Below are 144,179 nucleotides of genomic sequence, written 5' to 3' on the forward strand. Positions count from 1 at the left end.
TCTGCACAAGCATGGTTAGAGCAGAAGGAGATGTGTGATGACGGATTGCCCCCAGGGATGAAGAGACTATCTCTATGGTACGAGTTACCATACTGGCCCCGACTCATGATCAATGACTTGCTCGATCCAATGCACATATTCAAGAATGTGGGTAATCCAATATGGGACCATCTGACCGGCAAGAAAGATACTTTGGGAGCCAGAGTTGACCTTAGAAATGTGGATCGTATGGAGCAATATTGGCCTCAAACAACGTCCGATGGATCGATAAAACTCCCTAAAGCACCATGGATTTTCACAGGAGCCCAAGAACGCAAAGAAAAAGAGACCATTCGATCTTGAGGATTTTGAGGATCGATTATAGAGGATTTTTTGTCGACTTGTTCGACGTGCAATGGTTCAAGATAATCATGGAGGGTCGCAACGCTACTGTGCGTAGAGGAGAGTCTGGTTTTCTTGAGGTTGATTCAACTAAGAAATGGACTGACCTAAGAGACACTCTTGTACTACCCGAGCATTGTGAACAAGTAAGTATGTAAATAGTTAACGTGTCTTTTAGAATTTATGTGCTTGGAAGCTCTCATGTAAGTTATGTGGCTCTGGCAGGTGATATTTCATCCCACAAAGTCTGCATCAAACTGGTGGTACGTCATAGAGGTAGCCCCTCGTAGTGCACGGACGTATGAAGGCTACCATGTGCCAATCACAGCGGCATCAATGGAGGAGATCGGAGAAGATGCTTAGTCAGAAGCCGTGAGATGGTGCCAGACAAACATCAACCTGTTACTCTCTATGGGGTGAATGCAGAGGATCTACAAAATGAAACAGAGGACATCTGTTTAAACGGAGAGCTCTATATAGATATAGGAAGTTATGCTGAGCTATGCGAGGATGAGAGAGAGATCTCTTAAAGCCATAAATATTGTTTTGTAAATTTAGAGTTATGCACTTGCCTCTTTCATCACTCAATTAGTTGAATAGAAGAAAAACGCTTTCTATTGCTGCTAGCCTTTGAACATTCCAAAGCTACAAGCACTGGAGTGTTCTTGTATGATTCTCCGGCTCTTTAAGTATTTGCATCATTGCGTCATTGTATTTATCTCTCTCTCTCTCTCTCTCTCTCTCTCTCTCTCTCTCTCTCTCTCTCTCTCTCTCTCTCTCTCTATCTACTTGTCCATGTTTTCTACTCCATTCATTCAATATTAAGTTTAAATGTTCGTGTGTTTAATGCAGGTATGGATGATGATGATTTTCTTTCTTCTTTGTCACCCCATTAGAGACAGTGGTACGTGGAGCATCATCGCTCAGGCGCACCCTCGCGCGTTCCTACTCCATCCGCATCTCCCTCTGTTTCGGAGTCCTTAGCGCACTCCGAAGCTTCGGTGTCGACGAGACGATCTTCACACTCGTCTAGGCACCGGCGCTCTAGTGGTGGCGGTGGCGGTGGCTGTTGTTGTGGGGGTGGCGCCACCGATGCTTCGACACCGCCTCGTGTTCGACGAGGCTCTTTACCCTCCCCTTCTTTTCCCATCCTGACACTAGCCACGACATCGCCATCGACACCAGGTTTTGCGTGGCTGAGTGCTGTTCCCCATAGCTACATACCACTAGCTACTCCTCCAGGAGTCACTCCAGTGGACACTCCTCGCTTCGGGGCTCAAACTCCAGTGGAGACACCTGGCGTTCGTACCCCCGTTGACACGCCACTAGAGACCCCTCTCGAGACACCCAGGTTCACGCGTTAGCGGTGAGAGGGCTTGCCTTACTCCGTCGACTTTAGCGGAGGCATCATCTTGGATGATGATGGCAAGAAGGTGATTTCGCGCATGCGCGGTCTTTGCTCTCAGGTGTTTAGACATACTAAACACCTGGAGTGAAATACCGAAAGAATTAAAAGACAGAGTCATCAGCATGCTTCATGACGAGTTTCCCGTTCCAACACGGGATGACCGCTTCAATGAAGATGTGATGAAGGTTCGAATGCGCGAATACTGCAAGCATAAGCGTTCCGAAGTGCAAAAAGCAATCAAGCATGGATGGAACAGACCAGATTGGCTGGCCAAAGAAGATTGGAAGCATGCGAAGAAAGAAGCGCGCGAGAATCCCGATAAGTGGAAGCAACAAAAGGAGGCAGTCAGAGCGCGAGTAGAGGCAGCGAGCTCGCACCACTTGGGGAGCGGCGGGTGGGCATCATTTGAGGCCGATTTTGTAAGTGTTTTCGCATCTATGTTCGATAGTTTAGGGTTTATGGGATTTGAAATTCTAACATAATGGATTCTTTGTATGTTTTGGCAGTGGTCGTTTAGAGGACGTGATCCCACTCCGTACGAGCGTGAGTACGCATGCAGGAAGGGCTTAAACGTCCTTATAGACATCCTGACTTCTCGCGGCGGCATGGTTAGTATTAGGGTTTATTCTTTTCTATTTATTGTATTGTTTTATAAACATCGCTCACTATATGTTTAATTATACTTACAAAAAGCTATCTTATTGTTTTTTTTTGCAGAATCCGACAGATACGCCGCTTGGACGCGATGAGACGTCTGATTAAACGAAGTCAGTTTAGCCATAGCTAGATAGCATTAGTTTCTTTTTGTCCTAGCTTATGTATCATGAGACCATGTAACTATGTATTTTTGAAAACCATGTATATTTTTTTAAAATAATGACAATCGTTTGTATCTATTACATTTGCAATGAGTAACAATCAAGTGATTTTGCTGCTGTGTACAATTGTCATTTATTTACTTCCATCAATTCACGCTTGTCATTTTTGTATCTTTATTTTGTAAACAATACGTACTATGGATGATGGAGTTACTGATTATTTTGTCTTGTGGCTGAATATTTTGGGTCTATATTTACCTTTGTACTTTTTTTCAAAGGTAAATTGACCAATGAAACATTCAATATGGTTGATGGGTGGCAGGGCATTCAATGCCCTGCCACCAAATGTTTTTAATCTTGGGCGTCGCTATAGGCGTCGCTACATTGTGCACTGCAGCGTCGCTATAAGCGTCGGTATTTACGGCCCTGCAGCGTCGCTATATAGCGACGCCTATAGCGATTTCTATAGCGACGTTCTCTTATCGACGTTGTTAGCGACGCTTTTTGCGATGCCGGGGGATTAAAAAACCCAATGTATTTCCGTCGCTATAAGCGTCACAAGAGTACACAACCTCTTGTAGTGATGCTGGTGGCTTGCATGTTGCAAGCATAAAGCTACTAGATCATGTTTGAAGTACTAGTGCACAACACAAACGAGGTTTGATAAGACGGCTTATATTACATGAAATTAGGTTATAAGTCATATTTTGATTTGTTCAACCTCTGAGTTTCTCACATAACAAGCTATGAGAGTTTATGCAAATAATACTTTGTATTGATTTGTATAGTGTGCAGGCACCAGTGTAAGCTTTAAGCTCGCACCATTACAAGATTTTCTTTGGAATCAATCTTGTGCAACATGTGGTCCACAATTTCAAGGAAATATGGGCACATGCCAGCAATTTAGCCAAAGGAAAGGCCTAAGGCCTTAATGGAGGATTAGAATGCTAATAGATAGCAAGGATTTAGTGTTTCTCTACTAATGGCAAGCAATCCGTGAGTAGGCATACAAAGGTAGCCATATACAATAGGCATCCACAAGGTGGACATGTAATGGCTTGTTTCCAACAATTCACATGGTTAACTTACCAGGCAACCAAGATGTGAATTTGTTGAGCAATGCTAATTGTCTGGTAATTGATGATGGTCTTGTAGCAACTTCATCACCATGGGTCTTCTTATGTTGAAGAAGTAATGCCTATGAAAGAAAAGAGGAGAGAAGGAAGTGACCTTCTCCTGAGCTACACACGCACACACACAGAGAAGAAGATATATACGGGTAGAGGGTAGAACTTTCTTCTTCTTCAACCTTACAAAATAAATGTGTGTATTTACAATGAAGGAAACTAGCTACATAAGTAGTGCAACCAAAAGAGATAGATGGTCCATAGTGTGAACCCGCTAAGTAGCTATGCTGGCTAGATAGATATGCCAGCTGTAGAATCCTTGATGAGGATACGCCGTGTCAATCACCAACCATGTCGGTGATGTACATGTAGCCAATGATCACCAAGGCTTACCAAAATAGGTGCAATGGGACATCCAAATAACTATAGTCATTGATTATTGTAGCTATGCTGGCTAGATAGATATGCCAGCTGTAGAATCCCTGACGAGAATACGTCGTGTCAATCACCAACCGTGTCGGTGATGTACATGTAGCCAAAAATCACCAAGGCTTACCAAGAGTGCCAACTCATGGAGAGCTTGACATCTCAACAGCCTATAGGGTAAGCATAAAACAAGGTACAATCATTCCTGTTATACCTATTTTGGTGCAATGGGACATCCAAATAGCTATAGTCATTGATTATTGTATGGCTAATATGCAGGCTACATAAGCATGGCTTATTTGTTTTTACATAGCTTGGTTATTTACAAGGCTATTTACTAATGCTATATTCACATACTTATGTGATCAAGGACAAAGTTTTTGGCTAAGAGCCGCCAACCATTTCTCTCTAGTTGCAAATTCAATTGCATAGGAGCAATATCTAAACCATTCTTGGGTTTGGCAAAAGATTTTATGCACTATATGAGTAGTCATTTTTCTAGGGCATGGCCCTATGCAATTGTATAAGACAAGACAATGCAGCCATTTTCTTTGTATGACAAAGTTGTCTCTATTCTAGTCACTGCCATGCCAAAAGAACATTCCTTTTGCTATAGAGATAGATTTTGGATTTTATTTACTTTCCAAGTCCTATACATTTGTATAGCTAGCCATTGGCAATTGAAGGATAGAAAGGCTATCAACAAGTACTCTTGACAGAATTGTCAAAGTCAAGGATTGTTTGTAGCAACCATTTTTAAACAAGTGAAATTTATTTTTAAACAAAATTGTCAAAGTCAAGGATTGTTTGTAGCAACGAGCTCTAAGTTGAGCTATGAGATCTAAGGGGAGCTATGAGCTCTCAAATGAGCTATGAGCTCTAAGTTGAGCTATCAGCTCAAGGTGAGCTATAAGCTCTAAGGGGAGCTATGAGCTCTAAGATGAGCCATGAGCTCTAAGACGCGCTATGAGCTCTATGATGAGCTATAGTGGCTTTGGGATAAGCGCACTCTATATATAAAAATGATATGGAATCGTTGGCGCAATTTTAGTCCATAGGAATAACATTAGTCCTCTTTTGGCTTTTGTTTTTGAAGACAAAAAATCTCCTTGAAGGGGGGGGGGTAATGTTAGTTCAAAGGTCCTATGGCTAGGAGTGTCATATAGCACATATGGAAAGGGGTCCTTATATAGAGACAGGGCCTACTCTATAAAAGGGTTGGTTGGAAGGAGCTTCAATGTGTTGTTCCCCTCATGTTGTCTAGAGCAGGGCTCTCGGCTATAGAGCTATGGATTAGGGATCCATGGTTCTTATAGGACAATGATACAAAACACTACAAATATAACACCATCTCCATCAATGCACAACAATGCACAGACCAGGATCAAACTAGAAGTATCCGCTATTGAGATAGCAACACGTCATAAAGACCTAGCTCAATCACAAGAGCTAGATGACAAAGTACAAGCCATGGTCACATTAGGCAAAAGCAAAAGGCCTTTTATAAATAGGGAACACCCTAGGGAGGGGGAGATTAGTCTCCTCCCAATGGAAAGCTACCTTGTCTAGGTAAAAAACAAATAGAGGTGAATGGGTATTGCTACCAATGTGGTGTCACCCATTTAATACTCAATTGCCCGGTCAAGTTACACCTTGACAAGAAGAAGCAAAATGACCAAGCTAAATCAAATAATAATTTAATGTCCAAAAGAGGTGGACAAGACAACAATCTATGACATTGAAGAAGAGATAGCAAAGGTGGTTGAAGATTTTAACCATGCCATATCACAATGGGCCAATAGTGGTATAGAGTCAATGACTCTACAAAACAATACTGATAACTCAAACATTTCAAAGGTCTCCATTGAAGAAAGTGAAAAGTGATCAAAACAGCAAGAGAACATTCCAAAAACCATAGGTTAATCAAGCAATCTCCTCTAAATAAAGTAGCTTCCACATTGATGAGCCTTCAAGACCAAAAATACCGCTATCAGGCTAAGAAGGTTTGTCAATCAAAAGATCCAACATTAAGAGAACAAAGACGTCAGTGGCAAAACAAAGTCTATGCTGCTACCAAATACATCCAAATTAAAGATCCGGCTTTGGTAAGTGATCAAAGTCACAACAAACAAGGTGAACACATGCAATGGGATGCCTCCCATTACAGCTTACAAGAGCAACATTACTACGACGGTCATGAGAAAATTTGGTTACCCAAACCAAAGTTATTAGCCTATGCAATGGCAAGTAGCTTCAAATCAAAACAATCAAAGGACTTCAAATGCAAACAAAAATCCTCATCTGCTTCCTCTAAACCTCCAAAAACAAGGCAAATAGTTGAGCACAAACAATCGTAGAAAGAGCTGCTCTTCTACTAAACATGTATGGGTCAAAAAGGAAGATATAGCTAAAGCCCATATGAAAAAAACCCAAGAACCAAGTAAGAAAGCATATTGGAAACCCAAAAGGCAATATTATTCAAGTGTCACCAATGTATGGGTACCAAAACAACTTGTTCAAGCTCAATATAAAAAAGAGCATATCTGGATCCCAAAGAGACAAACACCACAATTCCCTAAGGTATAGAAGCAAACAAAAGAGCCAACACAAGACTATTAGAAAACGACACATCCCATCAAGCATATATGGATACCCAAGAAGCTATATCCCCCAAAAACAAAAAAAACTTAGATCTAGGTTCTAGTATTAAACCAAAGGACATGTCAACAAGAACCATAGAAGTCAAATAAGAATGGCAAAAGGTGACAACAACCACAATTTCAGATAAGATAGAATTCTTCCAAATGTCTATGAGAGATCGGATCAAATTATGGAAAAGCAAGTAAGAAGCATCCTTTTACATGCTCAATCACCTTAAAAACTAAGAACATAGGTCCAACCAAAAGACAAAGTTGCCATTAAGTAACAAGAATTGATACTACCAATGGCCAATAGGGTGCGAAGCCCTTTTGTCAATGTATAGATTTCCAAGCTTGAATGGACCTCACAAGAAGAGCATGTCAAACCCTTGTTTCCTCATCAAGCTCAACGTGGAAGTTCACTTACTATGCAAAAGTCAAAATTGATATACACAATAAGGTATATTTTGCAGTCATATGACACTAGTATCCAAGCATACAATGACCTTCTTAGATCCTTTGATGATGAAGTATCCACCAATGTCAAAATGGTAGTGCAAGCTTTGAAATGATGCTTGTCTTGCAAGTTTGTGCAACTGGCAATAGGAAGATTGCACCATGATAGGAATGGGACCAATAAAGATGGTCTTCACAGGTTCATCTTGGTCAATTTTTTTCAAACACTTATAATTGATCAGATTAACATACAACATTGAGGCTCAACCCAGTTAAAGCTATAATTTCAAATCATCCAAGAGAACTCAAACACAAGAGGGGGCAACAAATGTTGCATAATGAAGACATGCAACAAAATGCCACCATCATAAAAACTAACAAACTAACCACACTAACTAACACTAACTTTAAACAATAGGGAAACAAGGGAGCTCATTAGGTCATATCAAAAAAGTAAAAGGTGGACAAGAGGTATAGTGACATCAATGCTTACCAACTCAGAAGAAGAGGAAAATATTTTGGGGATGAGAATGACAACTATGATAATCAAAATTACCAGATTAATAAGAAGATGGAGCTTTAAGAAATATCTTCACTTATGAAGAATAAAATGATACAAAGTATGCCAACTTATCAAACAAGCCAAATTTTCAAGAACATTCTTACAATAAGGTAAAGGCCTTAAAACAGGTAAGTCCAAGTTGCCATTAAAATACATGGCATAAAAAGTCAGAGTTGAGTAGCTAAGCCACTAAATGAGCAAGGCACTAGTCCTAAAGCTTCAAGTAATGTTTTTTGTGGTCTAAGAGTCTTAGCTAATTAAGCTATAGCTCTAGTTGACAGAGTGGAGCATAATTACTTCATATCGCTCATGATGGAATAGGTGAGCATAAGAGTCAAAGTCTACATAATTTATGTTTGAAGAAGAGAAGGATAAGTAAAAAAGACACTCCATCATTGAGCATAATGAGGAATGAGTGGAGAAGATTCTACATTGAAACCCCTTCTAGGAAAAGTGGAAGCTATTGAGATGTCTTTGGATATTGCATGTGCTACATTATTTCCTTGAAGTACCCATCAACTCCACTTCTCACACACACGCTTTTATTGAAAATCCTCATACGCATAAAGAGTGTCCCATGATTAACACTAGCATTACACTCTCTTTCTTGTTTCTCCCAAGCACTCAACTTGCATGAGCAGGTACTCAAAGTCCAATAGCTCAAGCCCAATAAAAGTGTATACCAAAGGTATTTTTTCCCGTTGGGTTTTACACTTTGGTAATCTATATTTTAAACCTTAATTTAGGAAACATCAATCACATCTTGTACATAGAAACAACACAATAAGAAAAGCACAACCAACAATCACAAGGATCTTACAAGGCTCTAACAACAAAATTGGCAAAACCGATCAACTTTGTTGCACATATCAAGGTCAAAACAACAAAAGTATAAGCTTCAACAAACGTGTCACAAGCATTCAAGTACTCAAAAGATGTAGGTATCAACAACAATTGTCTAAAAAGCAACATCCATAATAAGTTGTACAAGCCTCATCAATAAAAGCCAAACACCCTAGCAAAAGGAAAGATCCTCCAAAGAAAATGTACAAAATCACAAGAGAAGGATCATCGCAAAAAATGATGGTGACCCTCAAACAAAGCAAAGGAAAACAACACACAAAGACAAGAAATCTTGTTGGGGATGATAAGAATGTGGGAGGGGGGGGGGGGGGAGTGCTGAAGTAGTTGACCAACACATACCAAATGCAAGTGGTCAACGGAGGAATATAACATTTTTTGCCTAAGTCGGCTATTGTAATTCACTAAAATCTTGATAATATATATGAATCCCAAGAAATTCTTGTAATGTTAAAAGAGGCTAGAGAGCCTAAAGTACTCAATGTTGTAATTGTTGCCTCCTTTGGCCTAAAATACTGAACTCAAGGTTGAGGTATATAAGCCAGCCCCTCGTAACTTAGAGATATACTTTTCATTGATCAAACTCTTGAGCTCATTTGTGTGTTACGTGATAGCGTATACTTTGTGTGTGAGTAAGAGAGGTTATCTCTTGTTTGCACGCGCTATAAAGTAGGCATTGTAAAGGCAACACCACCATGGGGTTAGCAATGGTGAGAGCTACTCATTGATGCCAAGATTGCAAGCCATCAAGTCCCTTGCAAGATGATCTTCCTTGAGCTTCTAGGTGAGATTTCTCTCACCTCATGTCCCCATTTCTTCATTGATATATGTATATGCAACCATGGTGAGTAGAGCTACGCTTTAGGTCCATGTGTGTCAAGAATCAATGACTTGTATTTTTTTGTCAGAGACATCATACACAATTGCAATTGTGAGTGTTTAAAGACATGTTATAGGGATTTAGTCCATTGGGTGGAGTCTTCCAGGTGAGTAGAGGCTATCCCTTGAGTTTTGTAGCAATTTGACATCATTTAGTCATGATTTGAGTAGTAGAGACTTTGTAGTGTAGCTGTCATGTGCACATAGTGAGTTTAGAGTTGACTTTTTTGGTAGTGATTGTCATAGAAGTTTGAGTAGGTGATTGACAACCACTTATTTGTTTGCATGCGCTTGCAGGTCATTGCTCCATTCTTGGCTGACATTATGTTGTTGGTATAGTTCTTGATGTGCTAGCGTGTGAGGTGGCAAATCTCATCCCAACACACACACACATACACAAAGAGAGAGAGAGAGAGAGAGAGAGAGAGAGAGAGAGAGAGAGAGAGAGAGAGAGAGAGAGAGAGCCAAAACTTCAAAGAATTCATAGGAAAGACAAGGGGGGTGAAAGTTTGAAATCCTAGCTTGCCACCTCATCTCCAAATGCATGTCCATGGTTGTGGAAAATTGTGGGATCCTTTGAGTGCTTAGAGGGCGAGGTTTGGTCAAAAGGCAAGAGAGGTAGGAGGAGGTCTTTTAAAGGTAGTCCTTCTTCTCTTGGTTGGTCCAAATCTATCAAAACTATCTATTTATCCTTAATTCCTACATTTATCCTTCTTTAATATTGGTGGATTTCCCACAATACGCAAACAAGACATACGCTAATTAATAGCAAATCAATACTCCCAAAATTTTTGGTTTTGTCAGTACAGATTCAACTCTTTCTTTTTAGTTGCTCGAGGGCTGTAGCTATACCGCATGTATATAGATCTTATCCTCATCTTAATTATGAGAAACATGATATTAATTTAGAGAAGAAAATAGTTTGCATCCATCTAGTACAAGCATTGCAAGTGCAACATATTGCATTGTAACATAGTTTTCTATAAGTCATTGAACGTAAATGTGGTATTAGCAGTAGTGTTACTACTGCGTGCGTCCGCCCAACTTAGCATGTACTTTCAAATATCCACATTACAGCTCATCAAATAGCAGGCTTATGTCATGAAAATTGATTTCTAACCTTCTAAAAGTATTTTCCATCTTAAATTGGCCACCTAAGTTTGGGGAAAATAAAAAGAGAACAAGTGAAGTTAAGTGCTTACAAAATTAATTTGGCCAAGGCTTGGGGCCAAAGGGTAGAAGTCTATTAAAGAGCAAGGATAATTGCTCAGTGGTACACCCTAGTCAAAGATATGGGTCAAGGGAGGATAACACTATCCCAAGTAGCCTTGACCAAAGGTAAAGGACAAAAAGGGTTGGCTAGAGCAATTATAAGGGTCTAAAAATATAGTTTGTCTAGTAGATTTGAAATGTATAAATTTACTTTTTAGACTCCATGTATAAGCCTGGGATATCCTAGGGTAAGTTTAGAATCTATCAAAATTGTCTAAATTCATTAGGAAGGGAATGGGGTGTAGGAGGGCCTCTTTATTGCCATGAGATTAGAAATGAGATTAGAGAATGGGCAAATGGGTGGGTGCCATGTGTGCAAGAATGGTGGGTATGTAAGAGGGGTGTGAGAGTGGTCAAAGGGTGCACTTTCCCCCCCAAAAAGGAGGGGGAAACTTTTATGAATTTTGGCCTTCTAACTCCTACATACAATCTCCAATTTGAGTGGAGATTGTAGATCTGTAATCTACACATTGATCTCTTTTTGTAGATATGTTACATGATATGGTTTTACCCATTAAATTTTATAATTGATTTTGGGGAGAAAATTTGAATTTGAATAAACTAGCCATTTTGCACATTTGAATTCAAAAAGTGTCCTTTCATTACTTTCTTAGTATGAAAGGTTTGACTCCCTTAAACTACCAAATAAAGAGGCCCTCCTAGACCCCATTCTCTTCTTCATGTTAGCATGTTCTAAATCTAGCAAGTTTTGGGACCAACTCCAAGGCATCTCTAAAGGATGTGCTAAAGGTTTAGCACAAAAGGTGATGGATCTAAAAGCCCAAGGATAAATCCTAAAGTCTCTACAATCTATCCTAATTTAGTAGCAGGTCCTAAATTAGCAGGTTGTTGACTCTAGGCTAAGGCAGCCTCATAAGCCTCCAAAGGATAGTGCAAAGGTCTTGCACATGGACTAGCCAATTTAGTTGGGTGATCTATGGTTAATTAATTATGAAAAGAGAAAAGCCAAAGATTAAGGTTAGCTCAGCCCTTCCATACTAGTTAGTAAGTTGACCCTAGTCCTCTTGGTCAAGCTAGCTACTAGGACACATGGCATGACTAGCACCCATGTGCTTAATTGGTAAAGGGAAAGTGTGTAAATGGTACTTATGTCACTATTAAGTCTAAAAAAGAGGGGGCCACAATTTTTTCAAGTTGGTAAGCCCTCCAAGTGTCAATGCACGCTCAAGTTACTTTTTAATCCTTTCTTTCCTTTGGTCCATGCACTACACACCCATTTTGGGACTCTAGTAAGTAAAAGTATGTGGGAGATAGACCAAAAGGAAGGAGCTTGTGGTGTTTAGGAGCCTTGCACTCCTTCTCCAATGTGGGTGTGGCCAAGAAAGTTCTCTCTCTCCCTCTCTCACATGGGAGCTCAAGAGGTGACCTCCTTGCTCAAGAACTTGGCTATGGATGCAAATCCAAGCAAGTAAGTGCATGAAAGCTCTCTCTCTCTTTCTCTATTATTTTAGCTACTCTTAAAGCTTTCTTATAGAGAAAGTGTACTAATCTAATCACGCTCATGCTTAAGAAATAATTCTCATCACCTTCTTCTCTCTCTTTCTCGCAGTTCTTTCTCCCCGCTGGGGTGTTTAGGGCTTGGGAAGGAGGGTAGGACAATTTGTTGTCAATTTTGTGGCTACATTATGTGTTTGAATCATGGATGTTTTCCATATCCATGTATCCAAATAATCTTTGCAAGAGCTCAAGATTGTATTGTAATTAAAACTCTCTAATTGAGAGAATTATAATGCAATTCTTTTTGGAGGGTGGACCGGCTCCAAGAAAATTCAGTCCTCTTGAGGTTGTCAATTTTAAATCCCTAATTTCATTTGGTTATGATGCTTGATTTTAAGTTGTTTTGTGTTAAAGATGCTATGAACTCAGCCATGCACAACCTATATCACTCTTGAATTCACCAATTATTTCCGCTGTGATTGCCTGAGTTATTTAGATTCTCTGACATTGGTATCAGAGCTATTGATTTCTCTTTTCTTGCCTAAGAAAATAGGTCCTTAAGTATTCCATGAAAGGTTAGAGTTGTTAATTGCCTAGGGTAAGTGGGATAGGGATTTATTATCTCGGTTGGCATTCCTTTTTATAGGACTTGTGGTACACCATTGGAAGCTATAGACTTAATAATGGAGTGTGTTTAAGACTTTCCTATGGCTTAACCATTATTGAGCTATTATAAAGCTTGATAGGCACCAATGTTGGCTTAGCAATGTTAAACCCTCTCCATTACTATTTGCAATTAATAATTTTCTAAGCCACGGGTGTGAATATTTAAGAGCTGATTTTTAAGGGTTAAGAGGATTATAAATCAAGGTTTTGAGGTGCCAAGGAAAGATTTACCATACACAAAAAAAGAGCTTTAATCATGGAACAACATAACCAAGGAAATATGATTAATATTGACAGCTTGAACTTAGCTCATGATGTAACCACAGATGAGGGTCGAAGCATTATCAACTATCTAGTTGGCAAGCTTCAAGAAACTATGGGCAATCCCACTTTGCAAGTGGAGGTTCAAGGCCAAATTCAACAACTTCAAAATCCTCTAAATGCCCAACAAGAAAGAGATCCTGATAGGCCTCTTAATGAGACCTCTAAGAAAGAAGCCTCTTTGGGTAATGAAGAGAAGATGCATGAGGAACCTCCCCAACAAAGCACAAAAGATGGTACATCACATCAAGAGATTTCCAAGGATAGGGATGGAAGTGAAACTCCCATTAACTTTGAAAGCAATGCAGCCCCAAGGAGAAGGAGGGCAAAGCAGTCACCTAGCACGGACAAGAAAAAGAGGCCATCAAGCACCCCTTCCCATGCAAATCCCAAGAAGAGGGAAGAAAAATCAAGGAGGAGGAAGTGAAGAAAGCGATTGCCATCCTCTTCTTATTCTTCTTCTTCTTCTTCCTCTTCATCATCATTTCCATCTTCCATGATGAGAGTAGAGACTCTTCATCAAAGAAAGCCAAAGAAAAAGGCTACAAAGGTAAATCCAAGCTCTCACTTGAACAGATAGAGCATTGTTGCAAGGATAACAAGTGCTTCAAGTGTGGGGAGCAAGGACATGTATCTCACGTATGTCTAAAGAGAAGTAAATGCAATGAACCTCCTAGAGTGAACATTGTGGAAGCTCTACAAGAGGATGGTCATCGCAAAGTATCACCACTATTTTATGCTTGGGAAAAGGTAAGAGAGCATGATGCTCTCATACTTTATGATCCTGGCTTTTCTCACAATTTCATCTTATTGAGCTAGCTACCAGGCTAGGGATCCATGACTTTGAGATGGGGGATGCTATGAAAGATAATGGTGCTTTCAACGGGCAAGAGGTTTTATTCACTCCATTGATTGCAAAGCTAAGGCTCCATGTGCAAAGCTATGTAGATAAACAATATTTCTTTATCTCCCCACTCAAGCATGAAGATGTTATTCTAGGGGCACCATGGTTTGATTGCATGGCTGCCGCTATGAAGTTCCTTGAAAGAAAAATCCTCTTTTCTTATAGAGGCAAAGAGCTAACGCTTGATGTAAACAGTGCAGGTAGCACTATACTAGTTGTACAGACTCAAGCTTTTGACAAAGTAATAAAAATCTCTATTTCTTGGTACATGGTTTTTGTCAAAGAGTCTAAAGAAAGTGCACGTGTTCTTAAAGAGTCATATAGTGAAACTATAGAGGAGTAAAAAAATGTCTAATCTCTTAAATGAGCTTCAAGGTGTGTTTACGAATGACATTCCTAGTGCGTTGCCTCCCACAAGGGGACAAGATGATCATACCATAGAGCTTCTACCTGGTAGTCTACCTCCTAATAAGCCTCCTTATAGAGTCTCTTAGGCTCAACAAGAGGAGATTATGAGGCAAGTCAACAAGCTTGTAGAAAAAGGCATGGTAAGGTCTAGCTCATCTCCATTCTGTTCACCCGTTTTATTAGTACAAAAGAAAGATGGTACTTATAGAATGTTTGTAGACTATCGTGCACTCAATCAAATAACCATAAAGAATAGATTTCTTGTCCCCAAGATAGAAGATCTATTTGACAAGCTACAAGGATCAATTAATTTAGTAGAATAGATCTCAAAAGTGGTTATCATCAAGTACGGATTGTGCCAAAAGATGTTCACAAGACGGCCTTTTGTACAACATTTGGTCTATATGAATATCTAGTAATCCCATTTGGACTTACAAATGCACCAGCCACTTTTAATTAAATGATGGAGAGTCGCTTTCAACCACATTGAACATTCACAAGAGTCTTCTTCAATGACATCATCATCTACTCAAAGACTCTGGAAGAACATAAGCAGCATCTCAAGATAATATTTCAAGTTCTAAGAGAGAATAAGCTTTAAATCAATCAAAAGAAAAGTGAGTTTTTCTTAAAGGAGATTCATTATTTAGGCCATATTATCTCTCAAGCAAGGATTTGTATGGACCCTAAAAAGATGGAGGTAATAAATGGTTGGCCTATACCTACAAATCTACATGAACTAAGAAGCTTTATAGAAATGTGTGCATACTATAGACCCTTCATAGAGAAATTGTCACTCATAGCAAGACCATTGCATGATTTAACCAAAAAGAACGTTAAATTTATATGGACTGCTAAAGAAAATGAAGCCTTTAAAATTCTTAAAGAAAAGCTTATCTCTCAACCAATTTTATTATTACTAGACCTCTCAAAGCCTTTTGGAGCCTTTTATATGATATGGCATGCCCTTGGAGCTATATTGCTTCAAGAAGGGCATGCCATATCATATAAAAGTAGGAAATTGACTAACCAAAAACATAGTCTAGGCATATATAAAAAAGAGCTATTAGCTGTCATGCATGCCTTAGATTCATGGAGGCATTATCTCCTAGGCACTCCATTTATTTTGCGTACAAACCATCAAAGTCTTAAGTATCTTCTAGCAAAAACTAAATTGGGTGATAAGCAAACGAGGTGGGAAAAATTTCTTTGTCAATTTCATTTTCATATTGCTCACATAGCTGGTAGGCAAAATCAAGTGGCCAATGCGCTCTCACAAAGACCCAAGGTGAATCCGGTTGATTTACTGCTTCATCATCAGATTAAGAAAGGCTATGGTAGTAGCAACCTCATCATGGGCTACAATGGGGAATGCGTTGTTTGCATGAAGCAACAAAGATTTGAGTGCACATTTATTTGCAAGATCTAGGGAATCACCATCACAAGGAGTAGCAACAATAATTTGAACAACACAAAGAAAGCTCTCAATATTCACTTCAATAGAGGGTGCATTGTTGCCTTCAACTTCTTGTGTCAAATCTTTGTTGGAAATACTAGGGTTTGCCAAACCACCATTGCATTTTCCACCATCTACATCAAGGATTGAAGCTGGTGGATTTGCTAGGCAATTGGGCAATCTGGTGTCAAGGGCAAGGCCATTACAATTTAGTGAGGACTCATTCTTGGTTGCATTCAAGGGCACCCCACAGGCTGCATGATTGTAGCAGTAGGACAAAGGCCCTTGAGCCAAGGCATCCGAACATCATCCGGCTACATTAATGCTATGGCCATATGGTGTAGAACTAAGCCATATCCATTATTAGCATGAGCCACAATAGCTGCTTCTTGCATTGTCATAAAATCTAAGATCTAGCTTTACCAAATGATTCTCTCATGTTAAATTGATCCTTTAATATGGGAAGCTAAAAGGGCACCAAGAGTTAGAATATAGATATGTGCTTCTAGACCTATCTCAATAGTAGGGGACCTAAAAGAGAGTTGATTGTAGCTCTATAGGAGGTCCAAAAGGAGTTGGTCTACCAACAATCAAAGTGCACTAAAGTGCTGCTAAGCTTATCTTAGAAGGGGGCTAAAGGAGAGATAGTTCCATCTCAATAAGGGCCAAAAAATCAAATAATTTATCCAAGAGCAAGGTGCGGCTAATGGAGCTCTAAATACCCTAAGGTTAGCTTCATGAAAGCCTCAAAAGGTTAGTGTTAAAAGCCTTTAGGCCTAGGATATTTAAATCAAGTGATTGGTGGTGAGAACCTACACCAACTAAGGGGAGGTGCTTGCTGACTAAGGTGCTTGAGGTGCTTATTGACTAAGCACCTTGAAGAGCTTGTCAACAAGTGGGCTACAAAAGAGGCAGCAAGCCCCAAGAGTAGGGGGATGAGAGAGAGTGCACACACTCTCTCACAAGCCCATTTCCCCCACCAAAGGGGCCATAAGGACACATTTCAGGCTCCTAGCCCTCATGCCCCCATAGTGTGGGTAGTTCCTATTGGCTAGCCACCCTAAGGGTTTGGTGAGATTTTAGTTAATTAGTTTGAGAATATATTTTATTGGAAAATGTATATTAAATTCCAACTAAATTTAGGAATCCCTAAATTCCTGTTGGTGGATAGTCTACCAAGGGATCCAATGAGAATTAATCAACCCATATGCAAGCCTAATTCCTATTGGCCAGTTGAATTAGAGGTCCAATAAGAATTTAGCTCAATTAATTAATGGCTTGAAGCTTTAGTAAATAGAGGTAAGAGGGACACTTGTCACAATGCTACCCTTGTTACTTGAAATAACCAAGGCCAACCATTGGTTAGCCCCCAAAGTGTCCAATGAGCCTGCAACTAGTGTAAATATTCCAAATCAAATTCCCTCTCTCTCTCACAAAAATCCCATGCCCTATTTTCCCTCTTATTGTGTGTGGTGAAGCACTCAAGTCTTCTTCTTCTCTAAGCTTGTGAAGAAGAAAGCCTACTCCAACAACTCTTGGCTATGGAATGCAAATCATGCTATCATCTCTCCTTCACCTTCATTATCTATGCTAAGCTAAGATACTATGAGTGATGATATGCAAGGGGTTACTTCTTTCTCAGAAGAATACTTCTCCTTCTCTATTCTCTCTTAATCCTTGCCAGCTTTCCTCACCTTTCATGGGGTTTGAGGTCTTGGGATCAAGGCTTGGGTCAATTTCAAGTTAATTTCAAGAAGGTTAAGTATTGTTTAGTTCAAAATCTTTGTTTATGAAGCTTCCATCTTCATAGCACCAGAAAGAGGTCCCAAGGAACACAAGAATTGTATTGTACCAAGTCTCTCTCAATGGGAGAATATATAATAAAAAAGCCTTTTGGAGGGGGAATGGATCCAAGTAAATCTGATCCTCAATTGTTGTCAATCTCTCTAATTCTGTCTCTTTTTCAAGTTATTGCTTATGCCATGTTAATTAGGAAATGTGTTTAATGTTGCTATCTCAAACCAAGTACTCTCTCTGTCTAGATGAAGGAAATTTCTTAAAGAAATGCTCACTATGTCATCCACCTTTTGCAACAATCTAAGTTTTTAGCCTAATTTTGTTACATTGGTATTAGAGCTATGGTTTCTCTTTTATTGCTTAAGAAGAGAGGTCCTTAAGTAGCCTATATATGGTTGTTTTTGTTCATTATAATAGGGTAAGTAGGACTGGGCTTTATCATTGGAATTGTTGAGCCCACTTTGTGGGTATGGTGCACACCTTGGGAGCTATAGTCTTAATAAGGGAGTCTTTTTAGACTTGCCAATGGCTTTACCATTATTAGTGAGTAGAAGTCTAAAAGGATCCAACCCTAGGCAATCTTTTCAATGTTAAACCCACTCTACTACTCTCTATAATTAACAAGATCTCAGCCATGGGTGTAGATGCTTAAGTGCTAATTTTCAAGAGCTAAGAGGAGTAGCAACTAAGGTTTTGAAGATTACCAAAAAAATCAGTTAGTAAGCATGGAAATTGTAATAGCATGATTGACAATAATAAAGAGATTAGGATTGATGTTGATGAAATTGATTTTGCACATGAAGGTGCTACTAATGATAACCCCATGTTTGTGAGTTATCTTCTTTCTAGGCTTCAACATAGGCAATCCTACTCTACAAGGTGAAGTTCAACAGCAATTTCACAATTATAGAATTCTCCCAACTCCCCAAGAAGAAAGAGAGCATGAGAGGTCTCATGGTAAGGCTTCCAAAAGAGGTCTCTCTACAGTGAGATAATTAGAGAATCCACATCAAGAGCTTCAACCCTTACTACTTCAAGATGCATCTTTTCAAAAAGAAGAGGTCATACTTCACAAGAAAAGACTCCATCAAAGGAGGGAGGAAGAAGTGAATCCTCAAATGCTTCAATGGAAGATGTAGCTCCATGAAGATGGTAGGAATGGAAGTCTTTAAATCCACCTAAGAGGAAGATATCTCCACATAGTCCTCCTTGTCACAAACCAATTGTCACAAACCAAAGAGAGAAGAGAAGAATCCAAGGAGGAAAAAGGAGAGAAAGAGGTCACCATCTTCTCTATCTTCATCACCTTCTTCTCCTTTTGATGAAAGCAATGGCTATTCCTCTAAGAAATCCCAAAGAAGAGGGCATAGAAGATCCCATGCCGCTTGGAAGAGGTCCAATAAACTCAAAAAGCTCAAGGAGGGAGGAAAGAACATCTCTTTCCTTACCTATGATGGTACCTTTGGTGCCACCAACAAAGTATTTGCCTTTATTCAACAATTTTATGTTGTCTTTGGAGATGAGGGCTTTACAGAGTCCTCTAAGCTACAATATGTATCTATGCACTTCTAGAAGTCCGCCAAGCAAAGGTGGGCTAGCCTACAAGCTAATGGAGAAGCTCCAAAAACACAAAAAACTTTAAGAGCTTCTATCATGAAGTAGTTTCTTGCAAGCAACACCAAAGATAAATTCCTCATCAAATGGAAAAGTTTGAAGTTGTCTCCTTACAAGTTTATCCACAAGTATGTGGAAAAGTTTTGGGATTTACATCTCAAAGCCACTGTCTACAAAATATAGACTCTAAGGAGCAAAAGTAATACTGTTGTGCTGAGCTACCCAAAGACATGAGTGAGTATGTCAATTCTCAAAGGCCCAAGACCATCTTGGTGGTCATACATCACACTATGGTTGCTACTGATAGCCGTTTTTCGGCTCTCCGTAATTTCCATAGTGAGCTACCTCACCCTACCAAATCACCCAAACACTGTGGCTATCCCTACTGTTTCACTGTACATAGGCGTGTGTGAGTCAGGGCCTTCTTCCCATATCTCCTTAAAATCCTCAGCTAGCTAGTAATTTGGGTTAGTTGAGTCAAAAAAATAAAATATATTATGGCCTATTTGTGTGTAAATATTGCATTGTATATATGGCCTAAATATATGATTGTTTAGAATTATTTTGATATTTTATTTAAATATTTATACTTAGGTGTGTGTTTTACTAAACCTGTGTATGCGTTCTTTCATCTTCTTACACCATAAGTATATATTTTCCAATGTGTACATACTCTAACCTCATATTTTTCTTTTATACAAATCACCCCCACATTTTCACCCTCACCCTCGTGAAAACAAAAAAATTGATTTCTACTTTCTTAGTCATGTTTATTATATTATTTTCATTTACTTGCATACCTTTTCTTCTTTCACCCAAAATAATACAAAGAGGGACCATATCATATGATTCCAATATCTTTCCATATCCATAATTCCTCCATATTTTTATTATTATTTTTACTCATTATTCTAACACCATGTGCTCATTGAGCTAAAATCCATGAATAGTCCATACACTAGTCCCACCATGTATATATTGATTTATTCATCAATAATCCTCCTCCATGCATGTGTAAAGGGCAACTTGGATGCTTTGTATTATGATATGACAAAGGAGGGGCTCACTCTTGGATACATTGTACAAATTCAACAAAGGAGGGGGCCACTAAAAGACTTTTGCAGGCATAAAAAACAGGCTTTTTGGTGAGAATTTTGGCACCTATTTACACTCCTAATTTGGAGTGGTGGTAAAAGGATAAAATATAGCCCACAATCTGAATAATCACCTCAAATTTTTTCATGATTTTTGGAGCTACCAGCGGTGAGATATGATTTTTTGAGTGGACCCCAGTCTGCCCACTTTTCTCACAAAGTAACCCATAGTCTTCTCTCACCTCCTTTCCCACTTCCACACACATACACTCATTCCTCTCCATCCCTCACTCAAAACTACAACTTTCATGGCTTACTTCATCTTCTTCACCATTTCCATCTCTCCTTACTCCATAGCTCAAAAGATTATCATCTCTACACACATATAGCTCAATTTCTCTCTCTAGAATCAAATTCATATTACCATAACCTCTTCATCCTTTCATAAAAAGAGAGAGAAAAAAAGAAAATAACCAAGCTCAAGCCCTGCAAAAGGAGGAGTTTGATCATGGAGAATTCAACTTCCCCATGGTCACAAGAACTGCACCGACAAAATTCTACAACCGCTTCATTCACTGGAGGAGAAGGTGGAAAATTTCATTTACATCTTGTGGTTTCCACCAAATCGTGTATATTCTCATCCTTCTCTTACTTTTTATCATTGTATAAATCATATAATGCACCTTGAGTGCATACTCCATGTAATTTTACCCCATCCTACTAACTTCAAACTACTAACACTAACTGCTAACCTTTTTTTGTAAATTGCACCCACTCTACTCTACCGTAGAGTAGGCAATCTCACACAAAAAATCACTCACCTCTTTAGAATCTTCTCTATTTCACCTCAATAATTCTCTCCTCTTGAGCCCACATCCATGTGACTCAAGAGACAAGAGAGCCCCACTCTCATAAGAACATATAAAAAATTTCATAAACATGATTTTCTATGAAAATGTTGATTAGGTATAATCCTAATTAGGGCTCTCCTCACCTATAAATAGAGCCCTTCTCCCTTTGTAAATGGAAGGATCCCTACACTATTGCTCACTACTTTGAGCATTCCATTCACCATCTTAGTTTTAGGGAGTGAGAGTGAGCTCTCTATGCACCATTACATGTGGTGTATAGGAAAGCTTCTTTGAGCTAGTTGTAACATTGCAAGGGAGTGAGTGATTCATAACTTCCAATCAAATTTGTACCTACTCTTGTGCATCAATTTAATCAATAATTTGGGTGCAAATCGCGAGTCAAAACTCTCTTGAGTCTCTCCAATTCACACTTGGCAACCTCATCTCGTTTGGTTTAAGGTGACGAGTTTTCATTTTGAGATTCTTTTGTAGTGTCTGCTTGTATGTGACTCAAGAGCTCTTGTGTTTGTTTTCGTTGCTTGGGAAAACATTATAAGAGGGTTGTATGGTGAGAGGTCTCCCATAACCCTAAGATAATGTGTAGATTGCAACATCATCAAACTTAATCGTGTCTCTTGACACTTCTCCAAGCTGTTCATACACCCACATCAATCATTAAAATTGAAGCTAAATTCTTGCACAAAGATATCTCTCTTTCCTTTGTGTGTGCGTATGTGTATGTGTGTGTGTTTGGTGTGTGTATTTGTAGCATTTAAATTAGTGATAGTGTACCCTTCCTTCTCGCTTGTATTGCTAAGGGATTCTCCTCTTTTGCGTCCTAGTTCGCTCTCTAACTAGGTGGTGCCACTATCTTGTTTGGGTTTGGCTGTGGGTTGGTTGTTGTGTTGTGCTTGTGATTTCCCCAGCCCCAATTGAGCAGTACGGGAGCCTTGAGGGGTGTTTAGAGGTCGCCTCTCTTGTTGCCCGCCGCGGACCGCCTCACTACAAGAATCAATTTCTAACAAGGGGCTAAGAAAAATATTAAGCACATGGAAATGAAGGACAAACATGAGCCCAAAGGGAAGGATAATCCACAAAATTCTTCCAAGGACAACTCTAGCAACAACAAAGCTAAGGAGAAAGGAGTCTACAAAGGCAAAAAAAGACTCACTCCCAAAGATCTAGGATGCTACCACAAGGACATTAAGTGTCTCAAATGTACAGAGCAAGGACACTCGTATTGTACTTGCCCTGGAAGGAATGCTTGTAATGAACAACCTAGAGCTTCAATGGTTGAATCCCCAAAAAAGGATGTTCATTGCAAAGGTTCCCCTTTTTCCTATGCTTGGGGGAAGGTGAGAGAACATGATGCATTTATCCTTTGTGGCCCCGGCTCAACTCACAATTTCATATCTTTTGAGTTAGCCACCACCAAGCTAGGCATACAAGAGTTTGAGATGGGAGATGCTATGAAGGCGGATGGGGCCTTCATTGGCCAAGATGCTTTTGCTGATCCCTTAATTAAGAATCTAAGTCTCCACATCCAAGGATATGTGGACAAAGAGTACTTCCTTATCTCTCCTCTCAAACATGAAGATGTTATCCTAGGGGTACCATGGTTCTCTCGCATGGCCACCTCTATGAAGTTTCTTGAAAGGAGAATCTCCTTCAAGTTTAGGGAAAAATACATGTACATAGATGCTAATGAGTTGGGGAACACTATTCTCCTTGTACATACTCAAGCTTTTGATAAGTCAATAAAGAGTACTACTTTTGCGTACATGTTTTTTGTTAAAGACACTTTAAATGATGTTAATGAAACACAAGTAAATGAAAGTGGAATGCATGAGGATTTAGAGTTTTCTATATTTTTTAATCAATTTTGAGATGTTTTTATTGATGGCATCCTTGGAGATTTACCTCCAAAATGAGGGGATGATGACCATACACTTGAGCTCCTACTAGGTAGTTCACCACCTAATAAACCTTATTATAGAGTTTCACAAGCTCAACAAGAGGAAATTATGAGGCAAGTGAATGAATTGGTAGAGAAAGGAATGATGAGGCCTAGCTCCTCTCCATTTTTCTCACCAATTCTTTGTGTGCAAAAGAAAGAAGGCACCTATTGCATGTGTGTTGACTATAGAGCATTCAATATGATTACAATCAAGAACAATTTTCTTGTGTCTTGAGTAAAGGATCTATGAAATAAGTTACAAGGGTCCACCTACTTTAAGGGTCAACCTACTTTAGTAGGATAGACCTTAAAAGTGGCTATCATCAAGTAAGGATAGTCGATGAATATATTGTAAAGACCACATTTTGTACTACATTTGGTCTTTACAAATATCTTGTTATTCCTTTTGGCTTAACAAATGCTCCAACCACTTTCAATCAAATGATGGAGAGAATCATTTGACCATATCACAACTTCACTAGAGTGTTTTTGGAGGATGTGATCATCTACTCCAAGTCTATTGAGGAGCACAAGACACATTTACAGATAAGCTTTCAAGCATTGAGGCATAACAAAGTTTTTGTTAATAAAAAAACAATCAATTTTCTTACAAGAAATTCAATACTTAGGTCATATTATCTCCCAATTTGGTATCTCTATGTATCCAACAAAGTTGAAGGTAATAAAAGAATGGCCTAACCCAAGGAATTTACATGAGCTAAAACCGTCGTAAGCAATCAATTGTGAGATACTCTCTATTAACACATCTTAATCAATGGTGTTTATCCCCTATCAATGCTACTTTTATGTTGTCTACTTCATGCTTATTTTTGTGCTAGGCTTGTTTATGGCTGACTTTGCAGAGCATCTTCAACAAAATTCTGAATAAATAAACTCAGATGTTATGCATCATAAGAAGTTTTTGACAACTACCCTTTTGGGAAAGGGGTCCAAAAAAAGTTCCTCTGTCTTTCCCTATTTTTTTCCCATAGTGTTTGATATCATGACCTTTTGTGGGCTCAACTCCACACACCTGGCGAGATTGGGGTAGGGAGTTGTCGGCCCAACCAACCAAGACTAGCAACCTCCCGCCCCACCGTATCTAGCTAGGTGCGCGGTGCCTCACCTGCAAAAGTTCATGATGTTGTAGTAATTCACAATGTGGGAATGATGTTGTAGTAATTCACAATGTGGATCATTATACATCTTTGTATCGGTGTATGATGTACAACCACTATTGGCCTCTAAGGAGGACGATAATGGTTTAACATATATCCCGCATTCTCAAGAAATATTTCTTTACCTTTGAGCTGTTTTATAAAAAACTTACCCAACGTTTTTTTTCATTTTCAATTGAAAGGGACTTTGCAGATATTTGCTCAATTTTAGTCAGAAAAAATTATTTTGATGCCAGAATTCATTCAATTCTCGCTCGAGAAGCAATCATTTTAGACTTAGTAGGAGTAGTAGTGGTAGGACCCCCCAGTTGATTGAAAAAAAAAGAGTTTAATTAAAAAGGAAGATTATTCATGATTAAACTTATTAGGCCTCTTGATTTTATCACTTTGGATAGATATGGTAAGATGATCTCTCAATTAAGATCTGTGTTTATACAGGTTAACTATGATCTCAAAGAAGCTTCACTTTAGCAAGCCTTCTTAATCGAATTGGACACAAAAATTCGGTCATAGAACCATTAACTTAATTTATTATAGCTACAGCTACAGTAAATTATTATACTATAGCTATTGTAAAGATTTAATTTAACTTGCTGTTTCGGCAAAGGTTGCGTGTGGGTGTGTGGATTCCATTCCCCTTTTGACTAAATTAGGGGTACTAGCCTCTAGGGGCGAGAGGTTTATGATTGATAAGGACTCTGCTCCTCCCTTTTCTTGGATCCATGCATTGGTGCCAGTTGTACAAGATAAGAGACACTAGAATCCTAGATCTTGTGAATTTCAATAAATAACCTTAGTATATGTGGGAAGACGTAGGCATACAATATCTATCACAACATTTTCTAATGCCATCTCATGCTTGCAATTATATGCATGCAAAAACCATGCAATTATATTGATAAATTGCCACTCTATGATTGAGGAAAGGCAAAACCTATGGGTGAAAATACCTTCCCTATGCTAAATAGTGAGATATTTCATATACACACAGACACATATATATACACTAACACATGAAGGGGGATGGGATTCTGGCCACTACATGGTGCAAATTCTCCCATCCGCTTGTTTTTTCAAACGCTTGAGACACACACACACACACACACACACACACACACACACACACACACACAAAGAGAGAGAGAGAGAGAGAGAGAGAGAGAGAGAGAGAGAGAGAGAGAGAGAGAGAGAGAGAAGAAGAAGAAGAAGAAGAAGAAGAAGAAAGACTAGGGAATGGTCACTAAGTGACCATTCTTGGCCATCAATGGTTGTGGGCGAGGGGAGAAAGAGATTGGCAAGGATGAACAAAAAGGAGCCCCTTTGTTGAACAATGGTAATGCATTTGCATTATGTTTCGAGAGCATAGCCAAGTTAGTACCTCCCACCTTGCAAAAGCCTGCTCTTCTCCCTTTCATATAGAAAAATCAAGCCTTGCTTGCAAAACCCAAAAGTTTCATTGCTAGCACTGGCAACGATTGGAGGCTTTGCACCCTTAAGGACCTCCAAATGTCTTTGATGGTCTCTTTACCTCTTGCCAATTGGTGGGCGCATCTGCACTTCTCAATGACGAGTATTATCGTGCTCACCCCATTGACTACAAGGAGTTTTGAGCCCACAATATATTTTTAATGTTTAATTGCTTCAAGACGGGCAATGTTATGACCCTACTCTCTATTTTGATTAATTAAAGGAGTTAAAATTAAGAATGTGCAAGATCTAAAGACCTCTCTCTTGATTCACAAAGGGAATTTTCTATGATTGTTCACTTCAAATAAGCATCTCTCACAAGGAACTTATGATTCACAAAGCAGGAAGAGGAGCAAGTGATTGACTTCACCAGTCTGGATTTGCACAATGATGTCGCTACTCCTGAAAAAACTTGGGATGTTGAAATTTTTGCATGCAAGTTGCACGAGGCTATTTCAAATCCAGCTTTGCAAGGTGTGGTCTGTTGAAGCGGTTGACCAACACATTCATTATATCAATTTTTGCTTAAACCGGATATTGTAATTCATTGATTACGGAAAATGCTTATGATGTATATGAATCCCAAGAAAATCCGTGTAATGATGAAAGAGGCTGAAGAGCCAGATGTACTCAATGTTGTAATTATTGATCTCCTAGTTTAAAATACCCAACTAAAAGTTGAGGTATATAAGCCCAACCCTTGTAATTTTTGGAGGAGACTTTTTAGTTAATATAATCTTTTGTTTTATCTGTGTATGTACTGCGCCGTGTGTGTGAGTGGGTCTTCCCTCTTCCTCTACACACTCTATAGGAATGGCATTGTAGAGGCAACATCATCAAAACGTGTCCGCTATGGCAAGGGCTACGCATCAATGCCGAGCACACGTAGACCTGGATTCCTCGCGAAGATAGGTCATCAAGAAGGGAATGAGATGTAGGAGGGCCTCTTTATTTTCCATGAGATTACGGGATGGGAAAATGGGTGGGTGCCACGTGTGCACCTTTCTAAGAGGGGTGTAAGAGTGGTCAAAGGGTGCACCTTTCCCCCCAAAAAAGAAGGGGGAAAATTTTATGAATTTTGGCCTTCCATAACTCCTACATACAATCTCCGATTTGCGCGGAGAGTATAGATCTGTAATCTACACATTGAGCTCTTTCCATAGATATGTACATGATATGGTTTTACCCATTAGATTTTAAATTTGATTTTGGGGGGAAAGTTTGAATTCAAATAAACTAGCCGTTTGGTACATTTGAATTCAAAATGTATCCTTTCATTAATTTCTTAATACTAAAGGTTTGACTCCGTTAAACTTCCAAATAAAGAGACCCTCCTAGACCCCATTCTCTTCCTAATGTGAGATTTCTCTCAGACTATGTATCCGTTTGCTTATTGCTTTATGTCTACATGATCACGGCGAGAAGAGCTACACCTTAGGCACATTAGTTGTTAGAATCAATGACCTATATTTTTCTGCTAGACATCATACGTGATTGCAACTCTGAGTGTCTACAGGTAGGATATAGGGAACAAGTCCATAGGGTACTGTTCTCTAGGTGATCAGTAGAGGTTATCTCGTGAGTTTTGTAGCCATTTGACATCATTTGGCTATGTTTCAAGAGGTGGATGCGTCGTAGATATGGTAGTGGTCACGTACATAGTGAGTCAAGATAGATTCTTAGGTAGTGATTGTCATAGAAGGTCGAGTAGGCCATTGAAAACCACTTTCTTGTTTCCATGCACTTGTGGGTCATTGCTTCGTCCTTGGCTGACATTATGTTATTGGTTGAATTCTCGTTGTTCTAGCAAGAACTCAATCAATTTCTTGTTTCCATGCGCTTGTGGGTCATTGCTTCGTCCTTGGCTGACATTATGTTGTTGGTTGAGCTCTCACTGTGCTAGCGTCTAAAGAAGTGGACAGTCCTCAACATTGGCACTGTTGTCGGGGACGAGAGTCCTAAGCAGGTGATCTTTGACTAATCCTACTAAGTGAGAGTCCCTCTAGTTTGTTAGAGTATATTCTTTTTCTCTTAGTTAGTATAAGTAGAGAGGTGATAGGGATCGTGCGCTTGCTTGGGTCATCCTCGTTAGACAATTTTAGTTTAGTTTTCTAAAGATGTTGGTGTTTGAGTGATTGTTGAGGTGTTAAAAGTGTTTGAGTGGTTGTTGAGGTGATAAAAGTGTTTGCTAATCTGTGTGTGGCAGTGAAGCACTTTTCTGCTCACAATTGCAAAATCCCATTTTTTATGCTTAGGAGTAGCTTTAATTAATTGATTTGAATATCATCTAGAGACTTTATCATTGATTGATTTGCTTATGTGCTTGTTTGCATTGAAAGTCATGAAAAATGTTTGATTTTGGAGTGAGAAATGCATTAAACAAAGTTTAGGTTGAAATAGTGCATACCTGTTTACTTTTGAGTTCTTCAAAGAGCATATCAAAGAGTTTTGTGATAAAAAACTGCAATTCTGCACACAGAGAAAATCATACGTGTAGGATGTGTTTAGGGGTAACAGCAAGGTAACTTTGCAAAATTTGAGGTTACTAGTGTGTTCAAAAGGTATCATTTACCCTAGAAACACCTTGAGTGGAACTTTTGGCATAGATTTGGTGACCAAAAGCCAAAAGACGGAGTCATTGTGCGTGAAAAAGCAAAAACCTATGTTTGTGAACTCATTTGAGTTTCAATTTTTGTTGTGATCATATGTGCATGTTGCTGATGATGAGGTGAATCTGAAATAAAAACAAATTTGAAATCTGAGGTGACATACATCATACATGGATGTCTCTAGGACCACCCTGAGACCAAATTTTGAAAGTTTGACTGCACCAGAGTGTTTAAAAAGGGTATTTTACCCTAGAATCACTTTGAAACTAAAGTTTTGGCTGGGTTAAAGCTGTCAAAACACAAGAGACGAGAAGACTAAAGCGGCAAAAAAAAAAAACCGCCTCGATTGAGCTTGAAAAGAGATAAAAATAGGGCACAGGCCATTAAAGCAACTGTAGAGACCACAAACAAAAATTTGGGAATGCAAAAGATTGAGAATTTTGCAATAGACATCATACGTGTATGATGTCTCTAGAGCCAATTCCTATATCGAATTGAACATTTGGCTTTGCATGTTGACTCAACACACTGATTTAAGCATCTTCATCAAGTTTGAAGTAATTTGAACTTGTAAATTTAGAGAAAATTAAGAAATTGCAATTCAGAGAGGCTTAAACATAAAAACTTGTGTTCCAAAGTAATTTTGGGCTTTAAACCTTGTGCTGACCACATATTATTGATCCCGAGCATAAGGGGTACCTAAGGTAAGAACAGTTCCAAAAATAGAGTAGAAAATCATCATATGCGCATGATGTCTCCAGCATAAAATTGGGACCCATCTGCATATTTGACAGCACAAGAGCACTTTAGGAGTTGTATTGAGCTTGATTGCAGAATATCACTTCATCCAGACATCTAAAGTGGAAATTAAAGAAGACCTAAAGTGGAAATTAAAGAAGAATTTTGCAAAATTTCAGCCAATAACAGTAAAAGTGGTGAATCTGGTACAAATTTGACATTCAAAGTTGGTTTTGAGGACATATTCTTGTTGCACACATAGGGAAGAACCTTGGGAAGCAAAAAATGCCCAATAGAGAAAAAAGACATCATACGTGTATGATGTGTTTTGGGCCAGAATAAATTCAAATTGTACAAGTGAGTGTTCCCTAGTGTCTTAGAGTATTAGAGAAGTCCAAAACCAAAATATTATAGCATTTAGAGCAAATCCTGAGCTTGAAAAGACCAAGAAATAATTCCAAACAGAGTGCACACCTAATTTGGCCATATTTTGCACAAAAAGTGTTCAAATTGATTTTTGAAACTGTCTGTGAGTTCCTTGAGAGGTGGACTACCTCTTGAGCAAATTTCATTCTATTTAGACAAAAAACACATCATATGTGTATGATGACTTTTTGGTGTAATTAGCCTTTTTTTTTGAAATTTTGGCTGTATAGGAAGTGTCAGCACATCATTACAAGCACAAGGATGCAAAAATATTTTCGTTCAGTGGAAAAAGACATCTTACATGTATGATGCATTTTTGGCCCAATTGACTCCAAATCAGACATTTGTGCATATCCAAGTGATCTAGAGGACCTAAACATCCAAAAGCAAACTTTCATCAAATTTGGAACACATTTGGGCTACAAAGAGCCAAAAGATAGAAAATGGGCTAGATTTAGGCTAGAATTGACCCTAACTTACACAAACTTGGTTCAAATTAAAATCTGAGAGTTGGTGAGAGTTACCAAGGTGATAGAGATCCTTTGAGGTAAAATCCACTTGATTTGGCCACAATAGACATTATACACATATAATGTCTCCAGTGCCTAAATAGAGCCAAACTTCACTTTTGACCTTACAAAAGTTTTAAGCACTATAAAATAAGCGCAATGACCAAGTTTCAACAAATTTGGATCACATTTGGTCTCAAGATACAAGCAAAAGTCCTTGATCTTGAAATTTTTTGAGTGTTGTTTCAAGTGCAGTTCATCAAAACTACTCTAACTTTTGACACACAACTCAGAATTGAGTCAGGTATAGCGAGGAAGAAAGCTTGTGAGCAAAGGGAGTGCAATTTGATAGGACTGCTAACTTCAAACTTTTGGGGTACCCGAAACCAGTATCTAGAGCTCAGAGGACCACCAAGACCTGACCTTTTAGAGACCTGATCAAGGGTAAAAAGAGATTGTCTGCACTAAGCCAAGGTGGGCTTGTTAACTCAAACTTTTGGGGTACCCGAAACCAGTATCTAGAGCTCAGAGGACCACCAAGACCTGACCTTTTAGAGACCTGATCAAGGGTAAAAAGAGATTGTCTGCACTAAGCCAAGGTGGGCTTGTTAAGGACTATCTTGAGATGAAGATGGCACATTTATCTACCAATCCTTTTGTAGATATTGAGGGCCGGAATGCGGAGCTGTTGGGGGGTGGCCTCTACCCCTCCCTACCAATTCTCCTCACTTGAAAAAGGACAGACCAATCTGCCAAAAAGATAAGGGGCACCACCTAGCAGGACGTGGCTAGGACACGATCACACATAACTCATGCACAACATCAATGCTTAGAAGAGAGGAGTGTTCTGGGAGATAGCGGAAGAGGATGAACTTGAGAGGGAGAGGAAGAGAGAGTGTACTATTATTTAAGCACAACAAAAGGGGTGGCTAATCCGCACACCCTACACGCATACAATGGCTCACTCCAAGCACAACACAAGGTGGCAAAGTTGCACACCCAACATGAACACAATGGAGAATGCTTGATACTTACAAAACCTCAGCCTTATTTACATGATACATCAAGGAGAGGAGGTGCAAGCTAATTGCTTGCAATGAAATGGGGAGCATAGGGCAAAGGGAAGAGAAGAGAGAGGGTGGTAGCGCACATGGTAGATAGATGGGAGTTGACAACGAGGAATTGCAAGAGGATTGTTGCCATCATCATTTTTAAAGCCATCTTTCATCTTCCATAGCTTCGGGGTATTGAGGTGATGCTCAAGTTAAGCATGATGGTGATGGTGTGTGTATGTGTGTGCTAAGTGTATAGGTGCATAGTGTGTTGCGTGTTTTTTTTGTGTGTAGAGGAGGCCTCTTCATATAGGAAGGGGAAGCTTGATTAGGATGGGATTAATTGCTAATTACAATTAACTTTTTAAAGCTGATGATGCAGTGATGATGAAGCTCCTCCCCACCACTTTGGTTTTTTGCATGATGGCCAAGTGATGACTAGGCCTAAAAGATGCCTCTAGGCATGTGAATGGGCACTCTAGCTAGAGGTCAATGATGTGATAATTGAGGTGTTTTTATATACAATGATGAGAGAAAAGGGATTTTTACAAAGTTGGGTGAGAGAGAGTAGAGGGTGAAGTGGTTGTGTGTGTGTGGGAACATGGAAAACAAGGTAGGCAAACCTATCACTGTGAGCTGCCAACTGGGTCCCACCATTTTGGCCATAGCTCCTTGCTTGGACCTCTAAGACATAAAATAAAATATGTGCAGATACCTCAGCTCATGAGCTACAACTTTCATTTATGTCACTTTGACAAATTCAAATGGGAGCTAGACGCTAAATTCAAGCAAACAAATAAATGTATATTTTCCCACAGCTCAAAGTCTTCTTGGTGGACCATATGACCTTCCCTTTCCTTATGCTTCCAAAAGTGACTCATTGATGCCTTATGTGAGCATGATAAGTGGCCTTGACCTTCCTTGCAAGTGTCCAAGTGAGGATAATGTGAGAAATATGCAAATAAAAGAAAATAGAAACTAGCGAATAAAATATAGTGGAATATAGAGAAAATAAATAAATATGATAAAATAAAATATACAAAAATACTAAAAAATTAGGTAATGACGTGGAAAAGTCCTCACTTATTGAGATGAATTTTATGGTTTTTTATTAATTTTTTTTGAAGGATAGGATAAAATAAAAAATACAAGCTAATTCCTACTAGTAGAAAAATGCTAGAGTAAGATAGAAATGCTAGAGGGAGTTCATGCACAAAAAAGCTTTGCACACTTAGAGGGGATATCCATGGAAAGAGACCGAGTGGAGGTGCATGCAAAAAGCCACCATCATTAGCCCTCCCCCAAAAGCTAGAGGCATTCATGCCTCTAGCACTGCTCCTAGTTCTTCATAATGTTGAATAGAAGAGGAGCCATTCTCCTCTTCTTCCTCTCTCTCTGGTGGTAGCTCAAACCACAACTCTGAATCAAACCTTTGGAAGTAAGGCTTTAGTCTCCAGCCATTCACTCGAGTCTTGTGCAGCCTTCCATTGATCTCTTGCAGTTGATAGCTACCATTGCTATACTTCTTTCTTATCAAGAAGGGTCCCTCCCATCTAGATAAGAATTTCTTGTCCTTCCTATTGTCGAAGCAATTGTTGTAGCGGAGAACCAGCATTCCTCTTTTGAGTTCCTTGTCCTTGAGGACTTCATTGAACTTTTTTCTGCGCCGCTCAGCTTGTGTAGCATAGAACCCAATAGCACTTGTTCTATCAAGCTCTAGTCTCTCTAGGTCAAGGATCCGCTATTGCAATTTCTCCTTTGGGGTCTCTCTACCACTTGCTAGCACTCTCAGGCTTGCTAATTGCACTTCTATGGGCAGTATTTCCTCTTTTCCAAACACCAAATGATAGGGAGTGTAGCCTAATGAGTTCCTAAAAGAGGTTCTATAGGACCACAACGCAGCCTCTAGATGCTTATCCCACTCCTTAGGTTTGGGGACCACCTGCTTTGTGATGATTTTACAAATCATGCCGTTGACTTTCTCCACTAGACCATTGCATTGAGGGTAATAGGGGGTGGAATTCCTCCTCTTTATCTTGGGCTTCTTCATTAACTCTCCCACAAGATCTCCTCTGAAACCTAGCCCTCTATCTGAAAGAATCTCCAAGGGTACTCCAAACCTGCAACAAATATGCTCAAAAATGAACTTTGCAACCTCTACCGCTGTGATCCTAGTAGTGGTGGTGGCTTTTGCCCATCTGATCATGTAATCTACTCCCATGATGATGTAGAGCTTCCCCAATGTTGCTCTAGGGAGAGGACCTATTGATTCAATCCCCCACTTTTCAAAAGTCCCATGAGCTAGGATAGGTGTTTAAGGTTCATAGGTGAGGCTTCTATCTCCTGCTAGTTGGCATCTATGGAAGCTTTGACACCAATGTTGCACATCTTGATGAGAGACTAGGCCAAACAAAACCTGCTTGAAGTATTTTCTTGCTAGTGATGTCATGTGAGAAATGCCCACCACAAACATTTGAATGACAATTAAAGAGAATATCTTGAATTTCACAAGACAAAGGCACTCTCTATAACACTTGATCTTTACCCTTGCAGTAGAGATCATCATTTATTAACCTAAACTTTGTGACCTTTCTTACTAGCCATTGTCTCTGGCCTTTACTCAATCCTTCAGCTAAGATGTAGAATGTCAGGCATACAATCACTCCCCTGAAATTGAGGTTGTTGGAGAGCTACAACCCCCATTGTGACCTCTTGTAATTGTTCACTTGCTAATGCATTTGCCTCCTGGTTGTCCTTTCTTGGCACATGAAGCAAGCGTGCTACTTCAAAACCCTTCAGAAGCTCTTTGACCCTGCGTAGTCGCACTAGTAATGCTTGGTTCTTGCATGCCCAAGTGCCATGCACTTGCTTGACTAACAAAATAGCATCCCCAAAAGCATTTAAGCACTTGATCCCTAAATTTAAACACCACTCAAGGCCTAAACTTAAGGCAGCATACTCGGCTTCATTGTTGGAGTGGACATTTTTAAGCATTAGTCCCTTACCAAATACCTTCTTGCCTGCTTCATCATAGATCATTACTCCCATTGCCGCCTTGTCTTCCTTTGTTTTGTAGGCTCCATCAAAGTAGAGTGAATGCACTTCACCTAGCTTGGCTACCTCCTCTTCCACTTTTACCATCATTGGCTTTATCTTTAGATTTTTCTCATAGCACCTGTGTGTGAGCAAGCCTGCTAGACTCGCCCATGTTGAGCTCTCCACCTGCATCGTGTACTCAAACTCTTGTAGACGCACTAACCACTTAGAGATATGAGTAGACACATCCATGTGTTGTAGAACAAGAGGAAAGTTTTCTTCCAAAGTGAGAATGATAAACTTTTTAGGCAAGAGATAGGATCTAAACTTTCCAACTGCAAACATGAGAGCCATTACCATGTGCTCCACTGCAATATAGTCCTTCTCTGCTGTGGTCATGACCCTGCTAATGAAGTAGATAGGTTGCATAAAGGAGTCATCTTTTTGCATTAAAAAAACCCCTATACGGTCACCTCCCACACTAGGATTCACATAGAAGGTCTCCTCCCATCTAGGTGGTGCAATGGTAGGAAGAGAGCTAAGAATTTCCTTTACTTCATTAAATTGCTGCTCATTTTCATCACTCCAAATGAAGGTGTTGCTATGGGTGAGTTGTTGCAAAGGTAAAACCACTTAAGAGAGAAGGTGAATGAACCTACTCAAGTACCTAACTTTTTGAATGAAAGAGACAAGTTCCTTGGCACTTGCAGGTGAAGCCAATGTAGTGAGAGCCTGTATCTTACCAGAGTCAGCCTCAATCCCTCTTACAGAAACAACATGGCCAAGTAGAGTTACTTGGGCCTCACCAATGTGATATTTAGTTGGCCACCCATGGATTGTAGCCTAGACAAACCTTCATGCACCTTTTCAATGTGGAGAGCATGCAAGCTGTAAATGCAAAAATCATCAATAAACACCCTTATGGACTTGTCAAAGAAGGACTAAAATACACGAGTTACAAAGCGTTGAAAAGTTGCAGGAGCATTTGTGAGACCAAAAGGCATCACTCTATAAGCAAAACACCCCCATGGTGTTACGAAAGTGGTCTTCTTTTGGTCCTCTTCTGCTATCCTTATCTGAAAGTAGCCTGAGTAGCCATCACACACAGTGTACCTTTCATATCCTGCTACCTCATTGAGAATCTCATCTTGGAAGGGTAGAGGGAAGTGATCCCTCTTGGTTGCTGCATTGAGGGGCTTGTAGTCAACACAAACTTGCCATTTTCCATTCTCTTTTGGAGTTACTACCACTAGAGAGACCCACTCTGAATCCTCAATTGGGTAAATAAAACCTGCATTTAGAAGCTTTCTTACCTCAGCCAGTAGTGCATCTTTTTGAATCACACCCAAGCATCAAAGCCGTTGCACGGTGGACTTAATGCCTTCCTTCAAATTGATGTGGTGTTGCACCACAGTGACTCTCGTGGTCTGATCATACCCTTCGATGAAGAGTCTTGGAAAATCTTCTAGCATGGTCAAGTAGGCCTGCTTCTCCTCCTCCATTAGGTCTTTAGCTAGCATTTTGGCTAGCTTGCTTTCATCTACCCTTGGTATATCTGGAGGATCCACCTTGTTTGGTTTTGTAAAGATGAGACCTATTACCTCCTCTCCTGAGCTGTCACTCTCTTCCAATGTAGTTGAATCCTCCTTGGTGGTGGTTGAATAGATGGATGAGGTAAGCTCGTCTGCTGAAGTCTCTACTTCCATCTTACCTTGCTTGCTAGTCTTCATGTCGTAGCGCACTACCTTGGTCTTGTTCCCACTCCCTTTGTGTGGACTCAGCTCAAGCATCCTAGTTCCCCAGTCTTTCCTAGCCTGCATGGCCATCAACCACGGTCTTCCCAAAATTATAGGGTAGCCCTCCCCCGTGATAGGCATCACATAAACATCCACCTCAACCTCTACTTCACAAACCTTCACTCTTACACCATTGACAATTCCTAATGTTGGCCATCTTTGCTTTGTAGGGTGTTGGTGCACTATCTTTAAGCCGAGATGATGAAAAACTTGCTCACTCATGACACAAATTTTCACCCACCGTCTACATAGACGTTGGAGATACATTGACTGTTTGACATAGGCATCCACCACTGGCACTATGTCCTTCAAAATTCTCCCTAAGACAAGGCCCATAGCCTTGGTTTTCACCCTTCTAATACTCACCATCTTTGACCACTGTCTTTGAACCTTTGGAGACAAATACAATAGCTAGGGCCAAGTGATCTTGGGGCCCTACGTAGACACATCATCAACTAGACCATAAGGTTGAGAAGACTCACTCAAAGAAAAATCTTTGATGGTTAGCTTTCGTCGAGGCTTGGTCTTCTTCTTGCTAACTTGAGCACTCTCCTTTGTCTTACTCCTAGTGTCAGCTTCACTGTTTGCCGTTTCCTCTTGCCTTGCCCTCTTGATTGGCATGGCATCCTATTCCTCTTGCTTCTTTTCCTTACCCTTACCCTTACCCTTAGGCAAGATCTCCTCTTCTTCATCCACCTTTGCTTTTCCCTTTGCATCCAGACTGATAATACTCACAGTCCTATTCTCAGGTACTATCGGTAAAGGAGAAATTGGTGCAGGAGGTGGGGGCGGCTGTTGTTGTGGTGGCGGCCTCAATATTTGCACAGGTGGTGCTTGCTATACTAGTATGGGTGGTTGATAGTGTTGTTGTTTCCTTCCCCTTGGTGGTGACACTTGGTTTTTGGGTCCTCTATAGTTTGCATTCCTCCTTGGGTGGGGACAAAAGTACATTTGATGTCCCTCCTCCTTGCAATTATAGCAAAGGTAGTCTTGCGGTTGCCTTCTTTGTCCTCTTCCATGCTCGGGTGGTGCTAGGGCCCTACTTAGGTGCAGGGACAAATCCTCCAATTGACTCGTAATTCTACTCAACAACTCTTCTTGATCGACAACTCCTGGACCTCTATGGGGTGGAGCAACATTACCTGGTGGTGCTTGAGCTCCTCCGTCTCCTTCTTGATCTGCTTCTTGGTGCTGCCAATTGATACCTCAACTTCCTCTCCTTTAGGCGGGCCACTTCCCTTGCTGCCTCAAATGTCATTGGGAACCTTTCCTTCACCTTATCCTTGAGAGGCGGGCATAAGCCAGCCACAAAGCAATCCCTTTTAAGGAAGTCCGGTGCCCTTTCCCCAATGGCTAATGTTGCTACCCACGTATCCCACAGGTCCGTAAACTGCAACTCATACTCCCCATACTCAAACACATTAGCTAACCTCAGCTCGCAAAGCTTCTCCCATATCTTCTAAGAAGTCTCTTGAGCTCCAAACCTTTGCATGAAAGCCATCCTCAAACCACCCCAATCTGCTCTAACTGCAGGCAACAAAGTGTTGAACCAAGTCCTAGCTTCTACTTTCAACAATAAAGGAAAAAGTTGTAAATGAGAGACATCATCATCTCTCCTTGAAACCACACATTCTACTTCTAAGCTATCCATAAAATCCGTTGCATCTTCATCACTCCTACCATGAAAGATAGGAAATGCCATATTGGCCATCACAGAGTTAAAAGGGAAGATTTTTTTTGTTTTTTTAATATTTTTTTACATAATCAAGTACCCAAACCCATGCTATACAAGGATGTAAATAAGAATATGAAAAGAGAGATGGTGGTGGATTAAAGATAGAATAAATGGCTCCTCTGAATTGTTGATCTCGTGAAGTCGCTCATAGCCAAACACTACCATAATGATCTGTTGGAAGAACATCTTTTTGTCCAAGACAATCTTCACAGATTGAACCTGTTGTGGTGAGAATGGTCGCCCTTGTGGAGAAGGCTAATTTCACCGCTCCATTCACCTTCACTATTGTCTACCTCTTACTTCTTTTATGAAGTGCTTGTGCTGCTTGCACACTCTTCACACATAGAACAGCCTGGAGTAGGTGACCGTATCTTGAGTGGTTTACCTCTTTGCATGAAATGGTGGCAATTTGGTGTCTTAAAACTCTGTGGAGACAAAGAGAGTGTGGGCCCACTAGATCGCATCAACCTCTTCAAACTGTGTAAGCTTTCTTTTGGTGGTGATGGCGGTTCTGACTGTGGTGCTACAATGGGAAAAATTGGGGGTATATGGAAACCCACCAATGTGATAGTGCCAGTGCAAATGTCAAAGGAAAGATTACATGCCCTTCTTTATCTCCTACCACGACACTCATTTGTGATGTGTGGTCGACAAGAGTGGCAATAACATGCACTTCTTCTCATGGGTCTTTGTGTGGTGAAATTAGAGCGAGTAGGGTGACGAGCTCGCAAAGGAGATCGATTACTTACTTTTTCAATATTGACAACGGTGTGGCCTAGATACAATTCTTCAATGATGGCCTTCAAAGCTTCTAGTCATTCCTCTTCTTTTGTGGTCTAAGATGCAAACTCTGAGCGCCACTCATCCATTCTTCACAAGACACATAGTCAATTTGTAAACTGAAGGGTCTGGCGCTCCTCCGTGGGGGCACCAAATGAGGGCCAGAATGCAGAGCCATCGGGGGGTGGCCTCTACACCTCCCTGTCGATCCTCCTCACTTGAAAAAGGACAGACCAATCTGCCAAAAAGATAGGGGGAACCACCTAGCAGGACGTGGCTAGGACACGATCACACATAACTCATGCACAACAATGCTTAGAAGAGAGGAGTGTTGTGGGAGAGAGCGGAAGAGGATGAACTTGAGAGGGAGAGGAAGAGAGAGTGTACTATTATTTAAGCACAACAAAACGGGTGGCAAATCCGCACACCCTACTGCATACAATGGCTCGCTCCAAGCACAACACAAGGTGGAAAATCTGCACATCGAACATGAACACAATGGAGAATGCTTGATACTTACAAAATCTCAGCCTTATTTAGATGGTACATCAAGCAGAGGAGGTGCAAGCTAATTGCTTGCAATGAAATGAGGATCATAGGGCAAAGGGAAGAGAAGAGAGAGGGTGGTAGCGCACATGGTAGATAGATGGGAGTTGACGACGAGGAATCGTGAAAGGATTGTTGCCATCATTATTTGTAAATCCATCCTGCATCTTCCATAGATTTGGGGTGTTGAGGTGATGCTCAAGTTGAGCATGACGGTGATGGTGTGTGTGTGTGTGTGCTAAGTGTATAGGTGCATAGTGTGTTGCGTGTTTTTTGTGTGTAGAAGAGGCCTCTTTATATAGGAAGGGGAAGCTTGATTAGGATAGGATTAATTGCTAATTAAAATTAAATCTTTCAAAGCTGATGGTGCAGTGATGATGAAGCTCCTCCCCATCACTTTGGTTTTTTGCATGATGGCCAAGTGATGACTAGGCCTAAAAGATGCCGCTAGCCATGTGAATGCGCACTCTAGCTAGAGATCAATGATGTGACAATTAAGGTTTATTTATATACAATGGTGAGAGAAAAGGGATTTTTACAAGGTTGGGTGAGAGAGAGTAGAGGGTAAAGTGGTTGTGTGTGTGTGGGAACAGGGAAAATAGGGTAGGCAAACCTATCATCATTGTGAGCTGCCAACTGGGTCCCACCATTTTGGCGTAGCTCCTCGCTTGGACCTCCAAAAAATAAAATAAAAATATGTGCAAATACCTCAGCTCATGAGCTACATCTTTTATGCACGTCACTTTGACAAATTTGGATGGAAGCTAGACGCTAAAATTCAAGCAAATAAATATATATTTTCCCACAACTCAAAGTTTTCTTGGTGGACCATATGACCTTCCCTTTCCTTATGCTTCCAAAAGTGACTCATTGATGCCTTATGTGAGCATGATGTGTGGCCTTGACCTTCCTTGCAAGTGTCCAAGTGAGGATAATGTGAGAAATATGCAAATAAAAGATAATAGAAACTAGCGAATAAAATATAGTGAAATATAGAGAAAATAAATAAATATGATGAAATAAAATATACAAAAATACTAAAAATTTAGGTATTGATGTGAAAAAAGTCCTCACTTATTGAGATGAATTTTATGGTTTTTTATTATTGTTTTTGAAGGATAAAATAAAAATCACAAGCTAAATACTACTATTAGAAAAATGCTAGAGTAGGATAGAAATGCTAGAGGGAGTCCATGCACAAAAAAGCTTTGCACAGTTAGAGGGGATATCCGTGGGAAGAGACCGAGTGGAGGTGCGTGCAAAAAGTCACCATCAATATGACCAGATGTACGACAAGCCAGGTTGAAAGAGATGAAATGCCAATCTTTTCTTCTCACTTTAATCAAAGTGCAGCTACATAAAAGACATGCTTATACCCAAATGCAAACATAGAACAAGACTTGTATGGAGGTGGAATTCCAATCACTACAGGACCATATGTACCACCACTATTCCCCATAACACCAATAGTACCACAAATGCTGAGTTACTCTTATCCCACTTTGAGAGGATATGATAAGGAGAGTGAAGATGGCTCATCTTCTCAGAGGAGTGAGTCAACAAGGACACAACCCACAAAAAAATCAATGGTATCCAATGAACATAAGAAGCTTGTAGAGGAACTAGCCTAGAGACTTGCTCCTCTAGTTAAGCCTGATCATATAAAACCAAGATGGTGCCAAATTGAATAGAAGTGGACAAACCATACAGCTAAAGAGTGTTACTACAACTAGGGATATATGAGGAGAACATATGTACAACCAACCTCAATAACACCTCTTCAACCCTAATACTGACTGTTCAACCAAAAGAACAAATATATAATATGGATAAAAGGACACCAAGATTCATTGCAAATAGAGGATTGACCTTGTCACAACCCATTCACAATCCTCAAGAAAGGCCAAAAGCCCCAAAACCAGAGTGTCCTTGCACTAAAATGATACAAATTAATGGCTATTGCATTGACTATGCCAAAATCCATATGATAATCAATTGTATACACAACCCAATCAATGCTAGAAAGGCCAAGAAGAACTTAAGGGAATTGTACAACTACCCAATAGTTTTGAGAATGACAATGCGGTGCCTATTCAGACCATAACCAAAGCACAAAATCAAAAAGCTGCTGAAGAGATGGTACTTGATGAGCCAAAATTAGATGTTCCTAGCAAGAAACCACAGAGTAAATAGAATAGTTGGAAGGCTAGTAAGGCTAGGAATGCTAGGATGAAAACACGTAGGGAGCAAGATCAAAAATCCCTAGCTAATGAGCTGCCTCAAGCTAAGGAGATAATAAAACAGCATGAGGAACGGATTGCGCCTACGGATGCACAAATACCTTCACCCCCGCCAGATGAGCTGTCTATTGAGAGTAAGCCTAGAACTGCTAATACCACAGATAATTTATCTGGGTATCTTTATCCTACCATACCTAAGGGATACCGGGAAGCGGATGGTCTAGATGATTTATGGAAACAGATCCGTGAGGAAAATGAAACCAATGAGCTAAGCAATCGAGTTAATTAGTCAAGCACATGAAGAGATGCCTTCCTTTGTTTAATCAAAGAGTTTGAGGCAAGATCTCAAGAGGATTTAGAATTGAATTCATATTTGGGAGATAAAGGATTTGTCTCATTGGTAGACAGCAAGCCCCATTCCTTGAGAACCCTACCCTCGTATATGGAAGAGCACGGAGCTAAGTCGAACATCATAGCAGTCCCATCTCAAAGATTGTCATCCAAAAAGGTCATGGATTCAAAAGGTTTGATAAACATTCTATTAACTCTTGTGAATTGTATGATCACACTAGCTAAATTGCTAAGAATATGACCAAACATGTGGAATATAGTAGGAAAATGTTTGGAAAAATTTGGCATTAAGAACCCAATAATTTGGATAGAGGAAGGGATTGAAGAGCTTGAGAATCCCCAGCTAAACACAAGGCCAGTGCCGTTAAACAAGGTCGGAGAGTATTGTGAAGGAGAGGATGGTAGTACAACTCTTTTGGTAGAGTTCCAAAGTGTCACTACCATGGAAATCTTAGACAGTGGAGCTGGTGTTGCCATGCAACCAAAGAGATATGGAAAAAATGGGGAAAACTAGCTTTGAGGGCAACAAGAATGAAACTGCAACTCGCAAATGGGTACATGCAAAAACCCCTAGGGCTTCTAGAAAAAGTAGCTATAACTTCTTGCGGTATTGAATATGGGCACACATTTGTTGTTTTAGATTTTGGCAAGAAAAACAACTACAATATCATATTAGGTTGACCATTCATGTGACATCTAAAAATGGTCCAAGATTGGGGTTATGATCATATTTACCTGCAACATCTAGAAACCACCACAAGAATAAACCTTAAAGACCAAAGTTATAATGATGTAAACCAAACAACAATGGAGGAGTTTGATTCTTCTGTTGTAGCTGGATTTGAACTTCCAACATGGTTGGGTAAGCCCAAGGAGCTATGGATGTGTGGAGCCTTAGAGTGTGGAAGCTTGAAAAGAGAAGAGGACATCCTAGAAAATATGCTAGAAGACAAGGATTATGTCCTTCAACCTTTTCTAGAAGAAGAATTAGAACCATTTGGATGGGAACACATTTTGGCAACACTAGGTGTATGTGCCACATCAGATCGTCCAACCACAAAGTTTTGTGATGACAACGGCTATGACGTGATTCCCTTTTATGGTTTTAATGTGCTAACAAAGGAAGGAGATCATCTCAACTTGTTTGTGAAGACAAGATAAAGCAGGCTCTTCAATCATTCAAGCGAGAGGACAAACAGAAAATGCCACAAAAAATTAGTATCAAACAAATCATTCAAGTATTAGCTGGTTATAATAAAGTGCAAGCACTAGCAACAATGGACACAAAAGCACGAGAAAATTTGATTTCCTTAAGCTTATATAACAAGCTTGTTGAGATGGAGCTAGAAGCCACAAAAGAAGACACCCAAGGATTTAAAGGTGATCAAGCTAATGTCATAGGCTCGGCTCTAATTCCGCTACAACTAGGAACTACCATGTGTACACATCAATTTTTTATTGTCCTAGACACAAACAAAATATCAACTAGTATTAGGACAACCTTGGTAAAGGGTTTACAATGCTCAAATTGTGTGGTCACACAAGGCACTAAATATTTAGTCGTTTAAAGGAAATCACACATTTTCTTTGGTCCAATAACAACCTCCTCGTGAAGATACAAATTGACAGCAAGAGTAGTATCGCAGTTGCCAAATGCCAAAGTGAATCCAACGTCAAAAGTGGCAACCAATATAGAAAAGATGGCCCTTACAAAAGACCAACCAACAAAGGCTATCCAAAAGATCAAGCAACTTGGAGAACATCATCAAATTTGGATACCAAAGAGCCAACTTGGTCAAGCACAAATTTGGATAAAGAAGGAAAAAACCTCAAAAGAACTAGCGGTGGCTCCAACATCTAGATGCCAACCATAAAATTAAAAAAGAAGACGAACAAAGAAGAACCCTTGGTCTCACAAGAATAAACAACCATATTCACACCCACAGGGTTCTTACAAATAGGTATGGATACCAAAGAAAGTTCTTCAAGCACAAAAACATCAAGACTATATTTGGATCCCCAAACAAGCCACTCCAAAAACTCAAAACAATAGAACCAGCGAGAGAAGAAAAAGCTGCCATCAAGCGCACTAGCAAGCACTCCAATAATTTAAACAAAGCAAGTATGGGTACCAAGAAAACTCATTCAACTCAATACTAGCAGGAGTATATTTGGATTCCAAAGAAACAAGTTTCACAACTCCCTAAGGTACAAAACCAACAGCAAAAAACACAAGAGGTATCTCAACAATTGCCAAAGTCTGTCAAGCAAATCTAGATACTCAAGAGCTTATACAATGCACAAAAATATCACGCTCAAATATGGATTCCAATTATTGTCAATCTGCTGGCATCATGCAAAGCTCCCTTATCAAACAAGTACAAATTTTCAAGCACAGATGAGCCTCCAAAGAATGGCATGTTAAACCCCTATTTCCCAATGAAGCTGGACATGAAAGCTCACTTACAATGTAGAAGTCAAAGTTGATATACACAATAAGGTACATTTTACAGTCAACTAACAATGACATCCAAGAAAAAAAAGGATTCTTCTTGGATCCTTTGATGACAAAGTATCCATCAACGTCAAAATGGCAGTTCCCTCTTTGAAGTGATGCATGTCTTGCAAGTTCGTGCAATTGATAGTAGGAAGATTGCACCATGATAGGAATGCAAACAATGGAGATGCTCTTCACAAGTTCAATCTGGTCAATGTTTAAATTGTACAAAACACAATACTCAATAACGTTACGATGTGACATTGAGATACAACCCCATCAAAGTCATAATTTCAAATTGTTCTAGAGAAGTTAGCCACGAGAGGGGGGAGCAATGCTGCATAATGAGAATATGTGGAATAATGTTTCTATCAAAAACTAACAAACTAACAAAATCAACTAACACTAATATCAACAAGGAGGAAAACAAAGGAGCTTATCAACTCATATCTACACAACTAGAGGTGATAAAAGGTAGAGTGACAACAACGCTTACCAAATCAAGGATAGATGAGGAAATTAACATTATCAATCTAACATGGAGCTTCAAAGAGATATCCTTACTGTCAAAAAACTAGGAAGATCAAGGTGTGCCAACTTATCAAACAAAAATTGTGGCATCTAAAGACCATCACAATGATAAAGGCCAAGTTTTCAAGAACATTTTTTACAATAAGGTAAAGGACTTAAACAAGTAAGCCCAAGCTCCCATTAAAAATCAATGGCATAAGAAGTCAAAGTCGTGCAGCTACACCACTAAATGAGCAAGGCATTAGTCCCAAAGCTTTATGTGATATTTTCTGTGGTCTAAGAGTCTTAACTATCATAGGTACTGCTCAAGCTGGAAGAGTTGAGCATAATTATGTTGTGTCACTCATGTTGGAATAGGTGAGCATAAGAGTCAAAGTCTACATTTTTAAGTCCAGATAAGAGAAGGATAAAAGTCCGACAAACACTCACACATTGAGCATAGTGAGAATGAGTGGAGGAGCTTCTACAAACATCCTTCTAAGAAAAGTGGAAGCTACTGAGATGTCTTTGGATATTGCATGTGCTACAATATTTCCTTGAGGTACCCATAAAACTCTATTTATCACACAACATGATTTTACTGAAAATTCTTAAATACGTATAGAGTCTCCTATAATTGGCACTAGCATTAGACACTCTTTGATAACTAACACACAAATTGAGGTCAAAATAGCCAACAAGGAGCAAAGTACTCAAAGAGGTACGCATCAACAACAATCATCATCTTTGCCTATAAAAGTACCAAAATGAAAAACAGAATCTACAAAAGTCTAGTCTACAAAAGTCCATTACCATTTGTAAACATGAGTATCTTCTAAAGAGAACGTGCAAATCAATGAGAAGGATCTGCTATTACAAAGGCCAATGACCTTCAAGCAAAGCAAAGGACAACCTTGCAAAAGACAAGAAGTCTTGTCGAGGACGACAAGAATGCGAGAAAGCGGTTGACCAACACACGCCAAATCTAAGCAGTCAACGGAGGAATAATAATTCATCATATAAATTTTTGCCTAAGCCGATTATTGTAAGTCATTGATTACAAGAAATCCTCATGATGTATATGAATCCCGAGAAAATCCGTGTAATGAAAAAAGAGGTTGGAGAGCCAGATGTACTCAATGTTGTAAATTATTCATCTCTTAGGCTAAAATACCCAACTCAAAATTGAGGTATATAAGCCAAACCCTTGTAACCTTTGAAGGAGATTTTTTCATTAATCTAATATTTAGACTTATCTGTGAACTTATTGTGTCGTGTGTGTGAAAGGATCTTCTCTCTCCTCTATGTGCTCTATAAGAATGGCATTGCAAAGAGGACATCATCAATGCGTCCGCTACGGAAAGAGCTACACATCGACGCCAAGCACGCGTGGATCTAGATTCCTTGCGAAGAGTTCTTCCTCGATCTTTCAAGTGAGATTTCTCTCAGACTGTGTATTCGATTGCTTATTGCTTTATGTCTACAAAACAATTGCAAGAAGAGCTACACCTTAGACACATTAATTGTTAGAATCAATGACTTGTATTTTTCTATTAGACATCATAGGCAATTGCAATTGCAAGTGTCTACAGGCAAGATATAGGGCTCAAGTCCATAGGTTAGTGTCCTCTAGGTGAGTAGAGACTATCCCATGAGTTTGTAGCAATTCAACATCATTTCTATGTTTCAAGAGGTGGATGCGTCGTAGATATAGCAATTATCACGTACATAATGAGTCGGGATAGATTCCTAGGTAGTGATTGTCATAGAAGGTTGAGTAAATCATTTTGGTAGCCACTTGCTTGCAGGTCATTGCTCCATTCTTGGTTGACATTATGTTGTTGGTTGAGTTCTTGCTATGCTAGCTTCTAAGGCAGTGGACCATCCTCAACAGGTTCCACACACAAATGCAAGCAAGGCACCTAATTGTTCAGGCTCCAAGAGAGAATTCTCCTACAAATTCTTGTCATGAGACTTCCAAAAGAGGAAATTCAATCAAGCAAAAGAAGTACTCCTCTACTACAAGAAGAGGAAGAAGCCCTCCTTGTGAGGTAAAAGGGAAAGAAGTGTAAAGACACAAGAGAGAAATCTCTTGTGAATGAGGTAGACATTCCTATTTCATTTGATGTAGATGTGCATCCAAGGAAATGTCAAAGAAGTCCCTCGATCTCCACCACCACCATATGGACGGAGATCTTCAAGAACTTGCTCATCTCATTGATTAGAGGAGAGTAAGAAGAAGACTCAAAACAATCAAAGAAAGAAAAAGACATCTAGCTATCCACCATCTCTAAGCTCATCTAAATTGGGGAGTTCCTCCTATTTGGATAGGAATTCTCTTAAAGTGTGCAAACAAAGAGTTCATTAATGCTTGCATGCAGCCTAGAAGAGGTTTTCTACCCTTAAAAAGTTCAAGGAAGGAGGAAAAAGCATAACCTTCCTCTCCTTTTATGGAACTTATAGCAATGTGGACAAGGTCCTAGGCTTCATCCAGCAATTTGATGCGGTCTTTGGAGATGAAAACTTCTCAAAGTCTTCCAAATTCTAGCATGCTGCCATGCATCTCCAAAAATCAGCCCATAAATGGTGGGCAAGCCTATGCTCAAAAGGAGAAGCTCCAAAGACTTGGAAAACATGTCAAGTTGCTATCATGAAGCAATCCTTATCACATGAAGCTTTCAATCAAGTGCTTATGGCATGGAAAAGCCTAAATCTTGATGAAGGAGAGAACATGCAAAAGTATGTGGAGAAATTTTGGGACTTACATCTCAAAGGTACAGTGTACAAGCGCATTAACTTCTTTGAGTAAAAGCAATTTTTTGTGTTGGGCTCCTAAAGATTGGAGAGACAAAGTGCAAGAGAAAGGGAAAAATCCACATCCATTTACCTCTACCAAAAGCAGGAAGCATAAAGACAAATCTTGCTACGAAGGTGATATCTCTTGAAGAAGTAGAGCATTATCATGAAGATAACCATTTTAAATGTGATGAACAAAGTCATTCTTATCATACATGCCCTCAAAAGCATGCAATGAAGGAACCCCCTAGAGCTACAATGGTTTTTATTCACAAAGAGAGTGGTCTTCCACCAGGATGTCCCTTATGCTATGCATGGGGCAAATTGAGAGAGCATGATGCAGTCATCCTCGTTCATTTTAGTTCCACAGCTAATTAGATATCTGATTAGCATCATAGCTAGGGATACATGCTCATTACATGGGACACACACATGCTATTGAAAGACTCTTTGAAGGCCCTAACGCCCCAATTACACCTTTGGTTGGGAGATTATTCATGTGCAAGAATATGCGGACAAATAGGACTTTCTTATCTCTCCACTCAAGAATGAGGATGTGCTATTTGGAGCACCATGGTTTGACCGTATGACCACCTCTCTAAAATTTCTAAAAACGTTATTAACACTAGTTCTGTAAAAGGACATTCAAATGTCCTAGGACACTAAAGTGTCCTGTTTTCCTACCAACTTGTCATATTTATTTGGTGAAGCTAGAAACATTTCTTTTACATCATATTTATCCTCTAGGTAAGTTATGAGATGAATCTTCTATTCAAATTTTATTCTTACAAAATCTATGCAATATAAATTTTTTGTTGGAAAATTCTAGATTGAAAAACTTGTCAAAAATTAAAGCACTTTTGTCAAAATTTTCAAAAAATTCTTATAACTAATTAACAAATTTAGGTTTTGCATAGCTTTGAGGATTTATGAATAGCAATACACTTGTTTTATTAGGACTTTAAGCTACACATCTTAGTTCTAATGCCAAATATGTGCTACAAGCAAAAAAACCCAAATGCTAAAAATAGCTGACAGAGGGCCAATTTGTAGTCTTTTGAAGCCTCTTTCCCCAACATGATGAAGTTAACGTGCAACAACAATTAAGTTCTAAATTATATCTATAGGTCAAGAGTAGCCAACTAAACATGCTTCAAGGTGTCAAACTCAAACATATCTTGCAAAATCAAGCTTATTATAGAAACCTTGTGCTGTGATATTTATTGCAAAACCAATAGCCTTATCAAAACCAAGTTAAAGTAAGCTTATTAATTTTCCATATACATCCATATGAAGTATTTATATACATATAGCTATTATGAATAAAAAATCTCATTTGCAAACTCAATTTTAAGGTAAATTTCTTATCAATTAAAAAATGAGAATTTCAATATTCGCAATTTTGAGGATTTGACACAATTTACAAATTATAGCTTGCATAAACATCAAACATTGATACCTTAAGTAATCAATCAATAGATTCAATCCATATACACATAAAAGTATGTGAAATTGCATTGAGATGCAAGTTTTACTTTGTCGTAAATTGATTTCATAAAAGTTGCAAATGAATCCCACACAACTTTTGCCTATTTTTTTTATAGCCTTAAAAGATTTTCCTTTTGTACAAAACTTGCAAAAATGTGAAGCATACACATGAATAGGTAATATGAAATAGAGCATGTGTCTTTTTCATGAGGATAATTTTCATGTGGGTTTGTGTTCAAGAGTAGTAGGTTGTAATTTTTATAATTACCTTAGCTAGCATACGCTAAGTTTACAAAAGGATCATCATCCTAGGAGAGTTTCCTCTCGAAAGGTGGGATGATGATCTTAGAATTGAGCTCATTCTAAGAAGCTGTCCTGCTAGCAAACCCCCTTATTGGGTCTCACCAACTCAACAAGAGGAGATTATGTCACATGCTAATGAACTTGTGCAAAAGGGTATGGTAAGACCTAGATCTTCACCATTTTGCTCTCTCTATATATTAGTGTGCAAAAAGGATGGTTCATATGTAATGTGTATGGACTATTGTGTACTAAACAAGTTGACAGTGCAAAATAGATTTTTGGATTGAGGATTTGTTTGATAAGCTACAAGGTTCTACCTATTTTAATAGAATACACCTTAAAAGTAACCATCACCAAATACAAACTGTACCATATAGTATTTCTAAATCAACCTTTAGAACAACTTTTGGCTTGTATGAATTTCTTGTTATGCTATTTGGGCCAACAATTGCTCCAACCACAGTCAATCAAATGATGGAAAGAATCTTTTGTGTATGTGGGGCTTACACAGGAGTATTCTTTGATGATATCACAGTCTACTCTAAACCCTTAGAAGAACGCAAAGAACATTTCAAAGCAATGTTTCAAGCACTACAAGAGAACAAACTATTCATCAACCGTAAAAAGAGTAAATTCTTCTTACAATAGATTCATTAACTAGGTCCTATTATCTCAAAGATGGCATTTGTAAGGATCCACAAAAGCATGAGGGAATAAATGAATGGATTGAACCAAGGAATCTACATGAGCTACAAAGTTTCACTGGAGTGTGCTCATACTATAGAAGATTCATTGCAAAATTCTCCCACACAGCAAGACCACTACATGGTTTGACCAAGAAGAATGTCAAATATTGATGGACTAATAAATAACCTCTCAAAGCCCTTTGAGGTCCATTGTGATGCTAGTGGTGATTGCCTTGGAGTGGTGCTTCTCCAAGAAGGGCGTGCCATAGCATAGGAGAGTCATTGAATGCACTCTAATTAGCAAGTTCTTGGCATTTTAAAAAAAGAGCTTTTAGTTGTCTTACATGCCTTGGATATGTGAAAGAATTATTTGTTTAGGACACCATTCATCAACCGCGTGGATAACCAAAGGCTTCAACACTTCATGACTCAAACCAAGATTTTTGAAAAAAATATGAGGTGGGAAAATTTTATTTTGCAAATTCATTTTCACATTGCTCACATTCCTAGCAAGCACAATCAAGTAGCTGATGCACTCTCACATAGACCTCGCTACAATGCTATGTCAATAGCCTCTCACAATGATCTTACCTTTGTGGTAGGTAAGTAAGCTATTGCACCAAGATTTTGAAATGTCCTATCTGCCATAGCATTAGCAAACATGCGAGAACAATATGTGGTTCAAGATGGCTATTTTCTCTATGGCTCTTGGCTATATGTTACCAAACATTTGAGAGGATATGTCATGTATGAATTTCATGCTCCATTATGGCATAGCAAATTTAGGCAACAATGAATGCAATTGAGAAATATTTTTTTTGGCCTACAATGAGAAAGGACATATAAGAATATGTAGCTCGATGCAATATTTGCCAAAACATCAAATATGAATTAGGGAAGCAACTTGGTTTCCTCTAGCCACTTCCAATTCTTAATTCTCTAATGCGAGAATATTGCTATGGATTTTATCTTTTCCTTACCAAACATTCTATGCATGGGAATACAAGAATATGGACAATAGTAGACAAGTTTAGCAAGCAAGCTCACTTCATGCCTATCAAAAATACTATTGAGGCACCACACATGGTACAATCATTTATCTCTCAAACTTTTAAGAATCATGGTTTGCCAACCAATTTTATTTTTGATTGAGATCCTAGAATAAATTTCTAAATTTTTTGACACAAAGATCAATTTCTCTTTTGCGTATCATCCTCAAACGGATGGACAAAGTGAAATTGTGAACTCCATTGTGCTTGATCTACTAAAAGCCTATGTAATGGAAATAAATCAATGCAATCAATGGGAGAAGTATTTACCTTTAGTAGAATATGCATACAACAAAATTGTGCATAGTTCTACTGGTAAAGCACTTTTTGAGGTGACCAAAGGAAGATGAAAAATTGGTCCCATTCTAAAATTGCATGGGAAGACCTTGGCTCTGTTGATGAGTATAGTGATGACTTACATGATGCTTTTTCTAAGATCAAAGAAGCTACATCTGTAGCACATTAAAAGCACAAAATTACTATCAATAAGCATAGAAGACCTGTACAATTCAACGCAAATGATTGGGTTCTCCTAAAGTTTCCAAAAGCTCACCTACATCACCCAACAAAAGAAAAATGGCATGGAGAACTCACAGGTCATCAAAAATACTATGAAAAATTGGCACGCAGTATTATGGACCATTTCAAATTCTATGGCCAATTTATGAAAAGGTTTATCAATTTTAGCTTCCCTCTCATTGTCCAGTTCATAATGCATTCCAAGTAAGTTTATTGTAGGTCTACAAGGGTGATCCATCACATGAGTCAATAACCAAAGATCCTTTAGAATTTGAAGGGGTTAAAGAGATTTTGCAACCTGAGCATATCATCCGCCATGAGGACAGGGTGCTAGACAATGGTAAGGTGCTACCTAAGTATCTCATTAAATTCAAACATTTATCATTTTGAGGATGCAAGAGCTATAATTAAAGGATAATATGTCACTTGTAGCCACCTACAATGAATTAAATAAAATGCCCTAATGTTTTTACCTTGATGTTCCAAAGAAAATGTAGTGAAGGATAACATGATTCTCTATTTTGAAATTTATTATTTGACATTCTTCATTAATGTTTAAATGTAACTGTGTGTACACATACCAAATGTTGCACACTCGCGATGGATTTTCTCTAGAGTACGATAACAAGTAGACTTGCAATCTACTACAAAATGGTGCTAGTGCTAGGATTGGTTGACATACATGTGGCATATTTTCTCCCAACTACCAAGTAGATTGGTCATCTACATTGGAACAATGTCTAGTGTGCTAAAAGTGGATCTTGAGCAAAAAATTGATGGACCAAATGTATCTCCATCTCTCTCAAATAGAAGCATAGTCAAGGATGATTATGATTTCAAGGGTAGGGTCATGCCCCCAATTTTCATTTTTGGTCTACTTAAATGTGTTTTCTCTCTCTAGAATTGGCCATCCTAGTGAGAGAAAATAAAAATAGTAAAAGGACCTTTTTTGTACAATGGGCCAAAAAATGGATTTGAGACCTAGAGAGTTCCAAAATTTAAATGCATAAGTTTCAAAAATGCCGCTAAATGCCAATAACAATTCCAACGAGATTTTTAAAGACTAAATTAATTTTGAAATATGTCCGCAACGAGTCCCAAAAGCCTTCAGACACAAGGTGAATGGTCACGACTCACTTGGCCAAGGGATTATGGGTAAATGGTGTGTGGCCAAGAGAGGACACCAAGGGGACAAAGGGGAGACCGCCGGCCACAAGGTGTGGGAGGACCAAAAAAGGTGCCCCCTACTTGAGCCACACCTCCCACTCCCCAAAGGGGCGATCCAGGAAGCTCCAAACTCCCCCCAACCAGAGAGAGAGAGAGAGAGAGAGAGAGAGAGAGAGAGAGAGGGGGGGGGGTCAATTTTCCTCATTCATGGCTGATCTAGCCTCAAATTGTCACACACACATAGGCTCATCTTGAAGCTCTCCATCTTGTCTCTCTCTCTCTTCCATGCAAGTCTACATAGCTAATTCTTAATCAAGTAAATAGGTTACTACTTCCTAAATGCTTACATACCTTCTTTCCATATTGCTTAATCACCACAAATCTTATCAAGGTGTTTATGGCCTTGGTATTGAGTTCTATGACTGTTGTTAACCAAGAAAGTCTAATTGCAACTTTGCAAGATTTTAGAGTTTTCATCTCTTTAATTCATCCAGTTAGAAGTGCAATTAGCTAGTTGTATTGGTATGAAGCTCCTTTGAAGAAGAGGAATCAATTAATACAAGTCCTTTTGGAGGAGGGGTTGACTCTAGAAAGTCTAGCCCTCAATTGGTGTCAAATTTCTCTCTCTCTCTCTCTCTCTCCCCCTCTCCTTCTCCTTTGAAATTTTAGTGCATGCATGTGATGTGTGATTGGATCTAAATTGAAGTTTGCCTTGCTTCCATTACTTTTGAGTATGCTCAATCTTACAAATTGATTAATTACTTTAATTAATTGCAATTTTTGCTACACTTTAAATCCAATTCTTTGACACTACTAAGAGAGATAAAGAGAGCACCATAGTTATTGATATGTTGCAATTAACATTGTTTAGTAATATTTCAAAATTAAATGTGTTTTTTTTGGCAGTACTCCCACCAATTGATTGGAGTTATGTTGTGGTCAAAAACTACATAAGGCCCTTGCCCTTCACCAAAATTGGCGTCAGGTTTCCAAAAATAATTAAATGTGTTTTTTTTGCAGTACTCCCACCAATTGATTGGAGTTATGTTGTGGTCAAAAACTACATAAGGCCCTTGCCCTTCACCAAAATTGGCGTCAGGTTTCCAAAAATAATTACAAATGTTTTGAATGGGGCTTGAGGTAGGATGGCCTGCTTAACATACATTCCTTTAGAGAAACCTACAACAATTTATCCATTTCCCCCCTGCCTTGCCTTACCAATTGTATAGATACTTTTTGAGCTTTGACAAACAATGTCTTCAAACTGCAACAAGTTGGTCTTGCCTTTCAAACATCTTTGATTCCTAGCTCTCCATGTCAAATTGAAGAAGTAAAATTGCAATTTGGGTGCTGAAAATCATAGCTTGGTCCTTAAGCCCTATTTTACCTAGAATTAGGTCATTCATAAAGAAACTCATGCCCCGAGTTTTTTGGACCTAGATGCAAATTAATAAGTCCAGGTCCCTTATGGGGTAGGGCAATTCTTGGATAGATGGAGGGGGTTTTCAATAGCCACATTGAACTTAGAGCACATATCACTTCCAAGGCCTTGAGGAAATTTTTGATCCTATTGGAATAGCACCCCCACATGACTTTTCATAAAAAGCTTTGAAGTAACCACGTGTTGGAGCTTGCTAGCCAGAGTAATATACTTCCTTAGTTTGAGGGTTATCAAATGACCTACTACTAAGACACTTCCAAGACTTCTAATCAATACACAATTGGGAAACAACACTACTTTCATAGCCTTCAAACTGGTGAGTAGCGTTAAATGGTAACCTTGCATTTGCACTACATTTCTACTCAAATGTATACATTTTTTATCAAAGTTTTAATCTAGTGTTCATTCTCTCTTTCCGTAATATCCTTTTTCCATACAAACACCTTACCCTTCTTAGATCTTTATGCATTTACATCATATTTCTCTCTTCATGCTAAATGTAAATAGTAAACTTAATTCTACTCTCCTAGTTTTTTTACTGCACATTCTTTTAACTAATTACCTTTACTAATTTAAATAGCTATCTACATCCCATAATTTGTAAATAAATAATTTATGGGCACTTATCTTACCCATCTTCTCTCAAGGGTAGGGTTAACCTTGTAGGTCTTCCCTTCCCCACCACTATGTGACCCAACTCTTGGATCATTTACTTGTGTTGGTCAACAAATCTTAAATATAATGTATATCCCCAATAAATCAAAATTTATTGGAGCCTACCTCATTTGTTTAAGGTGGATTCTCTTTTGAAAAAGCATGCTACACCTTGGATGCATGCTAAAGGGCCCCCTACAAGGAGACTTGGTTCAAAAGGTGTTTTGGATGCATCTTGAACGCCTTAGCTCATGGGTATACTTGAGAAAAACTCAAAAATCATCTTAAACACTTTGAGAAGGTCAACTTTGCCTTTTACGGCACCCAATTCTGAGTTACAGGCTGAAAGTTATGGTGAAAACAAGGTGCTGCGGACACTGTTACTGCAGGTCAAAGTTACAATCAGGTAAACCACAAAGGTGAAAAGTTTTCTTGACTTCTTCAACATTCTAAAATACCAATGGGGAGTTAAAAACCACTTGCATGTGGAGGGGTCAGCTCAAGATGCTTCCAGTGACACAACAAACAGGATGGGGACACTCTGCAGGAGCCACTGGAGGGACATCATGGTGGGGCCCACATACATTATCAACCCTTATGGATCCTCCACGACTTAAAAGGCTATTTTTAATAAAAAAATAAGTTCCTTATTTGCATAATTGAAGGAATGGTCAAAAGGGAACCTAACTATGGTTAATTACCTACCCTAGTCAAGTTTAACCTAACCCAAGGTCTTGTACAGCTATAAAAAGGCCCTTTGGCAAGCACAAAAATACACACACCTACATACATTTCTGCAAATAAGCTCCTCTAAGGTTAGGGAAGCCCTAATCTCTCTCTCCTCTTGTCTCCCTATCCATTTCCTAAGCTCGCTATCATAAGCGGCACCATAGAGATAGCATCAATATGCTATTGCTACCATTCTCTTGCAAACATTTCTCTTACCATACTCATCCCTAAATAAGGATTTTAGATTCTATATGAGAGCAAGGATATCAAGTTCAATGATCTATCTCATGGTTTGATCAACAAATTGTTGCAATTGGGGTGTCGTCGTCACACTTTTGCTCTAAACGCATGTAAAATTGGTAAGCATATCTTGGCAGCTTCTCATATTTTGTGCTCATTGGGTTGCTTGTTTGTTGAGAAAGTTTTTGTGCACCATGGTTTCTATTTTCTTGGCTTCTCTCCTTATGTTGTGTGTAAGTAAGTCTTGGGGCTGCATAGATGGAGAAGAGCTCTCTATGCATGCCGCCTTATGTGTGTAAGTATAGTCTCTTCTTTTGGGAAAGGAAAGGAGTTGTCAAGTATTTGTGCATTATGGTGTTTTGAGTTTTGAGGTTTTGTGCTTGATTTTCTTAGAAGTATATGAGCACTAATATGGTGAAGGTCAATCTTTGCATGTGAGTTTGTGCAGTGTTCAAAGGGATTGCTTAAGGAGTGTGTGTTGAATGGTTGAAGGGCATTTTGTGTTGAAGCACATAAGGAAGGTGTGAGTGTGTGTGTGTGTGTGTGTGTGTGTGTGTGTGTGTGTGTTGTATATGGTTTGTTTTGGTTTCCTTCTTTCTCCATAAAAGAGGGTAGTGCCCCTAAGAAATATGCGTGTGTAGGGTCTCACGGAGTGGTTGTCTGGTGGGAGCCTTGAGTTGAGTCCCATCTCAAAAAATCCTCTCTCATAAAAGTGGTGCCCCCACTGAGGAACTTGCCTAATTGCCTTCTATTCTCCTCATGAACAATAGAGTTGCACCATATGCTTTCCATTTTTCACAACGCATCAGAATTAACATTTGTGTAGATCGCAATTTTTTTTACCAACAACGCATTGTTTTTATGTTTGGAGCAGAAAGACTTGGTGAAATCTTGGCATCTCCAAATCCCATCATTCTTCCATTCATTAATTATGATGATTCATTTGATGTCCATGTTTTTATTTTGTTTTGAGGCAGGGACAAGAGGCGCTTAGATAGCGATCCACTCAAAGGAAAATTTCTTCAAGAGAAAGAAAAAGGAGAACACATTGTCACATGAACCAACCTGGAGCTGCTTCTCCTTTTACACCCATAGCTCGTCAATCTGTGCACATCATAATTGCTACAAAATTTAGATTTCAAGCAACCATTAGGAGAATTTTTGGACCCACTCGCCTTAATGAAATTAATGCCTCAATCAACCCTTTTATTTTGCCTATGATAAATTATGAACTAACACTTGATGTATATATTTTCATTTTGATGTGATCACTCATCGTAGTCAAAACTTTGTGGTACACAAGCCTCCTTGTATTGTAAAAATGTCAAGCACTTTTCCTACCTTTCATTCTAAAAATGGTGAGGATGCACAAGAATTTTTGGATAATTTGGAGATGGCACACCTCATCTCTGGGAGAGATCAAGAAGAGGTAAAGCTGCGTGCTTTTCCACTCATTCTCAAAGGGGAGGCTAAGGCATGGTACGAGGCTTTGCAACCTCAAAACAAAACCAATTGAGAGAGGCTACGTGCAATTTTTCTTGCCAAATTTGGGCAAGGAGATACCCCAGAGGGTCTTTGGAAGTGTCTACTTCAACATAAACAGGTATTCCTTGAAGACTACCCATCTTATGAGGCCGTTTTCCTTAACCTATGGGATAGATGGGAGGCTACCTTACAAAACCAAGGTGGTGCACCAAACTTTCTAAAGAAAGATAGGTTCATGGCTGGCTTGTATCCAATTTTGAAGACCAAGGTAGAGTTAAAATTCCCATCAACATTTGAGGAAGCATGTGAGGTGGCCATGGTCAAATTCAAGAAGTTAAATTTTCAAGCACATAGAACAAGGGACCTAAATGAAGTCATTGAGAGGGATTCTTCACCAAGCATGGGAGCACAAGTTAGGGGCTCTCTTGCCCAAACTTCACAAATAGGGGAAGGATCACAACAAGAGATCTTGCAAAGATTAACTCAACAACTAGAGAGTCTCACCTTGAATCTAGTGCAGGGCCTACCCCAACAACGACAACCAAGAGAAGGGAATCGCAATCAACGACGTGAAGCACAAGAGTTGAGATGCTGGAATTGCAACGAAGTTGGTCATGGCATGTATAATTTCCCTCACCCTCGAAGGCTTCCAGGGGACATATACCCTCCTAGACCCCCTCCGCTCATGGTGCAACAAGAGCATGCTCAAGCCCCACAAATTCTTCGTCGACCATCACCACCTCCAGTGGCAAACATCCCTCCTGTCCCACCAGTGGAGAAAGAGAGAGGAGTAAACGTCATAAAGCTGGAAGAGGAGATAGAGGTGATCCCTATACATTTTGATGTTATGCCAGCAGAAAAGCGCACAAGAGCACACAACAAGGATGAAGACACAAGGAATGAAGAGTTAGAACCTGCAAGGAAGGAGAGGAAGAAAAAGTCAAAGAAGGAGGAAGGAGGCAAGAAGCAGAGGTCAAGGCGAAGGGAGATCGGCATCAACGATTTTCCATTAGGAAAGAATATGGAACCCTACAACATCTTAGAAGGTCTGCAAACTCAAAAGCCCAATATTTCTTGGCCTCAACTCCTACATCTATCACCCAAGGTGAGAAGGCACTGGTCCAAACTTGTAAGCACAAGACTCCCAAGAAAGAAAGAAAAGGTGACAATAAAGGCATTGACTTCAAAGCCACAACAAGATGTGGAACCTATTGTAGATGCTTGTGTAAGGGGTAGGAAGGTATCCAATGTGTATGTTGATGGTGGAGCACAAATGTGTGTGATCACGGAAAGAGCCATGAATAGACTAGGGCTTGAAATCACTAAATCCTCTAATTGTCAATCTAGGCTGGCCAACAATGCAAGTCTGAAGTGCCTAGGGATCATCTAGAATGTAAAAATTTCTGTATGTAATATAGATGCACGTGTGGACATGTATGTTATGCCAACCAAGGGGGAGGGCTATCCCATCATCCTAGGGAGGCCTTGGCTCATTGCTGTGAATGTAGATCAAAAATGGGGACGAGGACAATTGATTCTCAAAAAGGGGAAACATGTAGTATACGATTGGCATGAAGGAAAGCAGCTCGACATCAACTATGAGACCACGGATGATGAAGAAAGTGAAGAGAGTTTTGGCTCAAGCAACGAGGAAAGTTCAACCACTATATCCAATAGCGAAGAAGAATCATCTTTGGAGGTAATGGGAATCATCTTCAACACATCAAAAACTCCATCAATAGAGGTTGACCCAACAAAGGAGCAAACAAAGGATGACAAAGGTGACCACCACTTTGAAGACTTTGAGAGGATGCTTGCAAAAGATCTTACCCCTGAGGAGAAGCGGTCCTACATCGATATGCTCAAGAGGTATCCCAATTTTTTTATCACTGATTACTCACAAATTAGAGGTGTGGATGTTATACAGCATGGCATAGAATTAAAACCAGGTACTAAACCTGTGGCTCAAAAGCTAAGGCGCCTAGAAAAAATACAACAAGAGGCACTTTTGACAGAGGTTAACCAACTCCTCAAAGCTAGTTTCATTTACCCTGTGTCTAACTCTGAGTGGGTGTCCCCAATTGTAGTAACCCCTAAAAAGAACGGAAAATGGAGGGTCTGTGTCAACTACAAACCGCTCAATGCTGCAACAAAGAGGGATCATTTTCCTCTTCCTTTCCAAGATGAAATCTTAAACGAAGTAGCCGGCTATGAATGTTACACAGTGTGTGATGGGTATTCAGGGTATTTTCAAATCAGAATAGCAGAAGAAGATCAGTTAAAAACCACTTTCATCACACCTTGGGGTTGCTTTGCCTATAGAGTGATGCCATTTGGGCTCACAAATGCTCCTAGTACCTTTATAAGGTTTACAACTCTTGTCTTTCAGCCCTTCTTTGGAAAGTCAATTAGGGTTTTTATGGATGACTTCTGTATCTATAGTAGCCAAAGACTTCATTGCCAAAAAGTTGAGGAGGGGCTTAGGAGGCTTCATCAATTTGGGGGACAGCTTAATCCTGAGAAGTGTCACATTGCAGAGTCACAAGTGGTATTGCTAGGTCATGTGGTTTCTTTGCAAGGAATTCAAGTGGATCCATCAAAAGTAAATGCTCTCTTGTCACTACAATCACCAATGACAACCAAGGAGCTCATGACTTTCAACCACAAAGTAAGGTACATGTCTCGTTTCATTCACCTTCTAGCGGAAGCTATTGCACCTTTGCACAAGCTAGCAAACAAACCCAAATTTGAATGGAGAGAGGAACACGAATTATGCTTTACTGAAGTAAAGGGTATTCTCAACTCTCTTCCAACAATAATGCCACCAAATCCAAAGGATACATATTACATCACGCCAAGTGTAGGAATGGAGGCCATCGGTGTAGTTCTCATGCAAAAAGACCCAAAAACATGCTACATGAGGCCAGTATACTTTGCAAGCAAAGTCATGACCGCTGCAGAGAAGGGCTACACCGATATGGAGAAGGTGGTATTCACAATTATGTTTGCGGTAAGAAAGTTCCGATCATATCTCTTACCTACACCATTTGTCATTCTCACCATGGAAAACAATTTACCATATGTTGTGCAACACATGAGCCTCTCATCTAGGATAGCCAAATGGGTTCTAGAACTTCAAGAGTTCGAATACACTTTTCTTGTGGAAGATAGCACAAGGGCAGGTCTTGCAGACATTCTCACATACAAAGTGAGAGAAAGGAAAGAGTCACCAAAGGCAGGAGACAAAGCTACACCACAAAATAATGAGGAGGAGATGGACAATGCACACATTTTGTGCTTTGATGGAGCTTACCGACGACAACACGATCAGGCAGCAGGGGGGGTTCTTATTCTAAGTCCACAAAGGGAAGTTCTTGTTAAGAAAGGTATCACCTTGGAAAATGTTCATTCTAATAATGAGGCTGAGTATGTCACCATAAAGTTGGGGCTTGAAGAATGCAGAAAACTTGGCATTGAAAGACTTATAATAAGAGGTGATTCCTTACTAGCTATTAGGAAAATCCAAGGGATATGGAAGTGCAAGAACCCTACTCTAGTGGAGTGGCTTAGACAGGTGAAGGCTTTGATAAAGAACTTTGAAGCTACACAGGTACAGCATGTTGTGAGAACCCTCAACAAGGAAGCAGATTATCTCGCCAATGAGAAACTTCAGATCATGGTGGGAGGTGTGAAGCTCTACGAACCAAAGTACCAAGGCCAAGAGGAATTGAAGGACATCATATTTTTCCTCCAAACTGGTGAGTTCCCTAAACACTTGGATAAAGTGCAAAGGCATAGGTTGGTAAAAAAGGCAACTCCTTACCAACTCATAGGAGATGATCTGTATCATAAAGGGAAATATTTGGTGCTAAGAAGGGTGCCCTCTGTTCAAGAAATAGAGAGAATCCTCTTTTCATGCCATGATGATGTCTGTGGGGGTCATTTTTCTCATGATATTACAAACAGGAAGATTTTGCAAGCAGGGTTTGTTTGGCCAAGTCTACACCGTGATGTCCAGCATTGGTGTAAGTCATGCAAAGGTTGTCAGATTGCTGGAAATCGACGACTCACTTACGAACCTCGAGTTCCAATAATTTCATATGGTCCTTTTGAGAAGTGGGGTGTGGATGCAATAGGCCCCTTACCTCTCACATCTACCGGGAAGGTCTTCATCATTGTGGGAGTAGATTACATGACACGATGGGCGGAGGCAGCAAGTACAACACGAATTACAACCGAGGAGGTATCAAAATTTATCTTTGATCACATATGCAGTAGATTCGTCACACCATTAGAGATTTTGTCAGATCGTGATTCAGGGTTTAGAGCAGAGCTCCTAGATAATCTTTTGACAAAGTTAAAAGTCAAACATTTGCATTCTACACCTTACTACCCTCAGTGCAATGGGTTGGTTGAAAAGGTGAATGGAATGATATGTAAGATCATTTCTAAGCAGGTTGCAGATCGACCAAACGACTGAGATCGTCATTTGACCGCAGCTCTATGGGCATACAGAATAACTTTCAAGGTATCCACTCAATTCACTCCTTTTCATTTGGTATATGGACAGGAGGCACTCCTTCCTATTGAGGTGGAGATTGCAAGCCTACGCATTCTCTCACAGGGAGCAAAGAGGCCAAAAGAGGCTTTGCAGGAAAGAATTTTAGATCTTCAACGACTTGAGCTTGATAGAGAAGAGTCCATCGACTATTACATTGCCCAAGACACATGCCAAAGGGACAAAATCAACAAGAAGCTCAAGGGGAAAGGATTGAAGGAAGGTATGTTGGTTCTTCGCTATGATAACCGACTTGATACTCGACTCGACAAAAAGTTTTTGCAAAGATGGGAGGGACCTTTCATGATAAAAACAAAGTTTGGGAATGGTAGTTACAGATTAGCAGATTTATCAGGAAAACTCCACAAGACCAGAGTCAATGGATGGAGATTAAAGCCCTACTTTCAACGTATCAATCCGTTGATAGGAAGTCATCTACCTACATCGTCTAAGCTCCAAATTGGCATGGCTCCCTTCGGCTTGGCAAATGCTCCACCTATTTTTAAAGCTTTGATGTGCAAAGAAGAACCAGCTTTGGAATCTCAACATACCCAAGGCAACCCTCCCATCTCCGATTTATGGGATGGAGGTAATGAAAAGCAGGTCTAATGGAGTAAAAGAGTGTATATCACTCCTCCTTTTTTTAGAAAAATAAGAAAAAAATGAAAAAAAAAGAAAAGAAAACGAAAAAAACTCTTTTGTTTCATCTAGGAGCATGAATGATCCTAGATGAAGGGGGAGGGCTAATATGAGTAGCGTTAAATGGTAACCTTGCATTTGCACTACATTTCTACTCAAATGTATACATTTTTTATCAAAGTTTTAACCTAGTGTTCATTCTCTCTTTCTGTAATAGCCTTTTTCCATACAAACACCTTACCCTTCTTAGATCTTTATGCATTTACATCATATTTCTCTCTTCATGCTAAATGTAAATAGTAAACTTAATTCTACTCTCCTAGTTTTTTTATTGCACATTCTTTTAACTAATTACCTTTACTAATTTAAATAGCTATCTACATCCCATAATTTGTAAATAAATAATTTATGGGCACTTATCTTACCCATCTTCTCTCAAGGGTAGGGTTAACCTTGTAGGCCTTCCCTTCCCCACCACTATGTGACCCAACTCTTGGATCATTTATTTGTGTTGGTCAACAAATCTTAAATATAATGTATATCCCCAATAAATCAAACTTTATTGGAGCCTACCTCATTTGTTTAAGGTGGATTCTCTTTTGAAAAAGCATGCTACACCTTGGATGCATGCTAAAGGGCCCCCTACAAGGAGACTTGGTTCAAAAGGTGTTTTAGATGCATCTTGAACTCCTTAGCTCATGGGTATACTTGAGGAACACTCCAAAATCAGATTAAACACTTTGAGAAGGTCAACTTTGCCTTTTACAGCACCTAATTCTGAGTTACAGGTTGAAAGTTATGGTGAAAACAAGGTGCTGCGGACACTGTTACTGCAGGTCAAAGTTACAATCAGGTAAACCACAAAGGTGAAAAGTTTTCTCAACTACCATAATTTTGATGATGAGTTTGGTGACCTTTGCCAAATAGATGCCAAGAGTAGGCCCATAACAATGGCAAGGTCAACTATGGAGGCAAGGGCATGCACGACAGTTGTGGCATGGGCAATAGCAGCTACATAAAGGGTAGCAACAATTGTAAGAGGAGTATATGAAGGAAAATTTGATGGATAAAAATGTGGGAAAAGGAAACTTCAATGTGTTAGAAAGCTATGTAAAACAATATTGAATCTCTCAGAGACCAGTGTAGGGCCATCACAATGGCAAGGGCAACTATGGAGGCAATCGCATGCACACAAATTGCAGCAAGGGTGACATCTACATGAGGGTTAGTAGCAACAAAAAATACAACCACGGAGGCATTTCAAGGGTGTATATGATAAATCCAATGCTTAACCCATCCACTAGTTTGAATAATTGCTACAACTTTTTGCCTTGCATATTATCTTAAGCAAGAGAGAGAGAGAGAGAGAGTAGTAGTTTAACTTCAAGGAAGGTACACGTTGAAGTGCTACTAGAGTCAAGACTAAGGATAGCCATATTAATGATAGTATGTCAAAATGAGATAAACAAAAACAAATTCTCTCTCTCTCTCTCTCTCTCTCTCTCTCTCTCTCTCTCACACACACACACACACACACACACACACACACAAAGTGGTCACCTAAAACTGCACTTTTGTGAGCTAACATGAAATTAATGATTATATAAGAATGGATGAGCTATGATGTATTACATGAGGCTTTGTGTTAGTGTTGCAATGCAATTTTGACTAATGCAGGTAGTCCAAGCAGTCCAAAAACTCTATAGTGCAAATCTCCCACTACCAGCAACATTCTAAAGAGGGCTAATGGGTATAGAATTGTCTTGCTATTGGGTATAAAAAATGGTTTAGGGTGAGAATGCCACTAAATCAAACTCATACCATTTAAATTTAGGTGTTGCTCCATGCTTTTTTCTAGGCTTAAGTCAAAATATACAATGATATGACATATGTGTGTAACAATTCCAAAATAGAGAGGGAGAGCCCGAGTTTACAATATTGCATCAATGAGAAAGAAAGCAAGAGGAAGACAAAGAGAGAGAGTGCCATAATTGCAAGCCATACTTTGAATTGGTGCTACTTAGAGAGACAAAGAGAGCATTGTAGTTGTTGATTTGTTAAAATTGAATCCAAGTAATATTTCAATATGAAATTTGTTTTGTGTTTGAAGCATCCTCTTCTTTCTTTATTGTGGCTGCCTATGGAGAGAGAGAGAGAGAGAGAGAGAGAGAGAGAGAGAGAGAGAGAGAGAGATTCTATTAACATTCTCAAAGGTCAAATATGACTAAAATCAATATATTATGTAGTGTGTTGAATTCAATGAGTGGCTCATATTATAGAGATGTGCATAAAGAGAGGCTCATGGCTAAGAATTTTGCAAAAGTAGGCTGCCTCAATGTGGTTGAAAGATTTACTCTGCAATCTTGAATTTCTCAAATACCTGCTTTTGGTGATGGGGGTGGTCATCTTTGCCAATGCAAGAAAAGAGAAGAGCCATAACAAGGGCAAGGGCAAGGACAGGGGCAACTACGACAACTATGGCAAGGGCAACGTCCACATGAAGAGTAGCAACAATAGTAGTCACAACCATGGAGGCCATGGCAAGAGTGGCTATGACAAAGGCCATGGTGGGACAAAGAGAGAGAGAGAGAGAGAGAGAGAGAGAGAGAGAGAGAGAGGAAAGAGAGATTTTATTGTCATCCTCAACGGTCAAATATGATGTATGGGACTAGAATAGACATCATGTGGTGTAATTGGCGCTGATAAGTGACTCTTGACGCTTAAAAATTATGGAAGTGAGCATTGCAATTGAGAGTCCACAATGTGGCTCAAAGAGAAATGTGTGAAGGGACAGTCCATAGCTAAAAATGTGTGGAAAACTTGCTCTAATGTGATCAATAGTTGAGCACTTAAGTGGAATGTGGTCCCAGGGTATTCACTAAGGGTTATCGTATGGTGGCACCCGAGTGTTCAATAGGGGGGGTTTGTAAGGAAAAAAAGGTGGATTTTACAAAGGAAGGTCCCATATATAAGGGTTAAAAAGGAAATTTTGATGCACACAGGTGACATCCCCTAGTATTACTAGTGAATCCCTTGGGGGTGTGGTACTCAGACTCTCACACTTGTTGGGGTTGCAAATCATTATCTTGGCATCCAAAAAGGTTAATTAATAGTCCATTCTAGGGTTTTGGCATGCTCTAGACACATTGGCACTATCAAATTTTCCAACATAACCTTTTTATGTAGTAAAATTCAAAAATTCTACCATAGTTTTCTCCAAGGGAGTCCACTATGTAAAAATTGCATATGGGTGAAAGCATGTATAGGTGGCCTGGGTGAAAGCATGTGGGTGGCAAGGGAGTCCACTATGTAAAAATTGCATATGGGTGAAAGCATGTATAGGTGGCCTGGAAAGTAATGTCAAGGACATTGCTTTTTTGCGCTTAAAAGTGGGTGTTTTAAAAGCGCTTCAAATCTCAAAAAGAATATCACTCTCCTAAGGTACGTCAATTAAGTCTCCTAACATACCACAATTAATAAGACTAAATGTAATTTACTGCTGAACGCTGGGCCGCTTCCTTCCCGCTACAACCTGTCTGAGATTTCTTTGTCTCTGAGATCTCTCTTGGAGCTCTATCTAGCTCCTCTCTATCTCTCTCTCACAGAGCTCTTGCTGAGCTTTCTGTATCGCTCAGCCCTCTCTCTCTCTCTCTCTCTCTCTCTCTCTCTCTCTCTCTCTCTCTCTCTCTCTTTCTCTCTCTAAGCATGGCTCCTCTCTCTCTCTCTCTTAGCACTCTTTCTCTCTCTCACGAACTCTATCTCTATAGGTTCCTCTTCTACTTGATGATTCTTAAGGTATGTAAACACTTATTATGCTTTGTTAGTATCTTGCTAATTAGTGCAAGAAGTGCCATGTATTAATTAAAAGTATAGCGTGTAGTTATGATTTGTATTGTATTTCTTGTAGAGCAATCCTTTGAAAGTACTGCAACAATGGAGCACAGTGAAGAACTGTCTATCAGCTCATCGTCATTGAGTAGAGAAGCTCAACTTCAGCGTAGAAAATTAATGAGGGAATATTGGGCTGATCAGAAACGAAAGCAACGGTCAAATTTGTGACGGAAAGCAATACAGGGGAGATGGATGAAAGAAAGAAACGAAGGATATGTCAATTTATGGTACAACACTTTGATACATTAACCGTGGGAATGGATGCAAGTGGTAGGAAGGAAATCTTTGATGAACTTCAACATCCTTGCTTCCTTACTATGCAGAGTAAATCCAAAGAGTTGGAAGCAATTATGCTGAGAAACATCCGCAACACTTTGAATCATGTGAAGGTCCCAAGATCTTCAGACGAGTTTTTTGTGAAGAAATCAGCAATGATGATGTTGGTGAATGGTGGAATCAAGGAGCAAAACACTGACATGAGCATACCGCAAGCTGCCAAGCTTATGGGGATCCACAAAAGAAACTTATATTCAGCCAAACATCACTTAATAGTGTCAAGTGAATCTGATGGTTCGTTCCCTGCATCTGCGTGTCATAGAGATGATACACGGAGAACTCACATCACTCAAACTGTTAAAGACATAGTCTTTCAATTTTGGACGGATGAGACGAGGGTGTCCCCCAACAAGAAAGATGTTTGCAGTAAGAGACTAGCTAGATGTTCATATGTAAAGCATCCAATCCACCTTCTTGAGGAGCCTCAGGTAATTGATCTATTTTTTTAGCACTTTTTATTGGTGCTACAACTCATATTCCTGCACAACATTATGTTTCTATACCACTTTTTATTGGTGCTACAACTCATTACTGCCACAACATTATGTTTCTATACTTCTTTTTATTTGTGCTACAGCTTGTTTTGATGTTTTGCACCACTTTCTAGTGCTGCTGCAACATTAAAAAGTGGTGAAACATTACTATACTGGTCTCTAATTGTATCTGAACCACTTCTAAAATTTGATCAATAGTTCTAAATGTTTTTGAAGCACTTTTACTTGTGTTTCCACACCACTTTTTAGTGTGTTTGAACCAGTTTTTAATGTTTTGTAGCAAGTTTTAATGTTTAAGAAACAGTTTTTACTAGAAATGCACCAACGCTTCACCGTAAACCCTACAAAGTGGTGTTCACCCACTAAAAAGTCTTGTTTACCCAATGCTAACATACGTGTTTTACAAACTCGTAGGGGTGTTACAGGTGCAAACGTTTTTGGTGGTGCAGCTCACTTTTTCCAAGTGATGTAGCAGCTTTTAGTCATGGTGCAACAATTATAGTAGTGCCCATAGACTTTTTACTGTTGCTGCATGAATGGTGCCCACCACCTTATGATGGTAACCAAAACCATATTAGTGGAGTTTGAACACATTTTGTTAGTAAACACTTACAAGTGCTGTCACACCACAATGAAGCGGTGCACACAACACTTACACATATAAAAACCACTTTCACGTGGTGTCTACTTTCATGTGCTAAGTCACTACGTCAATCCATCACTCCATGCAAGTGGTGAGGCACCACTCCCAAGTGGTGTGACACCACTTTCAAGTAGTAACTAAAACCTTATCACTGCAATCAAGCGGAAAGTTCCCGCTTTCAAGTGGCCAGACACCGCATTCAAGTGACAAGAAAACGCGTTAAAGTGGTGACTGCCCACTTTGAACTAGTTTTTCACCACTCTCAAGTGGTCATCAAGTGGTGAGACACCACTTTCATGTGCAAAGTACTACGTTAGTCATCACTCCATGCAAGTGGTGAGACACCACTTTCAAGTGGCCGAACACCGCATTCCAATGACTTGAATCCGCGTTCAAGTGGTGACTGCCCACTTTGAACTAGTTTCTCACCATTCTCAAGTGGTCATCAAGTGGTGAGATACCACTTTCAAGTGATAGCTTAAACCTGGTCACTGCAATCAAGCGACAAGCTCCCGCTTTCAAGTGGCCAAACACCTTATTCAAGTGACCAGAATCAGCGTTCAAGTGGTGACTGCCCACTTTGAAGTAGTTGCTCACTAATTTCAAGTGGTCATCAAGTGTTGAGACACCACTTTCATGTGCTAAGTCACTACGTCAGTCCATCACTCCATGCAAGTGATGAGGCACCACTCCCAAGTGGCAAGACACCACTTTCAAGTGGTAGCTAAAACCTTGTCATTGCAATCAAGCGGCAAGTTCCCGCTTTCAAGTGGCCAAAAACTGCATTCAAGTGACTAGAATCCGCGTTCAAGTGGTGACTGTCCACTTTGAAGTAGTTTCTCACCACTCTCAAGTGGTCATGAAGCACTTTTCACAAGAGCTCCTCCACTTCCAAGTTGTGTTGGGCCACTATCTAGTTCTGATGTTGGTCTGTCGCCTAGTATTTTGTCCCTCCTAGCTACTTTTTAAGTGCTAGATTTTAATTGGTGACTGGCCACTTTGAACTAGTCGCTCACCACTCTAAAGTGGTCATCAAACACTTTTCACAAGAGCTCCTCCACTTTCAAGTTGTGTTGGACTACTATCTAGTGCTAATGCTGGTCTATCGCCTAGTATTTTGTCCCCCCCAGCTACTTTTTAAGTGCTAGTTTTGAACTTCCCCAGAACTTTCATGTCCTTACTCACCACTTTTTAATGGTTGCCCACCATATTCAAGCAGTGCACACCATTTTTTATTGGCGGTTCATCATCGTCAAGTGGTTTGAATTCACTTTTAAGTCGTGCCAAACCACTTTTTAGTTACGTTGAATGCGGTTTCTCACCACTATTAAGTTGTCCTCACACAACCTCTTAATATTCTACCTTTTTGTATGGTAACTAGTTTCTACACTAATTTGTATTTGTGGTGCATTATTTTCACAGGTAAAACAATACTACTGAATGTATCATTACTAGTTTTTAGTGGTGCACACCAGTTTTTAGTGATATAGAATCACTTTTTAATGTTTTGAAACAATTTAACCAGTTTTGAATGCTAAGTTTATTTTTAACATTTGTATACATGTATATTGCAGGTGGAGCTTTATTTAAGATTCAAGACAAAGTTTGCAGATATTCAGATTTTGCAGCGTTGCTTCGAGTCTATGAAACCGTTCTTTGTCCAAAAATTGAGGGATCGCTACACCTGCTATTGTATTGTGCATGTACAAATGATTTTCCTTAAAGAGGCAGTAAATCACATGCGGACTCGAAGTTTTGATCTTCATGGTTCTTGTTGCATGTGCATCTGCCCTATATGCCTTCATCATGATGAACTTGTCAACCATGGATGTCTTGCATACAAAAATGCAACTATGAGTACCACTGCACTGTTGATGTCTATACTCTACCCTATACTTGCAGAATATAGTTTCCATAGCTACCAATGCTTAATGGGAACATGCAATGCATGCGGTGTAGGTAATATTTAGATCTGTCCAAGAGAAGAAGTTGAGCACAGTAAGCAAGTATCTGTGAAGTTTTTTGAAAATATAGTGGGTGCTACTGGATTAAACAATGAAGCTAGAAAGAGCACTGTGAAAGACATTGTCCATAAGAAAATGCTGCCTAGAGAACTTTTGTGAGTGTACCAAGACCACTTGAAGAAGTATGTCACTCACAATTTTATATTTAGGTGGCAAGCACAACACATCAAGGACTGCATTTCTTTGTTTCCAGATGATGTGGTTGTCTCTGTCGTTGACTTTGCAGAGAACTACTCCTTCAAGGAGCAAAATGAGATCCAGCCAATGCATTGGTACACTAAGCAGGTCACTATCTTTGTCCTGATTACTTATTTCCGCATCGCATCAGGTGCAATAAAGAAGACCATGCACTTTTTTGTCTTAGATGATAAACAACATGACACCTTATTTGTGCAGCATGCTTTTCTCTTACATGCTCAATGGTTGAGAGATCAAGGGCTAAGCTTTAAAAAACATTGGGTTTGGTCAGATGGCGCAGCTTCACAATTTAAAGCAAAGAGAACGTTTTACTTTGTTGCTAGATATTGGCTCTAACTCATGAGCAATTGAAGAAAAATAGCGTGCGGTTGACTTGTGCAGTTGAAGTTGTCTCTTTTTTGAGAATGCATCTCAGTACTGGAGCAACTACTATGTATGACAAGCAAAAGAGGGAGGTCAGTAGGGTGTTCTGGGAGGTCAAGCTAGGCGATGTTCAGCGATCCCATCAATGGGACTGCAAACCATTGAAGGTCTCAAGAGCAATGCACTGTGTGAATGGGTATTCTGAGAACAACACTTGTGCATTGCGATCAAAACGGTTCTCATGCTTTTGTTTTCCTTGCAGGCTTGGCCATTGGAGAAAGTGTATGAACAGATCACATGTGGAGACGTGGCAATATCACACTTTGGAGCCACTTGCTAATGATTCCCAGTCATACGGAGACTCAGACGATGAGGATTTCCATGGTGCCACTTATGCATTTCATTATGACTCCTTAAGCGATGCTCTCACACTTGGAGACAATTTTGCTGTCACTTCTGAAGAGAATAATGAGGAGGCTGTTGACTTCTACATTTTGAAGTGTGTAGTAGCTAAGGGCCTAACAACTAACGAGCAAATTGATGCATGGGGCAACAAGATAGAGAAGCATACTTATATGGTCACCGGCCATTGGTATAAATCCCTACAAGCAAACTTGTATGAGCTGTGGGATAACAAGCCAGTAGTTTTCATATATTCCCACTTGATAAGGGCAATAAAGTTCCCTATGGAGCCTGTAGTGCTCGATGGCATAGGAGAAGTGTTCGAACTTTCCAATGAAAACCATGAGGCAATATACAATAGCATGCCCTTTGAATTGTAAATCAAATGTGATTTTATATCATCTAGTGAAAGATTGAACAAGATGGAGTTGGTGTAAACGTACGATGGAATTGACAGGTTGGTTTCTGAGAATGCTTCACCACCCCCCCTCCCCCCCCCAAACATCACCACTAAAAAGTGTTGCAGTTTCAGAAAAACTCAATAAAAATTTACCACTTTATAGTGGTACTAAAGTGGTTTAGCACCACTAAAAAGTGGTTTAGCCCCACTATTTTTTTTTTAGCCCCACTAAAAAGTGGTTAAGAATGCTTAACCACTCCCCCCAAACATCACCATTAAATGGTGTTGCAGTTCCAGAAGAACTGTTGCAATAACATAATAAAAATTTAACCACATTTTAGGGGTTTAGCACCACTAAAAAGTGGTTCTGAGACATTCAGAAGTGTAGAGACATGTATAGTGCAGAGACAGGTGGGTGCCAGAACTTCTGTATATTACAAAAAGTATATTACAACAATTATCCAGAAATGTCTACATATCCACCAAGGATGTACAATATATAACGTTTCTGGCACTTCCGGATGTACAATCTCATTCATCTCCATTTATAACAAAGTGCTCAAAGACTAGACTAGAAAGTTCATCTTTGGGATTACTGATGGGGTTTGCCTTTGTATACTCCAGGGTATTGGGGGTTAGTGCCCATCTGCACAGCCATGGCAACAGTGTGCGCGTGAGGTAATCAGGGTCTTGTTCTTCATCAAGAGGATCAAAGGTGGGTGGACATATACAGTTGTCCCAGACATTGCGCAGATTTTTATATCTGGAGTCATCTACCAGCAATGTCCGAGAAGAGTCGTATTCTGAAAACTTGTTCCAAACATGGTAAAGGGGCTTCACCTGCAAGGTCTCTTGGAGCTCCAGCAATCTATTCAAAATACGACCACTTTTCACATTGCCAGTTTGAGAAGAGATCCCTAAAGTAATAAGTCCTATGTTCCCGTATGTCTGGCCAACATGTACTGAGGATATGCTCAATGTTAGCAGCAGTACAAGTGCTCCAAATCATTGCATTTGCTATTTGCCTCAAATCCCAAACAAATTGCTCAACATCTCTACGGTAGTAGATCCACAACTTCTCGTCCACTCTTTTTAGTTTAACTCGATCGGAAGCTGGACGTGGAGGGGTTTAAGTTGTCCTCTCTTTGGATCACGTTTGGTTACATCTCGTTTCACGAATAGTCCATCGAGATCAAGGATGATGAGATTTTTTATCTTGCAGAAATTCGAAACAAGATATCCCCATCTAGGGCAATTTGGTGAAATCTCCTCAATTTCGGAGCAAATTGCTGGTTCCTGGTCTTCCTCTACTTTATCTGGTGTCACATCTGCATCCTGCTCTGCATCCTGCTTAGCTGCTATGTCTTCAACCTTCTCATCTGGTTCTTGAACATCTCCAATCCAGCTAAGTTCTGCCATAGACAAGTACCATGCCTTAAAAACCTCAATCAAACTGACATATTAACCTTTTCAAAATACACTTGAAAAGAATACCTTCCAGGCTATTGATTTCCATTTCATTAATTTCCTGAACTTCTATGGCAATAGTCCACTTGGCAGGAGATACTGGAGAAAAAATAAGCTCTACTTGAAGATGCTCATGATGATGTCGGAAAGAACAATACGAGTACAATAAATAGACAGTCAATGAACAATATGAGTACAATAAATAGATAATCAATGAGCAATAAACAACTAGTGAACGAAAAATAAAGCCGTCGTTTCATTATCATCAAAATGAGGGTACAAAGACAAAATTACAAAGAGGCTACAAAGCACAAAAGGTTAATAGGGGCTACAGAAGTTTCTTGCGGGACTTTGGTTTGGGAGGTTTAAGGTTGGGTGCTTGGAGGTTAGTCTTTTTCCGAGCAGATGAAGGCTCCTTGGATTTTTTGCCTCCTGGAGTAGGCTTTGGAGGCTCGGATGCAACCTTAGCTTTTTTCTTTGGTGTGGCGCGCTCTTCAGTGTTGCTCCTCTTTTTCCTACGCCCCAAAATCTGTGCACAAACATTTGAAATAAGAAGATCCGAGTCCTCATCAGACAAGTTCACTGTTGTATCCTTTTCAATTGGCTTCTCAGATGATTTTTCAGCGTCCTCTACGTCCTTGTTCATTGCAGGTTCTGGCTTCAGAGGCACCTCGGCTGAATCCTTGGATGCGTCACCTTGAGCTCCCATTACATCTGCTCTTTTTTCATCCCTTTTTTCTACCTTTTGTTGGTCCGGAGTGTCTTCACCTGCTTGTTTCTGGGATGCATTCTTATCCCCGCACCCACCACACATGCTATCAATATTGGGCTTGCGTGATGACCCATCTTGGGAGTGTGCTACATAAAAGACAATGTAATAATACTCAATATTAAGTTATGTGAACATTCAAAGAGAAGAATGTTCCATAGAATATTACCACTTCCATCAACAGGAGATCCAAAGATGCCTTCCATTGGATCTTTCTCTGCAATTACACGGAGAAAAGAAACAAAATTGTCAAGAAATGAATCTACAACAGCTTCATATCATAAGGTATAAAAACATCAATTACCTGTACCAACATGCTCATCCATGTTTGCCTCTCCAAGTGCCAGCAGACATGGACCGTTTGTGGACCTCCATTTCTCCAATTTCCTATTTAAAGTTTTTTGTTGGCGTAACATTTTGATAACACCTTCAGCATACACAGCCCATGCAACTAAACCTTCAGAATCTTCAGCGGCCTTGCACTTCTGCCAAATAAATCCATGTGCAAAATGCACGCCTACCTCGTTGTTTGGGGGAGCTCCCTGATATACTTTGTGGTATAGCCAGAGACATTCTTCATACATTTTAGGCCTCAGCCCCTTTAAATGCATCTTCTCCTTTTGGTGGCGCTTGTAAAGCCATACACTAAGCCACTCCTCATCTGAGAAATCATCATCACATAAGAGCTTCGGATCCTGGCCAACCAAGCATAGCCCATATTCGGTATGAAAATCTTCCTTGGTGAAGCAAAATTTTGTTTGAGTGGGTAAGGCCACTCGTGGTACTATCCACCTCCCTGTAAAAACATATAAGAATGCATGTTAGTATGTAATGAGCCATAATTAAACTTGTTTTATCAACAATAAGAAGTGGTTGAAATGATTTCTGCACCATTCTCAGTGGTACTGCAAAATGTTTAAGTGGTGGTGTACCACTAAATGGTTCTCAACCACTTAAAACTGGTTAGGTAACACTAAAAAGTCCTGCTACACCACTATTTTCTAGTGATACATCCCCTTTTGGTGTTTCTTCACCACTTTAAAGTGGTGCTCCAACACATAAAAGTGGGCTGAACCACTGTTCAGTTGTGCTACACCGATGTGAATTGTTGTACACAACTTACAATTGGTGCTACACTCCTAAAAAGTGGTGCTTCACCAATAGAATGTGGTATCTCCTTGTAAAGCTTCATCACTTAATAAAAGCACTTAACCACCACTTTTAGCAAAGATGCAGAACTAACGATTATTGCACTTTTGTAAAGCATCACTAAAAAGTGGTTCTACAGCACTAAGAGTGGTTGACCATCACGCACCACCACTTAAATGTGATTTGAACCACAAAAAGTGGTGACCACCACTTTATTGGTGTTTACCATTTTATACCAAATAACGTTCAGGTTAAGAAGCACCACTTTTTAGTGGTCCTACACACTTTTAAGGTACCGAATAACATTCTAGTTAAGAAGCACCACTTTATTGGTGTTTACCACTTTAAACCAAATAACGTTCATGTTAAAAAGCACCACTTTTCACCACTAGAAAGTGGTGCTTCTTAACTAGAACGTTATTCGGTACCTTAAAAGTGTGTAAAACCACTGAAAAGTGGTGCACCATCGTGATGCTTCGCTTAAAAGTGATGCTTCACCACAAAATAGTTAGGGTTTTCCACTGGAAAGTGATGCACCCATTGTATCGCCAGTTTTTACTAGAGCCTTACCTCTTTTTAGCGCTGCCCAGCACTTTAAAGTGGTCCAGTATCACTTTTAAGAGATGGTGCACCATATCAGCATAACTATGTAGTGATGCAACCATGGTTTCTGCCCAACTTTAAAGGGTGCTATAGGTGCACCACTTCAACACAGCCTATTAGTGGTGTTGTACCCATAAAAAGTGGGGTTCACCCACTTGATATTTACTAGTGGTGTGCACACTACTTTTTCCTAATAAAGAAACACTTTAATTGAATCCATGGGGGAAATACCTGCATCTAACTTGCTAAACATTTTGCTTCTTAGGTGTACCCTTGGGGGACTCGGAAGTTCTTTTTGTAGCATGCATGTGCAAAAAATTCAGATATTTTACAAGACATAAAACCAATGTTAGAAATGCATGTATGATGCATCTAACCTGTTTTGATAGGCGACTTCTGCGTAGAGCTCTTTCCCATCCTAGGTGTACCGTTGTCAGAGTCTGAAGGTCCTTTTGTAGCTTGGTTCTTCATCCTGAAAAAATCACAAATGCCCCATAGATACAAGATCAATAGTTAAATGCATTCATGCTTGAACCTGCATGATGCATTCGTATAAGCATGAACACACAGTTGATAAAATTTGCATTCATGCTTCAAGCTGCATGATGCTTTTTTATAAAGCATTCACAAGGGTGATCAATTAGATGTGCACAATGCATATACATTCCAGAAATAAATTCTAAACTTACACATGCATCATTAATAGTTACAATCCATGATTATCTTGCCACCCAACAGAGGGCAGTGTTGGGGTATAGGCGTCTGTGCCTTGCCCGGTTGCCCAGAGTCTGGGCGCCCACTGACTTGTATACCTTATACATAGCATAAGTGTATAGGGGGCTGCTCACTCTTGGAGTCTCCCCACCCATATCTGCATTGTGTGTCTCCTTCTCTCTCTCACTCTCCGTCTGTGGTGCTCCCCGATCCCCTTCAATTGGTATCAGAGCTATGGTGACAACGGAGAGCACGACGGCTTTGAGAGCTTCGAGGCGATAGCTCGCTCGCTCTCGACGGTAGAGAGATTAAGAAAGCTTGGAAGCTTTGTGAGAATGCAATGGGAGCTTGTGAGCTCAGTTGAGAGTGATGTATGCTCTTGTGGAAGCTCAGAAAGGAGTGTGGAAGATTGTGTGTAAGGTGCTGCCCTAAAACTGTGTGCGTAGCAGCACAGTTTTCAGATTCGTTTTTCTCCTTGTAGAATGCAGATCTGAGAATTCTGTCCGCCATGCCCATCCGTTTCGACGTGGTCTACAACTTTGCAGAAGAAACTTTTTGCAAATTCCTCACCGTTTTGCTGATATTCAGCTCAGACTGATTGTATACAGAAATTCCAGATTTTCTGTTGTCGCATTGTGTGCGAGTTTTTGGAAGCACGGGAGATGCTTGAAGTTGAGTGCATAAATTCTGAGCTGAAGATGCAATTGCAGCTTGTGTTAAGCTTGTGGTTTGAGGGTTTTTTGGTAGACTTGGGCAACGAAGTACGGAGGCGTTTACACACCACCGAAGCGGTCTCTTGAGAGACACAGTTTTTTGGAGCACACAGGTGGAGCTTCTTTCACTGGTTTTCACAGGATACTTTGGCAGTGATTTTGTGCTTGGATTCATGGTCTTTGCGGATGGTTTTCATATGGTTATGGCGCATGGTTGATGCCCATTATACATGCATTTTGGCGAGCACTTTCAAGTGTCGGTGAGCTCTCTTGAGAGAATTGTTTTCGCATTGAATAAGTTTCCCGATTGCAAATCTTTTGGCGCTTGCTTATGCGCGGTCACTCCGCTGATGTACGTTGAGTGCGGATTGCCATTGTATGTGAAAATGTGGAGCCATTTTGGCATTTCTACTCATTGGCATTGAGTAGTGTTATGGTTTATGGTAGAGATTGTACTTGAGTTTTTTGCTCAGTTTTCAGGGGAAATTCTGTCAAATTTTTCCCAAATTCTCGCCATAGTTTGTGATCGAGTGTTTACTCTCACTTTGATAGGTTTTGTCAGTTTGTACACAGTTTTGTGTTTTTGTATCCACTCTCGCAAGAGTGAGGAGTTGTGTATCTTTCTTTGCTTGAGACAATGGTTTGCTCTCAGGTGGGAGAGTCTTGTGATCTCGAGCATTGTTTGCCATAGTTTTGCAGAGCTTATGCATGTATATTGAGTGTAGTTTGATGCGCATTGATTGCTCATTGTATTGAGCTTGCAGGACAATGGTTATTTTGTGTTGATAGGCATTGTGCGTCGAAACTCTGGCGAAATTTTTCCAGGAGTTTTATGCGTATCATTTATGTGATCTAGGTAGAGATTGCAGGTTGCACTCAGCATTTGTGTGCAGTGTTCTCTGCAGGTGGGAGATTTGTACGTATGTATGCATCGATACCGCACAGTGTGGGCTTGGTGATTAGCTCACAGATTGCAGTGTGATACTAGAGCATGCGAGGCTTGTATTGACATTGCGGGAGCTCTATTTTGGAGTGTGTCTCACAGGTTTTACATTGTGTTTCTGGCCATATTTGTAGACAGTTTCCAGGTGTTGTTGGTGAGGTGGTTTTGCTTTCTAGTTTGCTACATTGTGCTCATGGCAGAGATAGGTGATCGATCAGATTGTGACCTCTCACAGATGCGCATGTTTGATGGGTCAGACTTTGCGGCATGGAGAGAGTGTATGCTTGATGCATTGACACAGCGAGGGTTGCATCGACCATTGAGTGGTGATGTAGGTAGACCTTCAAACATGTCTGACGATCAGTGGCAGGAGCTAGAGGAGATGGCACTATCTACACTCTCTTTGCACCTTGTGGAATCTGTATATGCTCTTGTTATGTATGAGACTACTTCGAGAGCACTTTGGCATAGATTACATGATATGTATGATAGATCTGAGTCATCACGGACTCGTGTGAGACATGTACATTCACGAGCACGCCGACAGGTGACATGTTGGTATTGTGGTCATTCTGGACACGTTAGACGGCATTTTTTTTGTCGTATGCGACATCGTAGGAGACATGGCAGTCTCAGAGATGTATGTAGTGATGCCATGGACTCAGTTTCTTTGACAGTTGAGGCAGATGTAGTGACGCGGATGTCACTTTTATCTCGACCTATGCACGAGATGCTATACATGTGGATAGTGCACTCCCTTCGCAGTGGTTGCTAGACGCAGATGCTATGTTTCATGTCACGCCGCATCGTGAATGGTTTTGTAGCTATTCTAGCGGAATGCTTGGCAGTGTACATTTGACTGATGGATCGGTGCATGCGATAGCAAGTGCAGGAGATGTGAGACTGTCATTACCGAGTGGTGCATCTTACTTGTTACGACATGTGCGCTATGTACCAGATTTGACAGTGAGTTTGATCTCAATTGGTCAGCTTAGAGATTGTGGATGTCAGATTTTGCTATGAGAGCGAGATTTTGTGATGCATTTGGGTTCGCTAGTGATTGCGAGAGGTGCCAGGAGTGGTACAGGTTACCCATTGCATGTGGATTACGCGAGAGACGGGGTTGTCTCTGTGATCATGCAGCCAGGTAGAGAGCGAGAGAGCAGGCGAGTCTCTTTTGCTCATGGGTTGCAGGGTACTTTGCATGGAGTGCAGAGTAGTGAGCTCATTGTGCACACAGTTGGGGCACGACTTGAGCAGTCACACAAAGAGGTGACAGAATCAGACATGCATGCTTTGCTAGTGACTGAGCAAAGCAGAGAGTCAGTTGTGCGAGATACTTCTATGCAGGATAGACAGGTAGATCGGTCTTGCTCTAGTGAGTCACGACAGGAGGACGTTGTGCAAGAGTCTATGCATACGGAGTTAGAGCATGAGAGCTCTAGTGAGTCACAGCAGATTGAGTGGTCATGTTTGCAGTGGATGATTGAGACTAAGATGTCAGCGATTATGCAGTCATTCCTTTCTATTCTCGATAGTGAGCATGGGGATATAGTTTTGCAGATATGTCTTCCAGCAGACACCTAGAGCAACTAGTTTGCTCTGAGGTTGCACGACAGGTTGATGCGTCTTTTGTGGACAGTCAGGAGATGCATGTGGCTGACACGCCTTGTCAGTCAGAGATGCCTATTGCCAGGGATATATATGTGTTAGGAAATAAGACGTAGCTAAATAGATAATTGAGTAGATTACTTAATGGAGAGAGACATATTTATATACACGAGATTATAGAGTAGAGAGAGAGAGAGAGTACACACGATATACGTGGTTCACCCAATGTGGGCTACGTCCACGGGAAAGCAGCCACTCAATGGCTTTAGTACTTCAAAACAAGAAGTAGTTTACAAAGGGATTATACCCTTAATGAAGCTCCCGCCTTGCTTCACTCTCACCACCTCACACTCACCTTATTGCATCAACTTCACACTATGAAATGTGTGTAGAAATGGCCTCCTTTTATAGACCAAAAGGGTTGCCCTCTCTTATGAGAGACAGCCATGTGTAGCCGCCCTTGTGCGAATAAGTCCAAATTGGACCCTCCAATCCCATGTGTGGCCGCCCTTGAGAAGACAAGTCTGCTTTTGAATTCGGCCACCGGAAATTGAATTCGGCCACCGGCCACCGGCCATTGACTTCCGACCACCGGCCACCGGCCATTGACTTCCGACCACCGGCCATCGGCCATTGACTACCGGCCACCGGCCAACCGACCGGTTGTTTTCCAACCACTTTTCTGCCGCCGGCCGGCCATAATATTCCGGCAAAAAAGAATATTCCGGCGAAAAAAAGTTGCCCCTGATTCTTGTCCGTGAAAATTTTGGTTTCCGGTGAGTGATTTTCCTTCACGCACGATGGCTTCTCCTCATAATGGGGGCCTTACAAATGTGCGCTTTTACCACAGAAAATTACAAGGGTAAATTAGGCTCCATACTTAACAATCTCCCACTTGGAGACTGATCTCCAAACCAAACCTGTGACTGCTTTCCATTCTGGCTTCTTATCCTTGAATGCCGATTGAAGATGAGCAAAATCTCAACTTCTCCTTGTTGACCACCTTTGTAAACATGTCTGAAGGATTTTCACTTGTATGCACCTTTCCTAGCTTTAGTTGTCCCTCTTCCAAAAGAGTGCGTATGAAGTGATATCTCACCTCAATGTGCTTTGTCCTTGAATGAAAGGCTGAGTTCTTCGCAAGATGGATAGCGCTTTGGCTATCACTGTACAAGAAACAATTGTCTTGTTTGAATCCAAGCTCTTCTAAGAATCTGTAAAGCCACAGAATTTCTTTGCTTGCCTCCGTCATTGCTACATACTCTGCTTCCGTGGTAGAAAGTGAAACCACTTTCTGCAGCTTTGAAGCCCAGCTTACTGTTGTGCCTCCAACCGTGAACACATAGCCAGTAGTGCTCCTTCGAGTATCTTTGTCACCTGCCATATCTGCATCAGCATACCCTTCTAGAAAAATATCATCTCCTCCAAAATACAAAGCATTTGTTGTTGTCCCTTTTAGATACCTAACTATCCACTTCACAGCTTGCCAATGCTCTTTACCTGGGTTGTCCATGAACCTACTCACAACTCCCACTGCATGTGCAATGTCTGGCCTTGTCCAGACCATAGCATACATTAGAGAACCTACCGCTGCAGCATATGGAACTTTAGACATATAGGCTATCTCCTCTTGTGTCTTTGGACACATATCCTTCGTTAGTTTAAAATGACCAGCCAAAGGTGTAGAAACTGGTTTTGCATTTTGCATTGCAAACCTTTCTAGTACCTTCTTGATGTAATCTTCTTGAGATAGCTTTATTGTCTTCTTCGTCCTGTCCCTTGATATTTTCATACCAAGTATCCTCTTTGCAGCACCTAAATCTTTCATTGAAAAATATTTGGACAGCTCCTCTTTTAGGTCGTTGATGTACTGCATGTTAGCACTTGCAATCAACATGTCATCAACATACAACATTAGGATGATGAATTTCCCATCTCCCAAATTCTTCGTGTAGACGCAGTGATCCGAGTTGCATCTTGTGAATCCATTATCCAACATCCATCGATCAAACTTCAAGTACCATTGTCTTGATGCTTGCTTTAAACCATACAAGCTCTTCTTTAATCTGCAAACCATTTTCTCCTTACCTTTTACTTCATACCCCTTTGGTTGAAGCATGTAGATTTCCTCCTCTAAGTCACCGTGAGGGAATGCCGTATTTACATCCATTTTCTCGAGATTTAGATCATGAGCAGCCACAAGGCTTAAGACAAGCCTAATTGAGTTCATTTTTACAATAGGAGAAAATATTTCATTGAAGTCAATACCTTTCTTTTGAGAAAAACCTTTTACCACAAGCCTAACCTTGTACCTTTTCTTCCCACCTTCTTCTTCTTTTAGCTTGTACACCCATTTGTTTTGAAGTGCCCACTTACCTTTAGGCAACTCAACCAACTCCCATGTTTGGTTGCGATGTAGTGAGTCCATCTCCACTTGCATGCTCTTCATCCATTCTTCTTTGGATTCATGTTGCATAGCTTCTTCATATGATTCCGGCTCTCCAGAATCTGAGATCAAGAGATGGTTGAAGGAAGGAACGAACCTTTCTGGAGGTCTACTTGCTCTTGTAGATCTTCAGGGAATAGGTTGAGGCTCCTCATTTGGTTGACGTTGTTGCACATTGTCACTGTTTGCAGTCCTTGAGTCTTCACCGTCCTCAAGCTCCATGTACTCATCACATGTTTCTTTTTTTTGTTTTCTTTCCAAGTAATCTTTGTACATATTTTGTTCGTTAAAAATTACATCCCTACTCCTTAAGATTTTACCATCTTCAGGATTCCATAGGCGATACCCAAAGTCTCCTTCTCCATAGCCAATGAAGAAACACTTTTTGGACTTTGCATCTAACTTTGATCTTAGGCTTCTATCTATGTGCATAAAATCCTCACACCCAAACACTTTGAGAAATGCATAATTCACTGGTTTACCTGTCCATGCCTTTTTTGGAACTCCCCCATCCAATGCCGTTGAGGGTGACCGATTGATTAAGTACACAGATGTACTTACAGCTTCCGCCCAAATCTCAAGCGGTAGGCCTACATGTAGCCGCATGCTTCGTGCTCGTTCCATGATTGTCCTGTTCATCCTTTCCCAAATCCCATTTTGTTGAGGTGTCCTTGGGGTTGTCCTTTGCCTCCGAATGCCATTGCTAGCACAAAAGCTTTCAAAAGCTTGGCTGCAATATTCGCCTCCATTGTCGGATCTGAGGCATTTAACCTTGGTACCTGTTTCATTCTCCACAAAGGCTTTCCACCTTTGAAATATGGAAAATACATCGGATTTATTCTTCATGACATAAACCCATGTTTTTCTAGTCTCATCGTCTATGAATGTTACATAGTACAATGAGCCACCAAGTGATGGTGTACTTGCAGGACCCCAAACATCAGAATGAACCAACTCAAGTTTTTTATTTTTTCTTTCATTTCCTGATTTTTGAAATTTTACCCTCTTTTGTTTACCATAAACACAATCTTCGCAGAATTCTAAGTCCACTTCTTTCAGACCTGGTAGAAGCTTCTTTGTTTGAAGGATTTGCATTCCTTTGGCACTCATATGCCCAAGTCGGTAGTGCCACACCGCACTGTCAACTTCTGTAGTTTCTGCACAAGCTGAAGGTTGTGTGCTAACAGTACACAAGTAAAGTGTACCTACTTTTTCACCCTTGGCAACCACCAAAGATCCCTTTGAGATCTTCCACCGTTTGTTTCCGAATGCAATGTTGCGACCTTCATCGTCCAATTGTACTGTAGAGATCAAATTTTTGCGAAGAGAAGGAACATGCCTAACATCTTTAAGCTTCCATTCATTTTCGTTAGCAGTTTTGATAGAAACTGTACCTTTGCCGACAATCTCACAAGCTTCATCATCTCCCAAGTATACATACCCAAAATTACCTTTGGTGTAGTCTTGGAAATGTTGCTTGTGTGGTGTCGCATGGAATGAAGCCCCGGAATCTACTATCCAAGAATTAGACACATTGTCTAATGAGAGAATTAGAGCATCTTGCTCTACTTTACCTACCACATTGGCCTCCGATGTTGGTTTGTTGTCTTGAGACTCTGTCTCCTTCTTCTTCTTGGACCAGCAATCCTTCTTGAAGTGGCCCTTCTTGCCGCAGTTCCAACATTCAAGAACTGACTTTGTGCGTGACTTGCTCCGCCTTGAGCGATCACGACCCTTTTGGTTTTTGAATCTCTCCTTAAGCCTTCCTCTTATTTCCACTGATAGTGCAGCACTTGATGATTCTCCTGTGCTTCTCCTTCTCATTTCCTCGCTTACGAGAACACCCACAACATCATCAAACTTAAGAGTATTTGTGCCAGAGATAGAATTACTTACAGCCATCACAAGGCTGTCCCAACTATCCGGTAGAGATGATAGTATAAGGAGAGCTCGCACTTCGTCATCGAAATTGATTTTCACTGATCCAAGTTGACTTATGTTTGTATTAAAGTCATTTAGGTGTTCTACAATTGAACCATTCTCTGCCATCTTTAGATTGAACAAGCGCTTCATAAGAAATACCTTATTGGATGCCGATGGTTTCTCGTAGAAGTCGTCAAGTGACTTCATCAAGTCCTCCGTGGTCTTCATCTCCGAAACATTGAAGGCCACCGTTGACGCCAAGCTTAACCGGATTGTTCCCAGTGCCTTTCGATCAAGGACAATCCATGCTTCATCTGCCATTGTTGCGGGCTTCTTCGCAAGGCCGCCTAGTGGCAAATAGAGGTCCTTCTGGTAGAGATAGTATTCAATCTGCATCTTCCAATGTTGATAGTTTTTGCCGTTGAACTTCTCAATCTTGAGCTTCCCTTCCTCCGCCATAACTCCCACTCAATTCAAGGAATCCTTTCCTTGAGATAATTTAGCTACGAGCAAACCTTGCTCTGATACCAGTTGTTAGGAAATAAGACGTAGCTAAATAGATAATTGAGTAGATTACTTAATGGAGAGAGACAGATTTATATACACGAGATTATAGAGTAGAGAGAGAGAGAGAGAGAGTACACACGATATACGTGGTTCACCCAATGTGGGCTACGTCCACGGGAAAGCAGCCACTCAATGGCTTTAGTACTTCAAAACAAGAAGTAGTTTACAAAGGGATTATACCCTTAATGGAGCGCCCGCCTTGCTTCACTCTCACCACCTCACACTCACCTTGTTGCATCAACTTCACACTATGAAATGTATGTAGAAATGGCCTCCTTTTATAGGCCAAAAGGGCTGCCCTCTCTTATGAGAGATAGCCATGTGTAGCCGCCCTTGTGCAAATAAGTCCAAATCGGACCCTCCAATCCGCCCATGTGTGGCCGCCCTTGAGAAGACAAGTCCGCTTTTGAATTCGGCCACCGGCCACCGGCCATTGACTTCCGACCACCGGCCATCGGCCATTGACTACCGGCCACCGGCCAACCGACCGGTTGTTTTCCGACTACTTTCCGGCCGCCGTCCGGCCATAATATTCCGACGAAAAGGGATATTCCGGCGAAAAAAAGTATCGGGGGCCTCCGCCCCCGAGGCCTCTAAAGTTGCTCCTGATTCTTGTCCATGAAAATTTTGGTTTCCGGTGAGTGATTTTCCTTCACACACGATGGCTTCTCCTCATAATGGGGGCCTTACAAATGTGCGCTTTTACCACAGAAAATTACAAGGGTAAATCAGGCTCCATACTTAACAATATGTTGATGCATGCTCCGTAGAGCTAGCAGGGCCCGCTAGCATTGCAGCGGCATTCGGTGGTCTCATGTATGAGATGTTGATCTTGAGACCAGATATCGCAACTGCAGTGGGAGCATTTGCAATTGGGGTTGTCAGTTGTTTGTTGACTGATGATGGCATAGTGCACGAGGGAGATATGCAGGTATTGCGTACATACTTGCAGTACGTGTGCGGTACGTCTGGTGGTGTATGGACTTACACGGGAGCAGGACAGCCGGATGCACACGATCACAGCCAACTAGTGGGCATCGGTTGAGAGTGGTTTTCTCTCACCTTTTGTAGTCTTTAGACTAGGTTCCCTTGCTTAAAGGCATAGTCGCCTTTAAGTGGGAGGTTGTTGGAGTATAGGCGTCTGTGCCTTGCCCGGCCGCCTAGAGTTTGGGCGCCCACTGACTTGTATACCTTATACATAGCATAAGTGTATAGGGGGTTTCTCACTCTTGGAGTCTCCCCACCCATATCTGCATTGTGTGTCTCCTTCTCTCTCTCACTCTCCGTCTGTGGTGCTCCCCGATCCCCTTCAGGCAGACCATATCGCCAGGGGTTGAACCTGGGCCCATGGGGGAAATACCTACTTTAACCACTAGGCCAAGCCCCCTTTGGTTATCTTTCCACACATTCAGAGACAAGCATACAACGCTTCTACATCTGTATGAAGCATGTTAAAACATGGATCAATGCTACCTGGAAATGCTACCTAGGAAAACCAACCACATTCCAATTCAACCAACATTCAAGATAGAATGCTTCAAGCTACATGATGACACATACCTGTTGCTGTTGCAGGGGATTTTTACTGAAGTTGATGACCAGCCTAGCAAAAAGTACTCCTCATGAATTTGCTTGCTGTTGTTGTGATGTTGCTGCTTGTTGCTTCGGCTAGCAGAGAAACGCAAAGGAGGGAGGAAAGAGGGAATCAAAAACCTGAATGGCGCTGGCGAGACAGAGAGAGGGGGGAGGAACGAGCAAGACAGAGTGACGAGACTCGAGAGAATATTTGCATTAAGTGCTTGAACATACCTTGAGGTGATCGTTAATGAGTAAGCGCTTTCACTTAGTACACGTCAAATTTTAACCCTTTTTTTCCATAAATTTTGAATTTAATCCCACTGTTTCAAACGCCTAAACCACCCATTTTCTCAACCCCAAAAACCATATACTATATAGTGGCAAAAGCGGTCCACGTATACATGCTTTCACCCATATAGCATGTGCAAACAAGAGGTATTTAAATAATAAATTATTAGAATATATTTTTAAGTATTATATGTACCCCTTATGTATGCATTTTTGTTAAAAAAACTAGAAGGGGGAAATGTACACACACAAGGAAACACACTCAAATTGTCTCTCTATAGCCCAAGATATACACATCGCCCTAATCCCCTTAAAACCCACTTTTGAAAGTACACACCACACAGGTCATACACCTTTTGTGACTTCCCAAACTCACACCCACTTAATTAAATCACCAATCAAGACATACACCTACTGTAACTCTTTTTTTTTGCATACACTTGTGCACATGTACACTCTCTCAACACACGCACTCACAATCCAAAGCCACATTGTTAACCGGGATTCACTTGCACAAGAAGTAAGTACACAAGATTATAAAGAGTAACGCAAGCAAGATAGAACAAATGTTTCTTGATGTGCAACTTGCTGCAAACAACAAAACAATGAGAATATAACAAAATTGACAGCGTTGGTACATTTGAAGCGTGCCAAAATCCTAGGATATACCCAAAAGAGACTTTGAAGCACCTTTGACAAAAAACAGAGCACCGATCCACGTGGAAACAACCTCTTGTGGCTATGAAACCTTCAAAAAGGTGCTACAAATCCCCTCCTCCTCTTTGAGCTCGTCTAAAATGGCCTTTGAGAGTACCTCCAATTGAAAAAACAACATCAACCCGCATGGAAGCAACCTCATGTGGCTATGGAATCTTCAAAATTCCCCTGTGCAGATGTGCACTTCTATCGCACCTCTTAGAACTAGAGACTTGCCAGGCACCATGTGCGAGCCACGAGGGCTACAAGCACACAACTACAAAGGTAACAAGCTCAAAGAATAGTAGAGGTGTGTCACTCACCGCTTTGTGCTTGTTGCTATTGAAGGATTCCTCGCCGCAAAGAAGAAGGAGCCATCATCTCCACCGCGCTCAACCGCCTCACCGCAGCTACTTTTGCTGCAATGCGTGACCGCACTCTCTCTCTCTCTCTCTCTCTCTCTCTCTCTCTCTCTCTCTCTCTCTCGCACACACACACACACACACACACACACTCATACATGCCACAGAGATGGAGAAGGAGATAAGGCAAGAGCACTACTTCATTGCATACGAGAGAATAATACATTTTAGGATTACGAGGGCTTTTGTAGAATTAGCCACTCACATATGGGTGTCCACACTTGGGCACCTATTCCATTAGACTCACACTTTTACATTGGTGGAACCCACAAGACCGGCCCTTAACTACAATGACATAAAAAATAAGTGTTAACCCACCGACATGGGTTAACAAGCCCCCCTTCCTGATGTAGATTTTGTCCTCAAAATCTATGATAGAAAAGTGTGAATTGGAGCAGTGGTAAACATCCTAATGAGAGTAGTGGCCCATGGACGTGCTCTCAATTAGAATGTTTACGGATTTCGCGAAGGCAGCTCTCGCCCCGACACGATGTCGAATGTACCGCATCCTTGATCACTGCAAAAGGCAAAAAGGAAATTACGCAGCAACTACAATTTCATAAACATATCAAATAAAATTAAATGTAGGAAATAAGTACACAATGCAATTTATCACAATATATTTACCAAGCCTCTTTGTTCTTTTACATTGGATGTAATATGATAAAACCTCCTAGCACTTATAGAGGTCAATGAATCAAGGACTCTAGCTTTACCAGTGTACTGTTGACAAGACAAAAAGGTCAACTGTTAATCGCATAGACAATCCCCCTAGTACTCTAGGTCAAATTATGGTTGTTTAATCGCGAGAGCGAATGGTTTTATGTCCCTGGGCTAACTAGAGGCTAAGCCTAGGAGTCCCGTAAGATTAGTTATGATCAAGGAAATCCCGCATGAAATCGTCGCCTGAATATATTCCCTTTTCCTTGACCCCCCAAGTGTCTTTGTTAGACTTTTTGCCACTTAGAGCTTTATTTTTGCTCTTTTTTTATTATTTTATTTTATTTTATTATTTTTTAAAATTTCAATTTTTCTTTTTTGTGGCCTTGATACTTGTTACCCTCCCCAGGCTCATCACATTTGAAAACTCCCTTTAATAATACCTAACTGTTGGAGGCTCGCCATAGCATAGGCAATCTCCCACATTAGGCAAAATTTGAACTCACAAAGGGGCCCTTTAAGGAGTTTGACTTTACCTCTCTCTACTAAAACGGGCGCATGGATAAATTTTTGAAAACAAGCTCCAAAGTTGGCGGAGGTTTTATAGTTAGAATGTCCTCTTCAAGATCTATCTACTGATATATAGCACGCCATCAAAATATGAGGAATCTCGTGGCGTGCTATATATCAATAGATAGAGCTTGAAGAGGACATTCTAACTGTCAAACCTCCGCCAACTTTGGAGTTTGTTTGCAAAAATTTATCCATGCGCCCGTTTTGGTAGAGAGAGGTAAAGTCAAACTCCTTAAAGGGCCCCTTTGTGAGTCTAAATTTTGCCTAATGCAAATCTATCAATCCAGAGAGAGAGAGAGAGAGCATGACCCGGCTAGGGCTTGGAGGCATCACACAAAGAATGTGCGAGAGCGTCATCGGATGCAAAGATTGAGAGGATTGAAGAGCGTGCATCCTCCAATGCAAATAGAAATCATCCCAAATCAACTAATGCTAATCGCACATCAAGCATCAATTTCAAGCAATCATCTACACACATCAAGCAACGAAGTGAAACACACTAATCTTGGAATCTCTCAAGCACAACTCTAATTACATGCATTGACGATTAAGCACACAAGATCGCATTCAAGTCGGCCACCCCAACCATGCCCATCATGGTGTCCAAATCAAGTCACACATAATCAAATTAAGCTCAAGGCTTCTTAAACCTACACACACACAAGCACACCATTAGAGGGCAACTCTAATACCTCAATCACGCGTACACCCACTCCGCTTAATCGAAAGAGTTAGATAAGGACTCCACTAATCGGAGAAGCTTAGCATAAGTAAGAGTTAGATTAGAGAAGGTCAACACTTCAAAACAATGAAGGAAAGTAGATAAACATGATTGACAACATAATGAAGACTAGATTAATTAAGAGAGGATTACACTAATTACATGTGATTAGCACTAGCTTTCTAAGCATGGGCATTAAGCTCAAAGGATAGGCCATCAAGACCTCCTATAGGGAGAGAGTTCTCAAAAGGACCACTCAAGAATGACCTCTCATTAAACATAGGGCTCTTTGATAGTTTTGGGCCTCAAACCCTTCAACTATGGGATAAAGTGAGCTCTCTAGCTTAGACTCATACAACTTTGGAACTCCTAAATGAGCCCAAGCCCTATATAATGAGGAGTAAATATTGTGTACAACTTGGTGCATAATTGGTGTAGCCGTTAGCCGCTTCTAACATTCCCCCTTTCCTAATTTGGCGCACGTCCTCGTGTGCCGGTGAAGCAAGACACGGTGACATGGTAGAAATCAAGTCCAAGGAAGAAATGTTGAGCTGCAAAACATAAGAACAAGTAATAAGCATCAAAGGCCACCAATAATGAATAAAACATGAAGCACAAATGAACAATGATGCAAAGTGATTTTTTGCTTCTAAAAGATGGGTTAATCATAGTCAAAAACTAGACAACATAAAGCAAAAAAATACTCAAACTATTGTGAAGATTAAACCACTTGAAATTTCAGTTTTATGCATGAAACACAAGCAATCAATTATGACCCTAGGCTAATGCAAGCTCATAAACCTACTAGCCTAAAAACTATGTGAACAATCTTAATAAAGCATTCAAGTCTATCATGTCTATGGGCTATAAAAAAGCTCCTAATCTATTAGTACATTGTCAAAGCTTTTTGAAGCTCATGGAAGTTTTGATTTGGTCATTCATTGAAAAATTAAAGCACAATCACAAGGCTACCACCCCAAGGCAAGTCTAGGTGCGACTCTCAGCTCCTTGAACCCTCAAGAAGGTGTTCCAAAAGCCTACTAGCTTACCAAGGCGACGGCTAACCCCTATCAACCCAGGGCATCGGTTTAGGGCCTTGACCAAGCGAGCCAAGGTGATTCCCCTCGCCTACCAAGTGCCAATAAGGCGCTAGGCCTCACAAAGATACATCATAACATAGAATTTTTATTTTCATGTGCCTTAGTAGCATTTTTGCTACTTTTTTGGGAACTTCTTTGCTTCATGGTTCATTTTTTAGCACATTTTTATTGCTTCCTTTATGAGAACTAGTGGCAATTGGACTAAAAAAGACTAAAGCCTAATCATAGCCCTAGGTCATGACAAAAATGAGTGGAGTATTACGATTATCACTAGGAATCTAGGACTAGCAAGAAATGAACCTACAGTAACCTAAGGTCAAGGCTAATTACCTATGATTTACATACATAAAACCTAATTTTTTGATGAGTTTAATTTTCACAAAGTAGGGTGTTGGAACTTTATGGTGCCTAGCTTTCAACCATAAAAAACCATAGCTTAGAAGCAAAATTTCAATTAGACCAAGCAAGAGAATGAAGAGATGAACAAAGAGCAAAATCATGGAAGGATTACACCTATTCATGCTCTTTGAGCACCCTTGAGCAAGCATCCTTTGTGTAGAGAAGTCTCTTGACCCATTTTATTTGCAAAAAGAAGCCTTTTGAAGCTAAGTGTAAACACAAGCTACAAAAGCCAATTATTGAAAAAGCCACACAAAAACATTAATGAAAACTTAAAGCTAGGGTCTTGCATACCCGAATTTTCCAAAGGTAAAAAACCCAAGGGAAAGAAGTGCCTTTGGTTAAGCACATAATGCTCTAATGTAGCAAATTTATGCATACACATCAACAATGAGAGATAATGAGCTTCTACATAAGCAAATAGTGCAATTTTTACCCTCTCTCATTCATGATTCAAAGTTCACTAGTTTTTAACTCTCTTGAAGTATGGAATTTTAAAACAAGCCAAGAGCTAAAACATAATGCAACTTTGATGAAATGAAATGGCTCTCGAAGCCGAATTTTACATTTTAAAGATTTTCAATAAGTTGGCTAACAACTAGCTCAATTGAAATTTTACATTTTTGAGTGCAATCTATGAGCCAGAGATGACTTCAACTTGATGAAATGAAAATGAATGGCTCTCACTAGCCAAATTATGTACTTGAAAGCTCAAAAAGTTTGGGTAAATACTAGCTCAAAATGAAAAATTTTCATTTTTAGACCAAGCTATGAGCTAGCATTACAACTTTAATCCACACATTTGGAATGGCTCTAATTAGCCAAATTTTGCAATATTGCAAATTCATATTTTTTAATGAAATGAATCCCTTCTAGCCCATGCTTTTCATTTGGGATAAGAATAAATTGTGCATTTAATGCTTTGGATTTCATGGGCTCAAGTAGGGTTGAGAGAAGCATTCTGAGCTCGAGGTGATGGAAAGGATGGGACTCCCCTTTTTATTTTTATTCTTAATTTCTTCTCATGTCTGAGTGGGAAGCACAAAGAACAAGATGACACGGAGGGAAAATGAGTGAGTTATGTGTGTGGTGGGTGACTATCGAATGTGGGAACGAGCCCCCACTTTATGTCCTGATTTTTTTAATAAAAAAAATTAATTTTTGTTTTATATTGCAGTCGTCTGATGACTTGCCAAGTGAGAGAGAGGGAGTGTGTGTGCGTGTGCTTTGCGATGGTTCACTTCGCATGCTACAGCTGCAGAACTCAGCAACCAGGCTTGTGTTGAAGCGTGAAACCTGGCAGTCATGGGCACGTGGGCCAGAGCAGGGCGCGGCCAACACCTCAGTGGACCCGGTGTGTGCGAGCCGTGCGCCGGTTGGAGCAATTGATGGTGTGTGTGTGGGTGAGCATGGTTCCCCGAAAGCAAAGCGTAGGCATGTTCCGTGGAGGTGATGACCTGAAATGCTGCACGATAGAGCTCAGGAGCACAGCTGCTGCAGATTGGTACAGAATGGTGTTGATATTTAGTGAGCAATCATATGTAGTGAGCGACCTACATAGCAGTTGCCCGAGCAGAGGGATGTGGAGCCAGTGGCCATGATGGCTTCGGTTTTGACTATGGATGAGGGAGGTATGATCCTAGGTGATCATCGCCATCTGTCTCGCCACAAAGACACCAGCTACACCAGCTCGGGCTTCTTCGCTAGAGGAGTAGATGTTGCGCTTTGGTGCCCGGTATGCATATACTTACGAGGAGATGATGCTCAGTGCTCACAAGACGAGTGGCAGCGCGGCCGAAGTTGTGCGTGGCACTACGTGCGCTGTGTCAGCGGGCTTTTTGGCTTGGTCAACAGAAAGCAACGGTTAGCTTGTGTTTGTGTGTGACTGTCAATCCAGGCAAGTGGCGAGTAGCGGGTGTGTGTGTGTGGGGTCATGTGCCTTGAAGGTGAGTAGCGGTTGAAGGCTAAGTCCCAGCAAGGCGAGCGTGTGTGTGGACGAATCCAAGCCAGCTTTTGTCACTTGTGTTTAAAGGAAAGGGTGTGTGTGTGGCAGCGCCTTTTGAGGCTGGTGTGGGTGTGTTTGTGTGGTGAAAATGCCAAGCATGTCAAGTGGGTGGGGTCGGCTCCGGGTCAGCAGCAAGCCGAGTCGCCTGGAGCACGTGGGAGCTTTGAAGGAGGTGTGTGTGTGTTTCCAAAATGACGCATCAAAAGCAGCCAAAAGGCTTTTTTTTCTCTTTTTCAATAAACAAACCCATTTCTTCAAATAAGAGCTCAGTCCCACAGAGAGATAGCAGGATATCGCATGTGTCTAGAAGGTGAAGGCACGATGTGGATGTGTACATATTGGCTTCATAAACTTTGATTTTAAGCGAAATTTTAGCAATCCTCAATCGTAATGTCTCATGCACACAGTTACCAAAGTCACATGTTATGCATAATTCTTCATCATAAGTCATAAAAATCCTCTACATTGAACTTCCTCTGGTCACTCGATCTTATTACAAGAAGGGCATGCATCCAAATACACACATTACAATAGATTTGAGTGCACAAAGAATTTTTGGATTTGAATTCAAATTTGAATCAATTTGTAATCAACGGGAAATGCACCTATGCTTGATTAATGCCCGATTTTCTCACAATTGCAACTTCAACCCCATGTATCAATCATTGCAACTTGAGTTGCTCATATCATTATCCCAAATTGCACAAACCAAATTGACACAAATCATTGGTCAATTCAAACCGAGTTTTTAATCATTGCAATTTAATTGCTCATATCTCAAAGTCCTAATCATCCAAATCAAATCAGATTTGTCATTTTAGGTTTGTATAGCTACGCACACTTGATTATGGCACTTGCAAATGCAACATGTAATGAAACTTTTTGCCATACCCAATCGAATTGGCATTTGCATCGCAATGGTAATGTAGATTAATCATTTTCAATTGGGTATCAATTGAATCATCCAAAGTCAATCAATCAAATACACACCGATCTTTTGGGCCAAATTAATCATCATAATTGGTAAAATACCAATTAATCATCCACAATTTAGGCATAATTGGCCATTACTTAGGCACACACACCTAAATTTAGGCCGTCGATTTGTGCAAAAATTTCATTAAACACTCATTGCATTTCATCAATTGCACACTTGATCACACATACATGAGTATATACATGCTAAATTAACTCAATTTTAATAAAAAATTGATCAAATTTTAACTCAATTTAGCATTGCACACACACAAAAATTAGGTGCACCAATCCAATTTTTTGCTTAATTAGCAACGAAATTAGGCCAATTCCTAATGTTTGCACACACATTTCTTGCAAAATCATCAATCTACAAGCATCTAGGTGTTCAATTTCATTCCAATTTCATCAAATTAGGCATAAATTCCATCAATTAGGCACACACACCTAATTTTAGCAATGATTTAGCGACTCAATGGGATCAACTTAATCAATCAAAAATTGAACGACTCAGTAGGTCAATCCACTTACAATTGATTGCATCCAAGCTAATCCTTGCTCCACACGATGATTCCATCATGCACACACATGTGCGCAACTCCGATTCGGTCCAAAATTGATCAAAAATTGACCAAAATTAACACTCAATCACATGATTAGGCATAGATTAGAGCAATTAAGAGTGATGATCCTCCTCAATTAAGGGGATTTAGCATACATTCCAAATCAAAATTAGTGGTTAGGTTAGCACAATTAGCATGAAATTAGCATGGAATTAGTACAATTAGTACGAAATTAGCATGAATGGGATGCAAAATTAGTGAAGGTTAGTAAAAAATTAGCAAAATCAAAAGCGAATTTAGGGGCTTTTGGGGTGAAATGACTCTATACACATCCAATTAAACCTAATTACACTACACACAAATCAAATCCTACCTAATTACAAGAAATCGGTAATCAAATTACTCTTATCTTTTGCAACCTCAACTCCATTAGCTTAGGCAACCCGTCCCCGGCAGCGGCGCCAATGTTGGAGGCTCGCCATAGCATAGGCAATCTCCCACAAATCTATCAATCCGGAGAGAGAGACCATGACCCGGCTAGGGCTTAGAGGCATCACACAAAGAATGTGCGAGAGCGTCATCGGATGCAAAGATTGAGAGGATTCAAGAGCGTGCATCCTCCAATGCAAATAGAAATCATCCCAAATCAACTAATGCGAATCGCACATCAAGCATCAATTTCAGGCAATCATCTACACACATCAAGCAACGAAGTGAAACACACTAATCTTGGAATCTCTCAAGCACAAATCTAATTACATGCATTGACGATTAAGCACACAAGATCGCATTCAAGTCGGCCACCCCAACCATGCCCATCATGGTGTCCAAATCAAGTCACACATAATCAAATTAAGCTCAAGGCTTCTTAAACCTACACACACACAAGCACACCATTAGAGGGCAACTCTAATCCCTCAATCATGAGTCCACCCACTCCACTTAATCGAGAGAGTTAGATAAGGACTCCACTAATCGGAGAAGCTTAGCATAAGTAAGAGTTAGATTAGAGAAGGTCAACACTTCAAAACAATGAAGGAAAGTAGATGAACATGATTGAAAACATAATGAAGACTAGATTAATTAAGAGAGGATTACACTAATTACATGTGATTAGCACTAGCCTTCTAATCATGGGCATTAAGCTCAAAGGCTAGGCCATCAAGACCTCCTCTAGGGAGAGAGTTCTCAAAAGGACCACTCAAGAATGACCTCTCATTAAGCATAGGGCTCTTTGATAGTTTTGGGCCTCAAACCCTTCAACTATGGGATAAAGTGAGCTCTCTAGCTTAGACTCATAAAACTTTGGAACTCCTAAATGAGCCCAAGCCCTATACAATGAGAAGTAAATATTGTGTACATCCATAACATATCCACAACTTGGTGCATAAATGGTGTAGCCGTTAGCCGCTTCTAACACTAACCTATGGGGCAATAAGGACAAATCCCACTAGAAAGCACTGACACATAAGACACAAAGCTTCATAATATCGGATTAAGAGCCTAATCATGACTATAAAGCATTAGGAGGGATTTTCTATGGTATTAAAAGAGGATCTTAATGGTCATCTTGGTTAACTAGCTCAGCCCAAATTCTTGATTAAAAATCTAGATAAGGAACTTTGAGGTAAAATCATATTTAATCTAAGAAAGAGTCTAAATAGGTTTGGTAGATATTTTGGATAATCACTTTAAACAGGTCAAGCATACATGAGACATGTAATAAAAATGGATAAAGAACACCTGTTTGTACTTGCAGCAAAACCTTGATGCAGTAAGTTGGAAGCGTGAATAATTGCTACTTTTTCCTGCATATCATAACAACAATACCATATACCTCAAGGAGGCACATCAATGGGAAGAGGCATCAACCCTTTATTTGAAAAAATTGAAACAAAATAAAGATCCTATCCTATCTATCCGTTCAACATTCTAGAATCAAGGTAAAAGGATATTGTACAAATCGACTCGAAGCCCTAAGGGTAATCCTCCATCCTCATCATCTAGATAGATGAGGTCATTTTCATACATTCCATGACTTGCATCAATCCAATTGTCTAAAGTGTTTTTGCCTTCATCCTCACACAAGAGAACTAGGAATTGTGCTAGGCGTGTATAGTCAGCTTGTAGTAAAGGATAATACTGGGAAATTGGATGTATGTCCTCGATAGGGTATGGATCGCTCGTGGTCAATAGATGGATCAGCCACTCCAAGTCATCCAGGTTTCTTCCACCAGCTACTATCTCTATGTGGTCCCACTCTAAGGAAATAATCACGTAGCACAAATGACATACTTGTTTTAGGGAAAAAGGATACCTTTCTCCAATTGAACTAGTGGATGAAGCTGGTGAATGAGCCATACCTATGAACATAGATATATTTGGATTAGGACTTTATAAATTTTGGGTTGATAAGTGCACATGGGAATGTGTTTATGTTTTTTTCATTTTGTTGGATTGCTCTTGCTCTTTTACTAATTTTTTATTTTTTGGTTAGTGAAAGTATAAGACTTTATATATACATTCCCTTATATTGATAGTTAAGATGTCAGGGAAACAAGGTGGAGAGGGAATTCATAGGAAAACACATGATTGCACTTATCTCCCCCCTTCCTCAAGTGGATCCTATCTTTTGAAAAGATGTCGTCACCCTTTGAAACCAATTGTTCCAATTGGCCATCATAGTTGAGTGCTTTGGCCAATTGCTTTCCATCACCCTTAATGTTTCATCAAGTTGCAAGGGTGCTAAGGTACTCTCCCATGCACGAACTTGAAAGGTTTGTTTTGGCGATAAATTTACAATGGGAGACATTGGTTCGTTTGTATTTGCATGTAGATTGACAGTGGTAGATGGAGATTGTGCAGAAGCTTCAATGTCAATATATTGATTACAAGAGGAGCTAGAAGCTTCTGGTGATTCCCCCCTTCTTGAGCTAGATGGTATAAATAAATTTTGCTTGGGATGCCAAACTAGCTCTAGAATAGGTGTGGAGTATTCGGTGTGCTTCCCTTTCCCCCGGTCCAAATCAGCTATTGGAAGTGCAAGAGAAGACTTACCCAGTCCTTCATGTGATAGGGAAGTAGTTTGTTGTTTTTGTTTAGGGATCCATATTCGATCATTTCCATCATAGTAGCCTTGGGCTATCAATAATTGTTTAGGAACCCAATGTGTTTTAACCTTGCGTTTCCTAGCCAATTTCCTTCGAGGCTTCCTTGGCGAGGGAGATTGAACTGTAGAAGGAGCCATTAAGGAGGTTTTTGGGACCCATTGATATGTTTCCCTTGTCAATTGAGGTTGAGTTGTGGATGTGACAGTTTCAGTCTTGGTCATGGAAGTTGAAACTTCAGGGGATTGTGCCCCAGGTAAGGAGGTTTTCACTTTCCAAATTTGCACTTTTCCATTGTTTAGTTGTCGCATAGGAGGTGTTACTTCGGGTACTATTTCTTGAGTGGTAGGACTGAGAGCAGGTTTTTGCGTGGTGATGCTCCCAGTTCCCAAATCAATAGCGTATTTAGTTGCAAACATCCACTTACGTCCAAGGTTTATAGCACCCTCTATCGTATTAATAGGCATAACCAAGAAGCTTTGATCTACAGTCCCATTGTCATAGGTGACTTGAGTCTGCAATATTCCAAAGACAGTGGTTCGCTTCTTATTGATACCCTTAACTTGGATGGTACTTTTGGATAGGAGTGGTTTTCCTAGCTGGCACCACGCTCCATACGATAACAAATTATATTTCGCTCATGTGTCCAATAATGCATTATACAACACTTTTCCATAAGGACTAGATAACTCAATTGGATATCGTAAACGCGGATCAGATTCTTCAGACTCATCCTCGACTTCAACTTGCAATGCATGTGTAATGCCAAGATTAGCTTCACATTGGCGTTTAATGCGTTGTTGTCTCTCTCAAGCCTCCGCTTGGGCCTGTATCTTTTTTAACTCAGTTTGTGCTTTGGCGGCCTTCTTTTGATGAATCGCGTGTAGCTCTTCTTGGCTTAAAGGATCATAATATCTTTTGAATTTACTCCCATTGAGGAATCCAATGGTTTCAACTCCATCAAGCGTTTCCACATGAAGGGTACCTTGTGGGGTAATTTCACGTACTCTATACGGTCCTTTACCAGCATATTTCAACTTTTTCTTTTCTTTATGCACTCCATACATAAGGACTTTATCACCCACTTTGATGTCCTTGTCCTTTACATGGCGATCAAACCACTTCTTTCTCCTATCCTTCTCCACAAGGGCATTTTGCACAGCCAACTGTCTCTCTTTGTCTAGTTTTTCTAAGATATACAAACGCTCAGTTAAGGGGTTACCATTCCATCCTTCTTGTAAAGCTACCCTAAGGCTAGGAATGACAAACTCCCAAGGCATAACCGCTTCTTGGCCATATACCATTTTGAATGGCGTACAATTAATAGCCACTTTATAAGCAGTACAATAAGCCCATAGAGTAGATGTCAGCTTCAAATCCCAATCCGTGCGATGAGCTTCTACCGTCTTTGTTAAAATAGAGATTAGAGTCTTGTTGGTGCTCTCGGTTTGTCCATTAGCTTGCGGCCCAATAAGGTGTAGACTTATGGTGGGATATCATAAATGTCGTGGTAAGCTCTCTTATTACCTCATTTATAAAATGGGTACCATTATCACTAACAATTTCAAAAGGGAAACCAAATCTTGTGATAATGTTATAAAAAAGAAACTTAGTTGTTGTCCTCGCGGTGGATTTTTGTGAAGCCTTAGCTTCAGCCCACTTTGTTACATAGTCCGTAGCAATAAGAATATATCAAGATTGAGTGTTGCGAGCTGTGGGACTAATTGGACCTACAAAGTCTAAGCCCCATTTTTCAAATGGTTGGGTTACTTTAATAGGATGTAAGGGTATTCTGTCTTTGCGCTGTGTGGTTTTGTAATGTTGGCATTCATCACACCCTTTTGTAAATAGTGATGCATCTTTAAATAAGGTTGGCCACCAATAGCCTGATTGCAGCACCTTTCTAGCAGTCAATTCTCCTAAAAAATGTCCTCCAGCTATGCCCATATGTGATTCTTGCAAGATATACAAATATTCATCCTCACGGGCACAACTCCAAAGAATATCGTCTTTACCTAGTCATTAGAGAGTTCCAGCAATCAAACAATAGGGTTCACATTCTTTTACTATCTTTTGAGCGATATTCTTACGAAGTTCCTTGCGTGAAAAACCATTAACTAAAAAGTTAACAATGTTCTCACTCCATTCAGGCATAGTCTCAACTATGAATAGGGAAGTATCAGGCAATTCATCATCAACTCCTGTAGGGGCTTCACCATTGGATATACGGGACAAATGATCAGCCATGACGTGTCTTTTCTTGGGTCTCACTACAATCGTGAAATCAAACTCAAGAATAATTAACAACCATCGTGTGATCCTTCCTGCGGAGCATGGCTTGTTTACCAAATACAGCAACGCTTGATGATCGACATAAAATACAAACTTGTTAGCAAGAAGGTAGTAGCAAAATTTCTTCACTGCATAAACCATAGCTAAACCTTCTCGCTCTATAGTGGTGTAGTTCCTTTCAGCATCGTTCAATTGATGGCTTGCAAAGCTAATGGGATAGTCCAATTTATGTTCTCCTGGTTGAGTGAGAACACACCCAATATCAAAGTTTGATGCATCGATATGCACATGGAAAATGACATCCCAGTTAGGTGCCCTTAAAATCGGAGCACTTGCTAGTGGTTTCTTCAATTGTTCATAGGCCATGTCACACTCTTGAGTCCATTTAAATTCAATGAGAATCTTGTAGAAAGGACGTGCTATCTCAGCAAAAAATAAAATAAACCATCGGTAATAACCCACATGTCCCATGAACCTTTGAACTCCCTTGTAGTTGGTGGGTGGTGGCAATTCTAGAATCACTTTAATTTTGCTCTCATCGGTTGAGATACCATTCTTAGACACTATATGCCCTATAATAACTCCATGCTTGACCCAAAATTGGTATTTGAACAGGTTCAACGAGATACGATATAACCTACACTTTTCAAACACCTTCTGAAAACATGATAGATGTTCTTTCCAAGAAGAGTAAACACAAAGGTTGTCTAAGAAAGCTTCACAAAACTCTCTCAAATATTCTTTAAAAGTAGTGTTTATTAATCGTTGGAATGTAGAAGGGGCATTTGTTAAGCCAAAAGCCATCACATGAAATGCAAACACGCCGAATTTTGTGATGAAGGTACTTTTAGCTTGGTCCTCTAGCGCTATTGTGATTTGGTTGTAGCCTGAGTACCCATCTAGGAAGCTATAAGCCTCTTTGCCTGCAACTCTTTTGAGTACATGTTCGGAATATGGTATGGGATAATGGTCTCTTCTAGTAGCTGCATTAACTTTTTTGAGGTCCACGCACACCCTGAGCTTCCCATTATTTTTTGGCACAATAACTATTGGAGACACCAATTCAGAGTGTTCAATAGGATATATGAACCCACATTTGATAAGCTTTTCTAGTTCTTCTTGAATAATTTTTGCGTACTTAGGATTCATCGTGTAGAGTCTTTGTTGTACAGGCTTCGAACTGCTAATCATAGGGATTGTATGTTGGACCACAGAAGGTGGAACACCTTTCATGTCATGGTATGTCAAAGCAAAAATGTCCTTGAGTTCCTTGAGAAGCTCTTTGAGGACTGCCTCTTCAACTTCTGTGAGGTCTTGGGCAATAAAAACAGGTTTTGATTCTTCACCTGGGTCGGCTAATTCTATTTCTTTAACTATTGCCAGACCGTCATAGATTCCATTATTCCCATCGGTAGGTATTCTTTGGGCTTTTGTATACACAACCTTGCATTCCCTTGTGGTGTAATATTTGAAATGTTCTGGTGCAGGGTGCAAGTATGTGGATTCTGGTTGTGCTATGGTCTGTGCTTTTATTTTTGCTTTCTTTTGTTGTTGAGCTAACTCTTGGTTTTGACGTCTCCTTGCAGTACGACTCAACTTCGGCTTGTCTGCGATCTCTAATTGGGCTATGTCATGGGGTTGTGGGCTGCACCACATGACATTTTGGAGATATTCAACCCAGTTGTCTACCAATTTTTGATGAGCATCACATGCTCCTATATAATTGAGCCATTCTGATGTGGATCTCTTATTTTTTATCCTAGCACATACATTGGCTCAATATTGATGCCTCTTAAAGTTTTTCTTTTTCTTATTTGAGACCTGCTTTTGATTTGCCTTTAGATTTGGCTCACTAAAGGAGTCCTCGTTGGTGTACTCTTCGCTCTCGGAGGAGCTATCATAGGTTGATGTACCCGGTCCTCCTGACTGTTTTGACTCTAAACTTGCTCTACTCCCTAATTCATGAGGCTCAGAATCCATTTCACTCTGGGAGTCCGTGTCTGAGTCGTGTTGGTCAAGGTCTTCTATAGAGCTATTGGTGTCGCTATCAGATTGGTCTACAATTGTCTTGCCCTTAGAAGATGCATGTATTGCACTTATCATGTTCAGAGGTGCAATTTGTGGTACCTCTTCCCCCTTTGGTGTGATCCAAGTGGTTCCTCTATTTCCCCAAGTATCTATGGTTGCAGCTAGGTGTACCCAGTCCACGTTATTTGATTCCGTCATACCCGGTAACACATCCATGTAAGGAGAATCTTGGCCAATGTCTGTATCCTTCTTACAAGTGTAACAGTATTGTAGTGGGGACGAGTGAACTGTGGTGTCAGAGCAATGATCAATAATGGTTTTACTCCCTAAAGGGTGTACCTTACCAATCACCAAATCCACAGAGTCTTGGAATTGCAAATAGACATGATTTTTAGACCAATCATGAACCATTTGGGCTTCCCTCATGAATGGTCATCCTAAAATCATTTCATATGACATAGGGTGTTAAAAGAAATCCATCACAATGAACGTATGTCATACCTTGTGTCCTAGAACCTTGATCTTAAGATCCTTGAGCATCCCCATAGGTTTGGCTATGGTACCATTGGCCATCTTCACCACAATGTTAGTAACACTAAGGTAGGATTTTCCCATGGATTCCCAAAAAAAATTTGTAACGATGCTATCTCCCGCACCACCATCAAGAATTCCCTTTATAGTTAATCCCTTGGTAGTGATGGGTAGGGTCCCATTAGACTCGTCGCCTTCAAAATACTAACCTAATTCGTTAATGGGTACCTCGATCACAGACTCGTATCCATCTAAGTCAAGTGATTGCACATGATTTTCCTCATCAATCATAATCGAGTCAAGCCTATTTGTCTGCGCAAACTGTGGTAATCCAGTTTGTAGCTCTCCATTAAGGAATGCTTGAAGTGTAAAGAATAACTCAAGATCTCCATACAGCTTTGCTATGATAGTGGTTCGGACCTCAGAAGACATAAAGTCCACTAGTTTGGCAACATGTATTGGCATTTTGCAGGATGTAGGTCTTTGATGACTAGGAACTGGTGAGGATGGAATCTTATATTCCTCAATGGGATTTGGTATGCCCTTGCTATATCCTTTCCAACAAGAAAGGTGTATGCTCACTTTATGATGTCCCGTCCTCACTCCCTTCTTGGATGATACTAGGTATGGCTAACGGTCTATGGTTCATGTGGGGTGGATGAACTTGCGTGGGAAACACTGTGTCATGAATTTTGACATGCATGGGTTCTGGTTCTAGTTTCCTTTGATTTTCCTCCACTAAACCTCTTAGATGTTTAACCTGCTCAATTTCCTCTACTGGGTTCGGGTACATCCCAATCTTCGTTTTACGATTTTTCCCTTTTGGCCCCTGTGGTTTATCTTGGGGGTCCTGGATTGGATTTGGAAACACCTATTGTGTTCAAAGACTCTTTATGGTTTTCCCTTATTCGGTTTTTGTTTGGCTCCATGTTACGGTGTTCTTTGTTGGTCTTTCCCTTTGTGGTATTGGTTCTGGTCTCCATTGTCTCACTTGAATCCAGATCATCCTCGAGATCGTTCATATTCACTGGGTCATCTCCTGTCCTTATGTTTGTCTTGGAACTTGGCTTTGAATTTCCGGTATTCTGCGACCTCTTCCTTCGTGTCTTCTTTTTCTTTTCTTGGGTAACTGACACAGCATCTCTCTCTTCAAGGATATGGCCTTCCCCTTGAAGCATGGATCGTGTAATCGCATAAGCGGGTGTAACAGGTGGTATTGTTGATGTCCTACCAGCAATTTTGACCAAATTCAGGGGTGTGATCTTAGGTGCATTTGGGTTATAGGGGCATTGGGCAATCAAATGATCTATGCCACAAGGATTACATGTGAGTATTGCCATTGCAGACGTGCTTCCTTGATTAATTTGCATCTGCGCAACATTATTTTGCAACCTAATAGGGCCCTCCACTGCCCGATGTGGTCCACCACACTCGTAGCATTGAAGAGGTGGCCTCCTAGCCTCGGTGTTGATATTTTGACCTCTTGACGTGAGAGCAACGGCTTGATAAATATGCTTGACTTGCCCCCAACAATCTTCCATGTAGTATATAGGACATTCTTCCAATGTATCAAGTCCGTAGGCAATACTAGTGTCTATTTCCTCCTCACAGCCATCCACATAAGCATTAGATGTCTCGCAACCCACTTGGTTCACAGGGGCGACTCTTGGATGCGGGGGCTGCGGTCCTAGCATTGGAGGTGGTAGCGGTGTAGCTTGAACAACATTTTGAGATCTAGGGACCCTATGTTGCGGTGGTTGCTCAACAGGTGGGGCAGGCATCAATACAGGAGCTCGAGACAAATCTGTCCAGGCTAAAGGTGGTCTATTTGTCATCATACGTTTGAGTATCAAACAATCCTTAGCTTGGTGACCATACCTACCACATGCATTGCAATTTCCATTAAATTTTACTCTAAATGTACGGCACTCACTAGTGCTATGTGGACCTAAGCAAATGGAACACCATTGTTGCTCCCTTCTTGGATACATATGACTATTTTGAGGGGGTCGATTATCCTTAAGAGACTCTTGGATTGCCTTGGTGAGGTCTGTCAAGAATGTTTCAAATAAATTTGGCTCATTGGCAATGGGATTTGCAGTCATGGGTTCATACTCAACGGCTTGGGAGCTAGTGGATCTCGTCTTAGTAGACACCCTCATGCCTTCTATCATCAAGTTGTCCTCTAATTGGATTACATTGGCAGTGACATCTTCCCAAGTTGTGATAACTCTAATCACTAGTCCATTATAGATTCCTTCATTCCTCAACCCTTGAATGAATGGATCAAGAAATTGGTTATTGTTGAAGCGCTCATTTACAGGGCAACGAGAGTTGAAGTGCTTTAAACGACTAATGAAGTCCCTTACTTACTCACCTTCCTTACGTTCGGCCTTCTGTAGCTGAGATGCTACACCCCAAAGCACACTCTCTCATATGTACTCCTTTAGAAACAATCTTCGAAGGGTAGGGTAGATTGTTTTCTTTCCACCCTTAGGGTCTTATACCGATCCCCAGCCTTCCCACTTAAGGTCAAGCTTAAGGCATTGCACTTATGTAGTTCATTGCGTTCCCCTAAGGAACCACACACTTGTTCAAACACTTCAATGTTTTTTCTAGCATCTTTGTCCCCATTGAATTTTTGCATGAGTTTGGAGATTTGTACTGTCTTACTTCTAGGCTCTCTATCAGATGCATGGTGCATATTTTCCACGATAGATCGACCTATGGTTTGAGCGAACGCTGCCAAGTCACCTATGTGAGGAGGCAGGGCCGCTGGAGGTACTCTTGGAATCAAATGTGGGATAGGGGCGGGTATCGGTCTTGGCATATGTGTGGATGATGCAGGATATGGAACATAACCGGGCATAGGTCCACTCGGATAAGGGCTAGGGAGTGGTACTTGAGGAGCATAGACAAGTGGTACAATTGGAGGTGTGGGGGCCATGTGTGCATAAGTGGCTAGAGGCACATACGATCGAGGCCCCAGGGTCGGTACTACGCCATTGGGTAGTGGCACTGCACTAACCGTAGATGTCATAGGTACATTCTCTGTCAGGCCTATCCGTGGAGTGGGCGCTGTGTTTCCTTTAATGGAGGTTTGAGCCAAGTTAGGGAAGCTAAAGTTGTCGCTCGGAGGCTTGGATTGCATAGAAACCCCAGGTGAAACGACGTATGATGGGTCCATGGGACTCATTAAAGGAGTCTCCATTTGTGATAGAGTAGGCTATTGAGCCTTGCTCGTATCCAAAAATCTCATGGGGCCAGTTGAGGTTATATTTATCCCTCGATTTGCCTTTCCGATTGAATGATGCCATGGATAACATTACAGATCATTTTCTGTTGATCTTCGATGCTCGTGGCACTAGAGGTGGATCGTACAATCTCTATCCATCCTACATGGTAGGAGTAGCCATAGTATATATCCATCAATACCTTAGTGTGGAGGTCGTATGTCTAATGAACATTAAAGAACAACCCTTCTAAAGTGGACGTGTTAACGGTTTCTTGTGAGGTAGAAGCAATGTTGCTCCCCGTGGATTTACTTATTACCAACAGTACTCTAGAGGGTACTTCTGAAGGAGACAGCTCAACAGGGCCTTCTTGGTAAGAAGTTGGCAGGATATCCACATGGATACTCTTTGGGGGTGTGGGGTCCACGTGCAATGTGAATGGAGAGTCTACTTCCCCACCCCCTTTGTGTGCTTCATTTGCACAGGTTCCGAGCGAGTAGCTCTACCTAATGTTTCCATGAACCGGATAAACATTCTAGTACTAGGCTGTGGAGCTTCGAGAGGTGCGTGGCCTTCTCTCTCAGTGTTTTGGGTAGGATATGCTTCCATGATTTCTGAGTCAGAGGAAGAATCACTAGCGGCTATTTTAGGGTCTTGAGTGGTGCTACCTTGAGTCCCCGATGAGGGCCTAGAGCCTATAGTGGATGGGTAATGGGTGTCCGTATGAATAGAGGTACCCTCGATATGCTCGTGTTCTAGCACCCATCCAAAGCGTAGGTGCATGTGCTTTTGATACCCTAAGGTGTCAAAAAGCTGCTCTAGGAGGCCTTGTGACTAGTTTTAGCTTGTTTTTCTGCTAGATTTTTTAGGGCGTGTCATAGAATGGGTCATGTGATAGCTCAAAATGAGCTTATCGCTTGTAGGGACGTGGTGTGCTTTACAGCCCACCGTTTGGTTCTATTTTGCTCTCGAAAACCCCAAAATAGTCTTTTCTAGTTGGGAACTAGGCTCAAAATAGCAAGTCCTAGTGTGCAAGTGGGAAGAGGAGAGTGTAGGACTTATCCCACATGCCCCCTTTCCCTTTTGTGAGACTAGCCTATATATATAGTAGTGAGTCTATACATTATCATGACACTGGGGCTGGGCCTAGGCCTGGGCTTGGGCTATGATTTCGATTCCGATTCTTTTTTTAAGATAGGCTTTTTTTCTTTTTATTTTTATTTCTTTTTCAGAAATTCAAAAAACACAAAAAACATTCTTTTTGCTCCTTTTTCAGAATTCAAAAATCCGAAATTCAGCACACAAATATTCTGTTTTCAGAAATTTGATATGGACTTCATAAGAATAATAAGGTCTCATTAATAGAATTACCAGAAAGATGAATTAGCATAATTAATCTCTTTCCTAGCAATTAGAGGATGCAGGTTCACCTCATGCATAGGTGTGAGAAAAATTAACTCTTAGAGACTTAATGACGGCTTTAATTTTTCTTTAATTACATCTTAATGCATAAGAGAATGGATCTAATTTAGCTACATTGTTAATAAAAAAGTGATTTTCATCAATCTACAGAAATACCGGCTTATGGATTAATCACTATGCTACCTAGAGAGAGAAAATTCTATTAATCATGCACTAATCACTAATTAAGGATGATGAATGGCTGATAATTCAGCTATGGTGTGATGATTACATAATAGAATATGGTTAAAGAGAAATTAGAGAGTAATTATAGAGAATTACCGACTAGGAATAAGCATAATAGACGAGGAATTTAGATGGTAATGAAAAGGATTTACAGAAAGCATTAATTAAACCGTGGTTACCATGATTAAGGGCCGATAATCCTCTCGATTCTCTGATTTAATCGAGCTTCTTGAGGCGATAATTCGATAATTCGACAGCACCTCCCTCCTTGCTTCTCCTTCAAAGGATGTGTGTACCGGCACCACCTCCCCACGGTGTGTGTAGGTGTGTGTGTGCACTGGGTGTGTATGTGTGTGTTTGTGTGCACTGGTCTTTAAATAGGCCTCCTCAAGCTGAAAATCGACCTGGGTTGCTAAATGCATCTGGGAGCTTCTCCAGTTAAGCATGGCAAGTCCAGTTCCCTACCCACCAAGTGTCAAGTTGGCTAGGTTAACTGATTCTGAGACTTAGTTACTGGCTTGGCAACTTTCCCAGGACTCCCACAAGGACAAAAGGCGCCCCCTAGCTGCTAAAGCTAATCTGGAGTGGCCTGGGACCTGTTCCCACACAGTCCCGGGCTCCGGTGCCTCCCCGCTCAATTTTTGGAAAAAATGATTTTAGGCTAAAACGGGTCATACGAGTCGGATTTTGATGCCGTAAATTGCTATACGGAGCTCTAACTAAGGCGTACTGGCCTGAGTACCTGCCATATTTAGCAGCCCTCGGGGTCCGAAAATGCATTTTTTTCAATTTTGGGGTACGGGTGCAGTTTTTCGAGACGATCAAAACTAGACGGGTCGGGTGCCCAAAAACTTACTATTTTTTGATTTTTTTTGCAAATTATTTTAATTCACATTTGGGAGCTTTAAAACATTCCAAACATCATGGCACTGACAGAATTCAAAAAACTCCTAAAAATAGTAACTTCTTCCATTATGATCATTACATGGTACACGGTGCTCTTTTTGGTCGGGGTCAGAGACCTTACAGCTTTCTACAATATCCTTCATCTCCAACTGGTACACAAAAGCTATCTCCAACCGTAGCATCATCTTGCACATCAACACATGAGAAAAATGTGCCTAACCCTCCCTCCCAACCATAAAATAGAGAGGCTTCCATGCATGAAACCTCTTCACAAACCTTCCAACATTGATGTATGGCCCATTGTATTCTTGCTCTCCCAAGCAAACCTTGCATCACTTCCACCTCTGCATCCATAAACACTTGGATTGACTTAGGCTCCATACTTGGTTTCATATTAGTGGCACCTCAATTGCTACATTGGCAAGACTATCCACAAATATTGAGCTGTGTGACCCAATTATTGCTTCTTTGTAGAAATCTTCATTTACATGCTTCTCTACTGCAAAGAATGTAGCCTTGCTCTCCTATACCACTTGCACAGTCATCATAACCTACTTTTGAAGAGAATAAAGCCCCCTCTTTCCTTGTATCCTTGCTAAACTCTTTTTGGCCAATACCTATGACTCCTCATCCATTTCAACGATCAAATCATCAAAACCCCACTAACCTTGCTATCATATATGTCATCGTCACCCAACATACCTGTCACCTCTTTGACACTCACAACTTGACCACATAACGGCATATTGTTCTCACCATGAGAGAGGCCAACAAACACCCCAAATAGTTTGTATCTATCTTCAATCTTGGGGGATTCACTGATACTTATGGAGGGATGTCACCTGCATGCAACCATTTAGGAAAACCCCCTATCTACGAACCCTATAGCACTAAACCAACCCCCTATCTACAAATGTTTAAGAAGTCATATACCCTCTTTCTATAGTGTTTGTAAAGCTTCCTTGACCCCTTTTCTCATATATATATATATATACATGGATTTTTAATCTCTTTATAAATAATTACTAATATCATTCAATTATTTTTTTGCTTGAGTCTCCTTTGTACATTAACACTTTTTTCAAGATTTTATCAAATAAGTTTTTCCTTCTACTCAGTAGGATTCCCACAAGGGATTTAAGGCTTCCAAAATTGAAAAAAACCTCAAACTTCTATACAAACAAATTGCAAAAGAAAACTACATTCAAATATTAGCTCGTCAATGCAAAAAACAAACCATTAAATTTTTATGACACTTATTTTTGTTCAAGAAAAAATAAAAAGATAGATAGACCAAACATTTTGATACACCATCTCCATTAACTTTTAAAATCAATTCACACACTTCAACATCTCAATCTCCATTGATGAAGTTTACAAAGCATAGAGGAACCTTCTACTACTTATACCACACACTATAAAGTCACAAGAAAAAACTTTGGACTTTGTACATTTAAAACTCTCCATAGGTGATATCAATCATGGCATGAAAGCCAACGACAACATCTCCAAGTCTTGAAAAGAGTGCCATGGATCTTCAAAGACCTCCAAAGCTTGTGTTATCCTGTAAGGAACCATAAATTGAAACTAAGCTTCTCGATAAAAATATTTTTTTGTAAAAGAAAATGAAGTCAAAAGCCTTCTAGTTTATTGTTATTCTTCATGTTTATCCATCTAAATAAATGTCAAAACTTGCTAACTATTGGTGCAAACTGGATACCTTTCACATAGTCATTGAAGATCTTGCAATAATTACTATCAAGCTAATATTGTTTTGTCTCCAAATCATAATAGTTTTTTAATGGAAATCACTGTAAACTAGTCTCCCCCCCCCCCCCCCCCCCCTCCCCCTATAGACTAAGAAAATAAGTGGGGGTCACCCCTATTGTATATGCTTATGTGATGTCTATCTAAAACCCCCCTTTTTTACAATCAAGTGATACCATATGGACGTACGTTGTGAATCCCTGAGGTTTCACTATGTCATCAATATCTGTGTAGCCTTCATCGACAACCATATTTGTCTCATACTCATAGCGTGTGGTTGAATTGCCTTCATTTTTGGCTACCATAGGATGAAAACAGCTCTCCTTGGTCTTTAGGTCAAGCACCACCTATATATCATTCTCCTTGTCAGGTAGGATGAGCATACCAAATCCCTAATCTTGTTTTTCGCCTATGGTCAACAACCATGGCCTCCCCAAGATGATAGGATAGGCATTTTCATGTGCTTTCATCACAAAGAGGTCAAACAAGACATTCTATGCCCATAACCTTTACCTTTCCATCCTATGCAATGCCCAAGCAACTTGCTTTACAATGGTTGGACATCCTCATTCTCACATTGGACTTGACAACCATGTTAACTCATGCTTCTTTCATTGAAGCCTCTATCATGATGTAGACTTGAGCACCACAATCAATGTAAGCATGTATTTGCATCTTCTTGTCAATAGTCACCTCAATAAGGGGCAACACATTCACTTGATTTCCAACCCTAAGAGCCATATTTTGGATTGCATGTACCTCTCCCCAAACATGAGGCAAGCGAGTGCTCACACTTGTAGACCATTGACAATGTAGCCTGGGATTTAATGCCAAAAGCTAACCAAAAGTTTTATTTGCTTTTTGACTCTTAACATTGCTTACCAAATCATATTTAGGATTACCATATCTAAGCTAGAAACTGGCTTGCTTTATCTTGCGATGCCTCCTCTTCTTGCTTGTCTCCACTTGCTCACAACCTTCACCCACTTTGGCTTTCTCCTTTGTGGGTGTTTCCTTGAAGTACGGTTGGCCCACAAATTTTGCTATCATAAGTGAAAAACCTTGTGTAATTATGTCCTTTGTGATGACAACTTCAATTTTTTGGCCTTGAGAATCAGATATCCTAGCATGGCCGTCCTCCTTGATGGTTGACATTAGCTCATAAGCCCTTTGGAAGTCTATGCCGCAGGGTTCCTGCTCATAGTACCTCTGGAGGCCAAGTCTAGCTTCTATTGGCTTCTCTGATTTCTGGGTCGGTTGCTACTTCATAGGCTTCTTTTGGAAGCATTTGAAGCTCCACTTTGTGTCCCTCTTCGGCCTTGAATTTTCCTGTAAATACTGTGGTGCTGCTAGCTTCAAGCTGCTCCTTGGAGAGGTATGCCACCTTGGCATTCTTTACTGAGGACGCTTCAAGTTGGTAGGGAGGCAGCTTATCAAGGATTTCTTTTTGGGTCTTCCTTCTTTTGCTTTTGTCTACTTCCTTCATGGTGACTGGCATCACAATTTTCATTCAAAACTTAGTGAAATTTGCCTGATTCTGCCTGATAGTGACTATTTACTGTTTAGCTGTCAAATGCAGTCCATTGTGCTCCAAATCAAATTCCAGTCATGCATAGATGCATACAAACACTTGCAGATCATCTCAGTCAAGTTTGGTGAAAAATTGTAGAGAAAGTTAATAATCACGATTATTTACATGGGGTAATTTTTGTGCACTTTTTGATGGTCTGACATGATAGTGTGGTCAGGTACTTGCTTTATGTGCTCTGAGTCAAGTTTGGGCTCATTTGGATGTTCTGGCAGAGTTGGGATCAAATTTTGGATACAATTTTTGGAATGATAGGTATAAAGGGATTTCTTGCAAATGAGATCCAATTTACACCATAATTGAGCCATGGCTTCATAGTCACATATACTTTGATGTCACATTGTCATAGATGAAATTTGGAGCCATCTGGGGTCAAAAGTAAATAATCGCGACTATTTTCTTTTTGACATTTTTTCTTACAATATGCTTTTAAGCATCTTGTACATCATGTATGTGAGTTTGGGTTAAGTTTGGATATCAAAATTGAGCAAAAACTCAAAATTTTGACAGTTGGTCAGCTTTGTGCATTTTTTGATAATTTTGACATAATGACCAACATTTTTTTACTCAAATTGAATTTTAAGGCCATAGGAAGCATGTATAAGGCATGTGCAAGGCATTCTTGAGAAAATTGTGCAATTTTGGAGAAAAAGTAAATAATCATGATTATTTACAAATCTTACAATTTAACATAAAAATGACATTTTGACATCATACAATGTTTATACACATCCTATACAAGCTAGAAATGAATTTTGGTCATATTCGGTCCAACTGACATCACTTTATGCTTCTGGCAGCTCTCAAGAGTCCAATTTTTGCTACCACTTGAGGTGTAGGCACTTGTGATCACTTTTGACTCATCCATTACGTAGTCGTGGACTGGCTCATCCGTTTTGGGCTCATTCGGAATCATTTTACCATCATATGTCAAAAATGACGCTTTGTCGTCTGCGAGCCGTTTTCTGACTTTTGAGTACTCTTTTGAGCGGTTTTCTTGAAACCACCCAAGTACATTGTCTGAGGGCCACTATTTGAAGCTTCTTCTGGTGTTAGATCCCAGTTCTAGATTAGCTCAAAAAACCCTAATCTGGGCTAGGGACCCCCTGTACCCTTGTGTCTTGGTCATCTACCCATATAGGATTGTTCTATAATACTGAGGGTAAGCTACTGTTAGTTTCATCTAGTTTGGATTCTTGGACTGGCCTCTATGGTCAATTTTTGGTCGTAGGTGTTTGCGTGCAGATTGATTCTTACGGTTTCCTATGGTCGTCCTATCTGCGGCCGGAATAAATTGAAAAGTCTATTTGTAGTTTAGAACCTACCCCTCATCTTGTGTGTGAAATGGCGCGTCGAACGGGTGGGTAGGGGCGCTTGGCTGTGAGCGAGAAGAAGCTGCAAATGGTCAATCTCTGAAGTCGCGCGGAGGGAATGAGGTAAATTTAGCCTACCTACTATACCTGGACTTGCAAAAGTATTTTCTCCCATATTCCCCAGTTAGTCCTATTAGGTCGTGAATTCTACGTTAGACTCGAAAATTTCCTCAATCGCACACCGTTAGCTCGATTTGTGAAAATTTTGCAAAAATAGGCCTTGGCGACCTATTTTATGATTCCTGCTTCGTCTGGGGTTTTGACTGGAAATTTTTGTTCTTATGCGTCTCACCTTCCTTAGCAAAAGTGCCTTCATCAACTTTTTCATCCGAGCTCATCTGCTATTTATTATTTAATTTTGACTTGTTTATTGAAAAATCAAAGAAAATAGCAAAAAGTACTGGAAAAGCAATTTGAAAAGCTAATAATTAAGAAATTTAATAATAAAAAGATAATATTTTATTAATTTTTTATGGTTTTCTCCAATTTTTGACTAAAAGAATCAAGAAAATTAAGCGAAAAGGCTATTTTTAAATATATCTTCTGCTAGTATATACAAGATTTACACATATTGGGGAGATTTTTTCAAATGAATTTCCCTTTTGATGATATATAAGGGCATTATTAGGTCATTTTGCAAGAAATCACACGTTAACATGAAACTTTTTTCCTCTCTCTTCAAACATTGCCCTTTTATAATGAGGTTTACTTCCCCATTTGATATCTTGGGTCCGCATTTAGAATGCCTCCCCCCCTTCCTATTTGGAGTACTCCGGAACGACTATGTGCATGGGATGAACTGTGGTGTCTATGCATAGCCTTGATTGGCTCTATCATGCTTTGAAGGTTAATGCATTTGAAATCACCATGATGTGTAAGTATTGGGTCTTGAGCAGTTAACTCAAGGGTTTCTGCTGTCAAGGCTTCTTGTGATTGTCGTTTGAAAAGAAAATTTTGTAGTATTTGAGCTCTTTGTTTGATTGTTCCATTGGTATGCTTTAACAGTTTGAATTCCACTATCAGTAATGGGGATTTCGGCTGCTGCAGCTTAACTTTCCATTGAAGATTGATCCTTGCGGGTTGCTGTAGTGGAATTTTGTTTTCTTTTGCTCTCCATTGATATGTAGGCTTCGTACTCCTTGGAGAAGTCATTCTGCTTTTTGATTTCCGAACCCAGGTAGCATTAGTATTCGTCCTGGAGGGAGTCTTCAATTGAGTTTTAGACAGTGAATTGCGGCCCAAAACAGGGATTGATTTTTTGGGAACCCAAATTTGATTTGGATTGGCCTTAAGTTGAGACTTTGGTATCCACATCTGCGTGACTTCCTACAAACCATTGCTCTTAGCTTTGTGTTGAGCCTTCATTGAAGTGGACTGGTTATTGTCTCGTTGTTTCTGTGGGCGACCTCTTTTCCATTCTTCTTTACTAGGTGCAATAGGAACTAAAAGTTGTCCCTCTTTTAAAGATAATTTGAGTTGATTTTCATCCCAATCTGGTACGGCCTTGTAAGTGCGCATCCAAGAGATTCCAAGAATCATGGTTTCATTCATATGCTCATCCGGAATGCATATAAATTGATGTGGACATGAAAATCCATCTACCATTACATTCAGGTTTACCAACCCCAATGCCGGAGTCATGTTCTTGTGAAAGCCTTTTACTGCAAATATTCCCGATTGTAAAGGTTGACTGGTAGCTTTCTTGTAAGTCGAATATTTCACTGCATTCATTCTGGCTCTTGTATCCACTAATGCATTTGTGACATGGTCATTGAGCTTTACTGTGATACAAAGATCAATTCCATCAAGCCATTCATCATCAGTTGATACAGTATCTGTTTGTGATTCTCTTATCTTGTCATGTTGCTCCACGGTACTTATGGGAATTGGAATCTGTTGATTTTTTATAACAGCTTTCCTTTTGAGCACTCAAATCCTTGCTTCTTCTTGAGCTTCATCAATTACCTGCTGTCGTTTTATTTTTCTTTGCTTTGCTGCATGCAATCTCTCTAACAACTCATTGGTTAGCGGTAAGTGATACTTCTTCAAGCGGCATCCGCTAATCCAATTGGCCATTGGTTCACCATCCAGAGTAGACAATCTAACAGCTCCACTTGCAAATACATCTTCAATTACAAATGGTCCATTTCCTTTTTTCTTAAATTTAGGAATATGTTGCTTTAGGGAGTATACCAAAACTAGGTCTCCTTTTTGGAAGATTTTAGTGAGAAAATGTGAATCAAGAAACTGCTTTTGCTTTCTCTTTTGTGCATAAATGTGAGCTACAGCGGTCAATCTTTGTTCATCCAATCGTTCTAAGTCTTCTAATCGCTCAGAAAATTCATGTCCTGTCCACTCAAGATCATTGGCTACCCTTAAAGTTGGCAGTAGGAATTCTATTGGTAATATGGCGTCAAGTCCATAAACCAAGTTAAATGGAGTAGCATTTAAGGGTGTTTTGAATGAAACTCTATAAGCCCATAAAGCAGCATGAAGGTTCATTTCCCAATCCGTTCGTCCAGAACTCACTACTTTAGTCAATACGGAGCTTAGAATTTTGTAAGTGTGCTCAGCCTGCCCATTTGCTTGCGGGTGATATGGAGCTGATTTGTTATGGATGACCATAAATTCCTTCAACAGATACTCAATCACCTCGTTGAGGAAATGAGTTCCTCTATCAGGGACAATCTAAATAGGGAGTCCATACCTCGTGAATACATTCTCATACAAGAATGCAGTTGTGGTTCTAGCATCATTCTTCCTTGTTGCTTTAGATTTTTCCCATTTGGTCAAATAATCACTAGCTACAATAATGTATTGAGCTTGGGTTCTATATGCAAGTGACTGTATTGGTCCAACAAAGTCTATGCCCCATTTGGCAAAAGCTCTAGCACCCATCATTGGTCTTAATGGCATTCTATCCATTCTTGTTGGCATTTTAGCTCTCTGACATGAATCGCATCTCCGAATAAATTCCTTGGCATCTGCAAATAGTGTTGGCCACCATATTCCTTCCATTAAGATTGCTCTAGCAGTGGTTTCACTTGAAAAATGTCCCCCCGCTAACCTTGCATGTGCTTGCTCTAGAATGGGTAAATATTCATCTTATGATTTGCACATAGACGCAAATGTTGATCTTTTCCCCTTTTGTATAATTGTTTTCTAACAAGATAGTAGTCTCTTGCTTCAGTTTCTATGGCTTTTTGGCGACGTTTACTCATGTCTTCAGGGAATGTCCTATTTGACGGATAAGTTACTATGTAGTAACTCCATTTAGGAGCAATAGAGGTCTGAAATAATGTTGCATGAGGTATTGGAGATTGATTTTGTCATTGTAGACAATTTTTTACAAATAAATCACTTCTCATTGTCGGCCAATATACTCCTAGTCTTAGAATCCGTTGCATAGTTTGATCTTCTACAAAGTGAATTCCAACTACAGTCTTACGAGCTTGACTCAAATACTGATCCCTTTCTTCAGGATTGATACATAAAAGCAAGATTCCCTCTTGGTTTCTTTTATATAATCTACCTGCTAGTAATTGATACATAGCAGATTGTCCAATTAATCCTGGTGTGATGGGAATTGGGATCTGAGAATCCACTCGAGCAATTGTCATTAGGGTAACTATATTTTTTGACCATCTAGATATCATTTAAATAGAGAATAAATATGCATCCGGTAGATCATCCTCCACTCCTTTTGGTGGTTCTCTTGAAATAAGTCTAGACGAGTGATCTGCTCTTTGATCTGTAGTTCCCTTTTTTACAACCACAGTGAAATCAAATTCTAAAAGAATAATGAACCATCGTACTATTCTTTCTGTGTTGCTTGGCTTGTTGACCAGATACAATAAATCTTGGTGGTCTACAAAGAACACAAACTTATTTGCCAATAAGTAATGTCTATACTTCTTTACAGCATAGATCATTCCCAATCCCTCTCTTTCAGTAGTTGTGTAGTTTTTTTAGCTACATTTAGTTGTCGACTAGCCTAAGAGATAGAAAAATCTATGTTTCCATCCCCTGGTTGGGCTAGTATGCATCCAATAGAAAAATTTGAAGCATCAACATGCACATGAAATATTTTAATCCAATCTGGAGCTTTCAAGATTGGAGCTGATGTAAGAGCTTTCTTAAGCTTATTGAATGACTCTTCACAATCATCAGTCCAAACAAAGAGCGTAATCAAGCCATACATGGGCTTTGCTATTATAGCGTACATATAAATGAATCGTCTATAATATCCACAATGCCCCATGAAAGCTTGAACTAGTTTGACTGTTGTTGGCCTAGGTAATTCAACAATGACATGAACGTTATCCATATGCGTAGCTAACCATTTTTTGACACAATATGCCCAAGAATTCTTCCTTGTCTAGCCATAAATATGCACTTTTTAGGATTCAAACAAATCCTATAAAGTCTACACTTTTCAAAGACCTTTTTGAGATGTTCAAAATGATCAGCCCTGATTGATGAATGTACACATAAGTCATCCATATATAACTCTAGGAAATTCTTGAGATATTCCTTAAAAGCATGACTCATCAATCTTTGGAAGGTTGCAGGAGCATTTGTTAACCCAAAAGGCATAACCTTATAGGCAAAAATACCCCATTCAGTTGCAAATGTAATTTTATGCTGATCTTTTGGATCAATCAAGAGTTGATTGTATCCTGAGAAGCCGTCTAAAAAGCTATAAGCTTCTTTTCCAGCTACTCTTTCTAGAACATGATCAGTAATGGGAAGAGGATAGTTGTCTCGAATGGTAGTTGCGTTCACTTTTTTGAGATTGACACAGACTCTTAATTTTCCATTTTTCTTGGGTACTACCACAATTGGAGATACCCAATCTGTGTGTTCAATTTCATAAACGAATTCAGCTTCTTTCAACTTTTCTATCTCTTCTTTCATCTTTTTAGCAAAAGTTTCATTGTATGTATACGGCCGTTGTCTACTTGGTTTTGCATCGTCTCATGTGGGAATAGTATGTTGACATATGTTTGGGTCAACTCCCTTGAGATCTTTATAGGACTAAGCGAAGACATCTCTATATTCCTTGAGTAAATTGAGCAAAATCTCTTCTTCTTCTTCGTTTAAATCATTAGCAATGTAAGCTGGTCTAAGTTCTTCTCCAAGTTCAGCCAAGTTGATCTTTTTTGCATTCTCGAGTCCTTCATAAGATTCTCCCTGTTTCCTCAATTCTCGCACAAGTTGTTCTACTATGATTTTTTGGTCCTGAAGTGTGTACTTTTTGTAATGGGATGGAACACTCATTATGTCCTTGTTTTCTTCTTCCGTGGTCTCCATCTCGGTTGTATACACCTCTTTTAGAGTTTTCTTTAACTTCTGGTATTTTTTCCGTCTTTCTATTTTTGTCATGGATGATTCATCATCCATTTTCCTCAGTGTTGGTTGAGTTTCTTTTCTTGGTTTCTTGGGAGTGTTTTGTGCACCTTTCTGTATGTTAGAAGGATATCTCCCCGTTATTTTATCCTTGACACAGTCATGTGCTTCAATTTGCATCAAAAACTGTGTTCTGCTGGAGACTGATGGCATAGATTTTGATTTCAAATGTTTTAACTCTCTTTTCCTTCTATACCATTTTTATTTTCTAGGTTTTTGATTTGGAAAATCAAAAAACTTCTCTTCACCCCCTTTTAGAAGTAGTTTAGCCCTAATATGCTCTTTTTTTTACCTCGAATCGTCTGATCAATCACCATGTTCCTCAAATTCATCAGTTGCATCATAATAGAGGTCTGAAAAGACTTGTTGAGCTCTCATTAAGTCCTAGGTTTCTTCCTTGACATGGACGGTTGATATCATTTGAATTGGAATTATGTCGTAATCATCCTCATTGCAAAATTTAGTTGGCATGGAAGCATTGACACATACATCCATTGTTGCCAAAACTTGAGTCCATCCAAAGGGCTCAAAAAGAAGCTCTGGAAAGGGTTCAGGTGTATAAGCTTCATTTGTACAATCCCTTTCTAGCTGACACTCTTCTCTTTTAAAACTCCCACTTTCAGAAGCCCAACACATCCAAAAAGGTGTGTCCTTGTTTAACCATGATGGAAGTTTTTTTTCACTGGATGAAACTGAATCAAACTCTTGGATGGGTGTTTTTAACACATCCCTGTAAGTATGATCTTTTAGGTTAACCCTTGTGACCGATCCTACTTGTTTTAAGTACATGTAATTGTTTCCCCAATCTTGGATAAGTTGTACTTGTCGCATGAAAGGTCTTCCAAAGATAATTTCATAATTCAGTTTCTTTCTGAAGTCTACTATTGCAAATGTATGTTGATAATCAATCCCACAAGAATTGACTATCACTTTCTCAAGCAGTCCTAGGGGTCTTTCTATGTGTCCATTAGCCAATTGTAATTTCATTCTAGTTTGTCTAATGACTGGTTTTTCCCACAATTCCCATACTGCTTTTGTAGCTATGGCAATGCCTGCACCACTATCTAGTATTGCTACAATTTCTATTTCATTATACTTAACTGGAAGTGTAGCGTTTCCTTCTTCACCCTCATAATATTCTCCGACTTTGTTCATAGGGATAGATCTAATCTCTTTGCTATCATGTTCATGTTTCAACTTTTCCAAGTTTTCATAGATTAACCCCGTTATCCCCATTTTCTCCAGCGTGTTTTGTAAATCATTCCATAAGTATGATCTGATTTTTAGCAATTCTCCCAAGGTAAGAGTACACTGGATTGGTGTTGACATGATCGAGTGAATGTTTAGCTCCCTTTACCTTGGTGGTTTTGCAAACTATTGATTCATCTTCATTGTCTCCAAAGTAAGAGGGTAGTGTTTTTAGTGTCAATTGTTTAGACATTCTGGATATTTCAAATCCAGAATCCCCATACAAGGATTGTATTTCTAGGTCCCTCTCAGGAGGTGATCTGTCTAACCATACTTCCTTAATAGGAGCTGATTTTAGAGTTATGCTCCCATCCTTAGCCTCTCTTACTTTTTCCCATAATTGTCATGGCCAGTCTCCTTCCACAAATGGAATTCCATCCATAGTATCTTCATTGTCAGGCACTATGAGTTCTGGTTCTTTAGTTTCAAGGTGGGGTTCTTCCACCACTAAATTTTCTCCTTTTTTATTTCTTCCTCAAGCTCTACAGGTTTTGGAATGTTCTCAAGCTTGGGTTTCTGTTTCTCTATCATTTCTTGAGTTATTCTTACCAGATTTTGGTAAGCTTTAAGCTTTGTTGTTTCCATGTCTAGGGATGGATAGTTTTTCCATTTGTTTTCCATATTTTGGCCGGCTTTAAGTCCTGCTTGGAATGCTTCCAATGCTGCATTAATGGGCTCAAAAATTTTGTCGACTAAAACAGATCCTCCAGATTTTGTTGAGGTTTCTTTGACTTCTCCCTCAAGCTCTTTAATTCTTTCCTGAATTAGCTTTCGGGATTTTTTCTCTATTTCTTCCGGTTGTTTTTGTTTCCTTAGTTCATATCTTTGACTTCTTCTTCTCTTAGCCTTTTGCGAGGACTTCTTTGTACTCTCAGACTCATCAGAAGAGTTATGTTTCTTTTTCTTGGCTTGAGCTCTAGTGACTACCTTGATTGGAACAATAAGTTCACCCTCCAAAGAGCTACTAGGTATCACTTCTACTACATTTACCACTGCTTTTCCTTTGTTTGCAGGATTCCTGGAACAGTCTTCAGGAAAATGTCCACCCTTTTTACCGCACTGTGTACAAAAAAATTCAATTGGCTTGATGTTTTTGTCAGGCTCTGGGCATTCATTCTTCCAATGATCATCCGCACCGCAATTATGACAATTACCAGTCTTTGGTTTAACCATGGGTTTTACCATTGGCGGTCTAACTCCTTGATTAGATACAAAGTACATTGGAGTGAGTTCTGGAGGGGCATAATACATAGGCTCATCCGATGGGGTTGGATAGGGGTTAAACCATTCTCCTTCTGCCATTACTATAGATGGACTAGGTTCAACATAAGGTGTAACAGGCACAAGTGCTTGTTCATCTATTACCCCTTGTGGATGCATGTACTTTACTGGCACTGCATTATGTCCAGGAAATGGAGGTTGTTGACCCAACACTAGTTGTGGTCTTTCCATTCCCATTGGTGGTCTAACTCCTAGGGCCATGTTAGGTTGATATCTGTACATCGGTTGTCCCTGCGGTCTCATAGGCACATATTACTTGGGTCGATAATAGCACTCATGGGTCTCATGGTTAGTCCATTTACCCTCGATTGCACACCATTTTTGAGGTCTTGGAGGTTGTACCGCTTGCGGTAATCCTTGCCCCGGTTCTCTCATTGGTGCCTTTTGCATGTTGTTCATCATTTCATTCATCCGTTTAAGCATGTCTTTTATAGCTACAAGTGGTGTTGCAGCTGTAGTTCCTACTTGTGTTGATTTACTGGATGCTGTCTTTTCACTTTTAGTGTCCTTTAGAACATCTTCTTCATTGAATATTTCACAATTATCTCCTAGATCTATAGCATCCGATACACATGCTTCTAAAGTCATATGTTTCTTGCTATACAAGATAGCATGAAGTTCTTTGTTCAACACTCCCTCTAGGAATAATCATACTAATCTCTCTTCTGCATGAATTTCCAACTCCGAGAATCTTGCAATGTATTGCTTCATCCTGGTTGCACAATCCCTAACAATCTTGCCTTGTTTTTGTTTAAAGCTGTAGATTTGAGCCACCATATTGTGCTTTATACCTATCTTTGAGAATGCAGCTACAAATCTCTCAGCTAAAGTGTTTATTTCCAATATGGTTCTTGGTGGTATGTTTTGGAACCATGTCAAAGCTTTTCCTTCTAAGGTCATTTCAAATCCCTCAAATTGAGTATGGAAGTCAAAGATACGCTCAGCTCGTAGCACTTGCTTGAAGCTGGCTAAGTGGTCATATGGATCCCCCGATCCACTGTATTTTTTGACCCATTTTTGAAAGTCAGTTGGTCGCGTCTGTTAGGCTCACCTCCAACTCTCCTTGGAGTTGGTCCTATCTCTAATCCTCCAAACCAGTCTGTTGGGAATAGTGACTCCTGTAGCCCTGCACTGGCCTTAGTGTCACTCATTTTTTTCCTAGACAAAGTGGGTTCCGGTTTTCTTGAACTACTCCCTAAGGATTTCTCATTAAATTCCTCCCTTTGAACATGATCAGGTCCATGGCCTAGTATCCAGTCTCGGATCGAATATCCCTGGTATTTGGTATGTTCTACCTCTTCAAGAGTCATCATAACAAAATTATTGTTATAACAATCCCTGAATAAGTATGACGGTAAATCTACAGGACCCTTGTCCTTGATTTTAAATATGTAGATTATCTTCATAGGTGTCAACCTTCCCGATTTGGCATGAGAAGTCCATAACAAATCTTTAGCATTTCTATCGTCCCAACAATAGACTCCAATCCTAGGATTATCAATACTAAGTCTTTTTAAGGGTTTTAGATCAACTTGATCATATCCCTCAAATTCTAATGTTGGTGGACCTTCTTTTGCTGTCATGTTTGGGATTATTGTATTCACTTCTAACCCCCATTTATCTATCACATCCGGGTTTACAACTTTTACATATTGAGTCCCATTTCAATCCATATATATTTCCTTGTTTGTTTGCTCTGATTTCTTCTTCGAACTCAATGTCATGATCATCAATGCGAATGGCATACTCTTCATTAGGATCCAGGTAGACCTAAGCTCCATGGATATTAGTCTTATGAAAAGTGAGTATGTGCTTATATCGCACTGTTGTTCCAGTTCCCGATTGAGTAGAACAGGACGACATATCGAATGTTGAATCGGAATAAGTATCTGGAATTTCTTCAAAGATAGTGTCCAGTTGATCCCCCTGATTCACACTTTCCTCTGTAGAAACTCTACTAGCAGTTTCTCCGAATATTCTTTGATTTGCTAGTATACGACCAGATCTAAGGTTCATAAAGGCTGGTTAAGCCCTGGATAGTGTAATTACCTGTGGATAGGATTACTTGTTGTCCATTTTCCACTTGTTTCTTGTACTAGCTTCCAATGCACCTTGATTCCAAGCTGCAAGTTGTTTCCTGTGGATTTTTAGCCAAGTTAGCTGTCTTCTATGAATGACTGTACAATTTTGCTATTTCTAGTGATTCCCAGTGTATTTGGATTCAATCTGAGCTATGTGATTTAGTAATGAGTTTTCCAGATCACCAGATTGCAAAGAGCTAAAGGGTTGATATGCAAACTTCAACTTAAGTGTTCAGAAGTCAAATTTTACCCGTTTTGGACCAAACTTGACCAATCACCTTGTATTATGTTGATCTAACATTGTACAAGCTCAAAAGTCAAAAAATGGTGTATCTGGGCTCCAAAAGTAAATAATCACGATTATTTACTTTCTGGGTTTTTTTACTTTTGACACAGGATCTGCCATCTAGGCACTAATTAGTTATAGTCCCTGGACAAGTTATATCAAGTTTAGACAAGATTTGCTTGTTCTAATAGCTGTTTAGGATTTTAAGACAAATTTTTCAATTTTCGAGCTTAGGTCCCAGTTTTGTGATCCAAATTTGATCAAACTTGATAGATATGGTCTTCTAGGTATGCTTAATCATGTGGTATAGTCACTTGTGCAAAAAATATCAAATTTGGGCCAAAAGTAAATAATCGCGATTATTTACTTTCTGACAATTTTGCAATTTTGACCATACACAGGTGTTAAGCAAGTCAATACAAGCTCCCTAGTCAAGTTTCATTAAGTTTGGACAAGTTTTTCTCAAATTCTCAGCTATTTTTGGTACGCAGACTGATCGTACCAAATTTGAACACAGTTTTCACTTCTAGAGTTCAAACTTCACCAAAATTGATGTGTGAGCTCTATATAGCATGGTTGACAAAGGGGCATGTTCAAATGATAAAAAAACCTCAGATTTAGTGCTCAAGTAAATAATTGCGATTATTTACTTCTGCAAGATTTTTGACATCTGACCTTACAACCTTGTTAAGTGCTTCAAGATAAATCTCAGGGTCAGTTTTTATACAATTTGAACAACATTCATCCAATATGGGTCAAATTCTTGATAGATCAGACAGAAATCAGCTTTTACCAAGGTTTTGACCTTTTTTGTGATCCAAACTCTTTGAGCCTTCACAAAAGTTGTTCACAATCATGCAAAGAGTCTCTGCTATCAATCTTGACCAATTTGGAGCAAAAAGTTGATAATCATGATTATTAACTTTTTGACCTAAAATGGACAATTTTGTAATTTTTTCACTGATCAGTCTTTTGATGATGTTTTTTAAGCCTATGAATCAAGTCAAAACTGAATTTGGAAAAAATCTCAAAAAATTTGTTAATAATCTAAGTTTTTCCCAAATCCTTAATTCTTACCTCGAACATAACCTTATGCTTACCCACTGGTTTTCTGAGCATATGCAAGCATAATCTTTAGTTGGTGTCACTGAATGATGAGTTTTGGAGGTTGATTTGTACTTCTAGACCTGAAATCTCTGAAATTAGCAGAACAACTCACAATGGATCCTTTGGGAGTGAGCTATACTTCGAAATCCCACTTGAGGTTCTACTTACCCTACTCCTATGTCCTATTGTGATTTGGTCGTGGAAAGTGTCAACAAACACTTGTTTTTTCCTGGGTTTTTTAAGGTTTTCTGAGTTCCGACCTTAAGACCAATCTTGTCTATCAATCATACCCAAAATCCCCATCTAATCCTAAAATCCTAAAGTCCTAAAGGTACTCAGCAAGTATGACTTACTTCCAAGCTACCCTACACAACTTAAGACGACACTCTTAAGCTGTGCAGTTTTCAATAAAGAAAATTGTACTCTAGGTGATCCTAGAGGAAGTTTAAACACAACAACACTAGACGATTTTGTTTTCCCTAGTTTAGGTCTTCTAAAGTCCCCGGCAAAGGCGCCAAATGTGGGTTGGGCTGCCAAGCCTCACTCTTATCTTATTGCAGACATAGCAAGAACCATGAACATAATTGTCAATCCATGGGACGAAGGTGACACGACTAGCGCATGGAGGATACAATAGGTTGTCAATCTCTTGGAAAACAATGAACAACTCACATCTAACTCAAACGTATCTCAAGTGACCTAAATCACCAAGAGCTACTCACTAATCGGCAAGCAAAACACCACCGTTACAGCATCAAACGACATCCGATTGTCACGAAACCTATAGGGCAACTATATGATACCTAAACACACATGCCTACGGTCTCAAATCTCACTTTCAATCTTTGTGCAAAAAGTAGGATTATTAACAGCCATGAGATTTTGACCTACCCGTTTCTGACCCCGAATGCATCTAAATGCTTAGCAATGACGTCTCGATACCCCACCTATGCTTATTTTGTAATTTTCTACCCTAAATTCCTACTTATGATGAGTTTTAGACCGTGGTTCGGTGATACCAAAAGCTACAATTCACCGTGAATGGCTTACGTCAATGCGTAGAGCTCTTACCTGTGGTTGCAATGCAACAGATGGCATTGCAATGTCGCAACCGACGAGGGAGATATACGCGAGAGAAGGAGAGAGGGAAGTGCCGTGAGCTTACGCTGTGTATTTCTTATCCAAAAAACTTAATAAAATCTTTACAAAAGTGGCTTTTATACCTTAGCCAAGGTTTTAGGTCAAAATCAATGATCTGGGAGTCCTAAAACATGAATGGGAGATACAATCTGGAAGCCCATAGCCCCCGACTCTTAGATTATAGTACTTGACTTTTACAATTCTGAGTTACGAGACTCCAAATTTATCAAAAATAATAATTGTTTTTACAAGGGACTCCCGAAAAATGAGCCTTTAGTTAGCTTGCTGCTAACATTAGTGCTTCAAGCATCATTGGATGTTCTCAACCTACAAACAAAATTTGGCTAGAGCAATGCAAGTGTGGATGCACTTTAGTTCTCAACCTCTACACTTTTCTTTTATTGTTCCACTTTCTATTTGTTTGATTGCAAGTTGTGAAGAGAAACAAGAGAGGAGAGAGACCAAGCACTTGCAAACTTACACACACACACAAAGAAGACTCTACACAGAGATGGAGGCTGTCAATCTTCTACTTCTTCTTCTTGACTAATCACAAAGATAAGAGCTACAAAAGCATAAGTGTTGAAACATGAGAGTGACTATATACAAGTGGTCATAGTCAGTAGCTGCTAGTAGGTGAGTGGAATAAAGTGTATTGTGTTGTTGAAGTCCACCAGCTCTCAAATCACTATTGAAGATCCACGTAGCTGCTCATACGTGCTAGTGGTAGGTGAGATGTACCAATTGTGAGGTAGGCATGGAGCCCGGCATGGAGCTTGATATCTCAACACTCCCCCTCAACCTCAATGCCATATCTCATAGTCCTATCATCCCTCAAAAGCGTTGTAGCTTCTCTGTGCCTAGGGCCTTGGTGAAAGGTCAACTTCTTGATCCTTTGTGCCAACATAAGCAAGGTTGATGTTGTTGTCCAAGACCTTCTCTTTGATGAAATGGTAGTGAACCTCTATGTGTTTTGTGCATGCATGAAACACAAGGTTCCGTGCTAGCTGGATGTTGTTGAGGTTGTCATAGTATATGACAACCGCTTCCTGTACCTGTATCTCCAAGTCTTGAAGTATCATCCAGCCATGCTACCTCACAAGCTGCAATTACTGCACCTTTGTACTTGAAAATGCTACGATGGGCTACTTCTTGCTGCTCCATGTGACAGCAACACTTCCAAAAGAGAACATATAGCCGCTAGTATATTGGTAATCAAAAACACTACCAGCCCAATCAAAATCTAAGTACCCATATACCTGCACCTATGTACCTGTGTCATAAAAGAGAGCATAATCTAATGTAGCTCTCACATACCTCAATATATATCTCATGGCATCCAAGTGTGGCTTCCTTGGAATCTACATAAAGTGCCTCACCAATCCAACTGCATAGCTCAAATTTGACCGTGAGTCATATATATAAGGCTACCCACAATCACGCGATATACTGTAGCATCATCCAACACTTCTCCTTCATCAATCCTCAACTTCAAATTTTGATCCAAGGGTGTAGAAATAGGCAAGTTACAATTAGCCATGCCATACTTCATAAGCATAACTAACCCATACTTTTTTTGTGATAGCCATATACCACTTTCATTGCATATCATTTCAAACCCCAAAAAATAACGCAGCTCACCCAAATCCTTCATGTCAAATTGCTTACACAAAACATGCTCTACATCCTCCAAATCATCATCCCCAGTGGTAAGATCATCTACATAAATTGTAATGATCACAATCCCAACATCTATTTTTTGCATATATAAAGAATGGTTTGCATTTGCCAGATGAAACCCAATAGTGATAAGATAATGTGCTATCTTATCATGCCATGCATGAGGGGCTTGCTTCAGCCCATACAAAGATTTTCAAAGCTTACGTACATATGCCGGGTGACCTGTATCCTAAAAACCTGGTGGCTACTCCATGTAAGCTTCCTCTTGTAAATCACCATGCAAGAAGGCATTCTTAACATCTATTTGATGCAAAATCCAACCCTTTGCTGCAGCCATTGCAGTAATGGCTCTAACAATTTCCATCTTTGCAACAAGATCAAATGTCTCCTCATAATCAATGCCATATGTTTGTGCATACCCTTCGGTACAAGTCTAGCCTTGTACTTGCTTATACTCCCATCGCTATTGTATTTTACTTTGTACACCCATCTACATCCAATTGGCTTGTTGCTTTTAGGCAGTGGCACCAACTCTCATGTTTCATTGCCATATAATGCATCCATTTCCTCATTCAAAACCTCTTGCCATTCAACATTTCCAGCCACCTCCTCAAAACAAGTAGGCTTTACATCCTGTGCAATCTTTGCCATAAATGCAAAATGTTTTGCCACATAGCCATCATACCTTTATCTATCAATTGGATACCTATTTCTTCCAGACCTACGTGGATTTGCATTGTTTTTATCACGTAACCTTCTCACTCTTAGAGTTTTGACAAAAGGTATACCAAGCTCCTCATCAAGACTATGTTTGGACCCACTTGAGTGCCCATCTACATCATCATGCCTTGCACTAACATTAGGCATTCTCATGTCTTCATCACCCTTCTCTTTCTTTTTCTTAGATACATTTATTGAGCTTATACGGATCACCTCTTTACTCAGTAGTGAACACTTCACTATTCTCCTTCATGAAGTAATTATCCACACTTTGTGTGAGTAGTCATCAATGAATATAACATAAAACCTGCAACCACACATAGTTGTATTCTTTGTAGGACCCCAGACATTAGATTGTACCAATTCTAACACTTTTTTGCTCACATGTATTTCTTGTGGAAACAACCCTTTAGCTTGCTTTCCAACCTGACAAGCTGCACATACGTTTTGCATTTCAAAAAATTTGAACTGTGGCAAACTTGTCACAAGCTCTTTATGTTGCATTAACTTTAGCCTTTGCACATTTGCATTACCAATTTTTTTATGCCAGATCTCAACATTTGCAACAACATTTGATCCTTGTGCAAACATGGAAACATACATTTAGGCATGTTCACATTTAAAAAAAACATTCTTACAAATTTTTTCCTTGTGCAACAAGCTTTCCATTTTCCTTGTACTCCTCAACATACAAGCCATCAGCATTAAATTTGACTTTGAATCCCTACTCAAACATTTATCCAATAGATACCAAATTCTTTGTGATATTTGGCACATGGAGTACATTAGCAAGATACTTTGCTTTGCTATTTCTTGTAGACAATGGCACATCATTTGTATGCACAATATCAACCCCTGTTTGTACATGACCTGCATTTTGTAAAGTATGCATATTCTTGAACCATTGTCCACCATGACCTATCATATGGTTTGATGCACCTTAATCCACATACCATACATTATCATCCTACAAGGTTGACACACTTTCAAACACAATGTTTGACATGTGTTACAACACAAACAATCTCTCTGCATCATCAATATTCCTGCTTGTGGATGCATGGCTATTTAGCTGCCCATAATTATTTGCCTTGTTCCAATTACAGTCACGCTCAAAGTGATCTATTCAGCCACAACTCTAACATGTCAACTTGTTATCTTTTTTTGCATTGTTTCTTGATAACTACACCCTCCATGAGGACTCTCCCTACCTTTGAACTGAACTCTACCAGACATTGGCCTTTGCCTATCATACTAGTTTTTTTGGTTTTGTTGTTGCTATTGACCTTGACCTTTTGATTGCCACGGCCACCCCTTTGTGCATTGTGCCCTCTACCTCTTCTTTGACCTATGTAAAGGGCATGTTTAGCTATTTCTTCCTATTTGAATAGCTCCATCTTCAACAAAGAGAAAAGCTCTACAAAAATTGAAATGTTTTCTTGAGTGCAAATACTAGTCTTGAAGTGCTTTTATGCATTCCCAAGACCACAAAGACAGGCCTCCACCTTGTCATCATCATCCATTTCCACACCAATAGAAAAAAGGGACTCATGTAAAGTTTTGATCTTCAATGTGTAGTCATTCATTGACAAGTCTCCTTGCTTGATTGTGTTCAACTCATTTTTGAGTTGTATCTTCCTTGCTCTTGTGTTGATAGCATTGAATGCAATCAGATTGTCCCACGTATCCTTGGGAGAATCTACATCCTATATGTGATCAAAACTGCTATCTTATACACTAAAAAATAGCCAATACATGACCTTGGTAGCTCCTTGATGTCAATCCTTCACTGATTTAATATATTCTTCGGAAGCTCTTGCATTCAAGGTGGAATAACAAGAGGTGCCTCATTAGCACTTTCAACATAATCCCAGTAACCTTTGCCCTTCAAGTAGTTTTATAATTTCAAACTTCCAAGCATAGAATTTATCCTCAGTTAGCTTCTCATTTACAATTTGCATGTTGCTTTCTTGGTTTTCCATTTTTGTAATTATTCAAAAATCTCCACAAAACCTGTAGCGATACCAAATACACACACAGTCTTTTTTTAGACTTGTCCATAATGTGTGTACATACACCCAAACACCTATTTCCAACCATGTACAATAACCATACAGTTTATTGCACAACTTGCAATTCCAACAGCACCAATTCTATGGATCTACAAAATTGTTGCACAGTGCGAACCTGCACACAAACGCACTCTAACTAAAAAATAGGGACCCAAACATGCCCAAAACGTGTTTGTGGCCACAAAAGTGCAGACTTGAGGTCTACACACATATCCAACATGGAGAATCCTACACAAATAGCTCCTCAATTGGAGCCTATATGAGCTACCTCCCGCAAAATCTTAAGGGGGTGTAGTATCAACATGCGGGGAAGAAGATGGCTACTTCTTGTCTTTATATGGCTTCTTGTGCTTACCTCAACTCTCTCAAAGACCACCAAGCTTTGATACCATGAGGAAAATAGGAGAGGAGAGATACCAATCACTTAGAAACACATGCACACATACAAAGAAGACTCTACACAGAGATGGAGGCTATCAAGCTTCTACTTCTTCTTCTTGACTAATCACAAAGATAAGGGCTACAAAAGCATAAGTGCTAAAACATGAAAGTGACTATATACAAGTGATCACATAGTCAATGGTTACTAGTAGGTGAGTAGCATAATGTGTGTCATTTTTCTCAATAGATAGATCGTGTTGATGAAGTCCAATTGTCGTATCACTGGTGAAGATCCACGTAGCTGCTCATACATGCCAGTGTTAGGTGAGATGTACCAGTTGTCAAGTAGGCATGGAGCTTGATATCTCAACAAGTTGATGTGCAAAAGGTTTGATTATATTTTTAATTGCAAGCTAATGGGCAAAGTTCTTTCTAGAGATCACCACATGTCTTTGGGTTGTTGGGTTGTTGGCGGGCTTGATTGTATGTCACTGCTCTTGGCATGGAGTATGAGTGCATCCATGCATGCGTCAATAATTTCATTCTCTACCACAACAAATACACACATGCAATAACCTTTTGCATGTGTTGGGAGGCGCGCTACTAGATCGGCATGACTGGGGTTTAAATGTCTTAGAAGGTGCAGAGACATTTTTTTCTTATTCCTTGGATCCAAGACATGTTCAAGAGTAGGTCACTGATGGAACTCCTCACATGGCATGCCAAACACCGCCTAAATGATGGAATGATGCGTGTCCCTCTAGATTTTTGTTTGTATGAAACACATAGGGACGTAGTGTCTAGAGTTTATGTTGGAGCCTCGGCACTTGAGGCTTGGGTTGGCAAGCGATGTTGTCAATCCCTTTGGCACCAAGTCTACATCACGGAGCACTTGGAAAGTGTTTGATCATCAACCATAATTTCCACCATGGGAGACAACCAAGAAGGGTAATTTACTTCTCTCTTTGCTTGAGGTAGGGAAGTACAAAGGGACAAATATTGATGTCCTAGCTTGAGCCTCTCCTACTCCTCAAGGGATTGGAGGAGTTATGGAAGGGCATCTTAGTTGTAGATGTGTCACTTCAAAGGGACAGGAGAGAGGTCCGTGTGAAGGGAATTCTTATGGGGACCATGCACAACTATCCTAGACTTGAGGAGATTTTTGGTGTGTTGTATGCCCTCCTCTCACTCTTTGTTGTCAATTGAAGTTCATCTTCTTTTTCTGAGGGTATGGGTGCATGCAAGATTGTTGACATTGGGCCATGCATCCTTATGGGGACCATGCACAAATATCCTAGACTTGAGGAGATTTTTGGTGTGTTGTATGCCCTCCTCTCACTCTTTGTTGTCAATTGAAGTTCATCTTCTTTTTCTGAGGGTATGGGTGCATGCAAGATTGTTGACATTGGGCCCCAATGCTTGCCCTACTTGTGGGCCATCATTGGTGACAAAGTGGGCAAATGCATTGCAAAAGGTAATCTATCCAAACAACTATTGTTGAGCAAATACACAACTTCCAGATGCTACCAAAGTGAGAACTAGGCCAATAAACAAGATGTCAACCAAGGACCAAGCTTGACCCGTAGGTGCATGGAAACAAATAGATGGTTGTCAATCACCTACTTGACCTTTTAGAGACAATCACTACCAAGGGAAATAAACTCAAGTCACACAATGTGTACGCAACCACTACCTTACCTACGACATGTATGCTCATTGAAGCACAATCAAATGTTGTTGAATTGTCACAAAACTCAAGGAGTACCCTCTACATACCTAGAAGACACTACCCTAAAGTTTCTAACCCAATCTACTACCTGCAAATACTTGGTGCACAAAAGCGTACAAAGACAAGCAAGAAATTATAGGTCACCAATTCTCAACATACTTAGCCCTAAAGTGTAGTTCTACTCACCATGAATGCAATGGCATAAAGCAATTACAAAACAGATACATGGCTAGAGAGAAAACTCACTTTAAAGCTCGTGGGAGAGCTCTTTGCAAGGAGACCAAAATTGAGAAAGCTTGGCGTTGAAGGGTAGCTCTTGCTGTTGCTAACGCGATGGTGTAATCACCTTTGCAATGTAGCTTCTATACTGCACATAGAGAAGAGAAGAAGACCTCACTCACTCTCAAACACAAAGCACGCCATCATGGTACACATAGTTGAGCTGCCAAAAGATGATTGATTGAACTTATCCTTAGGGTTACAAAAAGTTGGCTTATATACCTCAATCTTGGAGGTTTTAACTTATTAAAATTAACCCTACCTCCTACTCTAGGTTTTGCTAACCCGCATAATCAATGAACTATAATCTAAAAACTTGACTGAGTCCCAAAAATTAATTACAATCAAGTGGACTTAGTATAAAAATGATTGTCCTTCAAATTAAATAATACAAAAATGGGGTTTCCAATTGTAGTGTGTTTGTTGATCAACACTCTGTCCCTCCAAATTCATGTCATCCTTGACATGATCTTTTAATGTGTTGAGGTCTTGTCTTTGTAGCTTTGCTGGTCTTGATCCTTGCAACTTCACAATAAAAATCTTGGTGGATTCAACAGCTTCAAGTAAGATTCGTACCTTATGTTGCTCATTGTGACAATTGGTCCAAAAATCTTACTATCATATGTGAAAAAGCCAATGTAAAAGGCTTCTTTGAATGCTTGCATATAGTAGCTTGGCAAAAACATTATTCTTTGGTAGAAAAGGTGCAACACCTCCGGAGATGGCTGTGCTATCAAGTCATAAACCATTTTGGTAATAGTGTCACCTGTTGATATTAATATGGGGTTTGTTGCTTTTGACGGCGCAAACACTTTGAAACATGCCAATAAAGTTTTTCAAAATTTTTTGATCATCACACATGCCAAATCAAGAGAGCCAATGAAAATCTTAATGGTGTTCTTTAGGGTTTTCACCATATAAGACACACATCTCTCTCTTGCCTTTGGTGGTGGCATTGTTGGGTAGTCTAGCAAGGTCAAATGCTGTATCAATATCTTGGCGTGGTTTTCCCATGAGCATACCATTGGTATTGGATAGAACAAGATGTCATCTTTGTATTTTTGGGGACATCCATAAAAATGAGGGATATTTGTGGAGCCACCCCTTCCTCCACTTTGGATATGAATCTACAAACCTTATTGTGGCTTTGGAATTAGATAATGCCTTTATATACATCCACTGTGCCTTTTTGCATCAATTCTTTTCTTCATTGATAGAACTTTACACTTTAAAAGAGGGTAGGGGAGGGATGGTTGCATCCACTCTTCTCTAAGTGCATTTGTGTTTGGCCCCTAGACTCCTACTAAGTGGAGTATCCTCTTTTCCCATTCCAAGGCTGCCTTGTGATCTTTGTTGTGGTCTATTCAATGAGAATTTGGAAGCGTGCCTCCTCTTTAGCTGTTAGAGGTTATGCTTCTTCTAGAGCTTGTGAAGGAATGTCAGGATCTTCCATTCCCTTGGGAATCTCCATGGGCTTTGATTGTGCACTAATGCCAAATTCACTAGGACTTGACTCCATTTCTTATGGCCTGATCTTTTCTATCTCTTATCTCTGCTCCTCTAATTGCTGTTGCACTTCAACCTCTCTTCTTGTGGTTGCTTCTATATTATCTAACAACATCTCTTGTAAATCTTCTAGTTGGTTTTGTAGCTAATCATTGTATTTCTTAAGTGTTTGCTGCTCTTTCAAATTATTGATTTGCTTCTTAACACTAGGTTGGTAATGGGACACTTTTATGTCCCGGGACACTTTAATGTCCTGTTAAGTGACCATTTTTCTTGAATTATGTCAAGAGTTTCAAAATGGATTTTGAGGTGCTATCTTTCTAGAAAGTTGGCTCATAAGCTGAAAAAAACTCGACATTTTTTTGGAATATCAATTTCATCTTTAACCTTGTCCTTGCACAACATTTTGCAACCTAAACTGTGTGAAAAAACGGGTTCTGTTTTTGGCTTTTTTTTCAACTTTTTGTAACTATACCACTCTAGAACTCATGTTTTGTGAGGTCTATAATGCTAGAGAACTATCTTTAGTAGTCCTCAACATGCCGTGATGCTTCTAGGGAGACATATATGTTAATGTTGAAAGTTATGACCAAATTACAAAAATTGTCAAATCCTGTTTTTTAGCCAGTTTTAGCTCTTTTATGATTTTTTTGGTGGCTTTTATGATATCCAAATGCAGTTTGATTTTCTATGTGGCATATTGTAACATAAAGCTAGTATTCCTTGAGTTTTGGGGCACCTAATACCCTATTTTTCATAGTACACAATGATGGTTGATTTTTTCAATTATACAAGAAAACAAAAAATTCTAGTATATCAAGTATAGCTTTTTCAATATTTCTATTTTCTTGTGACAACTATATGAATTTTTTAGGTAGTAACCATATCTAGTCATAAGGATCAAATTTGGGTAGATATTGAATAGTTTCTATGGGATTCTACAGCTCATAATGTTGAACCCAATTTTTTCATGTTTGCTGTATTTAGCACTTCATCTTTGTCCCCAAGATTCCCCTTGGTAAAAGATGTATCATGGTTTTGACATGTTCCATGGCTCCTTATGAACCTAAAGGCCAATAGGGAACTAAGAAAACATGCATATATTATTTGTATTGAGTGTGGCTATAGAAACTTTGATGATAGGTTCACACAATGGTAAAAATTCAACTTTTTTTAACCTATTTATTTTGGCAAAACAAAAAATAGTGAGTGAAAAGCAATCATATGTTTAGATCACCAACCCATTGAAGTTAACTAGGGAATTTATCTCAAGTCCTACAAAAATCCCTAATCTTATTTTTATGCAACAAAACGTAAGAAATGACTGTTTTGATGAAAATGTACTGGTTCATCAACTTTGGAGGCTTGGTATGACCAAAAGATGAGAAATTTTACAAGTTTCTTATTTTTTCCATGTGTAGTAGGCCTTGAACTATAACCTCATGAAAGGAATTTACAGAATGAGTGGATCTACTATGGTTTTGGAGGTTTTTTTCAAAACCTGAAAGGACACTTTTATGTCCTGTTAGGTTACCAACCTAGTGTTAAGCTAAGCATTCTCTTCCTTTAACTTTTTTTCAGCCGCTAGAAAGCTTTCAACTAAGAAATGTTAGTAGCGGCTAACACATGCCACATCGATTATGCACCAAGCGGGGGATATGCTATGGATGTGCACAATATTTCCTATCCACGTTGTATAAAGTCTTGGGCTCATTTAAGAATTTCAAATTGTATAAGCTTAGGCTTAAAGGGCTCAACTTTATCCCATAGTTGAAGGGTTTGAAGCCCAAAACTATAAAAGAAGCCCTTGTGTAGAGAGAAGACATTCTTGGGTGAGCTATGCTCTTTGTAGGGTGATAATCTTGAGGCTTATGGGCTTTCCATGCCCATGTAGCTCTTGGTTTCCAATAGTCAAACATTCTTTTATGCTTATTAGTCTTCTTATGCTTCATCTTGTGCAAGTGAAGTTGTATTAGTGAATTCTTGATCTCTAATCCCTCTTTAATTATTCTCTTTATCCACATTATTGGCTATGGTGTGTGAGTGCTATGCCTTCCTTCTCTTTGTCTCTCTACCAAGTGTGTGATTAGTATTTGTGCATGCAATTAGCATTGAGGGGTTGGACCAAGAATGGCCACACTAATGTGATGTAGGCATGTTAATTATATTGCTTGTGTGTGTGTGATTAGCAATTGTGATTACTATGATTAATATAGAGGTTAGCTTCAATGGCATTGTGTATGCAAGATGATTAATAAGTAGGAGTGTGTGTTTGATTAGAGGAAGCCTCTTCCATGGCTTCTCTCTAAGTGAGTAGAACGATCCCTTGAATCCTCTCATTTGACACATCCAATGATGCTCATGTCTCCAAGCCCTAGCCGGGTTATTGCACCTTGGATTGATAATTTTGTTGGTCTTGGGTTGTGGTTAGGTTATGCTACAATGACCCCCAACATTTGGCACCGTTTTTAGGGATCGATAACCTAAGCTAGTGAGTAGAGGATGTTAAGAATAGAGTAATTTCATTACTAATTTCATTTGTTTTGAGTGTGTGTAACTCAATTTTGGTTTGATTTGATTGTGTGTGTAAGTAATTGAAGCTAATTTTTGATACCCCAAACCCTCCAATTCCACCTCCAATTTCACTAATTTCACACTAACCATTACTATTCTTGCTAATTGTACTAATTTCATGCTAATTTTCACTAACTTTTGACTAATTTCACTAACCTAACCTAACTTTGAGTGTAACGTATGTTTTATCCGCTAATTAGAGGTGGATTCATCACTCTAATCTACCTATTGTGCCAATTTATGTCTAATTTTGTGATTTGAGTGTTGATTTTTTTACCACTAATTGATCAATTTTGGACCAAATTGGAGATGCCACACATGTGTGTGCAATGGTGCTTCTATGTGGAGAGCAAGGATTAGCTTGGATGTGGTCAATTGTAAGTGCACTAAATTGCTCCATTCAATCCTTGATTGATTAATTTGGTTACAATGAGTTGCTAATTTATTGCTAAAATTAGATGTGTAAATCAAATGATGTACCTTTTATACCTAATTTGATTAATTTGAAATGAAATTGATGGTCAATTTTGATTAATGGATCTTGTGTGTATTGGAGTTATGCTTAATTTTGATCAAGATTCATGTGTGTGTGCACCTAATTTTGAGTGTGTGTATGCATAAAAATTAAAGGAATCAATGATATGTGAGTATGTGGTCACTCAATTGATGTGCATGCAAGACATTCCAATCATTGGTTATGTCAAATTGCCAAAAGAATTGGGCAAAAATTTGAGCGTGTGTGTCCAATTGAAGACCACTTGATTGAATGATTGATAGTCAATTGGGATACTTAAATGGTTTGTGATTGCTAATTGTGCATCAAATGTTTGTGCAAGCATGAAGAATAAGCCTAATCATGTTGCCAATTGAGTCAAAAATTGAAAATGTGAACTTCATTTTTGTGTGTGTACATTGCTTGATTGAGTAACAATGGATCAATTTTTTATTGAAGTTGAGTGTATCACAAAGCCTTCCATTCTTTCGAACCTCTATTTAGAGTTTTTTAATAGCTTGATTAGGGAGGTTTCAATCCACTTGTGTGTGATCATTTAATGTGTCATAAAAACTAATATCTAACCAACCCAAATGATTTTCTCATATTAAACTGATCACTTAATGTGGGAGAATAAACGGGAACAAGGGTTAAGATATAGACATGTGCTTTTAGATCTATCTCAACACGGGGCCATTGGTAAAGGGGCCCAAATGAGAGATGGTCTATCAAAGAGCAAGGCTAACCAATGGAGCATAAGACCTTAGAGTTAGCTTCATTGAAGACCTCCAATAATATGTGTAAAAGTCCTTTGACCTTAGGTAAGCTAGGGCTGAGCTTGAGGCACGGGAACCCGAACCAGCTCGAGGTGCTTGTCCTGCTTGTCATGCTTGATGACTAAGGTGCTTGAGGTGCTTGATGATTGAGGTGCTTAATGGTTGAGATGCTTGAGGTGCTTGACATGCTTGAGATGTTAGGGTTGCACTTGAGGTGAGAACCCAGCCCAAGCTTAAAGTGCTTAAGGGCCAAGCTTGTGGTGGGAACTGGGCCTATGCATGAGGGGTTGAGGTGTCAAAAAGTCAAAGATTCAATCCCTACAAGGAGGGGGTGAGCCCTACATGAGGGGGGATGAGAGAGAACACCCACACACTCACACAAGGCATGCATGGTACAAAGAAAGCAAAAGAGACACTTGTCAACTTCCTCCTTATGTTGCCCTCATTGTGTGCCTGAAGCCTATTGGTTGGCCACCCAAGGGGTCCAATGATAATTTAGGGGATTTAATTAATTGATTTTGAATTTATCAAGTCCTCTCTCTCAAAGGGGAAAGGGGGACACTTGTCTCAAGGCTACCCTTGCTGCTTGTAATGCCTCCTGCTTATGATTGGCTAGGCCTGGAGGGGTCCAATGAGCTTAAAGCATGAGCTACAAGGGGGGGTCGACCCAAGCAAGCTAGGGGGTTGCTTAGGGGGTATACTCACCCACACACACTCACAAACACTCTCATTGTGTGCTATGCAAGGTGCAAGGGCTCCATCTCCTTCTCCAAGCTCCTTGAGAAGTTGAGAGCCTACACCAACACTCTTGGCTATGGAATGCAAATCCAACCAAGAGCTATGTTTCAATGCTTAAGCTTTCCATCTTCTCCATCTTCATTACTAATGCTATTATGTATGCTAAGCAAGAAGAGTGATGATAAGTGAGGAATTATTTCTTTCTCCTATGGAATACTTCTTCTTCCTCTTCCCTACCCTCATTCCCTGCTAGCTCTCTCCACCTTCGAAGGTGTTTGAGGTCTTGGGACTGAGGCTTGGGATAGTTAATGCTTTCTACAAAGTGCATGTTATGCTTATTGCAAGAAGGCTAATGGTTTTTTGCAAGTAGATTAGTTACTTAATGCAAGTAGATTAATTGTATTGCAAGGTAGATTAATTGCTGCTTTAGGCACAAGTTGATGCATAAAAGTATACATATTCATGCACTCAAATGATTTAGGGAACACAAAGACTAATGATGTTCACGAGTTCTTGATTGTTTTCAAGCTAAGATTGATTGTCGATATTATGCAAAAGCTTGGTATATGAAGCTTCCATCTCCATAATGCCAAAGAGGTCTCAAGGAACACAAAGATTGTATTGTACCAAGTCTCTCTTAATGAGAGAATCTATAATACAAATGCCTTTTGGAGGGGGGACCGGCTCCACATAAATCCGGTCCTCAAGTGTTGTCATATTCTCTAAAATCTCTCTCTCTCTCTGTCTGTCTCTCTCTCTCTCTCTCTCTCTCGCAAAGGTATTGCTCATGCCTAGTTAATTAAGTGTTATGATTAAGTTGCTACAACCAATTAAGTCCACCATCTATGCTCTCAAAGTTGCTCACTCTAATTCTCTTAATTCCGCTATTCTCTAAGTTCATAGGCCATTTCCATTACATAATGCACCTTCCTCTTGAAAGACTCACACACTTAAAAAAAGAAAACCTCCAATTTACTTTTAAGATTCATGTGCAAGGGTTGTTTATTTTTTGGAGAACAAAAGGTAAGTCCTATTCTAAAAAAGGGAGATGGAGGTTGTGTGAGACATTACCGGGTTTTGGGTGTAGGTGCAAGTTGCACTACTACACTGAATCAACCACAGGTCTCAAATGGCGAGATGATCAAAGGAGAGAGAATTTTTGGGCTCTTCGTTGTAATGTTTACACTAAAAACGTCATCGCGAGTTCACGTACAAAATGCCATTGCTTACATTGGCCGCTTACATTGGCTTTTTTTTAACACACACACACACACCCCTCACATGGTTGCTAGCCCATTCTCTCTCTATCTTCCTTTAACTCTATTTTGAATCCTTCCTACTCTTTTGGCTTTCATTGACCAGGACCCACGATGTATGATCCCTAATTAGTATGCGTAGGTAGCTGGGACCTACAATAGCTTCAATATACACACAAAGCTTGTTTTTGAAGCGAGTTTGATTCGCAGTTTTGCATACGCTGTGGCCGGCCTCACTTAAGCTAAGGGTGGAGGATGCATTGAATGCCACTTAGACTACTATCGTAGAAGGAATTTTCATGGGGGGAGGCTCTACATTGCTCAGATTGGCAGCAGAAGTGGATGGTATCAAGGCTAATTCGGACAACTATGAGTAGCAGGTTGAAGCTGATATTGTGAAGAGAGCTTTGAGTTATCCTCTAAAGCTTATTGCCAAGAATGCGGGAGTGAATGGCAGTGTGGTTGTCGAGAAAGTTTTATGAAATGATAACACTAAATCTGGCTATAACGCTGCAACGGGGACATACAAAGATGTGATGACAGCAGGGATTATTGATTCCACAAAGGTGGTTTGCTGCTGCTTGGAGCACGCTGCTTCGGTCGCCAAGACCTTCTGTACCTCTGATGTTGTCGTAATGGAGATCAAGGAGCCAGAGCTAGCACCAGCTAGTAACCCTATGGACAATTTAGGTTATGATTATTGACCATAAAGACATAGCAAAGGGTGCTTAAGCTCATGTCTTCAAGCTACATTTTTTATTTAAGCCGGATAGCAAAATATTTAAGCATTGGATAGTAGGAGCCAATGATTGAGCTTCCAAGAGGGGTGATGGTCTTTGCTTGTGTAACACCCTTAAGGATTTTTTGTTCATAACAGGTTACAATGGAGGTCTATCTGCTAAAGAACAGGGGCATTTTTACCAGTTGATTGCCATGTTGTGCTATGATTGAAGGGGTCCTTACTTTTGCTATTGTGCTCACTGCTTTAACCACAAGCTTGAAAGGCCCAAAGAACAACTTTTGGAGAATCTGAATCACAAGCATTTTGAGGGTGTCTCTCAAAAGATCACAGCTCATCCTTCACTTTGGAAAGTCCTACTTCTTACATGGGTTACCCCTTTGATGTACGTTACACAAAATTCATGCTACAAATTCCTGGTTCTACTAGAGACATTGGCGTGCTATTGGCATTGTGAAACTTAATTGCAGCTGTGAATAAGCATGATCATGCTTATGTATCATAACAATTTGCATATGAGCTTGTCAATTTGAAGCAGCTTCTCTAATCGCGTGATACAAACCTTGATGTCAGCTGATGCAAAATGCATCATTAACTTATGTGGTAGCAAATTGTATTCAGTAACCAGTGGTTCATTTAGACCATGAATCAAGTCTTTAAGCATGCTGGAGATCTTGTGCCTTCAAAGTGGAATCCTGTATCCAAATTCTTGGGGAACCCAAGCTACCATTTATTCAATTGTAGGTTATTTGCTGGGTTTTGGAAGAGTATGGTACTTCAGATGGATCTCATTGTGCAGCTTATATCATTAGGAAGCTTTGTGATGTGGCAGAAGCATATCCAAGGGATGACATAATAAATGTTGCAATGGGAGGATGTTATTGTACTCAATGTCTCTGCACTTGTACTTGTGCAATGTTCATTTGCTTGGAAGCTCCTCCAGCTTGTCCTTAGATACATCCTGTGGACATATATTTTGTTTTTCTTATGTCCTTTGATGTTTTGGGTTGGGAGACAATAAACAGAGAGTTGATCATTTTAAAAAAAATGTCCCCTCTATTTTGCCATAACTTCCAACAAAGAATCGAGGATAATTTTGGTGGAAGCTGTGCACAACTAGCAAGTTGGTGACATGATTGAACTTACCCTACTTATTAGGTCAAAAGGATCCATTGTACCATTTGAAAAGACTGAGGGTGTTATGGGATCTTTACCTTACAGCAAGGATGGATAGTTTCATCCTTTTTCAAAAGTCACTTTGACATCAAATGCAACCCAGCAGACGACAAGCAAAGCTATTGCAGAACTTCACAATTGGATGGAAAAGACAGAGAAAGAAGCAAGTGAGGATGTTGGTATGGTTCCTTTTGCCTTTCTAGTATGAAGTCTTTGCTATTACACAGGTTTGCTCTTTTGAGATAGGTACTGGCAAGAAGGTGCACTTTATACCAGAGTGCCAAGCATTTGTTGATGAGTTGTTTGCATCACATTCAACTAATTTACAGCAACTAGCATATGAACTTCAAGTACTGTTGGCTTTTGATTCTAATGTTGTCAGTGCTATCTTGCCAGTTGATGCAAGCTGTGAAGATACTGAGGTCAACATAAGCCTTCCTTTTTTAGAAAATTATACCCAATTCATGGTTTCTAGGGGAATCAAGCAGTACATTTGTGCAATTGAGAGATTGCAAATGGGTGTCTCATCAACCTGGGTTAATCCACACAAATAATACCTGTGTATTTCTTCTTATGCTTTATTTGTGTTAATCATGGGTGATTAACACTTGACCTTAGATTAATATAGGTTCATTTCTTGCTAATCCTAGCTCCTAATGATCACCTTAATACTTCCATTCATTTCTAACATGAACTAGGGCTATGGTTAAGCTTTTCTCCCTTAGTCCATTTGCCATAAAGCATCTCTCAATGTGGAAGCAATAAAAAAGTGCTAAAACACGAGTAAATCAAATGCAAAAAAGTGTCCAAAGAGTAGCACAAATGCTACTAGACACATTGAAAATCAACATTTTATGTTTAAATTTGTGTCTATGCTAGGCCTAGCACTTTATTGGCACTTGGTAGGTGAGGGGAATCACCTTGGCTCTCTTGGTCAAGGCCCTAAACGGATGCCTTGAGTGGATAGGGGCTAGCTATCACCATGGTAGGCTAGTAGGCTTTTGGAACACTTCCTTGAGGGTTCAAGGAACCAAGATTTGTAGCTAGACTTGCCTTGGGGTGGTCGCCTTGTGATGTGCTTTATTTTTCTTATGAAAAACAAAAAAAAAATCTTCCATGAGCTACAATTGAAAGCTAAGTGACACTGTACTAATGGATTTTTGAGCTTCTTTGTAAGTCATAGACATGCATAGACTAGGTTGACTTATTAAGAATGATCAAATGGTTTTTTAGGCTAGTAAATTTATGAGCGTACATTAGCATGGGGCCATATTTGATTACTTATGATACATTCATAAATCTAAAATTAGTAGTGGTTTAATCTTCATAATAGTTTAAGTGGTTTTTGCTTTATGTTGTTTAATTTTTGGCTATGATTGGATCCATCTTATAGAAGAAAAAATTCACTTGCATGATTGTTCATTGCACTTCATGTTCTATTGATCTATTGTTAGCTTTTGATGCTTAGCTCTCTTTATGTTTTGATAGCTCAACATCCCCCAAGGACTTACTTTTCATCACATTCCCATGCTCTGCTTCAATGGCACACGAGGATGTGCGCCAAATTAGGAGGGGGGAATGTTAGCAGCAGCTAACACATGCGACATCAATTATGCGCCAAGCGGGGGATATGCTATGAATGTGCACAATATTTCTTATCCACGTTGTATAAAGTCTTGGGCTCATCTAGGAGTTTCAGATTGTATAAGCTTAGGCTAAAAGGGCTCAACTTTATCCCATAGTTGAAGGGTTTGAAGAAAAAAACTATAAAAGAAGCCCTTGTGTAGAGAGAAGACATTCTTGGGTGAGCTATGCTCTTTGTAGGGTGATGGTCTTGAGGCTTATGGGCTTTCCATGCCCATGTAGCTCTTGATTATTAATAATCAAACATTCTTTTATGCTTATTAGTCTTCTTATGCTTCATCTTGTGCAAGTGAAGTTGTATTCCCTCCAGGATACAACACTTGACATCTACAAACTCATGGATTTGGAGCCTAATGCACTGGCGGAGCGGGATTTTTCTCTTGAATGAAATGAAAGGATGATAGTTGCTCTTTTTTGCCCTCCCAAAGCTATAGATCTCTAATCCCTCTCTAATTATTATCTTTATCCTTATTATTGGCTATGGTTTGTGAGGACTATGCCTTCCTTCTCTTTCTCTCTCTACCAAGTGTGTGATTAGTGTTTGTGCATGCAATTAGCATTGAGGGGTTGGACAGAGAATGGTCACACTAATGTGAAGTAGGCATGTTAATTACATTGCTTGTGTGTGTGTGATTAAGAGTTGTGATTATTGTGATTAATTTAGAGGTTAACTTCAATTTCATTGTGTATGCAAGATGATTAACAAGTAGGAGTGTGTGTTTGATTAGAGGAAGCCTCTTCCATGGCTTCTCTCTAAGTGAGTAGAAGGATCCCTTAAATCCTCTCATTTGACACATCCAATGATGCTCATGCCTCCAAGCCCTAGTCGGATTATTGTGCCTTGGACTGCTAATTTTGTTAGTCTTGGGTTGTGATTAGGTAATGCTACAATGACCCCCAACAAGAAAGTCCATTGTCTTTGCTCCAACTTGAGCTCTCTTTGTAAATTCCTTATTTCCTCTTCAAGGGCTTGCATCTCTTAATTGTCTACTTTAGTTCTACCCCTTGATGCCCTTGGTGTAGCTCTAAGTCTTTGGATGGTGAGATCTTGGAGCTCTAATTTAGCTCCACCACCTCATCCCTTGTTGCCTCCAGCTCGTCTTCCATCTTTTCTTTATCATCATGTAAGCCCTTTACTTCATTAGAGACCTCTACCATCTGCAATGTAAGGATGTCT

The 144,179-nt window shown here is 39.9% G+C and overlaps 2 pseudogenes; both read right to left on the bottom strand.

Moving 5' to 3' along the window:
• Window positions 1–36,793: 36,793 nt before the first annotated feature.
• LOC147435088 (uncharacterized) lies at window positions 36,794–105,509 on the bottom strand (annotated as a pseudogene).
• Window positions 105,510–115,118: 9,609 nt separating this feature from the next.
• LOC147435089 (uncharacterized) lies at window positions 115,119–116,307 on the bottom strand (annotated as a pseudogene).
• Window positions 116,308–144,179: the final 27,872 nt, after the last annotated feature.

Source organism: Adiantum capillus-veneris, chromosome 19 (assembly GCF_014529385.1).
Source record: "Adiantum capillus-veneris isolate H3 chromosome 19, ASM1452938v2, whole genome shotgun sequence".
NCBI classification, from domain to species: Eukaryota; Viridiplantae; Streptophyta; class Polypodiopsida; order Polypodiales; family Pteridaceae; genus Adiantum; species Adiantum capillus-veneris.